This window comes from Myotis lucifugus, unplaced genomic scaffold, assembly GCF_000147115.1.
Source record: "Myotis lucifugus unplaced genomic scaffold, Myoluc2.0 scaffold_23, whole genome shotgun sequence".
Classification (NCBI taxonomy): Eukaryota; Metazoa; Chordata; class Mammalia; order Chiroptera; family Vespertilionidae; genus Myotis; species Myotis lucifugus.
In genome coordinates, this window is record NW_005871071.1 from 5073959 (window position 1) to 5189063 (window position 115105).

Genomic DNA, 115105 nt, shown 5'->3' on the forward strand with positions numbered 1-115105 from the left:
TTGAAAGTTTTCCCACCCCCCCACCTCCATGAGTCCCATGAAATAAAATCAGCCCATTACAGGAAAGAAAAATTGTAAAATATATATTAGCATAAAATTTTAAAGTATAGTGGACTTTGCTATTGCTAAGTCTGACTTACAGGTTCAACTATTCTCTCATGCTCAAAATAATGTGTGACTTTGCTGCAAAAAAGAGTGGAACCATTGCCTGGCCAGTGTTGCTCAGTGGTTAAGCATTGACTTATGAACCAGGAGGTCAGAGTTGGATTCCAGGTCAGGGCACAGGCTCAGGTTGTGGGTCCAATCCCCAGAAGGGGGCATGCAGGAAGCAGCTGATTAATGATTCCCTCTCATCATTGATGTTTCTATCTCTTCCTTTCTCTCTGAAATCAAGAAAAATAGTCCTTAAAAGCAAGTCAAATGTTTCTACTGATGAAAAATTAAAGATATCTAAGCAAGTGTTGGCATTCCTGATTTTGTTGATTTATGAAATTCAAGGCATTCCTGCAGTTTATAAGGAAAAGTGTTTTTCTTCTAAGGGCCAACTCACCCCCCTAATGCAGTAGACACAGTACGTCGGCCTCACAATAATTTTAGGGGCTCATTACAATGTTCTAATTTTTAAATTTGTATCATAAAAACTTATAGGTGAAAGAAACTTTTAATATATAATCTACACTAATAAAAGAGAAAAATGGTAATTGGCGTACGACCACTACCCTTCCCATTGGCTAATCAGCGTATCCTTATGCAAATTAACTGTCAGCCAAGATGGCGGCCGGCAGCCAGGCAGCTGGAAGCGAACATGAGGCTTGCTTGCTCCAGTGACTGCAGACTCCAACGTTCCCCGCCTGCGCTGCCGGCCTCTGAGCTGGCAGTTTGAAACATTCTAACAAATATAGGCCGGGATCTCAGAGCTGAAGTTATACATTGTTTCGATTATAGAACCGAAACAAACCAGATACCTGCTCTCAGAGCTAGAGCCAGAGCTAAAGCTGGCCCAGAAGAAAAAAAAAAAAGAGAAAAAGGAGCAGTTGGGAGCTTCAATCAACAACTGCCAGCCTGAAAGCAGCCCTCAGCCCCTCACCCAGACTGGCCAGACACCCCAGTGGGGACCCCCACCCTGAAGGGTGTGTGACCAGCTGCAAACAGCCATCATCCCCTCATCCAGGCTGGCCAGGCACCCCAGTGGGGACCCCCACCCTGATCCAGGACACCCTTCAGGGCAACCCAGCCGGCTCCCAGGCCTCTATCCTATATAGTAAAAGGGTAATATGCCTCCCAGCACCGGGATCAGCAGAGCCGCGAGGCCTCCTGGCACCAGATCAGCATGACAGGGTGCAGCGCCCAAACCCCCTGATCGCCCTGCGGCTCTGTGTGTGACAGGGTGTGGCGTCCCAACCCCCTGATCGGCCCTGCTCTGTGTGTGACAGGGGGTGGCGCCCAACCCCCCCCCCCACGGGCCCTGCTCTGTGTGTGACGGGGTAGAGCCATAACCTCCCCATCGGCCCTGCCCTGAGTGTGACAGTGGCGGCGCCCCAACCCTCTGATCGGCCCTGCTCTGTGGGTGATAGAGGGCGGCGCCCCAACCCCCTGATCCGCCCTGCTGTGTGTGTGACAGGGGACGGTGCCCTAACTCTCCTATCGGCCCTACTCTGTGCATGACAGGGGGGGAGCTCCCCAACCCCCTGATGGGCCCTACTCTGTGCGTGACAGGGGGCAGCGCTCCAACCCCCTCATCAGCCCTGCTCTGTGTGTGACAGGGTGCGGCACCCCAACTCCCCTGATGGGCCCTGCTCTGTGACAGGGGGCAGTGCCCCAACCCCCTGATTGGCCCTGCTCTGTGCGTGACAGGGGGTGGCACCACAACCTCCCCATCGATCCTGCCTTGAGTGTGACAGAGGGCGGCGCCCCAACTCCCCAATCGGCCCTGCTCTGAGCCTGACCAGAGGCTGCACTTAGGGATTGGGCCTGCCCTCTGCCACCCGGGAGCAGGCCTAAGCCAGCAGGTCATTATCTCCCGAGGGGTCCCAGACTGCGAGAGGGCACAGGCAGGGCTGGGGGACCCCCCTCCCCCCGCCCCCCGAGTGCACAAATTTTTGTGCACCGGGCCTCTAGTATATATATAAAAGCCTAAGTGACCATACAACCAGATGACTGGCTGGTAGCTATGACACGCACTGACCACCAGGGGGCAGATGCTCAACACAGAGCTGCCCCCTGATGATCAGTGTGCTCCCACAGCCAACCTCCCGCAGTCCCACCCCCTTGGCTGACCAGCCCTCATCGGCCGATCACAGGTCAGGCCGAGGGACCCCACCCATGCACGAATTCGTGCACCGGGCCTCTAGTTTAACTTAATGTGGTTCAGAGCAAATTTTAATTTGGCATGCAAAACCCCACCAAGAAGACTACAGTATTGTCCTTGTGAAAGTAGTAGAAAAGAGAGTGTCTATCTTCTTCCTCTGCTGGTGGTTAATCTAATTCCACACTAAGAATTTAAACCTTAGATTCTAAAGGATTTATACGTTGAGACTAAAGTACTTGATGCCATACCCATACATATTCTGAGCATTAAGGAAGAGAAGGTGTGTTCTAGAAAGCCCCATGTCTCGTGTTTAATCTACATCTAATTTGAGCTGACACTTACAGGAGACAAAGGCAAGAAGGCAAATGACATAATTGCTGCTGATGTCACTAGTATTCTTCAGATTCTCACAAGTACTAAATCCAAATGCTACAGTAGGCAGCAAGAGTAAGACACCCCTAGAACTTTGGGTCATAGTGACCCTCTGAAGGCTAATGTGGGGCCATTGATATCACATTCTAAGGACAGGCACAGATTGACTGGAGAGGAGATAAGACTGGAGAGGGAGACATGCATCCACAGATCCTTAAAGGCCCGTTTACCACCATGCACTTTGGATTTTTTTCTGAGACAAAGGGAACCCACCTACTTTATGGGTGAATCACTCCAGCTGTTGGAGAGTGGAACTGGGGGTGGAGAAGACCTCAGAGGCAAGAAGACTATTTAGGAGACTGTATTAAAGGCAGTGGAAGGCACAGGCAGGACTGAAGAGGTTTGGGGGTTGCATTAGGAGGATACATCCAGGACAAGGGGGTACTCTTACAAGGATGTGGGAGTGTCAGGCCTTAGAGATCACACCCGTGAGTCCCTGTCTCTCTAGCCAAATGATTTCTCTCAAAGTAATTTTTCTACCTCATGCCTGGCTGCAAAAAGAATAAAATGGTTTTTAGTCCCAAGTGTTACCAGTGTGAAGACACAGATAAGAGAGAGGAAATAGGAAGTAGACAGGACAGAGATGTTAGATAACTCCAGAGTAATCATATTGCAATATATATTTTTTCATTTTTATTGCAATATTTTGTTTTGTTTTTAATCCTCACCTGAGGATATGTTTTCCATTGATTTTTTTTTTTTTTTTTTTTTTTTTTTTTAGAAAGAGTGGAAGGGAGAGGGTGAGACAGAGAGAAATACCAATGTGAGAGAGACACATCAGTTGGTTGCCTCCCGCATGCCCCCGACCAGAGCTGGGAGCCTGCAACCAAGGTATGTGCCATTGACCAGAATCGAACCCAGAACCCTTCAGTCTGCAGGCCTGTGCTCTATCCACTGAGCAAAACGGGCTAGGGCAATTGCAATATATTAAATATATCACATCAACACATTGTACACCTTAAACTTACACAATGTTATATGTCAATTTTATCTCAATAAAAAGAAACTTTATTTATTTATTTATTTATTTATTTATTTTTAATATATTTTATTGATTTCAGAGAGGAAGGGAGAGGGAGAGACAGACAGAAACATCAATGATGAGAGAGAATCATTGACCAGGGATCGAGCCTGCAACCTGGGCATGTGCCATTGACCAGAATTGAACCCGGGACCCTTTGGTCCGCGCAGGCCAATACTCTATCCACTGAGCCAAACCAGCTAGGGCAATAAAAAGAAACTTAAAAAAAACCCACATCTATTGATGGTTAGGAGGCCAACATTGTCACCCTGTTCAATGAATTCTGAGCCATTGGTTTAACCCAGGTTGTTATTGGTCCAAGGCAGAGGTACGCTTGTGTGAACGTGGTACATTTATGCTTTCAAAATACTTCTATTTTCATTCTCCTTTTTACTCATCCAAGAATAACTTTCTTATTTTTTCCACTGGATCAACTGGTGGTTTGTTTTGGACTATATTAAAACCATTTTCCAAATGGTTTTGCCATGGTTTGAGTTTCCCAAAACACTACCACTTCTGCAGAATTGACCAACTTTATTTTTACTTAGTAATAACATACATATAGTGAGGTGCATAAAGTGCACTAATCTTAAGCATAGAGTTTAAATGTTTGTATATACACACACACACACACACACACACCTGGATAACCACCATTAAGATAAAACTATAATCTTTTCTGCATCCCATGAGACTCCCTTGTGCACTTTTCAATCTGTTCCCTGAAGGAGTAATCTCTTTCCTGACTTCCAGAAACAACTTTTAGTTTTGCTTGTTCTTAAGCTTTATATAAATGGAATCATATATTAGAACTCTTTTGTTTCTGGCTTCTTTCATATAATATAGTATCTGTGAGATTTCTCCATTTTTTTGCTAAAGCCAATTATTTCTTCTTTTAATTGATGGGTAGTGTTTCATTATATAAATGTATCACAATTTATCTGATTGTTGATGAACAATTGGGTCGTTTCATCTTTTGGATACTATGAATAAAGCTTCTATGAATAGAATGTACAACTGAGAGAACATATGCACTCCTTTTTCTTGGAGATAAAGAATCACATTGTCGTATAATGAAGCAAATGCATATTTAACCTTAGTAGAAACAATGGTTTTCCAAAGAGATTGTGTCATTTTGCACCCCCATCCCCACCTACAATACATGAGATCTGCAACCTTGAAAACACTTGATATTGTCAGTCTTCTAAATCTCAGACTTTCTGGAATGGGAACAGTGGTCTCTCGTTGTGGTTTTAATTTGTGTTTCCCTGATGAGTCATATAAAGCCCTGGCGAGCTTGACTTCAGATGTTTATTGACCATTTGGATATCTTCTTTTTCCAAGTTCCTTTTCATGTCTTTTGTCCAGTTTTTTACTGGACTGGTTATCTTTTCTTTATTGATTTGTAAGAGTCTTTTTTAATGGTGATTCATAGGATTTTGAAAATAATACAGGTAATACGATCAGGTCTAAACGGATTATATATGATTAGAAAAGGACTTTTAATCTTTTCTGGTCATGAATCCCTTTGGAAGACTAGTAAGTACCTAAGAATAATCATTTTAAATGTAAGTTAAGATACAGCCCTGGCTGGTTTGGCGCAGTGGATAGAGCATTGGCCTGTGGACTGAAGGATCCCGGGTTTGATTCCGTTCAAGGGCACATGCTCAGGTTGCGGGCTGGATCCCCAGTATGGGTGTGCAGAAGGCAGCTGATCAATTATTCTCTCTTATCATTGATGTTTCTCTCTCTCTCTCTCTCTCTCTCTCTCTCTCTCTCTCTCTCTCTCCCCCCCCCCTTCCTCTCTGAAATCAGTGCAAATATACTTAAAAAAGAAAAAAAGAATGTTCAGTGGCCTTGGTTAAAAAAAAAAAAAGCAACACATAGAACTTAAAAGGAATCCAATAACGTTGAAAATACAAAATATTTCTTAATTATGACATTTGCTCCATTATTAGCACATTTTAAAAAAGATGTAGTGGCAGGTTTAATAATTATAGTAATTTCAAAGTAATAATGAGTGTAAATGATGTCTTAAGATATATGTTTCAACTATTATGTGTTATGAAAATATCTATAATTTCTGTTGATGACAGTCACAGGTTCTGCTAATACTATGGTTGTTGCTGACATCCATAACTAAAGGAAATATTAAATTTCAGTGAGATGTTAATGAAGATAAAAATGCATTTTTTTTTCTCATTAAGGCCACAGACCCAGTGAAGTCCATGTAGGTATCCCTAATTAGGATTCCCTGTGATTGCCTGGCTGGTGTGGCTCAGTGTTGAGCACTGGCCTATAAACCAGGAGGTCATTGTTCGATTCCTGGTCAGGGCACATGCCTGGGTTGTGGGCTTGATCCTCAGTGTAGGGCATGCAGGAAGCAGCCAATCAATGATTCTTTCTCATCAGTAATGTTTCTCTCTCTCTCCCTTTCCCTTCCTCTCTGAAATCAATAAAAATATATTTTAAAAATAAAGATTGCCTGTGATTAGAAGGATACCTAGCTGCTAGGATAGACTAAAAGGGACAAAGGAGGCAGGGAGGCCATTTCAGTGGGCCAGATAAGCCTGAGTAGAGGCTGTGGTCTGGGGTGGAGGACAGTCCTGGCATTTGAAACTAGAATGGAGGTGTGTGCAGGTGGGAAAATGGCTGGGGGCAGGGAGAAAGGAATGACTAGGTAAGAGGGGTGATGGCAGTCCCAGCCACAGTAGCTCTCACCTGGATTGCAATAGCAGCTACTAACTGGCTAGTAGTGTCTGTTCTTGCCCCACTATAGTCTAATTGCAACAGAGTAGTCAGAGTGGACTTTTAAAACATAAGCAAGATTACATAATGCTTCTGCTCAAGGCCCTGCAATTTGGCCCCTTTGGGGCCAAAGTCCCTACAAATGACCTCAATACCCATGCGATTGGACCTGCATCTTCTCTCTGACCTCATCTCCTATTGTCTCCCTGTCTACCCCCTCCTTCCCCCATTCACTGTGCTCCAGATACACTTGCTCTTCTCAAACATACAAGACAATGTTTCTGCCTTGGGCCTTCGCACTGACTCCCCTCAATCTGGAAAACAACAGCCACATGCTAACTTCCTTAACTCCGTCAAGTCTTTGCTTAAACCTCTTCAAGTCTTTGCTCCCTTAATCTTCAAATCACAAAAATGAGGTGTACCCTGACAACCCTATTTAAAATAGCCTCTCCTCAAAATAAATAAATAAATAAAATAGCCTCTCCTCAAGTGCTACTTACTCTGCTCAGTTTTTCCCCTGCCTTTTATATACCATTTAACTTAATTTATTGTCTATCTCTTCTCTCTAGAATGTAAGCCCCATGAGGACAGGGATCTTTGTTTTTGTTACTATAGTTCCGGACATCAAGAACAGTGACTGGCACATAACAGGTGCTCAATAGATATTGTGTGAATGAATAGGGGATGGTGATGCATCTCCAAAAAAGAAGAGGCATGAGAGGAGTGGAAGCTTTCAGAGAATAAGGAGAATGTCATTGATTTAATATACAGAGGAAGGATCTGTGGGTCATCCTGGGGATGCAGACAGCTGGGTGATCTGGAATCAAGGGGAAAGGATGAGCCTGGCCAGCATGTGGTTGAGCATCGACCTGTGAACCAAGAGGTCATGATTCAATTCCCAGTCAGGGCACATGCCCGGGTTGCAGGCTCAGTCCCCAGTAGGGGGTGTGCAGGAGGCAGCCGATCTCTCATCATTGATGATTCTCTCCCTCTCCCTTCCTCTCTGAAATCAATAAAAAAAAATTTTTTTTTAAAGGGGGAAAGGATGATTGGTACAACATTGGAGATTTGGAACTAATTAGCATGTGGGAGATAGTTGAACCTTGGACTTGTTCCGAGAGTACCTGTAGACTAATGAAAGAAGAAAACTGATAAATTTTGGGGAAAACTAACATTTAAAACATAGTCAGAAAAGAGGGGACAGTTTTTTCTATTGTTCTTTATTTCTTTTGCTATCAGAGAACAAAGTAATTACTAAGCTTGCAAGTAGAAAAGTATGGGGATCCAGGGAAATCGGTGAGACAAATATATTTTTAAATTAGATTTTAAAAACATGTAATGAGTTTTTCTAATTGTGCCAACCGTGCTGTTGTAAAACAGTGGGGTTCTGTGTGTGTTATAAATGATTTGTTTCAGTGTTGTTTTCTAGCTGACTTAATACAAAGGCACCAGGTCAAATTTCCATCTATGGCTTTTTGAGTCTCAAAGGAGAAATGGTAATTATCGGTTTTAATTCTAAGCAATTATATATTAAAATGTATTCAGTGGAGGTTTAAGTGTGGAACACAAAATAAAAACACACACACACAATAAACTGATTTGAAAATTTGCAAAATTCTAGGTTGTTAATTTAGCGAACTCACTTGAACAAAATAAAGGAGGTCTATGTGTGAGAAAGAAGAGAACAATTTAAATAGTGCAGGCACTCATATCTGCCATTTCCCTCAACTAATATCTTTTCTAAGTGAGCCTGAGAAGCCAGGCATAAAGGGGTGATTCCATTAATTGGGAATAGTTTCCACAAACTCTTAGTGTAAGCATTTTCACTGTGTTAAGTGTAATTCTAGTGTTTCATATAAACTTTTATAATCAACTTGTCAATTCCATTAAAATTTTCTAAAAAAGAATTTCTTTGGAGCGCAGTGAACACACAATATAATATACAGATGATATATTATAGAATTGTATACCTGACACCTCTCTAATTTTATTGACAAATGTCTTCCCTTCCCTGGAAAATTCAATTAAAAAATTTCTTTGGAGATTTTGATTGACGCTGTATTAAATTTATAGCTTGAGAAAGCTTATAGTTAAAACATCAAGTCTTCCTATCCATGAACATAGTCTGTCTTTCCAGTTATTTAAAGCTTCTTTTATGTTATTGTTTTTTCCTGAAAGTCTTTAATTAGTTTTATTTCTAAGTGAAGTAATGATTTTGTTGTTGCTATTGTGAATAAGATCCGTTTTCCCTACCATTTTTGACCTGTTTATTATTGAAGTATTAGAAGCTAATAATTTTTCAAGTGTTGATCATATAGTCAGCTTTTGTACTGAATTCCCTTATTAGTTCTACTAGTTTAACCGTAACTTCTGTAATGGTTTTGTCTCAGCCTTTCTACTTATGTCTTACGTCTCTTGTCCTATGTTAGTGTGTCAGCAAAAATCTCAAATATAATAGCAAATTGTAGTGGTGGAAAAGGTATTCTTATATTCCTGACTTGCAAGGGAATGGGTGCGTTTAACGTTTCACTATTAAGGTTTGATGCTGCTATAAGGTTGTGGTAATTGTCTGTAAAGAAATTTTCTTTTCTCCTTACTCTCTGAGGCATTTTAATAGGAATGGTATTAAATTTTGTCAAATGTATTTTTCAGCGTAAGATGATCATTTGGCTTCTACTTCCTTAACTAGATAGTATGGTGATTTGTTTTAATAGACTTCACAACATTGAAGTACTCCTCTATTCTTAGAATAAACTTTCTTGGTCACAATGTAATATTTCTTAAATAAACTGCCAGATTCTCTGCTAATACTTACGGTATTGGGGATTTTTGCTTCGATGTTCATAAATGAAATTTAGTTATTGTAGTTTTTTTTTGGGGGGGGGTGGGTGAGAGTACTTTCCATTTTGTTTTGTTATCAGGATCATGTTGGTCTCAGAATGAAAAGGGAAGCTTTTTACCCTTTTCTTTGCTCTGGGCAGTTTACTTAACAAAAGAATTATCTGTTCTTTTATAGTTTGTTAAAATTCTTTCATAAACTCTTCTGGTATCTTTTTTAAAAAAATTATTTTAATAACTAGAGGCCCGGTGCATGAAATTCTTGCAGGGAGGGAGTCCCTCAGCCCGGCCAGCACCCTCTCCAATCTGGGAAACCCTCAGGGGATGTCCAACTGCCCATTTAGGCCCAATCCCACAGGCAGTCGGACACCCCTCTCATAATTCGGGACCGCTGGCTCCTAAATGCTTGCCTGCCTGCCTGCCTGCCTGATCACCCCCAACTGCCCTCCCCTGCCAGCCAGATCGCCTCCAACTGCCCTCCCATCCTGGCCTGATCACCCCCAACTACCCTCCCCTCCTGGCCTGATCGCCCCCAACTGCCCTCCCTTGCTGGCCTGATGGCCCCCTAACTGCTTGCTCCCCCATGCCGGCCTGATCTCCAGCCTGATCTCACCCCTAACTGCTTGTTCCCCTGATGGCCTGATTGTCCCTAACCACCTCTGCCTCAGCCCCCACCACCATGGCTTTGTCTGGAAGGAAAGTCGGACGTCCCGAAGATGTCCGGTTTACCCGGTCTAATCAGCATATTACGCTTTTATTAGTATAGATTCTATGTAATACTTGAAAGTATTACATAGGTCCCCTTTTTTCCACCATTGTGGCGCCTTCAGCCCACCCCCACCCCCCACTCTCGCCACAGGCCCTCACCACCCCATTGTCTGTGTCCATGGGCCATGCATATATCCATGCAAGGTCCTTGGTTGATTACCTCCCACCCACCCACCCTTCCCCACCTTCCCTCTGAGATTCCACACTCTGTTCCATGCTTCCATGTTTCTGGATCAATTCTGTTCATCAGTTTATTTTGTTAATTGGATTCTACATACGAGTGAGATCATGTGATACTTTTCTTGCTCTGACTCATTTCACTTAGCATGATACTCTCCAGGTCTCTCCATGCTGTCTCAAAGTATAAGATATTCTTCTTTTTTATTGCTGCATAGTATTCCATGGTATAAATGTACCACAGCTTTTTTATCCACTCATCTACTGATGGGTATTTGGGCTGTTTCCAGATCTTAGCTATTATAAATTGTGCTGCTATGAACATAGGGGTGCATATATTCTTTCTGATTGGTGTTTCGGGTTTCTTAGGATATATTTCTAGAAGTGGGATCACTAGGTCAAATGGCAGTTCCATATTTAATTTTTGAGGAAACTCCATACTGTTTTCCATAATGGCTGCATCAGTTTGCATTCCCACCAGTAGTGTATTAGGGTTCCCTTTTCTCCACATCCTCACCAGCACTTGTCGTTTGTTGATTTGTTTATGGTAGCCATTCTGACAAGTGTGAGGTGATACCTCATTCTCATTTTAATTTGCATCTTTCTGATGACCAGTGACTATGAGCATTTTTTCATATGTCTCTTGGCCATCTGTATGTCCACTTTGGAGAAGTGTCTTGGTCCTTTGCCCATTTTTTAATTGGATTGTTTATCTTCCTTTTGTTAAGTTGTATGAGTTCTTTATATATTTTGGATATTAACCCTTTATCAATGTATCATTGCCAAATATGTTCTTCCATACAGTGGGCTCCCTTTTCGTTTTGTTGTGCAGAAGCTTTTTATTTTGATGTAGTCCCATTTGCTTATTTTCTCCTTAGTTTCCTTTGCCCTAGAAGATGTATTGGTAAACATATTGCTATGAGAGATGTCTGAGATTTTGCTGCCTATGGTGTCTTCTAGGATTTTTATGGGTTTCACGACTTACATTTAAGTCTTTTATCCATTTTGAGTTTATTTTTGTATTTGGTGTAAGTTGGTGGTCTAGTTTCATTGTTTTGCATGTATCTGTCCAATTTTCCCAGCACCATTTATTGAAGAGGCTGTCTTTACTCCATTGTATGCTCTTGCCTCCTTTGTCAAATATTAATTGAGCATAATGGCTTGGGTCAACTTCTGGGGTCTCTGTTCTGTTCCATTGATCTGTATGCCTGTCCTTGTGCTAGTACCAGGTTGTTTTGATTACAGTGGCTTTGTAGTATAATTTGAAATCTGGTTTTGTGATTCTTCCAACTTTGTTTTTCTTTCTCAAGATTGCTGCAGCTATTGGGCTCTTTTTTGATTCCATATAAATTTTTGTTATATTTGTTCTAGGTCTGTGAAATATGCTGTTGGTATTTTAATAGGGATTGCATGGAATCTGTAGATTGCCTTGGGTAGTAAGGACATTTTAATGATGTTGATTCTAACAATCCATGAACAATGGGCCTAGTATTTTTGAAGAGTAGGTCTTTTACTAACTTTTCTGTTTCTTAGATGATGGTTGTTCTAGTCAGATTCTTTTATGAGATTATCCACTTTGTTGTAATTCTCATATTTGTATAAAATTATATAAGTAAAATTTTTTTGTAATTAAAATTATTTTCTGCAGCTATAGTTACATCATCTTTCTAATTCCTATTGTTGTCTGTGTTCTCTGCTTAGAGAGCTTCAGACATTTAAACTGCAACCTATTGAATTGAACACAAGAGATCATTTGGGTTTTTTTGTGTTGTTTTTTTTTTTCCTCATCTGAGAATATTTTTTCCATTGATTTTTTTTTTTTTTTTTAGAGAGAGAGAGTGGAAGGGAGGGGGAGAGACAGAGAGAGAGAAAATCGATGTGAGAGAGACACATCAATTGGTTGCCATCCCTACCCCCTCACCCCCAACGTGCCCCAACCAGAGCTGGTGATCAAGCCTATAACCATGTACATGCCCTTTGAACCCGAGAGCCTTCACTCTTTGGGCCAAAGCTCCAACCACTGAGCCAAACCAGCTAGGGCAAGAGATAATTTCTATAGCAGTACTATTGCAACCAGACTAAGTTTAATACAGCAAATAGAAATTTAGGTGTTTAGGGATTCGGGTATTTGGGAGGAAAGCCTGAGAAACACTGAATGGTAGAATATGAGGAAGAGCATTTCAGTCTCTTGATGATCTAAGTAAAACAGCTGGAGAGTCTGAGGAACTGAACAGCTGAACAGTGTGTCCCCACCTCTCTACTCTCACAGGAACCTCTTATCTCCAGTGGGACAGACATTCACTCTTAATTTTAGTTGGTCTAAGAAATACAGCATTAAAAAGTTTTACTTGACTATTGAGTTACCAGTAGAATGCATCAATGTCAATTTCTTGACATTTCAATTTCACCAAGCGCCAGATTCCATCTTCTCCATTTTCCTCCAATCTAGTTTAATGAATCGCCTATATCTTTATTTTCGGCCTTGTTATCTTGGGCAAACCATGTCATTAATTTTTAGTTTTTACTTTTACTTAGAATGAAGAAAAATGTTCAGCCTTCTTACTCCATGACTCACTTTCCTTACAGGAGGCGCATTCCCACTGTTGCAAAACGCTGGCATATTAAGGTCATCACTTCATTTTCCTCCACCATTGATTTGTGCAAGCCACGCCTTGTTACTTTGCTCCTGGCTCTTCTCAGGAACCAGGTTCTATAGTTCATAGTTTTGTTAATCCTGTTATTTGCTCCGTCTCAGATGTGGTAAATCTTAGAAAGCTCTGCACGAAACTTGGTTCTGATACAGATGTAGGTATCACTAAAGTATTAACACATGAGTTTTAATGCTATACCCTTATCAATGTAATATATTTGGAAAACCATGAATATTTAAAACAAACGAAAACAAATGTAGAGCACAAGCTCCTGAGACATATTAAGTGTAGGTTTGACATGTTAAGTTTAGTGCATGTTAAGACCCAAGTAACCTAAATATTCCAGACTAGACTGCAGCACCACACAGGCAGGGGTCATGTCAATCGTGTTCACTGACAAATTCGTAATGCTAGTACATGTCTGGCACAGAGCAGATGATCAGTACATATTGTTGATTGAATAATTAATTGACCTATAAAGCAATCTAATTCAATAATGTATCTTAACATTTTTACTCGTGATTTGAAAGCAATGTAAAATTGTGTTAGATGCTTCCAAGTTTCAAGTATCAGAGATGTTCAGGTTGCCTTTGTTCTAGATCAGCGGTTCTCAACCTGTGGGTCGCGACCCCTTTGGAGGTCGAACGACCCTTTCACAGGGGTCGCCTAAGACCATCCTGCATATCAGATATTTACATTACGATTCATAACAGTAGCAACATTGCAGTTATGAAGTAGCAACGAAAATAATTTTATGGTTGGGTCACAACATGAGGAACTGTATTGAAAGGGCCAGAAGGTTGAGAACCACTGTTTTAGAGGTATATTGGAAGGATTTATGGAGCCATAAAAGGAAGACAAAAACATCTCACCAGCTATACAATTAGGCTTTGCAGATAAATGGACCATCATTCCCACCTCCAGCAGCCTAACTGCAGCTCTTAGTTTAAGAGATTGATTGCCAGTCTATAGAGGGGAGCCTTTAGGTCAGGTATTGAACCTTGGCCAGGGAAGTAGGGTCATATGGCAAAAAGGAGGCTACTAGTGAGGCAGGTACTCTGAGACACTTTGCCTGGCTTAGTACTACCTTACTAATAAAAACAAGAACCAAGTCTGTCCTATATCAATAGTTAGCCACCCAAACAGCTCTACTGGTTTTATTTTATATTCATGTTGCCACAGTGTTTGCTGCGTGGATTTCATTTGCTAGACAAGCCATCAATATCCAGTCATGTTTCCTGTCATCATAATGGCATATCCTGAGAAAGAGCCAGAAATGAGCCATGATTTATTGAGAGGAAAATTTCATGTATTATAGCATACTGAAGAGAAATTTCATACATGGGCAATTACGAATAAGAGCTGGAGAGGGCATTTTTTAAAAATCTTTTTTATATGTGACATTCCTATAAATCAGAAAATATTTCTGAAGCACATTACTCTCTGAAAAACAGTTTTTTTGAGATCTCTGCATGTTGGATTTAGCTGGAAAACTTCATGAAATCATGGATAATGGTCTTTCTGGGATATACTACAAATGATGTTGAATTCCTGAAATATGTGCTCAGGGAAAAATCTATTGACTATTCTCTGAATTATGCCATGCTGGCCTGGTGTGAAGTAGTGATCTGATTCAGAGCATTGGTACACTCAATTTCCCAACTGTGGGTTATTTTCTGATACACAGTGAATTCAATTGGGCCCAGGCTGCCGCTGTTCATTTGTAAAAACAGTTTCAGAATTGTTCCCTCTCTTATGGGTGACATGATTACCAAATCAAAAGAATGTTTCTCAGTCCTTACCTCATGTGACTTGTCCACAACAGCCGACATTGCTGAGCACCTTTCCTTCCTGTATTCCATATCTTCATCTGCTCCCAAGGAGTAACCACCATTGGTGTGCTGATGGTTTCTGCCTAATATATATCTGAACGGACCTCATCCCCAAGCGAGAGTGTAGAATCTTTCTCTGCTTTCAGAATGTCTGTCAGGGTGGGGAGCCTGTTTTTCTGCCAAGGGCCATTTGGATCTTTATAGCATTATTCGAGAGCCATACAAAATTATCAGCTTAAAAATTAGCCTGTTCTATTTGGTCAAACATTTAACTAACTCACCCCTAATGCCTTGGCAGGGCCGACCAAATGATTTTGTGGGCCTTATACAGCCCGCGGGCTGGACGTTTCCCTCCCCTGACTCTATGCTTACAGGTTTTTCAAACTTAATGTGTCTAAAACTAAATACCTTATATCCTGTTCTCCACCCTTACCCCAGCCCTGGGTGGCCTATATGGTCTTTTTCTTGTATTTGCTACCTACAAGTACATGGTGATCCACAACTATTCCAAGCCAGGGTAGGGTGGAGTGGTGGGGCAGGAATGTTTCTCTTTGCCTACAGCCAATCACCACCCAAATGCTATCAATTCTACCTCCCAAACCTCTCTCCAGTCTGTTTTCCCTATTTCATCCTTCTCCACTGCTATAGTTCAGATCTGCCTATTTTGGGGGTTGAATCATTGGAATAGCTTCTTTGCCACCCTCTCCCACCATCCTCTTTTCTTTTCCTTTTTTAAAAATATATTTTTATTGATTTCAGCGAGGAAAGGAGAGGGAGAGATATAAACATCAATGATGAGAGAAAATCATTGATCAGCTGCCTCCTGCACACCCCATACTGGGGATCCAGCTCACAACCCAAGCATGTGCCCTTGACCGGAATTAAACCCGGGACCCTTCAGTCCACAGCCCAACGCTCAATCCACTGAGCCAAACCAGCTGGGACTCCCACCATCCTCTTTTCATCTCCATCTTCCACTTTGCTCCTAAAGCCATCTTTCTGAAATAATCTAATCATTTATTTATTCAAATCCTTTAGAGTTTTCTGGCACCCACAAGATAAAACCCCAATTCACTAAGATGGCTGAATTGGTTTGTTATTGCTGCAATATTTCTGCGTAACAAACCATTCCCAAACACAGTGACTTAGAGCTACAAGTGATACCCATGGCTGTATGGGTTGTCTATCGTGGTTCTGCTCATCAAAGCTGGGTTAATCTGTGGGTCAGCTGAGGTGGCTATTGTTCCAGGGACCAGCAGGTTAGCCTAGGCATCTACTTGGTTTTCATGCTAATCCCTGAGGCACAATAGAGCAAACAGCCTGGACCTCCTAAGGTCTAGCTCAAAACCACCACTTCTGTTCACTCAAGTAAGTCATGAGGCTCAGCCAGGAGCTGGGAAATATATTCAGATCTGTTACTGGGAGGGACTGCAAGTTACATGGGAAAGGCATAGATATGGGGAGGGATAAAGAACTGGGGGCAATGGCAAAAAAAATAAAAAATAGGTAGGTAAAGAAAAGAAAAAAAACCTCTGCTAATGTTGTATATGTTGTATCTATCACTTGCATTTAACTTCCTTGAATCTGACCTTCTAATATAGCACCTTGAATAAAATATGTTCTGTCATGCCTCGGGGACATGCTGTTTCATTGGTGAGGAACAACTTTCCCATCTCCATCCCAGCCCATTTGCCTGTCTGATGACCTCTTCATGCTTCTGAAACGTGGCCAATATAGTGTGGGGCAACAGTAGGTATACAGCTGTGAGTACTCAAAGCAGAGTTTATTCATGTATTATTGTTTATTAATTATTGTATTATTTTCCATATGAACAACTGTAAACCCACTTTTGCCTCATGCTGTACATTCTCTTTTCCTTCTTTGGCAACTCTCTGTTCTAGAGAGAAGTAACCTTTTTCTTCTTTGTGTCACCTGTTTTCTTTAGGCTTTTTTTTCTTTATCAAACTAAATTATAGTTATTTAGTTACATGACTATATCCTTTTAGATTAATGGAAATTTTTGAGGGTTAGTAGTTGGTTTTTTTGTCTCGGTCTCTCTAGGGCCCAGCAAAGTATTTGGCATGCAAAGTTCAACGAATGCTGAATTGAATTAAACTTATGTTAGACAGAAATGACATTTTGGAAATAAGACCAATTACATTGAGTTGCAAGTACAGAATTTTCCTGTGCAATTTGGAATAAGAAGGTAGCTAATGTTCTGTTCTCTCTGAAGCAGATACACCCACCAAGCAAATAAAAGAATCACTTCTAGAATTCTCTTTAGGCTACATGGAGTTTTGGGGTTTTGCTAGACGCAGCAGAAATTTGATTTATTTAAAAGCATGCCATCCCTGGCCAGTGTGGCTCAGTTGGTTGAGCATTGTCCCATGCACCAAAAGATTGCCCATTCGATTCCAGGTCAGGGCACACGTGGGTTGAAGATTTGATCCCTAGTTGGAGGGTATGTGAGAGGCAGCCGATTGATTGGTGTTTCTCACAATTATGCTTCTCTCTCCCTCTCCCTCTAAAATCAGTAAAAATACATTTAAATAATAAATAAAAATATTTCAGATTACTTTATCATGCTCTACCTAGTACGTGTGAAGATTTTAGTTTCGATTATGAACATTCCCATTTGTGAAACGGAGTTGAGGATTTCCTGCATTATTTCTGTGTAATCTTACAAATCTTTGATTTCTTTCTTTAAAACCTAAGATCAGTGGTTCTCAACTTTCCTAATGCCTCGACCCTTTAATACAGTTCCTCATTTTGTGGTGACCCCCAACCATAGAATTATTTTCGTTGCTACTTCATAACTATAATTTTGCTACTGTTATGAATCGTAATGTAAATACCTGATATGCAGGATGTATTTTCATTGTTACAAATTGAACATAATTAAAGCATAGTGATTAATCACAAAAACAATATGTAATTACATATGTGTTTTCCAATGGTCTTAGGCGACCCCTGTGAAAGGGTCGTTCGACCCCCAAAGGGGTCGCGACCCACAAGTTGAGAACCGCTGCCTAAGATAATAGTATAATAACCTAAGAAAAGATCCTTTGTTTTTGTTTTGTTTTTAATCCTCACCTGAGAATATTTTTCCATTGATTTTTAGAGAGAGTGGAAGGGAGAAAGGAGGGGGAAAGAGAAAGAGAGAGAGAAACATTGACGAGAGAGACACATCAATTGGTTGCCTCCTGCATATGCCCCGACTTGGGCTGGGGATCAAACCTGCAACCGAGGTACATGGAATTTGAACCCACAACCATTTGGTGCTCTGGCCAACACTCTAACCATTAAGAAAAGCCAGCCAGGGCAGAAAAGATGCTTGTTATAAACATTTTTGGAGGATAAAACTCAAGTTTTTCCCCCTGAAATATCTGATCATTTAGTTTGTCATGTACATTTTTAAAATCACTGCTGTTGTTTTTTATCTACTTTTCAAGACAAAATGGTATGGATTCTTTTTCTTCTTTTTTGCTATGTAAAACACTATCATAGAATTCTCATTAGGATGCAATGAACTGATATATTGTGATGAAAAGATTTAAAAGCTCAGTAACTTAATTTATAATAGGCTTAATGTCTCTATCAGATCCTGGAGAGTTTAACTGTTTAGTGAAGTCCAGATATCGCTGCCTCTGAAAACAGCTCAGTGTATGAGTAAGATGGTTCTGAGTGTGAATCTCTCTAACAGGCAAGAAGAGAAAAATAATTTCTTTTTTTTTTTCATTGATTTTTAGGGAGAGAGAGAGAGAAACATCGATTTGTTGTTCCACTTATTTATGCATTCATTGTTGATTCTGATATGTGCCCTGATCAGGAATGTAACCCACAACCTTGGTGTATCGAGATGACTATCTAACCAACTGAGCTACCCAGCCAGGGCAGTGCTTGCTACTTTAAGTACTCAGGAAATGTGAACTGCTGTTATTAACTAAACTAGGGGCTTAGTTTAGTTAAGTTGTGCACCTTGAAAGGAACTGTGGGCCTCGAGGCTGTGGTGGGCACAGGGGCGGGTCTTGGCCCATCTTCCGCACCCCCACCCGGCTTCTCCCGCGGTGGCCCTTGGTCCCCTGCCTGCGGGCAGCCCCACTTCCACCGCCACCTCTCCAACACGCTGACAGCGTTGGCCCTGCTCGCACCGCTGACAGTGCAGAGTGATTGGGGCTGGCGCCATCAGCGGGTGTGAGTGGCGGCTGCTGCCCCGATCGCCCCTCAGGAGTAGGGGGAGATGGAGAAGCCCTCAGGGGTGATCGGGGCTGGCAGCTGCCACTCACATCCACTGACAGCTCTGAGTGATTGGGCCAGCACTGGGCACTGGCAGTGGGTGCAAGTGCCTGGTGGGACCATGGCCCACGGGAGCAAAGAATTTTCAGTAACCACAGAGGCTTGCCCCAATGACAGCAACCAGCGCCCTGCCTTGGTCTGGCACCCTGCTCACCTGCTCCACCATCCCACCGCAGCCGACGCCCGCCATGTTCCATGCTCTGCCACCTGCTGCCAATGCCCACCATGTTCTGTGCGTGCCCCCTGGTGGTCAGCACACATCATAGCAACTGGTTGTTCGGTTGTTCTGCTGTTCGGTCTATTTGCATATTAGGGTTTTATATATAGGTGACTTTTTGCTGTTTGGAGTTAACATACAATAAACCAGAGCCATTCTGTTTAGAACTTGTATCTCAAAGCCTAAGTTTATATAAACCAATTTACATTGTAAATGTACAACCATTTTCATTGTTTCTGACCCTTAGTGCCCCTATTTGAAAATTTTTAAATAATTTAACCTACTTCATAATGTTGTGATGGAAATTAAAATGAGTCCATTTACACTCAGCTGGTGTGGCTCAGTGGTTGAGCATTGACTTATGAACCAGGAGGTCATGGTTCAATTCCTGGTCAGGGCACATGCCCAAGTGGTGAGCTCTATGCCCAGTGTGGGGCATGTAGGAGGCAGCCAATCAATGATTCTCTCATTCCATTGATATTTCTATCTCTCTCTCCCTCTCTCTTCCTCTTTGAAATCAATGAAAATATATTTAGAACAAAATAAAATGTGTCCATTTAGGAAGCAGGCTCCTTTCTCTTATTAACTGTAGCTTTGGGAAAGTTACTCACCTATTTGAGCCTCCATTTTCTAATTTACAAGATGAGAGAGTGATATTATGATCAAGTGTATAATATATGTAAAATGCTGAGTCCATTTACTGTCACAAAAATGAACAATTATTATTATTTTTACAAATATTTTTTATTGATTTCAGAGAGGAAAGGAGAAAGAGATAGAAATATCAATGGTATGAGCGAATCATTGATCGGCTGCCTCCTATACACCCCACACTGGGAATCCAGCCTGCAACTCAGGCATGTGTCCTGACCAGGAATCGAACTATGACTTCTTGGTTCATAGGTTGATTCTCAACCACTGAGCCATGCCAGCCGGGCTGAACAATTACTATTAATTTTTTTTATTGAGTTAAGAGAGAGAGAGAGAGAGAGGAAGGAAGAAAAAGAGAAACATTAATTTGTTGTTCCACTTACTTATGCATTCATTGGTTGATTCTTTTTGTGCCCTGACTGAGGATGGAACACGCAGCCTTGGCCTATTGAGATGATGTTCTAACCAACTGAGCTACCCTGCGAGGCTCTTATTAATTTTTGAAATGACCTTAAGTCTTGATGACTCAGAGACCTCCAGCAGCTCAGCAAACCTTCAAATAAAAGGTTTCCATGGCTTGAAGTTAACAGGCTTTTGTACTTTTCTAAGTACTACTGTCACTTATGCAGGAAGGAACCAATAAGAATCATTTTTCACTTCCTTATACTTGTGGTTACAAAAGTTACACAAACAGGAGCTTCAAAAAAGGACCAACCAGCCAGGAAGGTGGAGGGTTGTTTATAGTACCTTAGCAATGACTACATGATTTTTCTCTTTAGAAAAAAATGAACTGCAATGAATTTAGTGAACTGCTGGAAACAATTTAGCTATGGAAAGGATAGCTTGTCTTTCAACTTATTGCTTCAAGAACTAAAAGTACACAATTTGATTTTTTTTACTTATACATTTCAGTTAATTGTACTATTTATTTTGTTATTATTTTTTAAAATCTTCACCCAAGGATATGTTTGTTGATTTTAGAGAGAGAAGAAAGGGGAGGGGCGGGGAGAGAGAAAGAGAGAGAGAGAGAGAGAGAGAGAGAGAGAGAAACATCAATGTGAAAGAGAAACATCGATCAGTTGCCTCCTATACTGCCTCGACCAGGGATTGAACCACCACCTTTTTGGTGTACACACAAGCATGTCAAACTTGCAGCCCACAATGAATATTTTTGTGGCCCAGCCAATATAACGGTATGTAAGAAACATTTTAATAAAAATTCTGTAACTTAATTTTTACAATATCCTGTTATACATAATGTGTGTGTGTGTGTGTTTATATATATATATATATAACATGCTAAGTGTCCGACCGTCTGACTGGTTGCTATGACATGTACTGACCACCAGGGGGCAGACACTCAACACAGGAGCACTGGCCATTTACAGAGAAGCAACACCGCGGACCTGGCGCCCACAAAGCAACACTTGGCTTCCCCCAAGTGGGACACAGACTCTGCCACCACCTCAGAGCAACAGCCCACCAAATTGCAGCCAATGCTGCTGAGACGCAATGGTGCAAAATGCAGCCCACAGCCAGCCCAGCCCAGCCCAGAACTGGTTGCTGTGGGAGCTGGGTAATGACATCACATAGCAACGCCCAGCTTCCTCTTCCTAGCGACTAGCCTCCTTGGAGTTTCTTCAGCCCAGGAATATGATTTGCTTTATAGCCAGGTGGAAACATTTTACACTGTAACCAAATGTCTGTGAAGCGTTTTCCTGTGCCTCATCTCATTTGATCCTCACAGAAGTCCTGGAGTAGGTAGATAGGAGACTTGGTGGAATCCTATTTTCTTTTCATTAGCTGGTAAACGGAGTTTTAGAAAGCTTAGAAACTTGACCCTACTGAAAAGAAGAAATGGTGGACCTTGAAAATGACTTCAGGTTTTCTCACTGCACAGAATATAGTCAAACACTGCTGCAGTTAAATATTTTACCCTTTGTTCTCCCTGCATGATTTACAATAATAATCTGCTATTTTGATATTTACTGCTATGTTGCTGACAATTACCTGAAAGAGAAGTTGGGGTGGTTCACTGGGCTGGAAAAGTTTAGCTAAATCAGAAAGCAGGTCTAATTAAGCAAGTTTATTCTATATATACTAGAGACCCAGTGCATGAAATTCGTGCATGGGGGGCGGGGTCCCTCAGCCCAGCCTGCACCCTCTCCAATCCGGGACCCCTCAGGGGATGTCTGACTGCCTCTCGCAATCCGGGACTGCTGGCTCCTAACTGCTCACCTGCCTGCCTGCCTGATCGCCCCTAACTGTTCCCCTGCTGGCCTGATCAGCCCTAACCACCTCTGCCTCACCCCGCACCCGGGACCCAGGCTTCCCTCCCTCTGGCTGGCTGCAGGCACCCAGGACCCAGGCTGGCTTCACCAGGGTTGGCCGCAGCCGCAGGTGCCCAGGACCGCGGGGTGGGTGGCTTGTCCCTCTCCTAGGCCGCAGCCACAGGTACTGGCACCTGGGACCGTGGGGCGGGCAGCTTGTCCCTCTCCCGGGCCACAGCCTGGCTGGGCCCCACTCCTCTCTCGAAAGCTCATTTGTGCCTGGATAGTCCCCATTCCTCTCTCCCCAGTGTTGAGTGTCTGAGCAGTTATGGCGTGATGGCATGAGGGCATGATGACCATTTGCATATTAGCTCTTTATTATATAGGATATATAAAAGGCTAAGTTGACTCATGCATGTGTGATACATATAAAGCTCTCCCTGGCACCAATCGCACGCATGTGTTTCTATCATGAATTTAGTTGACACTTCCATTATAGAGAAAGGGCGAATAGCAATATGAAGATATTTCTTCTAATGAATTTCCTTTCAATGTGCATGAATCTGTGCACCGGGCCACTAGTTATTAATAACAAACTACAACATTCACTAATGGCTGATTACTATAATCGTGTTGCATTCATTTCCCTTACACACCTTACGCACAGGTGCACCATTTCTCTTCACTAATACTAGCAGTGAATATTTTAGCAGCCAATTGTCACATCATTAGTCTTGGGCTGGCTTGTTTAGTGTGCACAACAGGAAATATTTCACTATTGGAGAACACGAAAAATAGGTTTATTTGCGTTATGCTTATTAATTTGCGCAGTTATTCAATGTCTGGTAAATTAACGTTCAAGAAAAAATATTAATTTTTATTAAAATGTTTTATTATTTTATGTTAACGATTACCCATTTATTTCAGCCCTTTGTACTCAGCATGTCTCTATTAAAATAAATCTACATTCTATGAAAATTGAAGCTTTTGTTTTTTTGTGGCCCACATAAACTTAAACCTTGTTTATTTGGCCCGTGTTAGCCTTTGAGTTTGACATGTTTGGTGTACAGGATGACTGTCCAACCAACTGAGCCACCTGGAGGGGGCATTAATTGTAATATTTCTTTTTTTTTAGAATTTTAAAAATATATGTATTTTATTGATTTCAGAGAGGAAGGGAGAGGGAGAGAGAGAGAGAAATATCAATAATGGGAGAGAATCATTGATCGGCTGCCTCATGCACAACCCACACTGAGGATCAAGCCTGCAATGTGGGCATTTGCCAGATCGGGAATTGAACAATGACCTCTTGGTTCACAGGTCGATGTTCAACCACTGAACCACACCAGCTAGGCCTATTTATTCTTTACTTCCACAATACTTTATGATAAACAGATCTACTAATCACCATATTTAAAATTTCATTGGATGATTTTCAATCACTTATTCATTATTGTTCTTAGCTATAGGTCACAAGGTTGCTCCTCCGTGACACTTGAGAGATTTTCTTCACATTTGCAACTGATTTATTGTAATTTTTACAGAATTAAAGACTTCTGTGTTTGGTGACCATTCAGAACCTGGAACATTTAGAAAACTTGCAATATCAACAACACAACAGGCCAAAAAAAAAAAATTACAACAATATTATTTGCCAGAGTTCTATATTAGTTACCAAGGGCCAGAGTAACAAAAGACAACAAACTTGGATGGCTGAAAACAACTGAAATGTATTCGTTGTTCTGAAGGAGAAAAGAACAAAGTGAAGGTATGAGCAGGGCCATCCTCCCTCTGACATCGCTGGGGGGAATCCATACTGGCCTCTCACTAGATTCAGGGGGCTCCCAGAAATCTTTTGTATTCTTTGGTTTGCAGCTGCATCATTCCAATCTCTGTTGCCTTGTCACATGGCCATCTTCTCTGGGTCTCTCTGTCTTCATATCTCTCTCACTTTATAAGGTTCCTAGTAATTGGATTTAGCATCCATCCCTATGCAGCCTAACTTCATCTTAACTTCGTTACATCTGCAAAGACCCTATTTCCAAATCAGGTCACATTCACAGGTATAGGGGTTAGGATTTCAACATATTATTTTGGGGGGCACAACTCAACCCAGGACACATTCCTACTACAACGAGACAACACCAAAAGTGCAATTAAAATGTATTCTTCACATATAAAGTTTGTATCACACACTCTTTTCCCAATTCTTTGTTTTTCTTCTTTTTTTTTTTTAAAGAAAGACTGCCATGTGCAGCACCTCATTTGGATGTGTCTGGAGTCTTGGACCTTGAGAGCTTGTTTGGAGGTTCTAGCAGGGGGGGCACAGCTACTCGTATACCCTTGACCAAAGACAGGTCCTCTCCTCTAGGAGGAAGGTCGTCCTTACGATCTTAGGGAGGGACGCACATGGATCTGTGAGGGAAGAGGGAGATACCCGCCTAACCAGCCAGATCAGCCAAATCAACCCTGGCGATCATTGGGATGATGAATGTCGCAGCCAGATCGCCCTCACATCCTGTTTTCCCAATTCTTAAGCTTTATCCCACTAGAGAGAAATGCCAGTTGATATCAGGGTACAGTTTATGGGTACGTGCAAGAAAATTTCATTGGCCATTATAAAGGTTGACATGTATTGAGCTCCTACTCTGTGCCAGGTCCTTTACCTGGTGCTAGAGATAACAAGAGAAAAAAAAGGCACCAGTCCCTACTTTGATGGAGCTCATTATCATAGCCTGGACTGGTGCCATGACCTTGGCTATGGTAACAGCCTTGGAATAATAAAGTGAGCACACCAGCTATTTTAATCACCTTGGTAAGAGAACTTACAGAGCCCTCTATTAACTACACAGCTTTGTTAAATACTGCCCATTTCAACCAAACCTGCAAAAGTTGAGGGGGATTACCTTCTTGCTGAAGATGAGTTAACGTTTTTGAAGGTAGTTGCGCATAAGTTGTTGGAACACCAGGGGAAAGCAAAATGGAGAACAAAACAGATGGGAAAAGGGTATGGTCCTGCCAGTTGTTTTGACTTTCTTTTGTCGCCTACCCTCACCGCTGACCACGTATGAACCAGAGACATTTGTTTTGCTTGGGTGCCCCAAGATGCAAACCCACTTATTGCCAACATTTAGAGTTGCTATTGTAGGTAGGTTCTTACTTCCAAACACTCTAGACAGGTTAAGGACTAGAAAGGAAAAGATTATTTATTGTCAGAGTCCAAGCACCTCATTTTTGTAGGTGAAAGAAGGCTGAAGAATATGACTTGGCCAAGGCCATGCAACTACAGTCGTAAGTACTGAAAGCTCCATGAGAATAGTCACCCTGTTTTTGGTGACCTTTGTATTCACAGAGATTAGCATGTGCCTAGCAAATAGTGAGTGTTCAGTAAATATGTGCTGAGTGAACAAAATAGTAACTTGAATAATGAATGAATGAGTCAAAAATATACCTCTTTCGAATACTTTTTGCAATGCCATAATGATCTCCAATTTCTAACAGACCTAAGATTCTCAATAAAAAGTTTCAAGGTAAAAAAAAAAAGTTTCAAGGTAGTCTAACAAGTGCTTAGACAACATCATTTATTCACATGCTGTTAACTTAATTATTTAAAAGAGAATTTGTTAGTTTGTGTTCCAGATTATCCAATATTTACAGCTTTTGCTCTCAATATTTTTTTCTGATCTTTATACCTCTTGAAAATTAAGCAGAGAAAGAGGAACTAAATCACAGATCTTGCTGGCTTGTTTACCCAGTAAGCCTTTTACAATAGTTGTTATCTGGTCCCAGCTGTTGTGCTAAATTTAGGATTTTGGATTATCTGTAACTGTTCTTTCTGTCTCCCATTACCAAGGTTAATTGAGAAGTGATTGTAGAACAAGTGAAACTTCAGTTCATAAAAGAAACTACATAATACACTATTCAATAATATCAGAGCCAAATTCACTGAGAGTTAACATTTGTAGCCATTAGATAGATTAAAGAACTGTTACCATTGGTCAGAAGTTTCATCTTCATCAGAACATTTCCTTGAAAACAAAATGTTACCTTCCTGTATGTCCTGTCCTGTTTTTTTCTTTCTCTCTCAAATCAATAAAGAGAGAGAGAGAGAGATGAAGGGAGAGAGAGAAAAAACATCAATTTGTTGTTCCACTTATGCATGCATTCATTGGTGGATTCTTGAATGTGCCCTGACTGGAATGGACCCACAGCCTTGGTTGTATAGGGTTGATGCTCTAACCAACTGAGCTACCTGGCCAAGGTTGTTTTGCTTTGTTTTTTAAAATATGTTTTTATTGATTTTTAGAGAGAGAAGAAGGGAGAGAGATAGAAACATTGATGAGAGAGAAACATCATCGATCGGCTGCCTCCTGCGCGCACACACCCTCTCCCTTCTACTGGGGACCAAGCCCACAACCTGGGTATGGGCCCTGACCAGGAATTGAACCGGTGACCTCTTGGTTCATGGGTCCACGCTCAACCACTGAGCCACACCAGCCGGGCTGCCCTGTTTTTGTATGTGTGTTTGTTTGTTTGCTGGTTTTTTTAAATCCTCACTTGAGGAAATATTTTTATTGACTTTAGAGAGAGGAAGGGAGAGAGAGAGAAACATCTATCCGTTGCCTCCCAAAGAGGCCCCAACTGAGAATCTAACCTGAAACTGAGGTATGTGCCCTGACCAGAATCTATCCAGAAACCTTTTGTTGTACAGGTCAACACTCCAACCTACTGAACCACCTGGCCAGGACTGCCCTGTTTTGATTAGATACAATCTTAGAGTTAAGGCTGATAATTGCAGTTGTGAATGTAATTTTACAGTACATATCAACACATCTAGAACATATTACTAATTTTTCATAAAAGAAATTTCATGTATTTGATAGATCTGAGGCAAAAAATGCAATTTCCAATTTCAGACTTCCCAATAACTTTTCTGAAGTAATACATACTCACTGAAAAACCTTGGAAACCACAGAAGAGTACAAAGACAGAAGTAAATCACCTGTAGACCTTCCCTGTTGTGATTCTTGTATGCAAAATTATTTCAAAAAAAATCTTTTCCTAATGAAACCAAAGAGCATGGCAAATTTCGTACTTCTCCTTGCCTCTGCTTTGAGCTCACAACCCCATCTGTACTTTGCCTATTCACTGAGTAGCTAATAGCTTCAGTACTTGCGAGGATTGCTTTTTTAAATTACAGCAGATCCTTGTCATCTGTTTGTGTTTGCGTGATGACACAAGATCACAACCGAAATGTCCTGTCACATTGTTACAGCAAACAAGAAAATTACAGCTCCCCAACAATAACATGGTGTCAATAGTGCCCTCCTGGCATGAGTCAGTGTCTTAGATGTTATACAAGTTATTTTTAGCACAGCCAGTGCCTCCGGAGCTTGGGTTCCGAATCCTGCAAAAATCCCCAAGGATTGGGGAAAATCTAGAGTACGAGGGGTTTGTCCTTAAACTTCCGAATCCCTGATGCGCACGGCTGGCTGCCCACTCTCCTGTCCTGACCACATTAGCCGCGGGGTCCACCGCGCGCTGCAATCCACTTGGTGCTCAGACAGAACTCTGCGCCAGCCTCGCGTGTGGAGGAGGAGGCGGCGAAGGAGGAGACTAAAATTATCCTCCACGTCTGGGGCAGGCCCTCGGATGACATCTCCCCAGTCACCCTGTGTTCTAATAGCGCAGCTCAGATTCCTGGTCCCAGACGCGCTGCAGCTGGCTCCGAGCTCAGAGTTCAGACGGGAGGCGACCGCCACCGGAGCGCCTCGAGCCGCTCCGGCCTCCCGGGCTCCGCCGGCCGCTCGCAGCCGCCACCCCCGCGCCCTCCCAGCCTCGGGGCACCTGCACCCACACCCCAGCCCCTCCAACCAGCGCCCCGGGGCGCGCGGGGCGTTGCCATAACAACTGGGCGCCAGCGCGGAGGCCGCCGGGGAGGAAGTGACGAGCGGTGGGTTGGCTGTTGTTGGGACACGTGACCCGGGCAGTGTTTTGACAGGGCAAACAGCAGAGAAAGAACTGGGCGAGCAGGGGGGACCGGGAGCGGGGCGCCGGAGCAGAGGCAGGCGGAGAGCTGGCCGAGGCGCGGGGCAGGCGGGCCGGCGGGGGGCCGCAGGGCTCGGGCGCGCGTCGGCGGAGCGAGGGGCTGAGTGCGGGGAGCAGCGAGGCGGCCGCCAAGGCGGGGGTGCATGGCCACAGGGGCGCCGGGCAGCCACGTCCGACTCGTCCTCTCGGGCCCCCATGGTCCCCTAACGCAGCGCGGGGGGCCTCTGCGCGCCGCTCTCCGCTCCCGCCGGCCCTGCGCCTCTCCGAGCCTCCGGTCTCCGGGGGGAGTGTGATGCGGGTCGCCGCGAGCGGCTGAGAAGTGCCAAGAGGAGGGATCGGGACCGCAGAGAGCGAGTTGGGCAGCTGAGGTCGGCCGGGGGAGCCCGGAAAACAACTCCCCGGTGGGGAGAGGGGCTGGCGGGGCCTAGGGAGGTGCGGCCGCGCGGGACGTCTGCGTGAGCGGAGCGAGCGCCCAGCCGTGAACCTGCCCCGGCGACCTCGGGCTCCGCCGCGCAGAGCCTGGGTGGGCGGGGGTCCCCGGACGGCCCCGCAGAGTGCGCTCGGGACGGGGGGCGGGGCGCGGGGAGGTGACTCGCTGAGCTTTCTGGCCCTCGTATTGTGTAAACTTGGCCGGGGCGGCGCAGGAAGGCTAGCCTGAGGGTAATTACACAGGTGAGGCGGCCGGAGCGCTCGGGGAGGCGCCAGGGGCGGTTTGCAGAGTTTCCTGCGCCCAGGCACCAGGTCGGAGGATTCCTATACCAGCCCCTGCGGAGGTGCCACTGTTCCCAGCGGCGTGGGGTTTTTTTGTTTTTTGTTTACAAAGGGGTTATTTAGCTTGTGTTGCTTGAGTCTTTTTTTTTTTTTCCCCCCTTGCCTGCACCTCCAGGTTATAAATAGATCTTCCTTTTGGTTCAGAGACACTGTGTCAAGGAAGGACACTTTGGCCTGGAGCGCACCGGGCAGGGAGAGGGCTGCTGGGTCCGGAGGAGTTGGGGGAGGCGGTGCAGAAAGAGTTTTGATTTTTTCAAACCTGCCGATGGTGCTGTCACCGCAGTTAGTGCCAGGGAGAGGCCTAAGTGTTAACAGTAGTTTTCTTGCAAGTTCTGAGTGTTAGAACAGGACCTGATTAATTTTATTGTGGTCTCTTTTAGCATTTTGCTAACAGCAGTAGCCACAGAATCTGCGGCGAGCCTGTTGAAAGAACCCACACGTGTATTTCACAGCACTCTGGGTGGACATTGGATGTGAAAATGAAGCCAGACCGAGGTAAATGACTTATTTAAGTAGGCTTTTCACCCCCATGTCCCATTTTAGAAGCGTTAACCTAATTCTATGGGAGGACCAACCTTTTGTGTATTACATATGATTGCTTATTTCTTTACAGGTTCCAGCTGGGAAGGTAGAGAAGGGGGCATGGAAGAGACAGTTAGGATCTAGATGGGAGGATGCAGTCTTCAAAACTGAAGTAATTTCAAGAGAAGTTCTGTTGTAACTCAAAATGAGATTGTCAAGCACAGCATTTGTAACTATTGCCACAATACTTGGTATCATTTTAGAGTTACATTACTCATTTGAGGTAAAGTCAGTCTAACTTCAGTTTTAAAGAGGTTTACAAACTTTTTCAACTTAAGAATGTGAACTTGATCTGTTGAGGAAAATTTCATTTAAGACTGTTTGAGTTCACAAATACTATTTTATTATTTGGGTTACTTTCATTAGCTGATTTTTGTGCCTTAGGCAAACTCTAAAACTTTGCAAAGTACTACAGGGCCTTATTCAATATACAGGGCCTGTATCAATATATGGACAGCGAGGGCAATTGAAATCCCTAATGATAAGTAAATGTGTCATTTCCTTTTCACGCCTGTATTTTCAGGACTTATGAGAATAATGTATACACTGTTTTTTAAGGACTTCAGAGGAACTGAAAACTCATCAATTTTCTTTTGATTAATGGCATGGACCAAGATGAGATTTTAATATAGTACGTAGTAGTTAGGAGTGAAGGCTTTTCAGTCAGATGGGGATTTGATTCCATAAGAAGATGATTATTGTATTTGGTAGGGAGTCAGACTAGATGACAAAGTTCCTTCCAAATCTGAGAATTTAGGTGTGGAAATGTTAATTTATCCTCATATGAATTAGACTCTCATTTAAAAAAAAAAAAAAAAAAGATGTATTAAACTGGTTATTTTTCCCCAAAGTGGATTAGAGAGAGAAATTTTCTTTTCTAGTCATCGGAGCTAGTGTTGTTGTTTTTTTAAAAAAAAATGCACTAGAAGTGAAGAAAGCCATACTTAACTTAGTGGCTTAAGTTAGTTTAAAGTGTTAGGCTGTTTCTTAAAATCAGCTAGTTATGCATGGAGTATTAGTAAGTATATTGCTACTAAGCAGGTTGTTTGTGTAGAATCCCAGGTTTATTTAGACTTTTAGATTACATCAGTGACTTTGGAAAAATGGCACCAAGGTCACTGATTGCATCTCAGAAAAAACAAGCGCCCTAGCTGGTTTGGCTCAGTGGATAGAGCGTCGGCCTGTGGACTGAAGGGTCCTGGGTTCGGATCCAGTCAAGGGCACATGCCTGGGTTGTGGGCTCGATCCCCAGTAGGGGCAAGCAGGAGGCAGCCGATCAATGATTCTCTCTCATCATTGATGTTTCTATCTCTCTCTTCCTCTCCCTTCCTCTTTGAAATCAATAAAAATATATATATTTAAAAAAAGAAAAGAAAAAACAAGCAAGTAAAATCAAAGTTGCTGTTTGTTTGGGGGGTTTTCATTGTTGTTAACAGTTGCTTTTAAGGTTGTAAAAAGTTCAAAAATATTTGCACACAATCTCTGTTTTGCCAAAACTAGTACTAAACATAATAAAATGTCAGTTGTATACTAGTATAGATTATTAGGGAAAATAAATAAATTTATTCATCAAGACTCCTGAAGAAGTAATTTTTTCCTCTCTAAAATTGTATCTTTCTTAAGCATGATGGTGTAAAAATGATGGGATTGCAAGTTTGGTACTGTAATTATATTTCACAATAATTACTTGAGTCTTTAGGCCCATGGCTCATTTCTTTTGACTAGAACCCAAAGTAAGTAATGTCTTTTACTTTGCAAAGTAGTATAGAAAGACTGAAATAAACTTTTCACAAAGCAAACTTACGTCAGTTTGTGCAATGTGGCTTGTATTTACTGTTCTATTTCTATTTTTAAAAATTGCTGTCACAACCCATTGAATTGATTTCTTGACCTGCATTTGGAAAGGCACAGTTATGGGCAACACTTACCTAGCTGACAGTGATACTTCCTTGTTTTCTACATTGGTGTCTAAGAAACTGTTCTAGATGAGGGAATTTTCTGGATAATTGAAAGTTCACTCTTTAAGTGCCAAAAATATTTTCGATTGGAATCATGATATGTGGACAGACCTCTAAAATAGTAATGCTTCTTTGCCCTTTAAAAAAAAAGATCTATAGAATCAATGTAGTTTAATCTTTAGTAGTAAGTGGGGCATTGTTATGAATTTCAACTTTGAACTCTGTCATAACTTAGAAATGCCCTAAAGAGAGTTTTAAGTTTATAAGATTTTTTTTTTTTTTGCCTCTAGCTTAAACCACTTCTGCAGATTTTTGTGTTTTAGGTTTGATTTTTAAATTCTCATGCTGTCAACAGTTTTCATTGCTAATATGCATATGCTTATTCTTGCCTCCACTTAATTTCATGGCTTTAGATCTCTGGGCTAGAGAGCTAAATAACCACCAGACTTAACGTTGAGTTCTCTATAAAATGAGAGTAAATAGGGGAACCCTTGGGTATTCATTCAGAATCGGAGTCAAGTGTATGAATTCTAGTGTAGAAACATTGAGACATTTGCTTAGTGAGATACAGCTGTGCTTCAGAGAGTTTCTAAATATGCCTACATGATTGGGTGTGATGGTTTGGCTAGTTGAAAAAGTTATTTTAAGGGAGGAATTATAAAAAATAACACCCTTAATTATTCACCTATCTTTTAGGATCTGGCCCTTTTAGGGAGTAAAATGGGGCCCATTTTTCAGAGATAATCTTTTTTTTGTATAAAGCACACCATATGAACATCTGGTTTCAATTTTTTTTAAAGTTTTTTTAATTGATTTTTTTAAAAAAATATATTTTTTTATTGATTTCAGAGAGGAAGGGAGAAGGAGAGAGAGAGAAAAACATCAATGATGGGAATCAATGATCAGCTGCCTTCTGCATGCTCCCTGCTGGGGATCAAGCCTGTAAGCCCATATGTGCCCTGACCTGGAATGGAATCATGACTTCCTGGTTCATAGGTTGATGCCTAAACACTGAGCCACGCCGGCCGGGCTAATTTTGATTTTTTAACATGGAATAAGACTTTACAGAGCAATCTGAAGGAAGAATCTTTTAAATTTTAAAAAGTTTTAATTATTTTTAATGTTTCACAATTTTATAGGTGTCTTATAGGAATTTGTTTTGAGGGAGAAGGGATTATATGCTCACCAAAATTATATTCATCAAAATATGCTCCAAAGCATTCAACATAGTTTTCACCGAAATAACTTTTTTTTGCACTCATTTCATTGGTCTATATAATATTTTAAATAAATTAATTTTGATTGGCATAAAACAGATTTGGGAACAAACACCAGATACTAAACATACAACTCTACTAATAGAAGTAAAAGCATGCAGGCAACTAGAAAATACACTAAGTCCTCACTTAATGTCATGGATATATTCTTGGAAATGGCAACTTAAAATAAAACAATATGTAACAAAACCAGTAGCCCAGCCAGTGTGGCTAGATGGTTGGGCGTCGACCTATGAGCCAGGAGATCACAGTTCAATTCCCGGTCAAGGCACATACTTGGGTTCCGGGCTTGATCCCCAGTGCGGGGCATGTAGGAGGCAGCCAATCAATGATTCTCTCTCATCCTTGATGTTTCTCCCTCTCTCTCTTCCTCTCTGAAATCAATAAAAATATATATTTTTAAAAATAAACATATTTTTTAAAACACCAATATTACCATAGGCTAATTGATAATAAACAAAAGTTAAGTTCCGGTGGCATATTTCTAGTCACAGAAACATCACCAGACTTTTAAATAAAGACCCAAAACACTTCTATTAAACATTGAAATAAATGTGAGCTATACCTTTATTTAAGAAGATTAATAAAAACAAAGAAGATAAAAAATAAATAAAACCACAAGGCAGATAATTGTTTTCCAACCCAGTTATTCCAGCTCAGGGTCACAGGTGGCTGGATCCTTTCCCAGCAGCTCAGGGCAGGAGGCGGGAACCACCCTGGACAGGATGCCCTTCCATTGCAGGATGCATCACACACACCCATACTCAGTCTAGGACCATTTAGACACCCCATTCACCTCACATGCACATCTTTGGGAAGTGGGAGGAAACCCACCCAGACATGGGAGGACGTGTTAATTCCACACAGACAGTGCCCACTCTCCCACCCCTTAACCCCCCCCTGTCTAAAAATCAATTATTTTTTTATCAACATTATAATGAAACAACGTTAACAATGATATCTAAAAACCTGTTGTACCCTATTAGCTATTAGTGTCTTTTAGTTTGCTTTTATGGAGGGGGAAAGCATTGGTCAATCTTGCTAGTAGGTTAAGTGAAAGTCAGGAGAGCTTCTACCATACTTTCTGATAATCAAGATGTTACGGTTTAATGCACTGGTTACATTTCATTACAGTCAATAGTATTTACCATTATCTCAGGTAAATACTTAAAAAAAAATTTTAAAAGCATTTACATAGCATTACTTGGGCAATGCTGCCAAAGATGGCTCTTTCATGTTATTAGCATAGGCTTTGGAATTATTTGTATTTGTATCCTTGTTACATTACTTGCTAGCTATGTAATCTTCATCAAATTACTTAATCCCCGAGAGTTTCAGATTATTTGTAAAATGGGGAGAATTCCAACTTCTCATAGTTGTTACAGTGAAATATGACAGTGTTTGGTACATAGAAATAAATTAAATGATAACCTCGATCATGTTAAACAAGACATTACAGATGCTTCTATGTTGGTCAGTTATAAAATATGCTCAACTGAGTTAAGGAAATAATCAAATGTGCAATAACCTAACACTATATTGTTTTGTTTTAAATTCATAGTGTTCAACCTGCTAAGGCTCAAGCAGATTTAATCAGCTTTTAATGTATAGTTATCTGAGAAAACATAAAAACGACAAAAGGATGCTTGCCATAGGTGTGATTTATTCTTTATATCATGATTTGTTATTACAATTATAGTTTAATCACTCTATGTAAGAGGTGACCTGAGTGGACCAAGCTTCCTAGGAATAGCATTTGCAAGGTTGTTCACTGGGCAGCTGGGAAGGTGAAGGGACATTACTCCACCTTGTACTCGTGTGCCAAGCTTGGACCTGGTCCTAGACATGTATGGAATATGTCCAGTGTTTCAAGAGAAGTCTAACGTGTGATCTTCGTGTCGAAGTAATTAAAGCATTAGGTTATGTTATGCTATAAATGTATGGTATTTCTAATTATATTTATTTTTAAATGAGTGGTGTTTTTTCCCTATAAAAACTTATTTCAATATAATGGACTATAACCTTACCTTTTTATTTCTAATGTTCCCAAAGTTTCAAAGTCTTAAGCTTATGGTATTGTACAATAATCTAAGTAGAACCAGCATCTTTTTAATCCTATATAATAAACCCTAATATGCAAATCAGCCAAATGGCAGAATGACTGTTGCTATTACACACACTAACCACCAGGGGGCAGACGCTCAACACAGGAGCTGCCCCCTGGTGGTCAGTGCGCTCCCACAGGGGGAGCACTGCTCAGCCAGAAGCCAGGCTTATGGCTGGTGAGTGCAGTGGCAGTGGTGGGAGCCTCTCCCGTCTCTGCTGACGGTAGGTGGTAAGGAGTGAGGTGTCCAGGACTGCAAGAGCCCTGGACTGTGAGAGGGATGTCTGACTGCTGGCTTAGGCCCGATTCCTGGGGGTATCGGGCCTAAGCTGGCAGGCGGACATCCCCCGAGTGGTCCCAGACTGCGAGAGGACACAAGCTGGGCTGAGGGACCCCCCCCCCTCCAGTGCACGAATTTCGTGCACCGGGCCTCTAGTTTAAAATATAAATATCAATTTGCTATGTTTTATGTTTTGATTAGAAACAGTTTTTTTCATTAGCCATTTCTAAGAGTGTTATCTGAGCTTATGAACTGTTATGAAAGATGAAGCCCTATAAAACCTAGTAAATCGTCGATAAATAAACATACTGTGTTTCAACTCATATTTGAACACATCATAGGCCATCTATGATTCTTAAGTTGAAGCTTTTGGTGCAAAACCTGTTCCACAAGCAAAATACCAAATAATTTTACTTTTTTGAGGTTAAAACTGAAAGGAGCACTGTCTTAGTTTATAAAAGAGGCCCAAGAAAACTCCCTCTCCCATTCCACTGTCTGAGGTTTTAGTGAAAAGACTGCCATCGATGAGGAAGCCAGATCTGCTAGTGCCTTGATCTTAGATTTCCCAGCCTCTAGAACTGTAAGAAATAAACTTCTGTTGTTTATAAACCACCTCATGTTTTTATTTCTTTTTTTAAAATTTATTTTATTTTTTATTGAATTTATTGTGGTGACATTGGTTAGTAAAATTATGTAAGTTTCAAGTGTGTGATTCTAGAATACATCATCTGTATATTGTATTGTGTGTTCACCACCCAAAGTCAAGTCTCCTTCCATCACCATTTATCTCCTTTACCCTTTTCTATCCTTCTCCCCTTTCCCTCTAGTAATCACCATAGTATTGTCTGTATTTATTCGGGTTTTTTGTTTGTTTTTTATATTGATTTTAGAGAGAGGAAGGGGGAGAGAGAAACAGAGAAACATCAGTGTGAAAGAGGAACATCAATCCGTTGCCTCCTGCATGCTCTCCGACTAGTACCGGCCCTGGGTACGTACTCTGACCAGAATCAAACCTGCCATCTCTTGGTGCATCAACCAAATGAGCCACACTGGCCAGGGCCTATTTTTTCTTCTTCTAAATCCCTTTACCTTTTTCACCCAGCCCCATAACTCCCCTTCCCCTCTGACAGCTATCAGTCTGTTCTCTATCTATGAGTCTGTTTCTATTTTGTTCTTTAGTTTATTTTGTTCAGTAGATTCCATATATGAGTGAAATCATATGGTACTTGTCTTTCTCTGACTGGCTCATTTCACTCAGCATAATGCTCTCCAGGTCCGTCCGTGCTGTCACAAAAGGGTAAGATTTCCTTCTTTTTTTCACGGCTGAGTAGTGTTCCGTTGTGTAAATGTACCACAGCTTTTTTATCCACTCATCCATTGATAGATACTTGGGTTGCTTCCAGATCTTGGCTATTGTAAATAATGCTGCAATGAACACAGGGGTGCATATATCCTTTCAAATTAGTGTGTTGGGTTTCTTCAGATATATTCCCAGAAGTGGAATCACTGGGTCATAAGGCAGTTTCATTTTTAATTTTTTGAAGATATATTTTCTGTCCACAGTGGCTGCACCAGTCTGCATTCCCACCAACAATGCATGAGGATTCATGTTCTCAGCATCCTTACCAACATTTGTTTGTTGATTTATTTTGACAGCCATTCTGGTTTTAAGCTGCATCTCTCTGATGATTAGTGACATTGATCATCTTTTCATATGTCTGTTAGCCATCTGTATGTCCTCTTTGGAGAAGTGTCTATTCAGCCACCTAGTTTATGATACTTTGTTATAGCAGCCCAAATGGACTTTCTGATTATATTACTAATTTAGCTTTAGCCTTAGTAGTGAAGTGGCTTATGAACTTACCTATCATTTAATGCAACCCTGTTACCCTCAAACAGTCTCTTCCTGGACAACTGAACTAGGAGGAAAGAAGTGGTAAGGATTAGAAAAAAAACAGCAAGGGAATTAGCTGCGTTGCTTACTTGCTAAGAATAGTTCATTGTTAGCCAGTGTAAATCAAACAATACAAATGACAGATGTTGATAGAAAAGAAGTGTTGACTAGATTAAATAGAGTAGCCTTTTGCTAACTTCCCAGGTGGAGATGTGGTGGTTATATTGATAATAACAGCTAAAACTGTCCATGCTATGTGCCAGGCACTGTTCCAGTTAGTTTGCATATGTAACTCATTTAATCCTCACAGTTCCTCAAGGAAGTAGGTAGATGTTATTGTCATCTCGATAAATGAAACCAAGTCACAGAAAGTTTAGTAACTTACCCTTTGTTAAACAGCTAATAAGAAGGTTGGCCCAGATTTGATGTAAGCTCCAATACATGCTCTTAACCCTCTGATTGGGAGCAGCAAATTTTGTTAAAATATTATAAAATATTGGGACCAAATTGGTTTAAAAATAGGCTTGAGGAAAACTCAAACCGATTTGGTAAATATTACGGTCTTGTAAAGCTCCTTATTTTCTGTTTTACCGCTTCTTCCTCTTTACAGTGGGAGAAGTAAGAGTACTTTTTCTTTGGGTTATTTTGAAGATAAATAAATTAATGTATGTAATGTGCTTAGAATAGTGGCTGGCATATGGTAAACATTCAAAGGTGAACTGCTATTATTGGACGTATTCTAAATTAAGAAGTCAATCATGTAGGAAAGCAGGGGAGGACAAAAGAAAGGCGTTAATTGAGCTATGCGTGCTTTGCATATGCACTGTAATCTCAAATCAAAACCTGTCTGCTATTGATCTGTCATCCATTTACATTGATGGGTCTTGACATATCAGTAGCTGTCAAATAATTGTTGGTTTGATACAACTTCTGAGATTCAGATACTAGAAGGATTGACATACAGGTTCCTTGTGTTGTGTTTTTGCCTGCCATTTGAGGCTAAGGATGTTAAAAACTGAGGGAATATTAAACTTAGAATAACTTAATACCGATATTTCTTGTAATAAAAAAATCAAAATTGTAGTGCCTGAAAATAGTATTTTTCTCTGTAGGCAAGTGAAAGTCAGTTTGTCAGTGGTTATTTCTGTCTTTGCTTAAATGGGTGAACACTCAGAATAATTTCTTTTTTAAAAAATATATTTTTATTGATTTCAGAGAGGAAGGGAGAGGGAGAGAGAGATAGAAACATCAATGATAAGAGAGAAACATTGATCGGCTGCCTCCCGCACATCCCACACTGGGGACCGAGCCCGCAATGACTGGGAATCAAACTGTGACTTCCTGGTTCATAGGTTGACACTCAACCACTGAGCCATGCATGCCGGCCAGCCTCGGAATAGTTTCTTGATTATGTCACACTTTCTTACTGAACTGAAATAGGATGGACTGGGTAAAAATGGCAGTAGCTAGTAAAAATATCAGACAGTAGTCCAGGTTTAATACCAAAGACACCTAGCAATAATCTGAGTTGCGTTTTCTCATATTTTCTGTCCATATAAAAGATACTCATCCTGTAAAATTACAAGAAGGCCTTTTGCATCTCTTCCCCTTGTTCACTAGGCCTAGCTCCACTTGGCTACCTTTTAGGTTTTTGATGACTTTTCAGGGCCATATATACACTATTCCTTCTGCAGCCTTTCTCTGCAGTCATCACATTGGTAACCCTTTGTCATTCTGATCTTGGCTTAAATGTCATTTTTCAGAAAGGCTTTTTCTGACTACCCTATCTAGTGTGCTCAATTAATGTAAGATGCTATCATTACTTATTAAATTAGATGTCCTTTGTTCTGTGTCTCAGCAGTCTTGTTTGTTTTTTTCATAGCATTTACCACATCTTGTAACTTTTCTCCCTTTGTTCATTGTCTGTCTCCAGACCAGACTTTTAAGTTCTATGAGGCCTGGGACCTTGTTTCTTTTTCACATCTGTATTCCCCTCACCTAGCAGGTAGCCTTATGCATGTGGATGCGTTGTGGGCGATTAGGAGTTGCTTGATATGTATTTGTTCATATTGTTGCTTCAGAGCTTCAGGTGAGATAATGTGTCAGAGAACTCCGTAAGCCGTGAAGTGCTGTATATATGTTGACTAGCTTACCTATGGGCAGGAATGTTTATATAGATGAGCAGAGGGCAGACGCTTCCAAGTCCTGCCACCTACATCTTAGATGGGGCCCTCTGTCTAAAAATACCCATTCACACAGTGCCTAATTTTCATTATTTTTAAAGGTTTCCTTTGTTGTCCTAACATTATACCAACTAGAAATTCATTTAGATTAATAAATGTATATTTTAGTTACACATATTTGAGGACTATTGAAGGTTATACTTTGGTATAAAATTAGCTCAAAGGAGTCCTTCTTAGTAGCATGCTGTAATGCAGGAAGAGTTTAGGCTTTACAGTCAGACTTAGAAATTCTAACTTCAGCACTTACCAGCTAGATGACCTTGAGGAAATTATATAGCCTGTCTGAACTTTAGTTCTTTTATTTTTCCCCATTGATCTTTAGAGAGAGAGTGGAAGGGAGAGGGATGGGGAGAGAGAGAGAGAGAGAGAGAGAGAGAGAGAGAGAGAGAAAGAGAGAAAGAGAGAAAGAGAGAAAGAGAGAAAGAGAGAAAGAGAGAAAGAGAGAAAGAGAGAAAGAGAGAAAGAGAGAAAGAGAGAAAGAGAGAAAGAGAGAAAGAGAGAAAGAGAGAAAGAGAGAAAGAGAGAAAGAGAGAAAGAAAGAAAGAAAGAAAGAGACATTGATGTGGGAGAGACACATAGACTGGTTGCCTCCTGCACATGCCCCGACCAGGGCTGGGAATTGAACCCGCAACCTGGACCAACACTCTAACCACTGAGCACCTGGCCAGGGCTTCAGTTCTTTTTGTTCTAACACCATCAACCTTAAGGATTGTGGGAGAGACTGAGAACCCATGGTTTAACACCTAGAATATACGTCGCACAGGGTAGGGTTTTACTTCCAAGGATACACAACTGAGAAAATGAGTCTTTTTGTTTCTTCTTTTCTTCTTCTTCTTTTTTCTAACTGAAAAGCATACAATTTATTTAGCCTTTATAAGGAAATGAAGATCTAATGAAATGGGTAAATCAGACTGTTTTTATACTAGGTTTGAGGAAGGTTGGCAAGTTGTGGGAAAGTGTGATCCAGGGGTGGGCAAACTTTTTGATTCGAGGGCCACAATGGGTTCTTAAACTGGACCGGAGGGCCGGAACAAAAGCATGGATGGAGTGTTTGTGTGAACTAATATAAATTCAAAGTAAACATCATTACATAAAAGGGTACGGTCTTTTTTTTTTTTTAGCTTTATTCATTTCAAATGGGCCGGATCCGGCCCGCGGGCCGTAGTTTGCCCACAGCTGTAAGCTAAGGGTAGTAAACTGGGGAAAACTTAGCAAGACCAGTTTATTCAGTTTCCTCTGGGTAGAAGGAGGTTATCTCTCATGTGAGGGTCTTATGACCTGCTTCAGGGGGGATGGAGGTTGCCACAGACTCATTCTTGTACCTGCCAGAGAAAATGAGTTCTTCAGTGCTCTGTTGGGAAGGCTGGTCAAAACAAGCATAAGAGATCAACAGACACTATTGTGTCCCTCTGAAACATATTCTGCAATATATAACCAGAGGAACAGAAAACCAGCATTTTCCCTAGCTGGCTTGGCTCCGTGGATAGAGGTTGGCCTGTGAACTGAAAGGTCTCGGGTTCAATTCCAGTCTGGGGCATATGCCCAGGTTGCAGGCTCAATCTGCATGGGGGGCGTGCAGAAGGCAGCTGATCGATGACTCTCTCTCATCATGGATGTTTCTATCTCTCTCTCCCTCTCCCTTCCTCTCTGAAATCAATATAAAACCCAGCATTAGACCTCTGGAATGTGCATGCAACGGGGGAGGGAAAGTAGGTAATTGGAGCACACCAACTATTTCTGGGCAATAACGTGCTGTAATGAGCACCGAGAGCAGCACTAGGGCAGAGAGATTGGGGCGGGGTGGACTCCAGAAGGAGGTTGATGGAAAATATTAGAGCAGTGAGATAGGGCCCAGAATTGCTTTTTCCTTTATTTCAGAACATTAGCTAGGATTGATTCAGGGCTTGGAGCATGGCCCTTCAGCTTCTGTGACTTAGGATTTAGACTTTTTCCATAATGGCCGTTATAGGTTCAGAAAGTTTGGTAGACTAGTCTAGGAATCTAATCATAACTCACATTATTTATAACTAATAATATTAATTCTAAGTATGACTATTATTTACTTAAAAACTTATCCTTTTGGGAGCACAACCAATTTGTAGTTGGGAATTAACATTTTAAATTAATATGGAATTTCCTTTTTTTTATTTTCCCACTTATCAAACTTATATATTGTTGAATGGAATTAAAATCTGGTATCAATATCTGAAATCAGGCCATTTAAAACTTTTATCTTGAAAATTTTTTTTACATTTTTTAACCAAATCACCAATTTTCTTTTGTGAAGAGATATCATGGTTTGTCACATGATAATGGGTCATTTCTACTTAAATTTATAATAGTAAGAGAATGTGTAACTTTAGGACTTACTATTGGCAAATTGCCTTTTGGCTCTTGAGGCTTGGTTTTAAAAGTAACTTTAGGTTAAAGCTCCATATCATATTTGGTACATTTGATGAAAGGATACTGAGACACAAGAAATTCTCATTTATTCATTTTACAAAAGAATTAGCCATAAGGATTCTTTTAAGCTTCCCGACTTTGTTTGCTCCATAATTTAATTTACATCTAATTTTTTAAAATTGCAAACCCACAGAAAAGTTGGAATCCCACAAGTAACATCCAAATACCTTTACATAGATTGATTGATTACATTTTACTGCTTTTGTTTTATCTCTTACTTGATAGGTAGGTAGATTAGCTGGGCAGCGATAAGGATTTATGTTTTTTATTTTTTGTTTTTGTAATTTGAGAGTATGTTGCAGACATCATGACACTTCAATCCCGTGTACACGGAGCTTGCTGGCATCAGCACATGAAGCTGATTTTGTAAATTTCTTCCCAACTCTGACATCAAGTTGGTTGCCTGATGTCTGCTATGTGGCAATATTTACTCTCCCATGGAAATTGACACTGCAACAAACCAGGGTTTTTTCCCTCTGGAGCCAGCTGTTAAACGTTTATCATCACACCATGCAGGTATCTCCTAACAGTAAGAACTTTCTCCTACAGACCTGCAACTCAGTTATCACCGTCAAGAGATCTAGCCCTGATGCAATACCAGTACCCAATACGCAGTTTACATTCACATTTCCCTAGTCATCCCAATGTCCTCTTCAGTCACATTGCCTTTTAAGGAAGTAAGTTGCTTCCTATTACAGAAATGGAGTTAGGCTCTTGTTGGGCAACATTTAGAAAGGTTTTAGGGTACGCTGTGTAGAAGTAAAAGTACTTCCTTTAGCAAAACAAAACAAAACAAAACAAAAAAACCAACAAAAACAATTAGGCCATGTAAATTTGATAATTAAGAGTTTAGCAGTTTTCCGCTTACGCTATGTAACTTTTTAATAGATTACTTGGACAAAGTGGATTTAAGAGAAAAAGTATTGATGAAATTTCAATATTCTTTTGAATGGGGAGAATTGTATTTTTAATCCGAACAGGTCAGGCTAAGACCTCAGTCCTTAGTACTCCAAGGTTCCCTGCACTTGCCTTTTGGGCACATTGATCTCGCTGTTCATCAGTCACCACAAACACATGGACGAGGTGGGGCCTTTGCATTTGCTGTCCTCTTTTGGAATACAAGTCTCATGACTGCGTCCTTTATTTCATTTGACTTTCTGCCAGGTTGTCACCTCTGCAAAGAAGCCTTCCCTGATCATCCTATCAAAAAAGAGTGTAGCTCTTCTCTCTACTCTGCATTCCTCTTCTTTAGGCTCCTTCTCACTGCTTAACCTGATGTTCTATATTTATTTATTTGCTTTTTTCCCCTCCCCAATAAAAAAGTAAGCTTCATGAGGACAAGAACTTAGTGACATTTGTTCACTGGTGTTTCCCCATGTGTGGACTGGTGCCTAGTAGTCAGTAACTGCTCAATAAATATTGTTAAATGAATGCTTGCATGCATTCTAGCATCTTTGCAGTAGAGCATAAAGTTATTATGACTGGAAATATTATACATTCTTTTTCTATTCTTTGTTGGTTTTGTAACATAAGGAATTGATTCTCTCGTCTTGGTTTTTATTTCTAGATGGGTATATTTATGCCCACTTTTCAAGGTTATTTGAGGATCAAATGAGATAACTACACAAACATAATGCAACACAGCCCTGGCCGGTGTGGCTCAGTGGTTGGAGTGTTGGCTCATGCACCAAAGGGTGCCAGATTCAATTCCTGGTCAAGGGCACATACCTGAGTTGCAGGTTCAATTTCAACCCAGTTGGGTCATGTGCGGGAGGCAACCAATCATTGTCTCTCACTCGCATTAATGTTTCCCTCTCTCCTCTTTCCAGTCTCTTAAAAAAATCAATGGGAAAAATATCCTCAGCTGAGGATTAACAACAAAACATAATGCAAGGCATTTGATAACTGAATAAATGGTTAGAATAATGTCTACTATCAAGTTCATAGGGAATTATTAATTACAGTGGGGTGATTAATTTCCAGGCAGAGGCAGCAGCTGGATTAAGCTTAAAAGGTAGGTATGATTTGGATAGATGAAAATTTATAGAGATTGAGAGGGAAAGGTCTGGAAGAGAGGACATTCTGAACAATTAAGACGTTCAAGGGATAGCATGTAAACTAATGTGAATTGGAGGGGTTGTTTCTCTGTTTTCCCTTTGCTACCATTCTTTGTAATATATGAGAGATTAGTGTTTCCTTTTATGAAAATCTTGGGAATATTAACATAGCATACAATACCATAGCTGTTGTTTTATGATACTCTTTTGTCAGAGTCATAAATTGCACTATTTATTATAAAGTATCCATGTGTTATAATAAATACAGGGGAGGAAAACAGGATGAAGTTGGAGATTCCTTCCCTCATCCCAGATAATTGCTAGCAAAAATGTAATAAACTCTGGGATTAGCGGCTCTTGTGCCTTCCAAGCTTACATGTGTTATGAGAGCAAGGAGATCCCCACAATACTGATAAACTTTCTTAGCTGTATTAAGGAGAGAATGAACTCATATCTTCTCTCTTACCCAATCAGATAAATACTATCACACCAAAGCTTCAAGAAACAAAATTTTGGGGCTATAGGAGAGGTTTGTTCAGTGTATTGTAGTGGAAAGAGCACAAAGCAGGAAATCTTTCAGTCCATCATTTATAACTCCTTTCTTACAAATTGTTTCCCTGGGAATGTGTATTCTTCTTAAGTTGGTATACTCGCTGTTCAGAAGTTAGGATAAGGAACATGCCTGTGTCTTTGAGGAAGTGTATTCAAATCTTTGTAATAATGTGTTGATTGAATACTGGTTCTGGGGGCATATTAGTCCAGCATATAACAACCCTAGCCTGTGCTTTTTCTTGCAGCTTATCTTGCAGGTTTAGGTACCTGCCAGGGGATTCTGAATGGCTAGCAATGAAAAAAAAAAATCCTGGGTTACATGGTGGTACAGATTAAATTCTATCCTGAAGAGCTCAAGATATGAAAATGCTTTTATTATTCTGAAACTTCTCTCAAAATCATGCAATTGCTAGAAATCAGAGTAGGAAAGGTCCTCAGAGGTTGTCTCTTTCATTTTTACAGTTGAGAAAACATAAAGCCCAGAGAAAAGAAGGAATCTGTCCAACTACAGAAATAAAACTCAAATTTCCTGTAGGCCGTTTGAATATTTTCTGTACTACTTTACCTCTAGCAAGAGCACAGAGCACATTACCTGTAGGTTCTGGCAGCAAAAACGACATAGTGGTCATCCAGCCTTCCTCAAAGAACTTGAAAGAAACAAAGGCTAGGTGGTTATATTTTAACATTGTTCTCCAGTTAATGTCTAGTACGTGCTGGAAATAAAATGATGAGTGAGGACTAACACGGCCTCTGGCCTCTGGCCTCTGGAACTTGTAGCCAAATACAGTCTTTCCTGACTTTTTTTTCCAGAGTCAACAGACAAATCAGGACTGGAAGTTTCCATGTGCTGTTTGGAAGAGGCACAGGTGGGGAGTAGGGGAAGTAACGCAAGAGGAAAAGAGTATCAGAGGGCCTGCGCAGACTTGTAGAACTCCTACATTCCACTCTTCTATTTGTGGTGGTCTCACACGTTTTTGGTTTGAGTGTGTGTGTGTGTGTGTGTGTGTGTGTGTGTGTGTGTGTGTTCTGTTTTGAGAATGAGGAATGGAAATTTATTCTCAGTCAGTGCAGGTTTCAAATGAGGTGCTCCCTTCCTGAGGCTTTCTCGATTTTCCCCTCTAGGCAATGCAGCTGAAACCTTCCTGGCCTAAAAGGTTAGAAACTACTTGAGACATTCAAATCACAAGTACTTTCCACTGACCTGCTGGGTGAAATGATTGTATAAACCGAAATTGTGTTGAAAATGGAGAGCTTTGATGGATTGACTGTAGCATTTGTGTGAGGAAAAAGAAAACTCCTGTCTCCCTCTACACAAAAAGGTCTACTCAATAGGTACATTCCTTTGGAATCTACACATCTGTGACCCTGGAAGTGTAGTTAAGAAAGGTTTGTAGAACTCAGTTATGGCAGCCTGTGAGGTGTGTGAATTCTGGTTGCAAATGTCTAGCAACTACTTCTTTATCAAACTCTATTTAATAAAATAAAAATACCAACCTTGAGTATATGCTTCCAAAGCCCATGTTGGTTGAATGTGATAAAGTAGAACAAATACCTATTGGGGGACATTGTAGGGGATGGTGGTAATTGAGAGACAGTATCAAATGGAGCAGTGGCTTTACATTTTTTTGCCTGCCACCCTGGCTGTTGTGGCTCAGTTGGTTAGAGTGTTGTCCCGAGCACCAGAGGGTCTCGGGTTCGATTCCTGGTCAAGGTTCCATCCCCAGTAGGGGGCATGCAGGAGGTGGCCAATCAGTGTTTCGCTTTCATATCAATGTGTGTGTTTTTTTCTCTCTCTTCCTCTTTCTCTAGAATCAATGAAAAACATATCCTTGGGAAAGGATTTAAAAAATTATTTTTTGACTGCCCACAATTACAAAAAAAATTGATGTTGCTGCCCATAACAGCACTCTCTCTCTCCCAAAATAATAGTCTTAACTCAATCTTGCTCATGCAATGGTGGCACGTCTTTTTCCTACTTTATTTAAAAATGAAATAATAGTCCCAACACTTTAAGTTAATTTCATAGCACATTTAATCCTACAGATTGTTTTAGTATTTAGAACTAGAAAGACCAGACCTGGGTTTAAGTCCTGTTTTGTCACCTCTACGTACCTAACTTCTCTGGGCTTCATTTCCTCACTGGTTAAAATTGAGATAATAATGCCATTTATTTTATAGTTTTTTTTATAATGACATAACCTGAGTAAAGTGGTTGTGCCAGGCACTTAATAAACACATAACCAGTGGCTATTTTTCTCTCTCCAAAGTTTGTTAGCTTAGAGGATTGGGAGTGAAATAATGTTGAATCTTCTTCAGAGGGAAACTAATTCAGTTGTAGGTATGTATATTGGAGTTTTAGGTGTTATAGGTAGCCAGAAGAGTTTAGTCATATCATTTAGAAACAAGACTATATGAAATAGTCTGAGATTAGCAAATTTTAAAAATGCAAGCAAGCAGAGTATTAAAATTTCAGGGACTTAATGATTGAGTCTTTTTTTTTTTTAATTAACTTCAGGGAGGAAGGGCGAGGGAGCGAAAGAGAGAGAAACATTAATGATGAGAGAGAATCATTGATTGTCTGCCTCCTGCAACCTGGGCATGTGCCCTGACCAGGAATTGAACTGAGACCTCCTGGTTCATAGGTTGCCGCTCAGCCACTGAGCCACGCCAGCCAGGCTAATTGAGTCTTTCTTAAAGCTACATGAGGTTCACTTAATTCTACACAACTGGTTTACTTTTTCAGATTTCTGCTAAAATTCTCCAAGATTTAAAATGCTGAATTTGTCATGTGTATGAATGACTATTGGCATAATTTGTAGAGGTTATGAGATCTACCAGTAATAGGTAGTTGTGGAAACAAAATGACACAAGACTTGGAATTGATAGGTAAACCCACCAGCTGCCTTAAGCTCTTCATCTACAAAATATTCTTTTCTTTTTTTTAAAATTCTCACCCAAGGAAATTTATTCCATTGATTTTAAGACAGAGTGAAAAGGAGGGAATGGGGTGGAGGAAGAGAGAGATACATCGACATGAGAGAGACACATCCATTAGTTGCCTCCTGCACTTTAGTTGCCTTCTGCATGTGCCCTGACCAGGGCCGGGGATTGAACCCACAACTGAGGTATATGCCCTTGACCGGGAATCGAACCTGTGACCTTTCAGTCCCCAGGTTGACACTCTAACCCAGTGGTTCTCAACCTTCTGGCCCTTTAAATACAGTTCCTCATATTGTGACCCAACCATAAAATTATTTTTGTTGCTACTTTATAACTGTAATGTTGCTACTGTTATGAATCATAATGTAAATATCTGATATGCAGGATGGCCTTAGGCGACCCCTGTGAAAGGGTCATTCTACTGCCAAAGGGGTCGTGACCCACAGGTTGAGAACCACTGCGAGTCTAACCACTTAGCAAACTGGTCAGGGCTCTAAAAAGTCTTATTTCACAAACTTACAATGATCTAATGTACAGGTAAATGTAGTATACATTATCTCCATGGGAATACTTTTAGTAAAACATTTTTTAAAATCAAAATAAAAATATTCATGATTGGTTCTAGATTATGAGTCAATCAAACATACCATTTTTTACTAGCAGGAGATTAACAATATCCCAGAACATGTCTTTAAATGAGTATGGATATAGGTAAAGGGAAGCCCATGTGCATCTTGGCACACATTTTATGTAATAGTGGTGATATTAATTTATAAAGACTAAGTATGTAGGCAATTAGAAGTGAATTCTTATACCTGATCTTGACTTGTGTGTGTACGAGATATTATTAGACAAAGTGTTTGTCCAGTAGCTTAGATTATAAATAACCCCTGTTCTAGCTCATTTTAAACAATGTAGTATGAACGATGCCAAAAAAACAGGCTAGAACATTTTCTTCTCTCCAAGATCTTAGATTTTGTAAACAGGGCTCTGCTCCTGGAACTAATCTAGGTCATTATAACCCAAATCTTTTGAAAGATGAGAACCCCAATTAAGACTGTTAGGTACTTTTTAATATTTAAAAATGAAGAAGTGTTTTAGCTCTTAGAAACACAGTATTCTTGGACTCTGTTTGGCCACTTGGTTTATTTGTGCCATGCCATAATGAATACAAATCACTGAGTAATTTCAGCAATAATGATTGCTAGGAATCTCCATGGGAGTGGAAATTAATGTACTTTATTATGGCTTAATTTATCCCAATACTGACCTAACACCATAACATTTTGTTTTTGAATAAAAAGTGATTTTTTAAAAAATAAAGTAATTTTTTTTAAAAAAGTGATTTAATGAGAAAAACAATAAATTTCCCTAATTGCCAAAATTGGTAACAATGTTAAATTTTAGCTGTTGTTTAGTCTTTCTTGCAAATTAGCTATTCAGCTGTGAAATGTGTTGTTAAATGTGACATATTTAAGAAGCTTTAAAAATATCAGTGTCATAAAAATCATTCTTTGGTAGTCAAGATTTAAATTTCATCCCCATTGTTATTAATATGGGATACTGCTAATGGATTGCCCTTTATTTGTTGGAGTGGGTGTGAATACTACGTGTGTGTGTACACACATGCACAGTCACATTTATTAACATCCTGTAGACCTGCTGTTTGCACAGGAAAAGAGGAAACCTAAATTGCTTGAGAGCCAAGTACTCAGCTAGATGGTTTATACCTCTTAGAGAAATCATTATTCCCACTTTATAGATGAAGAAATAGATTCAGATAGGTTAAATAATTTTTTATTGATTGATTTTTAGAGACAGAAGAAGCGGGGGGAGGGAGAGATTTGTTGTTCCCACTTATTTATGTATTCATTGGTTGATTCTTGTATATGCCCTGACCAAGGATCAAACCCAAAACCTTGGTGTATCAGGATGATGCTCTAACCACCTGAGCTACCAAGCTAGGGCTTTGGTTAAATAATTTGATAGCACAGCTTGTTAAGTGGAAAGAACTTGAGCCCTAGACTATCTGTCTCTTCTCCATTATGACCTACTACTTGAAGGGATCATTTCCAGTAATGAGTTGGATTTTGTACAAACATGTTTATATTTCTATCCCCTAGAAGACCACCAGGGATGACAATTATCCTATTGGTATAGCACTTTGCTGTTTTCAAATAACTTGATCCTATCTTATTTGATCTTTACAACATATCAACATTGCAGGCAAAAAACAAAAAATACTGACGTAAAATTTGAGCAATTTCAGAGAAGTGCTTAAGATCACAAGGCTGATGAGAGATAGAGTTTAGATTAGAACCCAGATCTGTGGTTCCTGGTCTAGTGCCCTTTTCTACTCCCTTTACCTTGTCTGGATTAGGTATGTGATCTCTGAGCATAAAATACTGAAGTTTTACAGACTGAATCTTTTATTGTGTCATGCAGTGATCACAGGACAGCTACAGTCTGGCTCCCCTATTTAGCAGTCCCGTTTTCCTGTAGTATTAGTATGACAGTTTTGAGGTGTAATGGGCTGTAGTGTTGGTTATTGAATAAGTAATAATTGGGAAATGCTGACTTGAGATTTCTGCATTTAAACTTTATTTTTGTGTGAGGCCACATTTGCCTTATGGAAATGTATATAAGAAAGACATTGTTAGGAAAGGATAGTAGTGGTTAAGAGCATGCACATTAGATTTTGGAAGACCTACATTTGAACCCTGGATTTGCCCACTTAGTTCTGGTTACTTGGGCAAGGAATAAGACAGTAGTAGCTACCACAGGGACAGAGGATGGGTAGTAGAGTGATTAGCACCATACCTGGCCCATAGGCCTTACACATACAATAGTTATTTAATCATTACCTTTGATGGTCTTTTTTTTTATAGCAATATTTCTTTTTGTTTAGAAAGTATCTAATCTAGAATGATTATCTCTAAAGTATCTTAAAAGTAGATAGTTTTCAATTACTTGTCTCTAAAAGAGAGCATTCATGACATGAAACAATTGATATTTTAAATTATTCCATTTTGTATTTGAAATATGTAGTTTAAAAAAACTCATAAAAGATCTGCTTTCCTATTTATTCCATTACATTACGATAATATGAGTAATTTATATTTCTTGAGCTGGTTGTTTGGAGAACACAGTTATGACCATGTTAGGTGGGGTACAGGGAATGTATGGGGTTTTTTCATGGCTGGGGGTGGAGAAATAAGAATCTGGGACTAGTATTTAGTATAGAATTTCATATTATTCAGATTCCTAACTTGTAGGCTCTTGAGATCTACAAAGTAGATAATGTGTCGATATGTTACAGCACATTCATTTACAGCTTTGTATGTACCAAGATGAACAAACAAGGGAAAAGCAAGCATTTTTCAGGATTACATAAAGTGTCATTTTGAAATTTATTGGAAAACTGGCAGCACATTGGAAGCATTTCACTAAATAAACCTCTTGGTTGGGTTTTACTTTTGAAGATGGCATGTCTCTTGGAGTGCATGTTACTCACGTATAATTATGTTTCTGACGAAATTTAATATTTTTTCTGGAAATTCTCTTTGTATATGCTGTTAACCAATAGTTTTAGATTGTAGATATAGGATTTCATTAGCCTTTAATTTAAAAGTTTATGGATTATAACTTGAAATATTCCAAAACAATTTAGAGATTATATATTATTCCTTTTTTGAAAGATATAGGAAGAGGTTAATTTTGAATTATAAAGTTATTCATCCAAAAATTTTATTTCCTTTGTCTTCTAGTTGTATTTCGTAAGTAAACAGACCTTTAGAGCTGATTTTCTTATTCGAACACTGTGAATAATGATGCTTGTTCTATTTACCTTCCATAGTTGCAAAACCAAATCAAATAGTATCCTATATAATAAAAGGCTAATATGCAGATGGTCATGACACCCTAACGCCGTAACGACCGATCAGCAGGAGGCTGCGTGCGTGGCAGGCGCGGGTGGGCAGGGCTGGGTGCGCGGCGAGGCTGGGGGATGTGAGGCTGTGTCCCCCACCTGGCGGGGCTTGACGAGGGTGGGGCCGGCCAGGTCTGGGTCTCACCCAGTGGGGGTGGGGCCAGCCGGGTCTGAGTCTTGTGCAATCTCTAACACTTCTATTATTATAGAGAAAGAGCAAATAGCAATATTAAAATATTTCCTCTAATTAATTCCCTTTTAATGTGCACGAATTTCGTGCACTGGGCCACTAGTACGTATATAAATCAGGCATGGTGTTAGGTAAGCAATAATGTGGACAAAGCATTTACAGTGTAGTGGAGGAGAATTTTATTAAACCAGTCACTTTGCAAATAATGTTTTGCAAATTATTTCACATTGTATGAGCTAAGTACTAAGAAAAAAGTACAGGGAACCTGACTAGTCTTGGATCTAGATTGAAAACTACCTGGGGAAGAGAATTTAAGCTGAGACATCAGTTGAAGGCATTGTGGAAGACCACTCCTAGTGGGATAGGAATAGTATTTGCAAAGAAGCTTAAGGGTCCTTAGTAAGTAAAAATCCAGTCCGGCTGGCAGTAAGCACCCTTTAGCCTTCACAATAGCCCTGTGAGTTAACTCTATTTTACAGATAAGAAAACTGAAGCTTAGAATGGTTCAGTAATTTATATAGGGTCTTGCTGTTTGTAAATGGCAGATTCATGTTTTGAACCCAGTTTGGTTGGCCCAACTTCAAAATCCTTATTCTATCTGCTGTGCCATTTCTTTTTCTCAGTCACTTACCTCATAGGCTTATTGTACTCCCAAAACCCATCTTCCCTCTTGTTATTTCTCAGAGGGCTTTCTAGCTCTCCCTCTGGCTAATTGTGGAGCCAATGATCGGGTGCTTTCTTTAAGCTAAGGTAACAATGGGGCTTAACTCCTGCAGGTTATTCACTGTCTACTCTTGTATGCTATAGAACAGCAATTTTCAACCTTTTTCATCTCATGGCACATAAACTAATTACTAAAATTCTATGGCACACCAAAAAATACATTTTCTGCCGATCTGACAAAAAAAAAAAAGACATAATTTTGATTCATTTACACCAGACAGCTATTGTTTTGGTTGTTGTCGGGGTTTTTTTTATTTGACAAACTAAGGGAAAAAGAGGTCAGTGTCCCTGACTAAATAGTCAGGTATTGCATGTTTTAAAATTCTTGTGGCATGCTGGTTGAAAATCACTCCAGAACTCCAGGGATCCTAGAAGCTTTGGTAGGGGTAGGAATCTTGCGGATTCTGGGGCTCATAGGCAACTGCAGTGTTGTTTGTGGCCTCCCATTTAAAAATAGCCTCGTGGTGCTCATGGGGTACTTTAATGGAGCCAACGTTTCCATCAGCCTCGGCTCCCTACCCCCAAGACACTCCAGATAAACAAAGATCTGAGTAACAGCAGTGTGCTTCTGCTGTAGCCTCTGCCGACTCCCACAAACCTGCCTGCATAAAAGTCCTCCAGCCGCCACTAATAACGCACTTTATTGGAAGCTTGCAAGTAAAAAGGGTCCCCTTGCTGTAAAAGTTTGAAAAACACTCTCCTAGTTTATGTGATGTTCTGGGGAAGTGTTTCCTAAATGAGGTGGTTTTGTTTTTCCTCCTGATCCTTCCTATCTGCTTATCTCCTACTACCTGCAATAATTCCCCCAGACATCTTTGTAAGTTGGGGAGGGATTTTGTTGTTAAAGCTTGTAGAGATAGTGCAGACTCTAGTAGACTGAAACTCAGTACTTGAAACCTGAAAAAAAAAAAAAACACCTCCTATGCCTTTATATTTCCAGATACTTTCATGATAGAGAAAAATAAATGAATTCAGGCTAAATGTCATTGTTGTTTTATGTAAGAAGAGATGTTTTGTTAGTTTATTTTTTCTATTTTTTTCAGAGTTACCTTTTTATTGAATTTATTGGGGCGACATTGGTTTCAGGGGTACAATTAGACAATACATCATCTGTACATTGTATTGGGTCTTCACCACCAAGAAGAGATGTTTTAAAGCCAATATCTAGTTAAATCTTTTATTGTTGCCAGAGTTTATTAACTAATTATTTTTCCTTTTTCAATATTTTTCTAACCCATCTGTTAACCTCAGATTTCCTCGCCCGCTTAAAAGGCACTGCATACATTTGAAGGGGGGCTGTTTCGGGCCCTCATCCATTTTAATTAACTGGTTGTGCTTTTCTAAGAACTGTGGAGTTTATGGGAAAGCAGTTCCTAGTCCTAGGTAGACGGAGGTGGATGCTTCCTTTTCATTGTAAATGTTTGTATCTCCGTGGTTTCAAGGGGGTTTCACTTGGTAGAACCTGATTTACTTGAAACTCGAAGTAATAAATCTATTCCCCCCACCACCACCCCCTTTGTCCTCCGTTTTCTGTGCAACACGGACTGCAATGTTGGCCTTCCACATGTCTCTCTGTAAAAGCACCCAGAGACGCACACTGTAGGGGCTCGTGCTGGAATACCCTGTCATTGCCGCTCCGCTGCGCCTGGCTTTCAAGTTGCCTCACCACAGCCGAGTTGGTAAGAGGAGCAGAGACAACAGCGTAGCGCTGCCAAGTAGACAGGAAGCCGTAGCGGACCCGGCGAGCGGGCCGAGCACGCCCCGCGTCCAATCAGCGGTGAGTGCTGTTGCTATGTGCGCTCTCCCTCTGCTGCCTTTGTGAGCAGCCGTGGAGGGAGAGCGGGATCAGCACCCACCACTGAGCATTTGTTCTAACCACTGCAGACATCTGGATCCCTCAGTTCCTGGCTGTCTAGCAGTTGACAGCCAGAAGGCAACTTCTTTCATGCGAGGATTCCAGTATGGTTTTCAGTGGAAACAAAGGGCCTCACAGAGAAGGTGTGTAATGAAGTGTTTTTAACGGCATTATTTTTAAAGCTTCCAGTTTTCTGTAGCTGTTTACCAGGTGTGGTGTTTGCTTTGCATGGATTTGTAATAAATAGGTCAAGAAAAATGATCTTACTTTGAAAAGCGTTGAACTTGGGGAATTTTATTTAGCTTCCTATAGCCTGTTTTCTTTGAACAGCATTGCTTTGGAGATGATTAAAATGCTGATCTGAACAATGAGTAGGAAGAAAAGAAACCAAAATACAATGGGCTCACTCTAATGGGGTGTGAAATAAGATAAAAATGAGAATACTAGGAAGAGAATAGGGTTAGCCAGAACCACGAACTGTATTTGAGGGCAGGAGGTAAAAATAAAAGCTGTTAAGGAGAATGTATTTGAAATAAGTTACATGTTTTTAACTACAATCTGTTGTTTATGAATTTGACAGATTGTCAGAATTTAGGTTAGTGAGAATTTGACATAGTTTAAGGAATTGATGTACTTACTCTTTTTACAAAGGATTTCTGAAGAAGCTACCTCCAATTGTACAATTTCCTAATTATTTGATCTGTTGACTAATTCTGTGCAGTTCAGATAAAGGATAGTAGTATAATCCAACAGCAAAGTCAATGTTGTGTTCTATTAAATGTCCATCTAGAAAATTGAAAAATAAAATAAAGGATTTTGAACACAGCATATCATAAATGGTTAAGATCGTATTTTAAAATTAAAGTAGACCTCTTAATTCCATATCTGACTTAGTAAATACTAGTAGAATATAGTAGTGTCTTATCTAATTAAAGCTCACTAATTCAATATTTGTAGTACTTGAACACAATATGTGTTACGGTTTGGTTTTATGGGGTCTGGAAAAACCAGTTTATCCAACTGATTATAAGAAAGTTTTAAAATACCCTAGATAAACAAGTGTTTTTCCATGTTCTCAAATACTGTGAAATCATAGAGTTTACATAGTTGATTTAGCTAATGATTCCTTTAAGTTAATTAAAGCAGAGAAGACTAATTAGCATATTATCCATTTATGAACAGTTTTCTTTTGCTCATTCAGTTTCACCTGGTTGTGTAAGTAGCTCCTTTTTAATTAGTGATTTATGTCTGATGAATAAAATTAGTATAATATAAATTCAGAGTTAACATTCAAGCTTTATTTCTTATCTCTACAAATGTATTTTGGAATCAGATTGGTTTTGATGGTGGTGTTCTTTCCAAGAAGTACCTGTCATTAGGAAGGCTTAGCAATCAGTGTTAGCATTATTTGATAAGTGACAGAGTTATTTCTTTTCTTAGAAAAGAACTTAAAATATATCTTATGCTTTTGTGCCCATTACTGATCACTTTTAATGATGCATATCTAATACTTACATTAAGTTAAAGACTTCAAATAGTAGATGCAAATATACAAAATAAATTGTCCTTAAACATTAAAGGAGTGTTTCTCACATGAACTGACATGTTGCTGAAATTTAAGAGACTCTGGCATGTCTCAGTTTTTCCAGTTGTTAGGTGTAGTCCTAAGCTTGAACTTTATAGGAGTTATAAAAATTAGAACAAAATGAAGAAAGCTATTATATTCTTTGGACTCAGTGGCCTCCACAATATAAAGCACTCATTTGCAGAAGAGGAGCAGTGAGGGGGTAGGGGCTGGGAGGCAGGGTTATGTTAAGAAGATTAAATAATAACTAACCATATGGAGGTCACTCTAGTCATTTCCGTTTTTTGAGCTATCATTCTCACAATTGCTTTTTTAAAAAAATTATAGAACCACAAATACCAAAGCTTTGCTTGAATTGGTTTGCTGCCCTTTTCCCTTGGTTTATTTCTTAAGAATTAATAGGCTTCCAAGAGCAGGCTGATTTTATTCATATATTGCAAAAGATAAAGGAACATGATATTGGCAAGAAAATTGAGCCTATTGCTGTGTCACACAAAAGCTATGTCTTTGTGTTGCAGGAGAAACAGTCCTGGAAGAATCCCAGATTTTGTGTTGTTTTTTTTTTCTGTTTGTTTTCTTTCTTTTTAAATATGTTGTTACTGATATCATAGAGAGTAAGGGAGAGGGAGAGAGAGAGAGAAAAAAACACTGATGTAAGAGTAAAACATTGATCAGCTGCCTCCTGCATGCCCCCTACTGGGAATCGAGTCTGAAACCTAGGCATGTGCCCTGAATGGAATCGAACCATGACTTCCTTGTTCATGGGTCAATGCTCAACCACTGACGCACTCAGGCTGGGTGGAAAAATCCCAGATTTTATTCCTGGGCTCGGCCCCTAAACTTTTATTTTGTTTTGTTAATCCTCACCCGAGGATATTTTTTCCCTTGATTTTTAGAAAGATTAGAAGGGAAGGGGAGGGACAAACATTGATGTGAGAAACATCGATATGAGAAACACATCAATTGGTTGCCTCTTTCATGTGCCCTGACCTGGACCAGGAATGGAGCCTGCAACTGAGGCATGTGCCCTTGAGTGGAATCCAACCTGAGACCCTTCAATCTGCAGGCTGACACTCTAACCATTGAGCAAACTGGCTAGGGCTTTTAAAATTTTTATTTTAAATTCTTTTTTTCCCAATATATTTTTATTGATTTCAGAGAGAAGGGAGAGGGAGAGATACAAACATCAATGATGAGAGAGAATCATTGATCAGCTGTCTTCTGCATGTCCCCCACCAGGGATTGAGCCAGCAACCCTGGCATGCGCCCATGACTGGAATCAAACCCGGGACCCTTTACTCCACAGGCTGACGCTCTATCCATGAGCCAAACCAGCTAGGGCTATTTAAATTCTTTATTGTTGAAGGTATTGTACAATGTCTCCTTTTCCTCCCATTGACCTCTCTCAGCCTGCTCCCCCCCTCCGCAAACACACACAGGCCCTCACCCCCCTGTTGTCTGTGTCTGTTGGTTATGCCTATATGCATGCATACCAGTCCCTTGGATGTTCTCTTACCCCCCTTCCCCCCCCCCCCCCCCGCCCGGTTTTCCCCCCCCTGCCTTCCCTCTGAGATTTGATGGTCTGGTCAATGCTTCTATGTGTCTGGGTCTATTTTTTGTACATCAGTTTATATTGTTCATTACATTCCACAAATGAGTGATAGCATGTGATACTTATCTTTCTCCGAATGGCTTACTTCACGTAGCATAATACTCCCCAATTCCATCCAGGCTGTTGCAAATGATAAGAGTTCTTTCTTTTTTACAGCAGCATAGTATTCCATTGCATAGATGTACCACAATTGTTGTTTTTTTCATTTTTGTTTTTTTAATAAATCTTTATTGTTGAAAGTATTACATATGGCCTCCCCCCCACCCCCCCCATTGACTCCCTCCAGCCCGCCCTCGCCACCCACGCCAGGTCTTCCGCTACCTATTGTCTGTGTCTGTGGGTTATGCATATATGCATACAAGGTCTTTGTTTCATTACTGCCCATCCACCCACCCTTCCCTGCCTTCCCTCTGAGATTCCACACTCTGTTCCATGCTTCCATGTTTCTGGATCCACTCTGTTCATCAGTTTATTTTGTTACTTAGATTCCACATATGAGTGAGATCATGTGATACTTGTCTTTCTCTGACTGACTTATTTCACTTATCATAATATTCTCCAGGTCCCTCCATGCTGTCTCAAAGTGTAAGAGATTCTTCTTTTTTACTGCTGCATAGTATTCCATGCTATAAATGTTCCACAGCTTTTTTATCCACTCATTGGACTGTTTCCAGATCTTAGCTATTGTAAACTGTGCTGCTATGAACATAGGGGTGCATACATTCTTTCTGGTTGCTGTTTCGGGGTTCTTAGGATATATTCCTAGAAGTGGGATCATTGGGTCAAATGGCAGTTCCATTTTTAATTTTTTGAGGAAATTCCATACTGTTCTCCACAGTGGCTGCACCAGTCTGCATTCTTACCAGCAATGCAGGAGGGTTCCTTTTTCTCCACATCCTCGCCAGCACTTGTTGTTTGTTGATTTGTTGATGATAGCCATTCTGACAGGTGTGAGATGGTTCCTCATTGTCATTTGATTTGCATCTCTGATGATTAGTGACTTTGAGCATGTTTTCATATGTCTCTTGGCCTTCTGTATGTCTACTTTCGAAAAGTGTCTTTTTCCCCCCAGTAAATGAAAGTTCCTGTTCAATATCAAAACTTCAGATTAATAACAGATGTTTATAATTTGATTAAATGTAGTAGCGTTGCTAGAGTATTTCAAGTCTCAGAATTTATTGTTTAACAATAGAAATTTGTCTTATTCTTTGTCAAATCTTTAAATCTAAATCAGTTACACTTTTGTGTACATATAAGTCGAAAAATATTTCAGTTCTCAAAAATAGTGATTTTTTTAAAAAGACCTTTAAATTTTATTTTTCAATTACAGTTTACATTCAATATTATTTTGTATTAGTTCCAACATAGTGGTCACACAACCATATACTTTACAAAGTGTTCCTCCTGATACTTCCAGTACCCACCTGCCACCATACATAGTTATTATAATATTATTGACTATATTCTCTGTGCTGTATTTTACATCCCTGTGACTACTAGTATTTTGTAACTACCAATCTGTACTTCTCAATCCCAGTCCCTCAACCCCCACTCCTCTCTGGCAGCCATTTGTCTTTTCTCTGTGTCTATGAGTCCGTTTCAAAAAATAGTGAATTTCTTTTTTTTGTCTTGGCCACTTGATAAAGCATAGCAAATAGAAATGCTCACATTTATCAGATTCAGTGATTGCTATAATTGATTTTATTTTAAATAAATTCTTTATTTTGAAATCACCAGGCAATATTATGTAAGTAGTATCTCATATACAGTGCTTCAAAAAATTCTCTAATTTAAAACCTCAGGTTGGGAAGGGATAACATCAGAGTTTTTCTTTTTCTCGACAAATATGTGAAATCTCTTTTAAATCATTCCTATTTCAAGTATTGCCCAAATGTTTGATTCCTATATGTATACTATTAAAAAGTTTAATGTACTTGTTGCTTTTTCTTTAATCCTCATCTGAGGATGTTTTACTGATGAAAAAGAGAGAGGGAGAGAGAGAGAAAATATGAGAGAAACATGTTTTTTTAATTGGCCTCAAAGAGAGGAAGGGAGGGGGAGAGAGAGAGAAACATCGATTGATTGCCTCCTGCATGCACTTTGGGGATTGAACCTCAAACCTAGGTATAATACGCTGACTGGGAATCTATCTGGCAACCTTTAGGTGCACAGGATGATGCTCCAACCAGCTGAGCCACACCAGCCAGGGCCTATATGCATGCTTTAAGTGCTGTGTGACACATGTTTCTTTGACCCTTCCCTGAAGAAATTCCTAGTTATTCATATTCTAATTCCAAAAAAATGATTTGATTATCATAGTCAGCTGGGCAGGGAATTTTAATTTTTACAACTTTTGTCAGGCCTTTTCACCTGGCAACAGTGCTAGTGCGTAAACTGCATTGTTTTTGCGAAAGGATAGTAAACCTTTTTTATTCCTTTTACTTTCAGATGTTACACTATCTAAAGTCAAAGACCCAAGTTTTATTATTTATTTATTATTTTTAAAAAATATTTTTATTGATTAGAGAGAGGGAGAGAGAGATAGAAACATCAATGCTGAGAGACAATCATTGATTGGCTGCCTCTTGCATGCCCCCTACTGAGGACCAAGCCCACAACTCCTGCATGTGCCCTGACAGGGAATCGAACCGTGACTTCCTGGTTCATAGGTCGATGCTCAACCACTGAGCCATGTCAGTTGGGCCTGAGTTTTAAAAATATAGTTGTTTGCAGTATTGCTTGAATTTGATTATATAATCTTTTGTGGTGCAGCCAAGTTAAAAGTGGTTGCATGCAGGCTATTAATTGAGAAACTGAAGTATCTTCTTGTTTTTTCTTCACTGGTCTCCTCAGTTTTTTTCATTCAAAAACTTCTGAACATCAAAATATTTGATTTATAAGGTTTACGATAAGCCCAGGGACATTAAAGTAATAAATTATAGTAAGTAGTCAAGATAGGGTAGAAAAATAAGGCTCATAAGTAATTGGGCCTCAGATTTTGCTGTAAGCTTCTTGTCATACAGAGTATGAAAGGGAAACTACCAGTCAGTTTTCTATTGTTTAACACTTTATTGCCAATTTGCCATTAAAATTTAAGTTGGTTTCCATTTTCTTAATATTTAGACTTTTGGGGCTCAAATTTGGGATAGCTTGTCCTATCCTTCGTGATTAACTATTATTTTGCTATGTGATGCTGTGCATGGTTTCGCCTCTTTGAGCCTTAGTGTCCCCACCTGTAGAAAGAGGTCTTTGGGTAATTGTGGTGTTTAAATTGAAAGAAGGTATGAAAACTACTTAGATTAGTGACACAGAGTTAAGACTCAATAAAAATACGAGATTCTATTATAGTAAACTTTTCTTTAAAATTATTCTACATTTTGCCCTGGCTGGCTTGGCTCAGTGGATAGAGCGTCGGCCTGCAGACTGAAGGGTCCCAGGTTCGATTCCGGCCAAGGGCACATGCCTGGGTTGCGGCTCCATCCCCAGTGGGGGATGTGCAGGAGGCAGCCGATCAATGATTCTCTCTCATCATTGATGTTTCTATCTCTCTCTCCTTCTCTCTTCCTCTCTGAAATCAATAAAGAAATATATTTTTAAAAAATTATTCTACATTTTAAAATTCTGAGAATTTTCAGTATAGTTTTTTTTAGACTTTCCCCCTGAGCTTTTTATATGCAGGTATACTTTTCTAAGGTAGGAACTTCATGATCATGGAAATATGGGGATTTATTTATTTTATTTTTTAATATATTTTTTATTGATTTCAGAGAGGAAGGGAGAGAGAGAAACATCAATGATGAGAGAGAATCATTGATTGGCTGCCTCCTGCACGCCCCCTACTGGGGGTTGACCCCACAACCCGGGCATGTGCCCTTGACCAAAATTGAACCTGGTACCCTTCGGTTGGTAGGCCGATGCTCTATCCACTGAGCCAAACCAGCTAGGGCGAAATATGGGATTTAGAAGAAAGAAGAGGGTTTGAAGGGAAGTACATGACTAAGTTTTTGAAGAAAGATAATAATAATAGTAAGAGAAAGTAAAACAGGAAGATAATTACAGAAAAAAGGCAGGAAGAGAGCATTTGTGCTCTTTGATGTTATTTTTGGTGTGTGTGTGTGTGTATGTGTGTGTGTACACGCGCCTGTGCACATGCACACGAGAGCCCACAGATGCTGAACTGCCTGACTAGAGTTGCTAAGTCCACTGGGGATTTTTTTTACTGGGAAGTAGCTTGTTTCTGACTTTTCTTTTGAATTGCTCAGTGAGGACTGGGCTAAGGCTGACCTTGTATTTGCCACCTATATTGACGACAAGGGACAAGCCAGCTGCTTGGGAGCCAAAAATTAAATATCATCACATACATACCTGTCTTGAAATTTAAGACCTTCAAGAATAACAATCTTGTGGTGTAGGGCTAAATTTTTAACTCAAACTTCTAAGCCAAAATGTTCAGGAAATGCTTTTATTTGTCATTTTAATAAGTGTGCAAAATTTCAACTCTCCACAGAATTTTCATTGCTTTGATCGGTCATAATTTTATGTTATTTTGGGAAAGAGGTTTAATCTGGGTTCCAATCCTGGTTTTCCTATTTTCTTTTTAAATGTGTTTTTATTGATTTTTAGAGAGAGAGGAAGGGAGAGGGATTGAGAAATAGAAACACTGATGAGAGAGAAACATTATTGGTCAGCTGCCTCCTGCACACTCCCTACTGGGGATGGAGCCTGCACCCTGGGCATGTGCCCTGAGCGGTAATCAAACCCGCAACCTTTTGGTTTATGGGTTGATGCTCAACCACTGAGCCACACCGGCCAGGCCTGGTTTTCCTATTTTTATTAAGCACTAAGATTTTGTGAGTCCTGCATTAACATATTATTTAGCCACCCAATTAGCTGAAGATACAGGTTAGCTTATTGAGAATTAGAGAACTAACAGATGTAAAGAAAAGACAATCTCTTCCATGTATGCTCTATTTTATCACTGTCAATGTGTTCAATAGCACTGCCCAAATGGCTTCTGCAAAGAGACTGTTTTGCAGTTGACATAAAGGGTCAGAGAACTCTTTTAGAAATAAGTACCCTAGTTTTACCTGATTGCATTGCATTGGTGTATTTGCGTTGGGTAACGCATACTTACCTTAAATTAAAAAATCCAAACAGAAAAGAACAGAAGCTGTGACTATGTTAGTGTTTCTCAGGTTGCTGTACTGATCCTTCTGAGAATCTGCTGAACTGTCTATCCCCTTGCTCGAAAAAAAAAAAAAAAAGCATCATAATTTTGTGAAAAATAGCCAGAGGTTCATAAATTCTTTGATTAAACATGGGTTCAGTCAGAGAATAAAGGCATTAATTTTTTTAAACAGGCTTAAAGCAGACTGGGAAAGGACTTCAGGATATGTACGCAAGCACAGTGTTAACTATTGAGCATGTGGCACTGTTTTGTAGCTTCTAGGGCAGGGGTGGGCAAACTTTTTGACTGGACCGGAGGGCCGGAACAAAAGCATGGATGGAGTGTTTGTGTGAACTAATATAAATTCAAAGTAAACATCATTACATAAAAGGGTACGGTCTTTTTTTTTTTTTTAGTTTTATTCATTTCAAACGGGCCGGATCCGGCCCGCGGGCCGTAGTTTGCCCACGGCTGTTCTAGGGAGATAATCCGTTAGGACTCTTGCAGATAGGTTTGCCGAGGGGTGTAGCCCACATTCCTGCACTGCTTCCTGTATTCTGGATGAGCTTTTGATAGAGAACCTAGCACAAAAGGACCAGGCTGGAATGCAGTGTTTAGGTGCCCAGGACTTGCGTGCCGTCTCTGACTATTAGAGGAGACCAAGGAGACACTCCTTTGGCCGTAGGCTACCTCCTGGAATCACTTCCAGAAATCATTCTGCACTAGAGGTGACAGGTCCAGTGCTACGGATGCCATGTCGTTCCATCTTTGTTTGAGAGAACTGAGCAGAACTGATCTTACTGTGTGCTCTGTGTGCTCAAGTTTCTCAACTCTTAATTAAAAACAACTATTCCATCCACTTTATTTTTTTATTTTTAAAGGAGTTTTAGGTTTCTTGCATACAAATACACACTCAGTGGAAAATATGAATGTTGAGAGTACGTAGAAGTAGGTAGGGGTCTATGTGGTAGAGGGAAGGAGGTTGAAAGGACAGAGTGTATTTTTTGGGACCAGTCTATGTTGTAACCATATTCCCACGAGGTAAAAATGTAAGACTAAATTAGGTTAAGCTTGAGGATAATTTTGGAAAGTTATGTGCCAGTTATCTGGGATTAGTAACAGTGGAACAAAACAAAACACTAGAATAGTGGGTTGTTGCTTTTTTAGCACAGGGTTGTCTTCTGAGTGTATAGCTAAATCTAGAACTTGTGGTTTTGAGAGAGGATTTTGTTTCCTTCTGTGACAATATTTTCTCAGCATTTTGTCCCATGGTTCTTTCTGCATGGGGTGTGGAGTGGTAAGACCATATAATTAGGAGTAGTCCCACAAAGGACAGTGAAAAGGACAATATTTCCTACTTGAGGATTTTTAAGCCCTAAAACAGTGATGAATTAGGTCTAATGCAGTGGTTCTCAACCTTGGCTGCAGATTAGAATCACCTGGGAATCTTTTTAAAATCCTGATTTCTGGGCCTCATCCTCTGGAAATTCTGTTTCTTTGTTATGGGGTGGGGCCACAACATTAGTAACAAAGAAACAGAATTTCCGGAGGATGAGGCCCAGAAATCAGGATTTTAAAAAGATTCCCAGGTGATTCTAATGTGCAGCCAAGGTTTGAGAACCACTGGTCTAATGGTTTACACAGAGCACAGAAAAATGAAATTAAATAGGGTTAGTGCAGGTAAGTGTAGCTCTTAAGTCTGTGCCCATGCATCTATGATGGCGTGGCTAGGAGCTTAATTCCAGCAGCCTTTAAGGAGGCAAAACAAATGGATGCTGGTACATTTCCTCAATAACACTGACTAGTTCTAATTCTCTCACTTTAAATATCAAGTCCTCTGGGAGCTTTCTGTGATGTCCAGGATTGATTTTCTGCCTGTGCTTTCCCATCGCACCCTGATCTTCCCCTGCTGTCATTTATCACATCACCACGAGTGAGGGTGATCTGTATTCTCTCCATACCACGGTCTGTGAGGCAAAGGCAGCTTGTTCTCCCAGGGCCTGCGGAGAAGAGCTGAACTTCAGGGACAGTCGTTGACATGTAGATAGTTCTCTTTCCCACTCTGATATTCTAGCCAATCTTTAAAATGACTTAAAATTCAGTTCTCTTTCTAGAGCTTGAGTGGCCCCTAATGCATGACACAAGCGCTCAGTAGGTATTGTGATGAATTTTCTCTATAATCCCATAAAAGGCTGTGGAGGCCCAGAAATCAATTTGGAAATTAGAACTCAGAAAGTGCTCTCTTCTTTTTTATTTTTGACAACTTAAATATTTTTGCCGTCGGCTAGAGATTTGGTGATTATCTAATGCAATTTTATTATTTTAAGAACAAATGTTTCCTTGTCCCATTTAAGAGACTTCTATTGATAAAGGGCATTAAAAACAACTCACAAAACTATGTCAGTACAAAATAGAGAGTGGGAACTAGACCCCTCTTGATTTAAACTAAGACCTGCTTTAGAAGCAACGAAAGTTCAGGAAATTAGATGTAATGCATTGTTTTATGTGATGCATTTGTAGAATTTTATTTCCAACTTTGACTTTTTAAATGTGAAAAAAAAATTAGAAACAGTTGGCAAATAAAAAATATCAAATCCAAAAGAAGAATAAAATGATAATTATCTGCAAAGGGTAACAGCAAGGATTTATCACTTTAATCAGAAATAGGCGTGGCTCAGTGGTTGAGCATTGACCTATGAACCAGGAGGTCATGGTTCAAATCCCCATCAGGGCACATGTCCAGGTTGTGGGCTCGATTCCCCCCGCCCCCCCAGTATGGGGTGTGCAGGAGGCAGCCAATCAATGATCCTCTCTCATTATTGATGTTTCTATCTCTCTCTCCCTCTCCCTTCCTTTCTGAAATCAATAAAAATATTTTTTTTAAAGAAAGAAGCTGAAATAGGAAGAAAACCACATATGATGGAACATAGACCATTCATTATTTTAGCATGTGTTCCAAGTGCTGGTTCATGCCACGCCCTGTGCTGGGCAGCAAGATCAGCTTGTTCTTATGGAGCTTAATGGTTTAGAGGAGAGATGCAGACACTGATTTAATTTTATTTGTGCTGAGTTTAAGGAAGGAAGAACGTAAGTTGCAATGAGCTCTTCTCCTAAGAGAAATAAAAAGCCATGGAAGAGTGTAATGGGACTGGCTGAGCTGGGATTAGACCTAATGAAGAATTTGATGTTTAAGCTGAAATAGGGATCCTCTCATCAGTTCATACCCTATTTTTAATTTGTAGAACTTTAATCAAGTGGCAAAGTTAAAGTTTTAACTCCATAAAAGTAGAAATTCTGTTACAAAATGTAATGAAAAAGTTCCCATGCACAAGAGCAACAAACAAATCTAATTTTGAATGAACTTAATAGAAATATTTAGGACCTTTATTAAGAAAATATTAAAAATTCTACCAACGAATGTTTTAAAAGGCTTGTATAAATGGAGAGAAATGCAGTCTTTTGAAAGTTAGATGAAGTGATTTTTGAGTCATTAGCTATAATTTTAGGAAATCATTGATAAATTACTGAAGACCAGAAAAGCAGGCAAGAAGAGTGTTAAGAGAGTTGGGAGTGCTCTCCTGATACACAAAATGATGTCACCTCCTTACCGCAACATTTTTCCATGGTGTGGCTTGAAGAATATTGACATAATTGGAGAGAAGGATTACAGCAGCTGGGGTGGGGTCATGTGGCCTGCCAGGAAGGGGTCCTGGGAACAGCAGGAGTTTAGTGATTCAGTGGAATACTACAGAGGGTGGGGCACCTTGAGGTGGCTCCAGGAGAGAATGAGTAGATCAGTTTAGCCAGAGCATTGGATGCATAAAGTAAAGGAGAGTAATGAGAGATGAGGTGAAAAAGGACCCTATCTACCCTTTTTCACCTCTTCTCTCATTACTGCACCTCATGCATCCAGTGCTCCAGCCAAACTGAAAATGGTGAGGGATCAGGTGTGGGAAGTTGTTTGAAGAAGGAGTCAGACTTTAACCATTGATGGCTTATTGGGAACAAGAGAAAGGAAGGAGGCATAGATCATTGTAACATTTTGAGCCGCAAAAACAAAAATAGCTGTGGTTGGGACAAGTTTCGTACTGTGATCAGCGTCCCCCTGATTATTTTTAGTTTGTAGTAGGCTAGATATTCCCCCGTCGGTCTGTGATTGTGGCAAAAGTGGTACTAACAATAAATGGGGTGGTATTACTTTATAACTCCCAAAATTGGCACTCATAGAATCAGATACTTAAATTGAAGGACCATCTAGTTTCACACACCTTCATTTTACAGGTGAGTTTGCTGAGTGAGGGTCACCGTTTAACTGACCTTTCCCAAGGCCGTGAGGCTAGTTTATTATTAAAGCAGATTGGCACATTTATTTTCTAAACAGCTGATTTTAGAATAATACAACAATATTGAGCGTAATAACTATACTCAATTGACTATAATTGGGTTTGTGAATTGGCTGAACTAAAACCAGTTTAATCTGGTTCTAGGAAATATTCTATACTTGGCTGACTGAAGTTGATAATGACCACAGAGTCATCCAATAAAACATTCATTAAAAGCATTGCTTAAGCATTAAATCCCCATGCTTGATCATTATCTTTATCAAAGGATACTGCCTTTGGCAGAGTACCATTTGAAAAGGGAAATAGAACAATATGAAACTGCCTTGGAGGAAAAACATTAGGGAGCAAAAAGTATTGTTTTTGTTTTCACCAACCTTATAGGGAGGTAGTATCTTTACAATGACCACTTACAATTAAACTGCAACTTTCCATTCTGAATAATTGATCTCCCCACATTTATGCAGAGGTTAATGAATGGATGCACTTGAACAAACAAATGCTTACAAGGGTGGCATTGTCTGTCTTCTTCAAGCGGTTGAGCTACTGAAGGAACCAGTGGGTATTCTTTCTCAGTGCTATTGCATCATCTCATTTTCTTTTTGGCAAGCTATCATTCTCATAGCCTTCTGGTCCATTGCCCCCCTCTTTTTTAGAATTGGCAGTTTTCCACTTTTGTGGAACATGGTCTCTACCCTCCCCATCATTGCTCCTTCAAATGATAGATTAGCTTCTCAGGCTGATTGAGGTGGGAGCAGAGGGCAGGGTGGGGAAGGACTTTGGGTTACTTCTATAATTAGTGGTAAAATATTGAACACTTTCTTGCTAAAATCAGAAAGAAGGTATTTAGTCTAGCCACTTCTATGCCACATTGTATACCAAGCCATTGCAGTAAGTAAAAGAAAAAATAAGCATTAAGACTGGAAGGAAAGAAGTAAAATTATTTGTAGTGACATGATTATTTACATAGGAAATTCCAACATATAAGATACAGAAATTAATGAGCTAGTCTCTGTCTTCAAGGAACTCACTCACTGAATTTTTAGCTTTAATACCAATAGGATAATAAGAAATATCTGCCTGAGGGAGGAAGGGATGTTTTGTTTATGCCTCTATTAAATGATTTTTAAACTGCTTCTTAAAAAGTAAAGGTTGGGGCCTTAAATTGTAAACAGTGGGAACCATTAAGGAGATTTAAGACAACATAATCACATTATATTTTAAATATAATTCTAACAAGGGATATGAGAATGTATGGGAAGGATCAGAGACTACTAGATGCATGGAGACAAATCACAGAGCTATTTTAACTATCCACATAAGAGACGGCCTTAGTAGTATTGGCACAGATTATGGAACGAGGAAAAAAGTGGCTAGCTCTACTTAGGAGGTACAATTTATAGGACTCAATTGCCAAGTTTTTGGCTTAGGCAGTTGAGCATGGATAATATTAGACTATACAGGTTGGGGCAAAAGTAGGTTTACAATTTTGAGTATGTGAAACAGAATTAATTCTTGTATTATTTTCCATACAGACAACTGTAAACCTACTTTTCCTCAACTCTATATAGAGAACTCAAGAGGAGGAGCAAATTTCGGGTTGGAGGTGCATGTCTAGTAAGGGGGAGTAGGTTATAATATTGGGCTTAGTGAATTCTACATGTATTTATCATTGTTTTTGTTTTTCTTTTCCCTTTATTCCCCACTCTTTTCTCTCTCTAATTTTCTCCCCTTACCCCTACCTTGACTTTATTAAGTAGCTGTGACAAATTACAAAAGATGGTATTTTTCTTTTGAGTAAGACTAATTTAATGATTCAATTAACATATCTCACTTCTGATCCTCACAACAATTTTCCAATATGGTTAGATAGTCATTGTAATTGCTAGAGATTCCTGGTACTACTCAACTACTCCCCATTTCTCCCTCTAAGTTCCAACTGGAACTATGTATACACATGATTGATAGTCAAATAAGAAATGAAGTATTACTTTATTAACCCCATAATCTCCCAAGTGCAAGGCTTCTGGAAACCCATGTATGCCTGGTATTTTCACTCCCTCTTTTATTAATTGAAAACATCTAGGCTCTAGGCACAGGCTGCAGCATGCCTTTTCCAGAAATCTGGAGCTAAGTACAAGACTGCTTCCTCCCAGTTTCAGGAATGGACAGGAAATATGGAGCCACATTCCTGACTTTTAGCTTTTTTGTATCGGTCAGCTTGGGCTGCCATAACAAAATACCAGACTGGAGGCTTAATCCACAGAAATTCATTTTCTCACAGTTATGGAGGCTGGGAAGTCCATGATCAGACTGACAGCTGATTTGGTTTCTGGTAAGGGTTCTCTTCCTGGCCTGCAGGCAGAGGCCTTGCTGTGGGCTCATAGGGCTTTCCCTGGGTGCATGTGCCTGGAGAGAGAGGGAGAGGGTTCTCTTCTGCGTCCTATAAGGCCACCAGTTCTATAGAATTGTAATGACCTTATTTAGTCCTAATTACCTCCTGAAAGCCGTTATCTCCAAATACAGCTGCTTTGGGGGTTAGGGTTTCAACATTAATTTTAGGGGAACACTATTCAGTCCGTAGCACTTGGTAACCTCACTTCAGAGTAAATGGATGGTCCAGTGACTATTAAAAATCACATCAGTCATTTAGTTTCCAAATATTTAGAGATTTTCCAGATATCCTTCTCTTACTGACTTATAATTTAATTCCATTGTGGTTGGAGAACACACTTTGGATGATTTAAATCCTTTAAACGTATTGAGACTTGTTTTATGGCCCAGAATATGGTCTGTCTTGTTAAATGTATTGTGTGTGCCTATTAAAGATCTATACTCTGCTTTTGTTGAGTAAAGTGTTCTGTAAATGCTAGTTAGGTCAGGTTGGTGGAACTGTTTTTATATTCTCACTGAAATTCTGTTTCTTGTTCTATTGACTATTGAAAAGGGGAGTGTGTTGAAATCTCCAAATAAAATTGTGGGTCATCTGTTTCTCCTTATAGTTCTATCAGTTTTTACTTTATACGTTTTGAAGCTATTTTATTAGGTGCAAAAAAGTTTAGGGCTGTTATGCTCTTTGGATGGATTGGCCTCATTACCATTATGAAATGGCCATCATTATCACTCGCAACATCATTTGCTCTGTCCAGAGTCTATTTCATCTGATATTAATACAACTACTTCAGCTTTATTTCTTTTATTTAAAACTGGAGGCCCAGTGCACGAATTCGTGCACAGGTGGGGTCCCTCTGGGTGGCCTGCAGGGATCAGGCCGAAACCCACAGTCCAATGCCGCCTGCAGCTTCTACCTGCCGCTCCCACTCATCCCGGCCCCACTGTGCCTGCTGCGGGCTCGCACCCAATCAGTCACGATTGGGAGAGGCTCAAGCTGCCACAGCAGCTCTTGCCAGCCATGAGCCCTACGTCTGGCGCCCTCCCAAGGGGAGTGGCCTGTGGGATCGGACTGAAACCGGCTCTCCAACATCCCCCGTAGGGGTCCTGGATTGCAAGAGGGTGCAGGCCAGGCTGAGGTACCCCACCGGTGCACGATCAGGCTGGGGAGGGATTGCAGGAGGGGTCCAGGGGTGTCTGGCCCATCTCTCTCAGTCCTGATCAGCTGGACCCCAGCAGCAAGCTAACTTACCAGTCAGAGCATCTGCTCCCTGGTGGTCAGTGCACATCATAGCGAGCAGTTGAGCAGCCTTAGCATATCATTAGTATATTATGCTTTGGTTGTTCAGTTGTTCTGCCATTCAGTCTATTTGCATATTACCATTTATTATATAGGATATTTTTAAGAAATATATCTGTATTTGATATCAGAGAGAGGAAGGGAGAGGGAGAGACAGATAAAAACATCAGTGATGAGAGAAAATCATCCATTGGCTGCCTCCTGTACACCCCCTACTAAGGATTGAGCCTACAACCCAAGCATGTGCCCTGATTGGAAATTGAGCCGTGACCCTGGATCACGGGTCGATGCTGAACCACTGAGCCACACCGGCCGGGCTCCAGCTCTTTTTGATTAATGCTAACATGGTATATCTTTCCAATCTTCATCTTTCAACCAATTTATGTCTATATTTAAAGTGGGTTTTGTTTAGGTGGTATGTAATTGTGACTTGCTTTTTAATCTATTCTGATAATCTCTGCTTTTAATTAGACCATTCACATTGAAGGTTATTATTGCTATGGATGGTATCTTACCATTTCCTTTCTATTTGTCCTGTCTGGTCTTTGTTCCTTTTTCAGTTTTGCAGCATTTTTAGTTAAAATAATTTTAATGGAAGATATGTAAATACTAATCATAAATGCCATATTTCTTAGTCATGTAAGCTTTTAATCTATTTATAATATAATCACCCAAGCCATTTAAATGGCATAAAATATATGCCTTTTGAAAAGTTTTGCTATAATCTACAATAGTATTTTTAAAACTATATAGCATTGTATTTTTTATTACAGTAGTAAATATTGATGGTAAACAAATTCTAATTGGTAGAAAATTGTTGTTTTATATTAGGCAGTATTTGTGAAGGTGGGAGAGGGTGAGTACTTACACTATTACTTGGCTGTAAGTAACTTAGAGAACATAGGAACTCAGTGTGGCTTGATTCTGAGTACAAAAGGACTGTCATAGCTCCTGTCAAAGGAGTGCCTTCTAGGCTTCTAGAATTCTCATAGGTTCTCTTAAAATTTTGTATATATAGGGGAGCAAATGTAGGTTTTCAGCTGTTTGTATGAAAAAATAATACAATAATAATTAATAATACTAGAATACACTGTTTCGTGTACTCACAATTATAAACCTACTTATAAAATTCGCAAAACACTAGTCTGGGCCTGATAGAATGCCTACAAAATGAGCAGCAGTGTTAGAAAAATTTAACAAACGTTTCAGAGCATTGAAAATCATTGAAATTCCCAATTCCCACATGTCCAATCACTAAGCCTGTTTTTCTTTCATTCATTTCTATTGGTTATACTAGTTGTGCTAATTATTAATGATAGAGAATTCGTGATTAGGGGATTAGCTAAGGCTTCTTCTTTAGTTTCTGTGAGATTTAGTGTGATGAAATTTACAAGACTGCAAAATTACCTGCTTTCAGCATTTTAGAGGAGAAATTATCAGATGACAGAACTAGCTTTCAAATTGGAATTAAGAAAATGAATTCTCTTGAGACACTGTTGACTAAAGTCCAGGAACATACATAATATCATTTTAGTGGGGTCTGTGTGTCGAGGGGAGGGGTTAACATATTTATTAAAATATCAGTGTGAATAAGTTAAATTATTTTTTTTAAAAACGTAGTAAAATAGAAGTTAAAAGAACTTTCTGTACATTGTCCGGTGTTTTGACCACCTGCAGCCTGCCATGGGTTATAGGGCTAATAACTCGAGTTTACCTGTCCTATAACATCCGCATTCTTCACAGTTGGTCATGCTTACATATAGATCTGAAGTAGATATACAAGTGCTAAAGTCTTTTAATTAGCTGTATAACTACACGTAAGCATACATTCATTTTGTTTACGTGTTCATTGGCTCTCCTGTATGCCAGGCACTGTCCCAGGCACTGGTTAATAGAACGATGAATAGGCTCCTGCACACCTAGAGTTTACAGTCTAAATAGAGACAAACAACCTAAATTACAGTTGTGTGATACCTGGAGTGGGAACACATGAAGCTTATGAGAGAATTTCTCTTTGCATCTGCTTCCCACTTGACTTGAAGTTTCACTGAAATCCGGGACTAAAAAGAAGTTGGAAGAGTTTTCAACTTCTCCATTGGAAAATATTCATTTTGTAACAGTGTATTCTTTAACTCCTTTTAATGCCTTTAACTCCTGCATCCCTCTTTGGTGTTTTCTAACTCATTCACAACTCTTCTTTTGCAACCTTCAACGTGTCAGGTTTAATTTGGGTGCCCATGGCATATCGGAATCCATACTAGATACAATAGATATTGAAGAAACATACCTGAGGTAGGTAAGCACCTGTGCCTCAGTGGCAAAAAAAAAATAAGGTCCAGACTGGTTATACGAGCAGAGAGAGAAAGCATTCTGGCAAGAATGCAGACTAGTAGCCATGTAGTCTGGAGGTCCAGTTAGGATTCACAAGGATTGGGAACTAGACACCAAGATGTTTTATACTAGAACCAGAATTGACGTTCAGAGGCCGGCTAACTGATACAGAGTGAGCAGCAAGAATGACCTGGATACTAAGTCAACAAATACCTAAGGCTGATTTTCCACCCATGATTCCTCCCTGAGTCAGAATTGGAATTGCACTAGTAGGGTGAAAGAATTTAGGTAGGCAGACTGGATGAGATTTGGAAATAAGTCCTCAAATTTCTAACATTTTACATACACAGGCGATCTGGTGTAAGGCCTCATGTTATTATTATTGCTGTGTGTGTCTGAGCAATCTCTTTACCTCTCTGAAGTCCAATTTCCTCTCTATAAGTTACTAAAAATGCATGCTCTTGAAGGTTCCTTTTAGTTCTGTAATTCCTGAATTCCTACAAAAGCCAAGTCTCAGCCTTTTTTTTTTAAATCTTACTCCTGCCTTTTTGCTCACAAAAGCGGTTTAATTTTCTTTGATGATAAAGGGACCAAGCTTGGTTTTAATTAACTCTAAGTGCTTTTATGCACAAAACAGAACTTTGAAATGCTTTATTTATAAGCAGATGTAATTGTACAGTTTTTCCAAACATTCCAAGGATAATGTTTCTAAGTGGGATATCCTCTTGCTGTTTCTGGAACCATATGTGATCTAGGCCTTTTCCATAATATCTAAACTGAGAGAGCTTTAAACAGGCAAGACAGACAGAAAGAAAAGAATAGCTATTTAAATTCTTTTACTACCAGGAATTCTTGAAAATATGTCTAAGTTGCTTTCTAGAATCTATGCCCTGAGTTGGTAGGGTAGACTCTTGAGTAACTTTTGTGTGAAATGAAAAAATATGAGCTTCTGTAATTGAGAATTAAGAACTTTCCCTTAGAGAAGGTTTTCCAATTACTAATAATGTGTGTGACCTTGGGCAAATGATTTTACAAATTTTTCCTCATCTGAAAGTAAGAGAAAGACACCACATCATTGCATTTGTTCTTAGTTTAAATATAACAAACACTTATGTGGTGCTCATAGGTGCCAGGCAATATCCTAAAAATTTTATAAATAATAACTCAATCCTTGTAATTACCCTCTGAAGGTTGGTACTTATTATCCCCCATTTAATACATTAAAAAACTGAGGCAAAGAGGTTGTATAACTTGTACAAGCTGAACAACTGGCAAGTAGCAGAACTGATTGCATGAGCTCACAGTTCATGCTCTTAACTGTTACTCTATGCTACATCATGAGAATTAAACTGAAGAAGCACCTGATGAAACACTTCACAACTCAGAATGATGGTGATCATCTTTGTTTAAATTGAATGTTTGGATTATGTGACAATTAAAATTTAGAGCCAGTTTTCACAGAGATAGATTATTATTAAAAGCATGCATATGACTTAGATTTTCAGATGGCACCTCAGAACATTGCAATGCTTTAATCATAATTTTCACTTCAGTGGTTATTGTATAATGTCAATGTACAGCAGAAATATTTGGTTGAATTCAAACAAACCACATGCATGTCCAGAAAGTTGCTTTTAAAAGTCAGTCTGTAATACATCTGTGTGCAGATCACTTTGCTTTTTTCATAAGAGAGTGCTAAGTATTTTTTAAAATTCAATTGATTTTTTTGTTGCTTAACAAAAAAAATAAAGAATATTTTTGTATTTGAAGATACTATTCTGTATGTGAAAATATTTATGTGCAACAAATATTCATAAAATAATAGTGCACATTTAAAATTGCTCTTTTGTTCACAGCCATAGCCACTATTTTTTGCACTTGTCACTAAAGTCAACATTGGATTTTACTCTCTGCTTAAGGACTTCTCATGGTATATAAGTCAAGAAGTGAAGAAACCTGGATTCTAGCTTGCAATAGACAGCTTTGAACAAGAAAATTAATGTCTTTGTACCTTATTTTCTTCATCTAGAATTAAGGTAGATTAGGCTACATGATTTCTAAGATCCTTTTCTCAGTCAAAACAGAAACACACAACATATAACTCTGAGATTGAAACATAAGATTAGAAACCAAAAATATTTCCATGTATGTAGAATTTAACTCCTATGCATCCATGAAATATTAAGAATATTATTCTAAAGAAAAGGGTGGGAGCTTGTAAGCAAGCTGAGTTTTTCCTGAAGTGATGGTTGATTTGCACTGACCTGTCCTTTCCTTTTTCACGGTCACTTGTGATCAGTGCCCCAAGTTTGCAGGAAGCTTGGCTGAAGTTAGCAGTACAATCTGTCCATGGGACAGAGTGAAACTTACCCACATGGTGGTGAAATTCATGACCTTAAGGTTGTGCGCCAGCACCGTGAAGTAACCCTTGATAGCCTAGATTGCTTACGTGAGTTCTGGGGAGGAATGCAAAGTAAGTGAAAGATCAGTGTGGAAATGGGTTTGGAAACAAGTCTTTTGTGAAAAAAACAGGGAGTCTCAGGAAAGCTCTTCAGAAAGCTCATAATTGGTGGAGAGGAGAGGAGGAAGGCATGTCTAATAGCTAAAAAAGAGTAAGCAATGGTACCAGATGGGAAATGAGTAGAGTGTCATGTAGGGAACAGTTGGACTGGAACAGAGGGAGCATGTAGGGAGCAGTAAAAGATGAGATGTAAAAGATGAGCAGTAAAAGACGGAAGCAAAGGGGAAGACCACTGAGACTTCGAAGGTGGAGTCGTAGGCAGGGTCACCTCTGATTAATTCCAAGCCGCAGCGTTCACATCCGAATCTGGCAGTGCTCTGTGTGGTGGTCCTGGCCCTCATGTCAGGCGTAAGAGTTTACATTGGATTCAGTAGCTAGGAGGCTGTTGTCGTAATTCAGGTTGTGAGGCAATAAGAGCCTAACTAGGTAACTGTCTTGAGGTTAAAAAGGAAGTATTGAAGTCCAAGACAACTTTAAAAAACACATTAGTAAGATTTAGTGGATGGATCTCATGGCCATAGGGAGGCTCTCCTGCCCCTATCCCACAGACTTAGAAGGGAACGTCTTTTTTCTGTTTTAGGGTTTGGCAACAAATTTGTAAGAATGATGATATTGCATATTTAATACTTATCTTACTTTTATAGAAAGGGCTATTGTGATACATGAATGGCCATTGTGTTCAAAGAATACTAGGGAAAGTAGGCTTTTGTGTTTATCATCTATACCCTTCAGAATAATTGACGATTCACAATAATTGACATCTGTCCAAGCTTCCATCATCACCATCTACTGAGATCACTGTTGTCAAGGTCACCGATGACTTCCTTATTGTCAAATCCAGTGGCCTCTTCTTTGTTTATATTTTATTAAACCTCACCAGTGTTTGATTCCATTAACTACACCCTCCTTGAAAAATTTTTTTTTCTTGTGTCTTTCAAGATACCATATTTGACAGCTGCTTGTAGTGGTTCATCATCTACCTAATTGGTTCTTGTTGGAGGGCCCCAGGCTCTATTAGGAGTTTCCTACATATTCCTCTGGGTAACTCTTGACTCTTAACACTTTCCAAATGCCAATGATTCCCAAAACTATACCCCAACCCTGCACAACTACAGTGACCTCCTAACTAGTATATCTACCTACTTTGAATCTTTCCTGTTTTATTATCAACACTAGAGGCCCGATGCACGAGTTCACGCTACCTAATTGGTTCTTGTTGGAGGGCCCCAGGCTCTATTAGGAGTTTCCTACATATTCCTCTGGGTAACTCTTGACTCTTAACACTTTCCAAATGCCAATGATTCCCAAAACTATACCCCAACCCTGCACAACTACAGTGACCTCCTAACTAGTATATCTACCTACTTTGAATCTTTCCTGTTTTATTATCAACACTAGAGGCCCGATGCACGAAGTTCACGCAAGGGGCTCGGCCCTCAGAGCCCTGGCTTCGTCTAGAAGGTTTGGCTGTCCGATCTAATTAGCATATTACGCTTTTATTATTATAGATAGCAACCAGGGTGATGGTTTTAAAATGTAAGCCAGATCATACCATTTCTCTAGTTAAAACCCTTCAGTGGTCCCCTTGGCATTTGGGATAAAATCTAAACCCCTTGTAGCTTCAATATCCTATCCAATCTAGTCCCTGGCCACCATTCTAAACTTCATGTCCTACCACTTTCCCTCTCTCCCACTGCCATTCCAGCCTCTCTCAACCTCCTTTGAGTTCCAGACACGTTACCCATTCATTCTCACCTTATACCCTCTGCTCAGAATACTCTCTCCCCTATTTTTCAAAAGGCTAGCTTCTTGTTCAGATCTCAGCTTAAATATTATCTGCTCAGAAAAGCCTTCCCTGAATACTCTATATACAGCATTCATACATCACTCTCACATCACCCTTTTGACAATGATGGCACAGCACTTAGCACCATCTGATTTTTTCTTATTAATTTGTTTTTCTCTGCTCCCACTAGAATGTAAGCTCCAATTCTCAGTATCTAGGAAAGTGCCTGGCACACAGTAGGTGTATGATGAATATTTGTTGAATAAATGAAGTCTTAATACCTACTACATACTGGTTAAGTCAACTGAAAGTCCTATTCTTTGAGCATAACCTCTTCTGCTAATTCTTTACACCTATCCTCAGATCCATCCATATATGTTTCTCATCAATATGAGAGTCTAGCTTTCACCTAAATTTTTTTTTAATTATTCTTAAGCCTAGGCCAGTGTGGATCGGTTGGAGCATCATCCTGTATACCAAAAGGTCATGGGTTCAGTTCCCTGTCAGGGCACATACCTAGGTTGTGGGTTGGATCCCCAGTTGGGGCACATATAAGAGGCAACCAATTGGTGTTCCTCTCTCTCAAATCAATAAACATATCTTGGTGAGAGTTTTTTTTAAGTTTATATTTACAAAGAGAGTAAAAGAAGTGTTTCTTTTACTCTCTTTGTAGACTGCTAAGTTCCAGTCTTTAACACTAGAACCTGTATGCTTCACAATTCCCCATGTATGTCTTCATAAATTCATATATATATTTAATTTTAAATCCTTGAGGGGTACAGCGTTACACGGATTCTGTGTATAATGGCCTTAGCAAGAAGGTTGCTTTGGAATTTGACATAAACAATGCCACTGTTTCCATGAGCACGAGTTACCTTTCCCCAGGTTACTCTGGTTTTGTTTGGTTTGTCACCAAGAGTCACTGTGTTGTTCTTTGCCTTGTACACATAAGCACATCTCTTGCCTAGATAGAATTCAGTTTCATCTCCAGCATAAACACCTTCAGTTGTTTTTATTTTATTTTATTCTTTACACTATTATAGATGTCCCCATCCCCCCACGCCCCACTTTGCCCACCTCCACCCAGCCCTTGCCCCCTGCCCCTTCCCTCTGGCCAACACCACGCTTTTGTCTGTGTCTATGGGTCATGCATATGTGTTCTTTGGTTAATCCCTTCATCTAGTACCCCCTCGCCTCTGACAGCTGTGGGTCTGTTCCATATATCCTATTCATGCCTCTGTTCCTATTTTGTTCGTCAGTTTATTTTGTTCATTAGTCTCCACATATGAGATCATATGGTATTTGTCTTTCTCTGACTGGCTTATTTCTAAACACCTTCAGTTTTAAGAAGAGCTGTGTGCTCCTCCTGGTTCCAGAGACCCCACTTATAGCCAAGAAAAATGGCCTTGGACCTCAGCCTTCCACACACTTTGTTGTTTTACAAGCCCTGTTCCCAGCAGGCCTCCACAAGCTCCAAGAGGAAAGAGGAAAGAGGAAGGTCACAAATTCCTATGTTAAGGAACCAAACATAGTAGGGGTTCTACAAAACAATAACTAATTAAAGTACATGACACTAGGTAATGCTTTTATTTATGTGTTACTTTTCAATTAATAGGCCTTATCATTTATCTAATCCTAGTCAGAGAATAGTAATTTATTTCAAATTTAGTTTATGGCCCTTGAGGATGTGACTCAGTTGGTTGGAACATTGTCCCATACACCCAAAGGTTTCAGGTTCTGTTCCCTGTCAGGGCACATGTCAATGTTTCTCACATCAATGTTTCTCTCTCTCTAAAACCAAGTAAATAATAATAATAATAATAATAATAATAATAATAATAATAATAAATGCAGTTTATGTTTGTGTGTTTGCTTTATAGGACTGATAATAGTTTGTTAGTATGTATATCTTTCAGTGCATGTATGCCTATGTATACCACAAACACATAATCAACATTCTTATGAAACATTGTGTTTTCACTTACACTGTAGATATCTTGTCAAAAGTAGATTTATTTTAGATATGTATCACAGTATATTGAGCTAGTCCCATATTATTGGACATTTAAGTTTATTCCATTTTTTAAAACTGGTATAAACATTTTTAAATCCCTTCAATGACACCCCTGACAATTGTTTATCAGTCTGTCCTTGAACCCTGTGATGAAGAATTTACTTCCCAAGTTAGTGGATTTGTCTGTGGATCCACTCTGATTGTTCACAGTTTTTCCAGTGGCCAAATTGTTCACCTTTTTTTTGGACAGAAAAGATGGCAAACTTTAAGACTATGGGTAAACTCCAGAGCCAGGCGAGCATGTCACTAAAAAGCAGCAAGTCCAGTCACGGCTCTCAGCCAGACTGTGGTGTAAGCACAGTCCTCATGGAGGTCTTGGAGGAAGAGGGGCTCCGAACGATGTTGTGATTGATTACTTTCCAATCTCCAATGACCTGTCTCTCATAGCCTGTGGAACATGATAAAATTCTTTCTGTTTTCTTCAATGTTATAGTTTCCAAATCATTTATCTCTTGTAAAATGTGTAACTAGTAGGTAAGCCTCGCCACATTTGTCTAGATTTGAAACACTTTTTGTTTTTGTAAAGGTAAATTGTTTGTAGAGGTCCTGAAATCATAACTTATTTCTGGAGTAAGTTATGTTGTGTTTGTCTTTAATATCATCAAAATATCAAGTTATATCTATTGAGTTTTCTTTCGCCTGACATGATATTTCCCAGTTGCTATTCATATTCTTTACTACAGTAAACTCTGCTCGCTGGTATTTTAGAGGTTGACATTATCAAATTTAAACTGTGCAACTCTTTTAATGACTAGTGATTAATATTCTCATTAATTAAAATTCAGACACCCATAAATTTTTCCTGACAAATTTCTAAAGGTTGTCATCACATAGTCACATGCACGTATTATGTGTTTCATAATACCATTGTATAGTTCATACTGTTCCTTGCAGTGCTTATGTAACAGTTACATAGCTAACTAACAGATAACTGCTGTCATCTCTAACCTTTGTTTCAATTATCTCATATAAATATTCACTACTCTGGCTAAGTTCAATAAGTCATTCAGAGGATCTCAGATCATGGTTTTGGAGTTTACTATCTGAGCAGATAATGACCAAAATAACCCAATTTTAGTCAAATGTTGATTATTCAAAAGTGCTTTTTTATAATAATTCAGTTTTTATTGCTTTAAATGTGATGATTCCTAATGTATAAGTAAGCCATTCCTGCTAGAGCTTTGGAGATGAATTATAGTCTTGCAGGCATACGGATAATGAGTGAAAGGGTACTGTTAGCCCAAAAGACAACAAAAACACTCTCTCATACTCCCTTTCCACATGCCCTCTCCCTCCTCCCTAATCTGACTGGGTAGTTTTCTCTCAGCAGTAGAAATACTATACTTTTTTTTTTTTTAAGTAGCACATAAATATTGAGACATTAGTTAGGTTGTGGGCCACCCTTAGTAGCTGACAGCTGGGCACCACTCAGCATTCCATAGATCGGGAGCCACTGCTCTGCCACAGTTCTTAGCTCCCCAGAATTATCCCACAAACTGAGGGAGGGGCCAGGATGAGCCCAGAGAAGTATCCCAGGAGCTAATATGCCATGTAGCCCATGGTAAGCCTGAACTGGCCTTGAAAACCTGCAGAACCAGCAGAGAAAGCTCCCCTCTGAAAGACACCATGATTTACCTTAGTGAGTCCCAGGTGAACACAGGAAACGCCCGATTTATGTATGACCTCATTGGACCCTGGAGGAGAGTTGAAAGTAGAGACCTCTTCTTTTTCCCCCCATTGGCACATTATTATAAACTAGAGGCCCAGTGTACATGGGTAGGGTCCCTAGGCCTGGCTCGCTATCAGGGCCAATCAGGTTCCCCGCCTCCCCACCCCTCTGCCTCCTCCTTCCTTTGCTTCCTTAGCGCCCCACCACCAACACTGGTTGCCTGCCATGTTCCGCACCTCCCCCTGGTGGCCAGCGCATGTCATAGCGAGCAATCAAACTCCCGTTCTCCTGGTTGAACTCCCAAAGGGACACTTGCATATTAGCCTTTTATATATATAGATTAAGGTACTATTCCTGGAAACTAATTCTATACCATAAATATTCCAAAATGTATTATTAAAATATATGTTGAATAGATATTATTTTCATTTATAATTTTACAAACATAATATTAAAGTATATAAAAACAAAATTTATACCCAGAATGAATGAAGACATGTATGGGGTGGTTAAGAATCTAGATTCTAGAGCCAGACTGTATAGGTTCAAATTCCATCTTTGCTACTTCTTAGCTCAGTGATCTTACACAGATGCTTTAACCTCTCTGTGCTTCAGCTGTCATAAAAGGGTGGTAATTGTTCTCGCCTCCTAGAGCTGATCTGAAGACTAAACGAGTTCATGTGTAGACAGTACTTAAAACTGGTAGTGCCTTGACAGTGTCCCTAATTGTTAGCTCTTATTGTAGGTGTTATAAATGGTCAATTTAAGGAAACTTCCTAAATGGTCTTAAAATACCAGTTCAATCAAGTTGGCATTCAAGGCCCCTTCTTTTCCTGGTGAGCCTGCGTTTGTAGGCATTCTCCAGGCTCCCCTTTCAAGGCTGCTCAGGTCCATCTCCAGTCCTGCCAGTTCCACATTTTCCACTCAGGTTGCACTTTCTCTTTCATGGTTCTGCTCAACAACTACCTCTTTTGCAAAATTTTACCACTATCTGAGCTTCTTTGGAATATATTAAAAGTTGCAGTGTTCTCTTTGTCTTCAATATAATCTCTGAATTATAAGCCCTTGTAGATTAAGAGCTATGTAAAATATAGCACTCTGTCCACCTGGGGCCTAACACAGTGTAGCAGGCACATACTTAAAATATATGTTGCTTAATCGGATTGCACAACAAACTGAATTTTGTGTGTGCACATGTGTGTACATGTGCATGCATGTTCAACCTGTGTAACAAGATAGAAATTTTGAAAGTAATCTGTTTTTAAAAATTAGAGCACTTGTAAGAAATTGAAAAATTACTGAAAATAAGTGAAAATACCTGCAGGTTAGATTGTTTGGAACTGCGTAGTAACCAAAAAATATCACAATTTATGTCTAGCAATTCAGGCCTGCACCGCCTGCTGGATAATTACAGCATTTCTCCCTCTGAAACTGCTACTACTGCCTAGGAAAGGCAGAGAAGATCCCTGTGGCTATAAGTGTCCACATCACAGAATTAGGGCTTCAAAGTTAAGGAAGGGAGAAGGGAGAAAAGGGGAAGAGACATGCATCTGGATCTGCATATTTCCCTAATCTATAATAATAAAGGGTAATATGCTAATTAGACTGGACATCCTTCCGGGTATCCTTCCTTCCGAACAAAGCCGCAGCGGGCAGGTGCTGAGGCAGAGATGGCAGAGGCTCTGGCCGTGGCGGCGGGGGCTGGAGCCAAGGCCCTTGCACGAATTTCGTGCATCAGGCCTCTAGTATTTAATAATAGTAATAAAACATCTTAGCCTAAAAGGTGACATAATAAAACACTTTAACCTTTGGCTAGTGTTGAAGGGTTTTGTGTGAAAACTATTATACTTGACATCCAAAAACATAATTATCTATAGGATTAAAAATGGCATTCCTAAATCTTTGGTATTTTAACTGAAGTTTGCATAAAACCAATTTTATGCCATAATTTTTACCAGCTTTGTCTTAACTGGAATTTTGAATTATGCATCATCTCCTGTCTCTGTGTACCTGGTGAATCAGGAGTTTAATTGCCTCATTTTTATTCTCTTTTCAGTCCTTTGTTAGTGAATATACTTGAGTATGGAATGTGACAGTTATTTTAGACATAAAAGATGAGTTCTTATCAAGAGAGTTCATTAAAGCAGGGGATTTTTTCTTTCTCTCTTTTTTTTAAATACCAGATACTCTAGATGAATATTTTGAATACGATGCAGAGGAGTTCTTGGTCTCCTTGGCCTTGTTAATAACAGAAGGACGAACACCTGAATGTTCTGTAAAAGGTCGTTCAGAAAGTTTCCATTGCCCTCCAGCACAGTCCTGTTACCCAGTAACCACCAAACATGAATGCAGTGACAAGCTGGCCCAGGTAAGAATTGTGTGTTGAGTTCTTTTTATTTATCTTTTATATAAACTACACAGATTCTGTCATCACTTTTGTTACACTGCAATTACAATGCCCACATTTAAATATAAAGTCGGTCACAGCCGTTAACGAAGAAAATCCTAATCCTGGACCATAGCCAACAACCTTGGCTCTTGAACCAGCTCTGGGAGGCACTGCGTAGTTTTGCTGATCGGCAGGCAGGTGGGCAGCCGATTTCAGACCTGCCTTCTCACACACCAGGTTTAACATTCTATTTGCTGCTGATTCAGCTTTCTTTCTTTTAGAGTCTCAGCCCTGGCTCATTGACTTTATGTTCTTATTTATTTAGTGGACTGATGTTAATAATTATTTTCCCCACATTAACCAAATTTCTATATTTCTTTTTTTTTAATGGGTGGATGCATTTTGCTATCATATTAATGTTTTGGGATAAAATACGGTTAAACTATTTATTTTGGTAAGTACTATCTAATTTGCCGTAAGGATTTTTTCCCCAGTTAGTTTCTTAAATGTAGTCCAAAAATTTTAACTGGTATATATTGTATATACTTAATCTTGTATATATTGAGCATTTAATGAAAATGAGTATTTAATATTTTGATCTTCGCTTAGAATGAGTCTTTCCTCTGTAATGATGATGTAATTAACAAACTAGGCAATGCTAGGCCACCTCAAGAAAGAGCAAAGATGTCCCTCCCCACCAGAAAATTTGCATCATAAATGTTGTTCAAAACTAATCCTTGAACTTTAGATCTCACTAGTGTGAATTCATTATTTAGTGAGGAAACCTAAATCGGCAAATCTAAGCGAGTTCTACAATTGATGACTCATTTCTCATATAGATATGTACTTTACAATTGTAATTTTCAAAGTAAAATATACACTTGTGGGGTTTACTGAGACCTTCGGCTTATATTCATTTTCTCGAAGTGTCGCCAAGCCAGACGAACCAGGTCTGAGGTCGCGCTGCTGTGGAAGAACAGCCTTCCGATCATGGTGGAGGTGATGCTGCTGCCAGACTGCTGCTACAGCGACGAGGGGCCCACCACGGACGGCGTGGACCTCAACGACCCTGCAATCAAGCAAGACGCATTATTACTAGAAAGATGGGTGTTGGAGCCGGTTCCTCGGCAGTAAGTTGTACAACTGAGTTTCAAGTTGTTCCTGGTAAATCAGGTTTCCCACAACTTTCTGTACATTATTGTAATAATATATACTTTTTCAGTATCCCTCTATTTATGTAGTAAAATTTAGTACAGATATAACTGTAGGCACTTAGTACAGTTATAACTTTAAGTGACAACCGGTAAATCTGCTATGCTCTTGAAAGCAGACATCCTGAGGGATATGTTTGTTTCAGCTTCTATCAAAAACTCAGTTATTTTGTACTTGCTGACATTTAGATGATGTTTTTTTTTTACTTCCCTTAGGAGTGGTGATCGATTTATTGAAGAGAAGACCCTTCTATTGGCTGTCCGCTCATTTGTGTTTTTTTCTCAGTTAAGTGCTTGGCTGAGTGTTTCTCATGGTGCTATTCCACGAAATATTCTTTACAGGTATGTGAAGGCACAAAAAGAGCAGTGTGTATTCAACTGCATTGGTTAGCTCCTGAATGATATTTTACCTTTTCAATATTTTATTTCTTTCATTTCTAAATATAAGTGGATACAATTTACTGGCATTTTTCTCAAAACAAGTTACAGAAATGTTGATAAGAATCAGTATGAGTTTTGTTTCTCAGGTTATATTTGATGTGGAATAGTTTGCAGAGAACTTTTATGCTTGGTTTATAGAACCAACAGTGAACTTAGTGCTGCCATTATAAATAAAGTAGAAAAACGTTCAGGGCTGCTGAATTTCCGTAGTGGCAGGCTTTCTTAATTTTTGCCATTTTGATAACTATAAACATGCAAACTGCTGAACAACTATCTATAATTGTCTCTTTAGGCAGGTGGCCATCAGATAGAGTATCTCTTAATCACCTTGCACAATAGAATTAGCTGAATCCAATTGTTTAGTGGTAAATACAAAGTCCTTTTATTCTTTCTGCTCTGACAGGTAATTTTAAACTGTAATATTCTTGAGCTTTAATGCTTGCGTGGTCGGTCTAGTGTTCTTAAAAAGAAGATCATCTCTACTAGTATTTGAAGCATGATCTATACTTCTTTTGTTGGTTTTGTCAGAATGACATGCATGGCAAAGTAGCTAAAAGCAAAACCTCAATCATAATTAATGCAAACAAAGATAAGTATATGACTGTTTAAAATTTAAAAAAATACTATACAGTAATGATTTTCATAACCCATCGATTCCATATTTTTCTGTGTGATTCTAGAATCAGTGCTGCTGATGTCGACCTGCAGTGGAATTTTTCACAGACTCCAATTGAACATGTGTTTCCTGTTCCCAATGTTTCTCACAATGTGGCCTTGAAAGTCAGCGTTCAGTCCTTGCCCAGACAATCGAATTACCCAATTTTGACGTGTAGTATTCATACTAATATTGGCCTTTATGAGAAAGGAATTCAAGAACACGAACTTCAAGCCCATCAGCACCACAGTTCTAACGAAGCAGAACAGTGTAGTACGAACAGTTCACAGCGTGTGTGTAGCAAGCAGACGTGGACCGTGGCACCTGAAAGTGTATTACATGCAAAAAGTGGCACCCCTCCAGAATACACTGCAGCTGTCAAAAATGGCAAACTGTATCCAGGCCCTGGCAGTAAATCTGACTATGGAACTTGTCAAGCCAACATTGTGGGCTTCAGTGGTACAGGAGATAAAAAGTCACATGAAACATCAGTGAGGACTTTAAAATCATTTTCAATGATTGATTCCAGTGTCCCCAGTCGCCAGAGTTCCTGGCAGCCAGTTGGTGAGACTAATCCTTTAGTATGCTCTTTAATTCAGGATCGACAAGAAGTTATTGCAAGAATTGCTCAGCATTTGATCCATTGTGATCCAAGCAGTTCACACGTTTCTGGACATGTATTTAATACTCAAGAGTCTAGTTCAGTTAATTCCAAACTTTTCCGGGTTTCACAAGAAAATGAAAATGTGAGAAAATGTAAAGAGACTTTCTCCATTTCTTTCGGTAGTCCGGAGCTTACCTCCTCAGAAGACAGCAGTGAGGGGAAGATCCGAGTAAAACCAGAAATTCCTCGAAGTGAAACTTGTACTGCTAATGGTCTTTATTCTCATCGGTCTGTCGGGGAGACGAACCCTTTAATAGGCTCATTACTCCAGGAGCGGCAAGATGTGATTGCAAGGATTGCTCAGCACTTGGAGCACATTGATCCAGCAGCATCACGTATACCCCGGCAATCGTTCAACGCACATGACTCTACTTTGGTTCCTTCTAAAGTGTTTAGGAGTTCATACGAAGACAAAAATTTGTTGAAGAAAAACAAGGATGATGCCTCTGTTTCCATCTCTAATACAAAATGTTCCTTATTAGAAGACTGCAATGAAGGGGAAAGCCTAATACCTACTAAATCTCTTAGTTCTTTTAAATGCAATAGTAAAGTCAAGTCCTCTTCGAAGCCTCAAATGAGAAGAAATCTGTATCAGGACAATCCTAGTGAAAACATCCAAAGTACATTTCAGGGGATACAGAACAAAGCCACTAGTTTATTGGCTCCCTCAAATATGTCTCATTGCAAAGAAGATAAGTTAGTTTTGACAATCAGGTTGGAAAATACACTTTCTGAGTGTCAATTTAAGGAGCAAGAAATTAGCAATGGAATTGATAAACGGAGTTCACATGGCCATGGTGTTGACAAACAGATTTGCACAAATAAGAATAAGGAAAAAATAATTCAAAATGAAAATTGTAACCCAGAATCTTTTAACAATCACCAATTTGATAAGCCCAAAAATAATGACTCGAAAATAGAAGTTACTACATTGGAAATGTCAGGATATTTGAACAAACGTGAGAACAAGTGCTCAAATAAAGACTCAAAAAGGCCTGCAACATATGAGCAAAATATGCAACTTAATAGTATAGAAAATTATCTCAATAAAGATAAGGAAGATTTCAAATGCAGAAGACAAGACCAATTAAAAAACGAACAGGATAAGAAAGAAGATCCAACTGATGAGAAATTTCAAAACTGTCCTCAGAGAAAGAGTATAAATGGCTGTTTGTCTACATGTGAACAACTGAAAAATACAGAGGTGTTGGTAAGTAATATCTAATATTTCAAATATAATTCTTAAACATCAGTTAAGGTGTGGATTTTCTTTACAGGAGGTCTAGTATTAAGGCGCAAGGTGCCCATTATCTATAGAACATACAAGTTGATGTAATAATCCTGCTACAGAACTAGTATTAATATCATTGCAAATAACCCACTCACTGAAGAGCAAATGCTAGGTACATTCTTTCTGTTGCCCCTTTTTAGTTTATTTCAATATTATGAACAATTGCTGGAGAGTAAATAGGAGTCATAAATAAAATTTATTTTAACTTATTGTTGATCAATTGTTCTGTCAGTGTACAGACCTGCAACCTTGGCTTATTGGGACGATGCTCTAACCAGCTGAGCTACCTGGCCAAGGCTATGTTCTATTATTAACTCCAGTTTACAAATGAGAACCCAAGACCTGGAAAGGTTAAGTTAATTTGCCCAACATCACAAAGCTAGTAAATGGTCGAGTTAGAACCCAAATTAGTCTTTTCTGATTTTTATTCGTGTGTTTTTATGAAATTTTGATCTTTGGGTATAAACTTACCTAGATTCTTAAGAATTAGCCTATTTCCTGTATCACTTCAAAAACATGGTACTGTGACTGTATTAGATATATCTTAAAATTCATGTTTATTATATTGCTGTATCATTCCCCACCAACTTATATCCTCTGAGAATGCCTCTTGATATTTACATAGGTTTATATTTTAGAATATTATGCTATTTTTCCTACCTATGAGTAGTTTTTTCACAAATAAACAGAATCAAATATTACCTTACTAGATGCTAGAATCCGAGTATTTATAAATATGACCATATGTTGATAAGGTATTTGAACATACTTTCTTTAGAATATTTGAGTTTATTTAGCATCTTAAAAAAAGTTTAGACATTGTTTTCTGATTAAAGTGTGTGTGTGTGTGTGTGTGTGTGTGTGTGTGTGTAAAGATACGGATATATAGGTCATTAACTTCACCACCAAGGATGTAATACCTCAATACATATTAGAAATAAGTCTAACATAAAAAAAAATCACCATCGAAATCTAATTCTTTTCCTAGCAGAAAACTATACCGCTGAAACATTCAACTGTCTGGCGGAAACATAATTTTCATTCCTTGGATGGAACCGTAACCAGAGCCTTTCATCCTCGGACTGGCTTGCCTCTTCTTTCAAGTCCTGTAAGTATTTTCCTTTGATATCATATTTAGAAATGCAAATATCTAAAATGTTTGCCAATCATTTATCAGCAGCACTCTGGTGTAAAAAGCACTATAGACTTCATTCAATATGGTGCACTGAGTTGATACAGGAAGACCTCCTCCTCCTTCCCAAACACAGAAATCCTGGATCAGACAACACAACTTGTAAATACATGATATAGTGTAACAGCAAGAGAGGTACACCTCTGACTACTAACTTGGACAAGTCACGGCCCTCTCGGATGTCTGGACTGAAGATTGTGCTAGGGCTTAATGGCCTTCCTGGGACAGGAGTCATAGCTGGGTCCTGAAAACCAAACTCCTCATAAAACTAGAAGCAGGGGTGAACTACCCTTCTAGAACTGGGAGAGGAGGGGGGAAATCACCTGTTTATTTAAGGGTGCAACAGGGAGGTGTATAGTGGGTGGGAAAATAATCCCCCAAAAGAATTTTGACTTAAACCTAAGCCACTCATGGTAGTTCTGAATTTGTGCTGTCTGTGAAGTTCAGAAACATCTAGCTAAGAAATAACCATAGACTAAATTGAAACCTGTAAAATCCATTGAGTCCTAGCAGAAGAAACATGTAACTATTCCACATCTATACCCCATGGCACCAAGGATTTCTTTTGCTGGAAAATAACTCTTGCTGAAGATTATCTCAGAGGAAAAACACTACAGAGCACCTTAAAAGAATCAGAAGGAGCCAGAAATGGGAGAATTCACATTTAGGAATCCTGCTATCAGAGCAACCTGAAAAGAAAGTAAAAACTAATTGTTTAAAATATTCTAAGATATAAAGGATGATGAAGACAGGGGTTAAGATGAAAGAGCATGTGGATTTGAAAGAGAACTAATCACATTATAAATATGAAAAACTATTATAATTGAAGTATACACAGGTGTACATACACATACAGGTGGATTAAACAGTGGACTAGAATGAGCTGAATAGAGATTTAGTGAATGGATTAGACAGATATTAAGAAAGCACTTAGGGGGAAAAAACACAAAAGAAAGCACTTAGAATGATGCATAGAAAGGAAGAGAATGGTAAAATATGAGAGCCATGGAGGATAAAATGAGATGCTCAATATAAGTCTAGTAGAAATTCTAAAAGGAGGACTAGATAAAATAAGGAAAATGCAGTATTAGAAGAAATAAAGATAGATACTTTTTTAGAATCGAAGAATGAGAGTTTAGATTGGAAATTTCACATTAAGTGCTGACTACAAAAAATTGCATGGTGTACTTGCACAACTCTCAAAAATATTGAGGTTGGCCCTGCCGGTTTGGCTCAGTGGATAGAGTGTCGGCCTGTGGACCGAAGGGTCCCTGGTTGATTCCAGTCAAGGGCACATGCCTGGGTTGCAGACTCGATCCCCAGTAGGGGATGTGCAGAAGGCAGCCGATCAATATTCTCATCATTGATGTTTCTATCTCTCACTCCCTTTCCCTTTTTCTCTGAAATCAATAAAGTATATTTGAAAATAATGTGTTTGATAAGATTGTGCACATTTAAAAAATATTGAAGTTGTTTAGATTTTCAGTGTCATCTGTTTCTTTATAGTCACTAATTAGACTGATCACTTAGATACTTGTATATACTTAATATTAATTCTAGAAATATCTGTCTAACTTGCATGTTGTACATAATTTTACTTTTAATTTACACTTGGGTCTTTCATTTTTAGGATATTTTGATCTAGATAGTAGTTTGTGTTAAATGTAATCTGGTATACAATGGTGCTTCAAACTGCAGAGTGTAGTATTTTTCAAATCTATTGGCTATGGAGCCCCAGGGTTCTTGGAAATATGCAGCGTGGTGGCAATGGACAAAGGAGCAACACAGCTGGCCCCACCCCAGGCTCCCATCACCATTTAATTCTTCTTTTCCTTTTTATTTTAAACCTATAAATCTTTTATTTCTGCTCCCAAAATACAGAAGTATGGAAAGTAAAAACATCTTATAATTATATTGGGATTCCATGTAGGATTTGGTTTTAGAAAAAACTGGTTCTGCTTCTTAAAAAATAATAAAAACCTAGTAAAAGTGCTTTTATTAATCCCGTTTTTCCCATATTAGTTAATAAAATAAGAACATAAAAACAATCTATACTAATAAAAGGGTAATATGCTAATTAGACCAGATGTCTCCCAGACATCATTCAGGACATCCTTCCCGATGAAGCTGGGGCCAGAGGGAAGCCAACCCGGGTCCCAGGTGCCTGTCGGTGGCCCAAGGGAAGTCAGACTGGGTCCCGGGTGCCTGCTGGTGGCCGTAGGAGGGAAGCCCGGGTCCTGGGTGCCGGAGGGAAGCTGGTGCTGGCAGCTGGGGTAAGGAAGGCCTACTCTTGCATGAATTTTCATGCATCAGGCCTCTAGTATATAATAAAGAACATGATTTGAAGTAAGCTATTTTGGGAGAAAGTTTATTATTTTTAAGATACAGTTAGCTTTCATTTGTTAAGTATTGTCAATTCAAGAAAAAATTATAGTCTTTTTTTTTTTTAATTTCACAAATGATTACTTTGACCTTAGGTTCCTCAAAGAAAGACACAATCAGGCTGCTTTGATCTGGATTCTTCATTACCGCATCTGAAAAGCTTATCATCTAGAAGGTATTTACCTTAAAATGCATTTGTGTTTATGAAATAGTATTACACAAAATTCTGACCTTTTACAATTAATAATGTTGGCTCTAAAAATCACAAATTTAACAGAAATCTTTTTCAATTGGTTATCATTTTCAATGTGATATCACACCTACAGTTATTAAGGATGAGTTAGGGAGAAATTAATACTACATAAACAAATCTTTAGCATTGGTTTTAACATTTAAGTGGGTTTGTATATTTCCAGTCACTCACCTCCTCCTTTGCCTTACACTCATTTGCAAAAAGCCTCAGCATTTGTTCCAAGTTGTCATATAATACTGTCATTCTTTAGTCAGATAATTTTGCCTTTGTATTTTCATTTTTCACTGAAAACAAAAACTGATATAGGAGACTGCATTATTATATATCTCCAGCAGATGCCACTACGTGATATGTTATAAATTCCACCATGAAAACTTCCAGGATGTTATAAATATTCTTTATAAAATATTATAACAATGATTATAAAATCTAATCAAGAATGTTAAGCTAGATATTTAACATCTTAAAATTTGGTAAAATTAATTTTTTATCATGGTAGTTTAAGTAAAATTAATCATATGATCTTAATTTAATGCAAAAGTAAATTAGAAAATATTTTGGTTAATATGTACATTTGCTTTTTATTTTTTTAGTCCTCGGCCCTGTTTAAACATTGAAGGCGACCCAGAAATTCATGAAAAACCATTACTGAGTTCTAGTGCTCCACCCATAACAAGTCTTAGTCTCCTAGGAAATTTTGAGGTAATGTTTTTTTAAAAAACTATTTTAGAGTTGAAGTTTCTTAAGCTAGCTAGATCCAGGGTATAATTTATGTCATTTGTTTATAAAAGGGAAATAAATAAATGGGTTGTATTTTTCCAAAGCCTGGAAATCACCTTTCTTTCCCCCCCTTTCCCCCCACCCCTTTCCCCTCTTCCCTTTCCTTTTCAGGAGAAGTGGATTTGAGAGCATTGTTAGCTGTGACATCTTAGAATTGGGTAGCTTGTAGAGGAGACAGAGGACTTAGATGCGATCAGGTTGGATCAAGGTATCTGTGACTCTAGCTGCAGGATAGACTTGACTCACCTTCTTACCTGGTGCACTTGGCTCTGGGACCCAGGAAGGATGATGGTGAACTGATAGCAGCCCCTTCATGACCAATGAGGTTGGCTTTTAAAATCAAATGGTTCTTTGTACTATATTTGCAATTTCTCTGTAAACCTAAATCTGTTCTAAAATATGAAGTTTTTTTTTATCAAATGGTTAAAGGTCTCTGGTACATGTGCTGCTTTATTTAGTATGGATATTTCTACTTGGGACCAAGTGTATTATTATGGATTTTGTTGTCATTAATTAGAAAACCACCTTAAACATGAACCTGTTAATGACATTTTAAAAGTTACTTTAATTGATGAATTTTTATGGGAAAATAACTTAAGATTTGTATTTTTAATTTAAATAGCTTATCAGTTATGGTGCTTTGATATATTAACAATATTGCTTTATTCAAGATAATTTTTTAATATTGAGGCTATCTTTCAAACTTTTAGTAGCAACAGAAACTATGTTTCATGGTAAGTTGATGAATCTCTTTTCCATGTCACTGCCCAAGGCATCAGTTCAGAGATACTGATCTCGATATTCTTCTTTGTCATCAATTTAAAATTATATAAGGTCATTGTAAGGCTCAGGTCCTCTGCAATCTTTGTACCGTAATCCAAGAATATTTATGAGAGGGAAAAGAGATTTTTGATATGTGCAAACCTTAAGAAAGAGAAGATGGTTAAAAGGTCAGTAAACTGGTTGTCTCCTATGATTCTATGCAGATAATGCATACATTTTCACGTGACTTAAGTAGAAAAACAGAGAAGTTCTGAAACTGTCCAACTCATAGGTCCTCTTTAATATATAATGAATTAGGTGCTCTCTCCAATAAATACTGATGATATATAGATAGATATAGATTATTATTTTTTTTTATTTAGTTAGTTAGTTTTGCTTAGTGCATTTGACTCTCTGTGGCAATTTTAAAAAGAGGGAGAAGATAGACAAACTACTGAACTGACACATTGATCTTGTTTCATGAAACAGGGCAAAGCCTTACCCTGCAAAGTTATTGAGGGGAATCTGGATGTTTTTATATCATTTGTGGGGCTTTAGGTGGAGTCTAGAAACACATTGACCCAGAGTAATACCCAAGTAGAAGACTGTGCATTTATTTCTGAGGCTAGTTTCTTTTTCTTGTTATCATTTAGAATGTTCTATCTGATAAGGGGTTAATATCCAAAATATATAAGAACTCATTCAACTCTATAGCAAAAAAAAATTTTGATTGAAGTTTTCTACTCCAGCCCTACCTGGTTTGGCTCAGTGGATAGAGCGTTGCCCTGCGGACTGAAGGGTCCCAGGTTCGATTCCAGTCAAGGGCATGTACCTTGGTTGCGGGCACATCCCCAGTAGGGGGTGTGCAGGAGGCAACTGATCGATGTTTCTAACTCTCTATCCCTCTCCCTTCCTCTCTGTAATAAATCAATAAAATATATTTTTTTAAAAAGTTTTCTACTCCAAAAAAAATACATTAATTAATAAAATAAAATAAAAAGTTTTCGAGTCCAAAAACCTTGTCTTATCCATTCCATTTATCTGTTCTGTGAATCTCTTCCATCAATTCAGTCCAGAACAATCATACGGTATTTCAATGGTCAGTCTTTTTATTTTAGCCATTCCAGTGTGTGTGTAGTGCTTTTGTACTGTAGGTTTTGTTGTTTTTAGAGATAGAGGAAAGGAGGGAGAGCGGCTCTGGGAGGATTAACAAAATTTCTGATATCATACCTACTCTGGTAGAGTTTTGATTTGTTTATTTACAGAAATAAGAATAACTTTGAACAATTAGGTCCAACGGTGACATTCAAGGATAGTTCAGCATGGGTTGGAATAGTGAGAGGAGGCAAACTTGATAGCATGGTAGAAGATCGATGGGAGAGGGGTTAATTTCAGGTCAGGTGAACATTAGAAATGAGGGCATGGCAATGGTAGCAACCACTTTTCTCGCGCCAGAAGACATAGTAATGTATTTCTTTAAATAGAAGGCAAAATGAATGTGTTGTGTTAACTTTTAAAATTTATATCTTAAGAATTATTTTGTCTTCTAGGAATCCGTCTTGAACTATCGCTTAGATCCTCTCGGCATTCTTGACGGTTTTACTGCCGAGGTAGGGGCCAGCGGTGTTTTCTGCCCCACACATTTGCTGCTTCCGGTAGAAGTGTCATTCTACAGTGTCTCCGATGACAATGCTCCCTCTCCTTACATGGCAAGTATTTTTTAAATTGCCTTTTTCTGCTAAAATTTACCAACTTAATGACAGATGTCTTTAAGTTTAAAGAGATTGAGGACTGCTTTGGTGCAATGGTTGAAAATATAAAGTATTTCCTAAGAGAAAATTGAAGGCTGAATAGAGACTAATTAATATACCAACCAACATGTTACCTCACAGCTTCTTTCTGAGCTAGCTCCAATAATAGATATCTTCTTTTGCATTTGACAGTGGTGCTGACATTTTACTTGTTTCTGTGTGATTTGAAAAAAAAGATAAAAATTTGATTCGTGACACTATCATTCCATGTCTTGCTGAGTTCACACAAATTCTCAAGTGCTTACTGTGCTCACTGCTCCCACAAGGGTTGCCTTCACATGTGATCCTCATCTCAGTAGACTTTAGGGAAAGGCACGGTAACCTAAGGCTTCTGCAAAGCCCTTTTACCCACTTTGTCCTGTTTGGTTTGTCTTTGGACCATTTTATTCTAATCCTAAGGTCCTTTAGAATATTAGTTATTCTGACTGACTGCTAATGTTTTACTGGAGAGTAAGATAGCTCAGGGGAATTAGAGCAGAGTATTGAGCCTTCCAGTCCTGTGATTTCATCTTTTCCATTTTTTATTCCAGTGGATTGAGCATAAATTAAGCCTTCAACTGCAGAAATGATACCAAGTCCTGGAGTATAATTAGTATCAGCCATTTTCCAAAACACAAAGAGCGAGAAGCAATGCAAGTTCATACAAGTTTACAGAGATGGTGTCAAATATGGAATCAGAACTGGGTTTTGGTCTTCCTTTGAGAAATATATACATTGCCATAGGCATGGAAATATACAGCTCTGGTCTTGCCCCTCAAATGTCCTACCACCTGGCTCAATTGCCTCCTCTCCCCCATCTTTTAGATTTTCAAGGACATTAATAACAGTGTCTTTTGCTATTAATAAAGTTGTGAAAAGGGAATTCGACATAATCAAGAAACAATAGAGGAAGGGAAGTTTTACTTTTTTTTAGGAACCTAAATATAGCCTACTCACTATTGGCTCAAGGAAGCCTTATTCCATTCTAAGTGTGAAAATTTTAGTCAAGATTCTGATCCACGTTTCATACTTCAATAGAAAAAGCATACCGGTGTCTGCCCATTTATTCAGTTTTCTTTTTCCAGTAATATTTACACTTGCGGGTCATAACCATAATGATGCACAACATTGGTTATTATGAAAAATGAGGCCCACTCCTTGACAAACCTACCCGTTATCCCATAAGCCACCTGTTAGTCATTTACTATGGAAACAGGTATCCACTTTTCCAGTATAATTTTTGAAAAAATAACTCGTAATTTGGGATAATTCATATAATGGAAAGTGCCATTGAGATAAGGTCAATATTAGGATAAAAGTGCATCATACTGGAATGCTTACAATATTATAATATAATTGTGACAATGTCCATTTTGCTTTACCAGGACATCAAGAAGTCTCTTCAGTTTAGCGTATTCTACTGATACATAGTGACAGAGAATTGAAAGATAAGGTCTAAAATACTGTAATCTGTCATTGGGGCACAGAGTCCTGATAACCATTAGGATGGCTGAGGAATAAGATAAAAGAGTGAATTGGCTAAACATTAGCTCAAATAAATATATTTGAGTGAAATTCATGAGCAAGAGGTCATTTGAAGTATGCTTTAAAAAAGCACAACAGCATTAATCCTTGGCCTTGGTTGACATTTAAAAAATGAAGGATTAAGAGATAAAGGATTAAGAGATTTCTGTCTTTAAAAAGTACACACAAATGATTACAGATCTTAAGAGTTTAAATCAGGTTATTGAGTTAGTCTATTCTTAAAGAATTCTGATTTGCTTTTTTCTGATAATATTCTTTAATAAACTTTCCATTGTGTAATTTTTTTGTGAGATTACTCATTAGAAATGGGTTCCCTTTGCAGCAAATGATGCAGTCCAAATCTTAGACCACAGATCTTTCCTACTATAAATTAATAAAATTATTGTTCTTCAGGGAATTGGTAATTCCATCTGTTTTCAAAGTACTGATTATGTTTTGATAAGATAATACATATAACAGATCGGCAGAGTTGAGACGCCAAACTCCTATTTGTTACTCTAATAATAACCTTGGGACCTCACATTACAAGTTACACAAATGACTCACAAAGATAAATGTTTGGCCCAGAAATTTCTGCCTTTACGGTATAGAAGTAGTACTGGACTTTTCATTAAATAATTCCTTAAAAATTAACTCAAAGCTATGTAATATCTCTCTCCAATTGGGTGTCAGTGGTAAAAATGTTCTTCAAGTGTTGTATGATATTACAACTTTTCACAGTTTAGAAACTATTGCTTAGTGGAACCAAGCAGAAAGGTCTAGAGCAGGTGTGCCAGTACCAAATTCAAGTTATAACTTGTATTATCATCATATTAACAGGGTCATATGTTATTTTCTCCTATTTGTAAGTAAACAAATTAAGATAAACTTCTTTCTGTTTTATTTAGATTTGTATATTTTCTATTAAACAATAATTTGAGAATAAGTTTTTGTGTAAGATTTGACCCAGTTCATTTATCTTAACCTTTCTCTTTCATCCTAAAATGCCAGAAATACAGCAACTTTTTCTACATAGAAATATTGATATGCGGACCAATTAAATAATAACTTTAATAATAATAGAATTCCAAATAATTTCTCCATTTCTTTCTAATTCCTAATTTGCCAACGCCATACTGGCTTAGAAATTATAAAGTGTTGCCCTGGCCAGTGTGGCTCAGTTGGTTGGGCATCATCCTATGCACTGAAAGGTTGCCATTCAATTCGCAGTCAGGGCACAGGCCCTGGTTGTGGCTGGATCTCTGGTGGGGGGAGTGCAGGAGGAAGCCTATCAATGTTTCTCTCTCTCTCCCTCTCCCTCTGCCTCAAAAAAAAAAATCACTAAAAAATCTTGTTAAAAAAAGAAAAGAAATCATAAAGTGTTGCTTTAAACCTGAAGGTTTTGTGTGTTTTTTTTTAATTCTATTTTCTTGACATGCTTCTCCCTCCCGGAAGCATGCCTGTGCCTTTCCCTTCCCCCATTCTTTCCTCTTAGGCATGTATCTCCTAAACTCTAAGGGTTCCTACAAGACTTGGAACCAGGGGAGCAATGGGCAACGACTGCTCATCTCAGGCTAACCCCCTGAACCTGTCTCCAAGGTCCTCTTTGCTGCTTCTTCTATTCTAAGCCCTTCCTTGTTTCACTGTCCCCCAGCTTTAATAAACTTACTCTCAAAATGAAAAAATAATCTATATTATTTCTTTATAAATTAATTTTGTTACTGTTATCATGTTCTGAAAACTATTATAATTGTATTAAAGGAAATAAATATAGGCTTGATAGTAGTTTTTGAGTTACCAGTTTCCCTTTACTTATTGAAGGTAGGGTGGCACGGAAGAACAGTCATGTATTACCTGTAGCAATGTGATTGTAAAGGTGGCTAGTATTTATATATTTTTTACCGTTTTCCCCTAGAACTAGGAAGAAGATGCTATAGCATTTTTCATATAGAGCAGATTGTAAGAGAGAGCATGTTTAAAGCTTCATTGCTGTTTTGGTTAGGGATACAGTTTGTTGATACTCTTGTTTTCATGTTTCCAATGGCCATCTATAAATCACATTTGTCAAGAGCCACGTTTCTTCTCAGTGCCCATTTTCACGAACATTTCCCAATATTAACATGTTAATTTAACAGTCTGATGTCAAGTGTTGTTCACTTGCAGTTGTGATATTTCCATATTGAAGTCTGTTTTTTCCTTTCACCTTGTCCACTCCTTTTTACTCTCCCCTCCCCTCCACCTTGGCCTGTCTTTCTAACACACGGATGTTGCCTGATGGGACAGTCCTGTTTTATACTTAGTTTTACATACGATTGGCGTATTTTGGCGTGCACAACATAAAAAGACAGGATATAAAATGGAGAGAATGTAATTATTCTACTTAACTACTCAAAACTGTTAGCCCAGTGAAAACAAGTGAATCAGCATTCTTCTCATAAACCATCTGAGAATTAAGTATCACAATCACTGCCTGTCATTTGGTTATCCTGGTTATTTGGACATTTTCACACATTCAATCAGAACTTCCCTTGTATTAATTGGTACTTCTTTCCCATTTGAGGACTGCTGCAATGATTAGAACATCCTTCTCAGGAAACTTCATTATATAGCACAGCAGTGCTTTTCATACATGAATGTGTGCATGATATCATCTGGGAAATCTGGTTAAATGCAGAGTTGATTTGGTAGGTCTAGGTCAGTGATGGCAAACCTATGACACGTGTGTCAGAGGTGACACGCGAACTCATTTTTTTGGTTGATTTTTCTTTGTTAAATGGCATTTAAATATACAAAATAAATATCAAAAATATAAATCTTTGTTTTACTATGGTTGCAAATATTAAAAAATTTCTATATGTGACACGGCACCAGAGTTAAGTTAGGGTTTTTCAAAATGCTGACACGCTGAGTTCAAAAGGTTCGCCATCACTGGTCTAGGTCTAGGGAGAAGCCAATAATTCTGCATTTCTAATAAGTTCACAGGTGATAATGATAATGCTGGTCTGTCTCTAATCCATATGACTAAAGAACTGAGTGCATTTTTGGCCAAGACTTAGATCCTTCCATATTCCTGACTTTTTATGTGTCCAAAGATCAATAAATTATTTTGCTTCATTTCCCTCCCTGATACAAGGGGATAATCCTATAACCCCTCCCTTTATCCTTTTTAGTTAAGGAACTTCTTACTTTTGTATCCTATATCTTAATAGAAATGTCAAACAGTATGGTGTTATATAATTGTTATTTACCTGGTATATTTGTTATCCTATATAATAAAAGGCTAATATGCAAATTGACCCTAACAGCAGAACGACCAGAACGACCGCTGGACCAGTCACTATGAGGCGCACTGACCACCCCTCAGTCCCTTTCCCCAGCTGGCAGGCTCTAATCACCTGATGGCGAATGGGGACCCAGGGTTGAGTGGCGGGGGACATGGGTGATGCCAGGCCAAGGCCCCCACCCCACCAGTGGCCCCACACACAGAGGGTGGAGGGCAGGGCTGGCGATTGGGTGGGAACAGCTGACCTCTTGGTCCCTTTCCCCAGCCATTAGGCACTTATCACCCAAGGGCAAATGGGGAACTGGGGGTGGGTGGTGGCAGGGGGCAGGGCTGGCTGTGGGAAGCCGGGGATGATGGCCCTGATCATAGGCCAGGCCTAGGGACTGTACCCATGCACGAATTTGGTACACTGGACCTCTAGTTTATTATATATTTGATGTTACCTATTATTTTTTGCAACATCTCCAAGAAGAACAGTAAGTTGTTTTCATACCAGTGGTACTCTGTTTCATACTATAGAATTATCTGTTAATGCAATGTGAATTTTTTCCATACAAATAGAATTCTGAAATTTTAGTAATTACATTATTATTATTTTAGTCTTTTGTATACATATGCATCAGTTTGTACTCAATTTGTCTTCTTTTATTTCAAGGGTGTGATTACTTTAGAGTCCCTTGGTAAAAGGGGTTATCGAGTACCTCCTTCAGGAACAATACAAGTGGTATGTGTTTTATAGCCTACAATTGCAATAATCATTCTCTCACATACATATAGAACTTAGCCCTTTCTCCTGCTACTGCTGCTGCAACGACTTTGGTAAGTAACAGTGGGCTGCAGCTTTGTTTGGAGTTTCCCTGCTCTGCCCCAGGAATGACCATTTGGGGACCTCCATAAAAGGAAAGCATTAATAAGCTAATCAAGGTGAATGCATTAAAAAAATAGTATATGACAGCTCACATAACTTAAATAGGGCTATTCTAATATAATCAGAACCTAGCATTACCAGTACCTTCTATTTAAAATAGTAAGCCAGATTGAGATCAACCTATTCAAAAGGAGACCCCAAATATCAGACCCCAGGAAAACTTAGGCAACAAAATTACATATCCCTAGGGTAGTAATTCCTACATTGATCTAATGAGAATGTAGTCCGACAGATGTCAGGGCAGAGAAGGCATGTTTCCTTTCGGTCTAGGTGTTGATCTAGTTTGGGTCCAGGAGAACTGTTCTGGCCCAGAGCAGTTCTTCCGCATCCTTGGTCTGAGGTTCTCGTAAGAGTAATTAGATAATTAGATGTCAAGGCCACCCTGCCACTGAGTGCATCTCCAAGTCAGACCCAGGATCATCTTGAAAGCCCCGGAGTCTATTTATTACAGAGTTGGCCCTTGCAGACTAAAAAGAGTCTCTTTGATATTTGTCAATTATACCTCAATAAAGCTGAAATTTAAAAAAAGAAAAAAAAAGAGTCTAGTGCCGTGATGGCGAACCTTTTGAGCTCGGCGTGTCAGCATTTTGAAAAACCCTAACTTAACTCTGGTGCCGTGTCACATATAGAAATTTTTTGATATTTGCAACCATAGTAAAACAAAGATTTATATTTTTTATATTTATTTTATATATTTAAATGCCATTTAACAAAGAGAAATCAACCCAAAAAAATGAGTTCACGTGTCACCTCTGACACGCGTGTCATAGGTTCGCCATCACTAGTCTAGTGAGTTCCTCACTCTTAGGATCTGGTGTAATTCAGCAAGCCTTTTTATGACCTTTGGCTTCAGTGGGATTGGTGCTCACCAGACCGTTTTTACTCATCACCCTTGTTCCACTACAGCCAAGGAGTCTATACCTTTGTTTATTGCATATCACACAGGAATTAAACAGGACTATGCAATATGTATGTGTGTGTAGATATTGCAATATTGAGGAAGAATCACTGCATATTAAAGTAAAATATTTATGTTGAATGGAAATCTTGAACTAAAAGAATGATACTCTGTTCTCTTGCCTCTGGCTGTGTAGAGCATATGCAAGTGTGAGTCACTGGAAAGCTGTCAGTTGTCATAATAATGAGGCATAAACACAAAGGCAGCACAGTCACCTCTTGTTTGAGGACTGCCAACTTTAATGGTTAATTTTAGATATGAAATTTAGGTATATCTTTAATTTCTTACATAGTTTGATTATATATAAACATGGCTTGAACTCCTGGCTTGCTAGTTGTGTGGTTTGTTGAATGTATTCGCCTTAAATCTTAAGACTCACTAGATTTTTAAAAATTGGATCATAATGTTGATATATTTCTCATTTTGATTCAGTGAGTGATGTCCAGTGCCACGGATGAGCTTCAGAAAGCATGGGCACCAAGTTACCTATTGATGTGTTGGTAATTTGGTTAAAGTCAGATCAGCAGCTTGGAATTTTGTTTATAAATCAGCATTTTAAAAAATAATATTCCTTTGATTATTCATAGTCAAGTGTCAATTGAATTTAATTCAGTCTTCACCAAGGATACATATTTTGGTCTATTTATGAAATTGATGATTTTAAAAAGTGTTACTGCAGTTTTTTAAATGAATCCAACTATGAGAACATGAAGTTTTATTTAGCTTACTTGATAACTAATAATAATGAACTTTATTCTCTAAATTTGGAAGCATTTCAAATAAGAAAAAGTCTCTTTTTTGAGAACATAATTTAAATTTTATAATAACTATATGTACCTAAAACACCAAAAATGTCTACCTTTATCAAGCTTTTATTTTTTTAAAAAATTCTATTTATTCACTATGAAAATAGGAGGAAAATTAAAATTGTATTTTGAGAAATTTGCAGTTGGTACACTGTAATGAAACTAATGTTTGAAATAAATGAACTGGATTATTTTAATTAATTGAGGATATATTTTGCATAATCTAGTGGAGTAATTTATTAAAATTTGAATAAGGAGTAAAAGTTATGTATTGTCTATTAATATAAAATTTGTGACTAAAATTTTTTATTTGCTTTAGTATTTTATATTATTGTGAAATAATATAAATTGAACCATTTTTTAAAAATATTGAATATCAGTTCATAAACTTCTAAAATTTTATTAGCTTTAGTCTCCAAAACCGAATTATATTCACTGGCATTAATTTATTATTTAAAATCTTTTTTATTATTGGCATAACCATTTTGAGTCAAATCAACAAATCACTGTTTTTAAAAAAGAATTTCTATATTGTTTCTTCAGACCTTATTTAATCCCAATAAGACTGTGGTGAAGATGTTTGTTGTGATATATGACTTACGAGATATGCCAGCCAATCATCAGACATTCCTACGACAAAGGACTTTTTCTGTACCAGTTAAACAAGAAATGAAGAGAAGTGTTAATAAAGAGAACATCCGTCATACAGAAGAACGGTTATTACGCTACCTCATACATCTGAGGTAATATTTAAAATGAAAATAAAAATGTTACTTTAGAAGAACAACTCTGAAATTTTTAGTTTATTTTAAAAACTGTCACTCTAATTAGACCAGTGCCCCTTGGGATTTGCTTAACTTGCAAACTTTGATGATATGCCAGAGCAGAAAACACATGGCACATCTTCTTGCAGTCATTACTACTTCCTGAATCGGAGGAGTTTTCATTTTTAGCTGTATGCAAAATATTTTATATCAAAACAAATGCTGATAAATCTGGGACAGTGAGACACATTTTCTAAACCAACACTGTCCAATCCTATATAATAAAAGCCTAATATGCTAAGTGTCCAACAGTTCGACCATTTGACCGGTGGCTATGACGTGCACTGATCACCAGGGAGCAGACGCTCCAACTGGTAAGTTAGCTTGCTGCTGGGGTCTGGCTGATCAGGACTGGGTGAGACTGGCCGGACGCACCCTGGAGCCCTCCCACGATCCCTCCCCTGCCCACTCGTGCACCGGTGGGGTCCCTAGGCCTGGCCTGCTCCCTCTTGCAATCTGGGACCCCTCGGGGGATGTTAGAGAGCCAGTTTCAGCCCGATCCCCACAGGCCAGGCCAAGGGATCCCACCGGTGCACCGGGACTCTAGTAGAATTATAATGAGCCATATATGCAGTTATATATTTTCTAGTAGCTACATTTAAAAAATTAAGAAAAAGGAAAGATTAATATATTTCATTTAACCCACTATATCCAAATATTATAATTTGAGTAATCAGTATACCCAGTAAGTATTATGACTGAGATATTTTATATTCTCTATTATTTATTATTATAAATATAAATAATACTGAAGTATTTACATTCTTCATTTATACTGAATACTTAAAATCAAGTATGTATTAACACTAACAGCACAATGCAGTTCACACTAGCCCTATTTCAAGTGTGCAGTTCGCCACATGTGGCTAGTGGCTGTTGTATTCAACAGGGAAGTTCTTAACCTTCATTCATTCATTCCATGAATATGTGCTAGGCATGCTTCTAGGCACTAGAAACAGTTGTGACAAATCTCTGTTCTCATTGAACTTATATTTTAGTGATTCTATTAGAAATATATTTTCCTCTCACAGCTAGAGATTGTGAGAAATCACTGTTTGCCCTTGAGGTCCAGGTTGCCAGCATCCTAGAGTAAGGCTTTCAGACCTGAAAGCCTAGTATAGCTCCCAGGATTAATGAGCAAGTCTATTGGTTAGGAGAGAGCTCAATAGCCTTTTGCCTGTAACTTTATTCCTGTTATTTTTCTGATGCTATTCATACCAAGTCCTCAATCATATCAGTGACAGAAATTCATCTTAGTTTAACTTTTTATTCCAAGAGCCCTATTCATCAGGAGAAGGCATCTTTCATCCAGGGCCCAGGCAGAGAACCTCTTTAATCTGTTACTGATAGTGACCACTCACTATCTTTCAATAAATTTGCCTTGTGGTGATCTAGTGTGAATAAGGAGTCAGCTGTACACTTAAGTCCCACACTTGAAAATGTCTGTTAAGTTAATTGGTCACCCCCCTACCCCCCATAACACTGCTTAATCGGTACTCTTGGGGTCTTCTGCCTGGTGTTCCGCACAATCTAAGGAAATGTTAAACCAGCACAATGTGTTTAAACCCAACCTGACACGCCCTGACCTGAGCTTCATGGGAAATGTTGTGCAAATTGTGGGAATGAAAAACATACCAGAACAGACTTGGAAGACTTTTAAAAAGAGAAATGGAATAAAATAGCAGACTATACGAATAGCTCCCAGCCCGGTCTAGGGAAAGAGTCAACTCTCTTTAAACTTCCATTTGAGACCATTTCTCTTGAAGTGTTAACAACCATACCAACATTTACTAAAATAAAATTCAACTACCCCAGCTTGTATAATCCCTACATAATGATTAGATACTTTAAATGCTGTAAAGAAACCTCTTGGTAAAGTGTGATATAGCTCCCAAAGCTCACCATGTTCTCCTTCAGACTGAAATAATGAAAACCTTCACAGAGAGGAAAAGAGTAAGACGGTCAAAGAGGTCTGCTTTAAAATACATTGCTGACCGCCAGGTTATTCTGCTAATTTAGGAATAAAACCACAAATCCAGAGAGTATTTCTGCTATTCAAAGGGAAAACCAGAGAAGTTAGCACTAAAAGCTGCGTTTGACTATCTGCCAGATAAGTTTATATGATTAAAGATTCCAGTGCCTTGTGTTATGCTATAAATATTAATTAGCAGGGGATAGAAACTGTTCCGTATGCAGTTTAGGTAACCATTTTCATTTCACTGATAACTTTTTAAATGATTTTTAATGATTAGGCTTCATTTAGGTAGCCACTACTAATGGTAGCAGTCCTTTCTCATCCTATGATTGTCCTCAAAACTTGATTATTTTATCTGAAGACTTTTTAAGTATGGAATCAATGTGAATGTATCAAAATTGTGGGAGGATAAGTTGTGTGAAATGGATCAATCTGTGTGGCTAGAAGATGCCTGAGCTGCAAAGCCCAAATGTAGTATAATTGGCTGATGTGAACTGAAACTTGACACTGTAGGTGAGAAAGGTGCATGGGATGTAGTGTCAGGGCTGAAAGGTAGGAGTAAATGTGCCAGATTGACAGTAGGAGGCATCTCTGGCATTGGATGAGGGAAAGGGGAGTGTGAAGTGTTCAGGGAATAGTAAGAGAGAGGCACTTAAATAGCAGCACAGGCTTTGGCAATATAAGACAATATCTTGTTAAAAAGTCACTATTGATAACATGGCAAGACTAATTCTTCTTACCTTTAAAATTTAATTATTCAGGTTTTTTCTATGTTTTGTTTTGCTTTAAAGACTCATTCCCTAAATGATGCACCCTTTTGTTTGTGTTTTTTTAGGTTCCAGAGTTCTAAATCTGGAAAGATCTACCTCCATAGAGATATCCGGCTCCTGTTCTCTAGAAAGTCAATGGAAGTTGATAGCGGTGCTGCATACGAACTCAAATCTTACACTGAATCGCCAACAAACCCTCAGTTTTCACCAAGATGTTGATAAGAAGTGACAATTTAAAGTATTTGCTCAGTACGCCAGTTTGAAAGTAAAAATGAGCGTAGAACGGAGTGTACCAAATTAACAACCAGGAGAGTGGCTCCTCTCCTGTTATCCTGGACCAGTTTTCATTAAAGGATTCCTGGAATGAGATCCACATATTCCAAGTAGACTGGAAACACTCATGTCCTAAGCCTTTTTGTACTGTTGAAACCACTTCATGGGACATGTTGCAATAGCAAAACCCCCGTTAGATTAGTGTTTACACATTTTACTTCTCAGTTATTTAATATTTAATGTTTTCCTTAATACTCAAGTGATGTTTGTCTCTAGTGTTCTAATGTAGCACAAATCCTATGTAAAATCATACTATGTATTTTTGACGTTAATGTTGAAATCTAAAATATATGCACAAGTCTTTAATTTTGTGTGATGTGTTTTAAGTATTATTCATTTAAGTTACTGAAAACAATGAAATGAGAATGAAATGTTGAGCTTCTTTAAGATTAATGCACTATGCAAGCATGTGTAGTTTTTATATCCCCCAGGTTCAGTTTTTAAAACACCCCCTCCATGTTGCTGTCTCACACGGTAGTCCTTTAACATTCTGTATTGGCAGTGTAGTGCAGACTCAGCTGCTGCACATTCCCTTTGCGAGTTCAGATTATCATGCCCATTCATATTCCTCCTAGAATCCCTTATCCTCAAAACAGTTCTATTTTTCCTTAATCACTACTACAGAGGCTTTGCATTAAATTGCTGCCCCATGCTAGATAACTTTTGCAAATGGTTAAAAGAATATGTACTTTGAAAACAAATTAGTATTTATATTGTAAATATATGTAAAAAACAAAGAACCGTGTATTTGGCTTTTATTTTTAGCTGAGACATATATGTGATTGAGTGCATTTCTGATAGCCATCAGACCCTTTCCATTCTAACTTTACAGCTGACAAGAGGGGAGGGGGAGATGTCTTAAGCCTTCTCCCAACTTACTTTCTTATTCAGGGACACAATGAAAGGCATTTGGCAACTGGGAAAACCACCGAGCAAGAGAATTTGAATGCATCACAAGCCTTATCTCTGTTCCCCTTAGAAAGAAGAGTGGTCTTTTTATTTTATTTTATTTTAAATATATATTTTTATTGATTTCAGAGAGGAAGGGAGAGGGAGATAGAAACATCAATGATGAGAAAGAATCATCAATCGGTTGCCTCCTACACGCCCCCTACTGGGGAATCCAGCCTGCATCCCAGGCATGTGCCCTGACTAAGAATCAAACTGTGACCTCCTGGTTCATAGGTCCATGCTCAACCACTGAGCCACTCTGGCCGGGAAAGAAGAGTGGTTTTAGATGTTTGTGTATGGACAGTGGGCAACAGCGTATCAGACAACAAGGCACAAATACTGGGACAAAGCTGCAAGGGCGGGTTAGAAAATAGGTACCACTTAAGTATGCCAGACCCAAGAGTTCTGGGAGTCTAGAACCCAGTGAGCATTCTGGAATTTGAGACTAGAAGGTCTTTAGTTTGGAAACCGGATAATGGGCAGACTCTTCAAGAGAATCTGGACAGGTGATGAGTGTGGGTTGGCCAGCAAGAAGCCTCTTATAAATTTATTTTAAAATACCAGAAGAGAAAGGGCTATTTGTATTTTATAAAAGTAAGAACACAATGTTTTCATGGCACACATTTATAAAGACTTATCTCAATCATCAGGCTGGATGGAAATATCATGAGATTGGGACCCAAAAGGTTTGGATTGTAATCCTAGCTTTCATTGGACTGACTCCAAGAATCCTCTAACCCTTCTGTGTCTGTGTGATTGAGAAGATGGGATGATATTTCTAGTACATGGCTTTCCACCTTTCTGGGCATATTTCAGAAAATTTTCAAGAAGATTATGCCGGGGTTCTTGTCCCAGTATCAAGAAGCGTTCAGGAATCTGGAAAAGGCTGCGCGTAGATGACATAGGAATCCAGAGACTAATAAAGAGTCCGGAGACGAGAGAGATATAATTTTGAAAGGCATTGGGGGTCAGAGGACCTTCAGCTAAAGGAACTGAAGAGTCCCTCCTTGTCTAGGACCCTTGCTTTTATTAACACAATTTGTCCTAAGGCAAGGTGGAGATAATACACTTCAAAGGGTAAGGTTTCAAAGGGTACAGAAGCATTGTCAGTTTGGGGAATAGCCTACGGCTGTTCAGGTGTTTGGCCAGTAGGAGGCAATAACATGTAGATTAAGATGCCCTTTAACTGTCTGGCAGCCACAATCAGTTTACTATTCAGGTTTGGGGAAATGCCTTTAGCCATTCCCAACAGGTGACTACATGTGTGACTCAACCCTGTTGAGTCCCCAAGTCTCATCAACCTTTGGATGAAACTCTTGAAATTATGACATGCTGGAATTGGTCTACGGCAGAAGATGATTGAAGCATCTGGGCACATCTTGTGCTCTTCCTGACAAGCTTGTGCAAGGGAAATGTGCTCACATTTTGTTGCTCTACTTCTTAGGGCCTTCTTTGCCCATGATATCCTTCCCAGTCCAGCACTGACTGCTCTCACTTGCCCTGGTACTAGATCTACCTTAATGGTTCTTTTCCATCCTTTGGCTATAAGCTGAGATTTTGCTGTATTTCTGCATCACTCCTCTTTGTATTCTCAGATTATGTCAGTAGATTGAGTGTTGGCATGCAGGTAAAGACACCAGCAGACAACCCACAGTGCTACTACCTATATAGATAATAGAGATTTCCTCATTTCAGGTTCACTTGGCAGTTTTACAGACTAACAAAATGGGTCATAACTGATACTTACCTTTAAAAAGGAACTCCAGAATTTCTTATCAGAAGAGAATGAAAAATATTAATAAGTTATGCAGTGGGGACTGGCTGGAAGGTGCTCACCAGAAAAATCCCTCCTCCTGCCATTTCCCCCACCATCTGTCATTCCCACAGGGTTAAAGAAAGGAAACAATTTCTCCTTCAAAAACTTCATCCTTGGGATCTCCACTCTTCCTTAAATTGCTTGTGAATGAAGTAGTGATTCTTTTCAAAATTTCAATTTAAAAACTTATTTAATACCTGTTTACTATAAAACTTTTCATCTATAATAATAAAAGCGTAATATGCTAATTAGACCGGATGTCCTTCAGGAGGACCTTCCAGATGAAGCCAGGGCTTCAAGGGAAGCCCGGTCCAGGTGCCTGCTGGCAGCCAGAGGGAAGCCAGTGCTGGCAGCTGGAGGAAGGAAGGCCTACTCTTGCATGAATTTTGTGTATCAGGCCTCTAATACTATATAATTATATAAACAAAATGTGAAAGTCCCTCCCTCTGCCTTCTAGCTATCACTTTTCAGAGATGGTCACTGTTAAAATTTAGGTATAAGACTCCATAAGGTCTACTAGACTTCAGAACAAACACAGTATCAGTCTAGATGAGAAACAGGCTTTTCATCATGGTAGGAACTCACCCTTAATCCCTAAGAATATTGGAGCCAGTCCATTCTACTCCACCTTGAATTATCGGTCAGAAATATTTGTCTTAAACTTGGACACTGTGGGCAGAAGAAGAGAACATGAATGCCTACTATGCACCAGGCACTGTAAGCAATTTATACTTATTTAATACTGTCAGTCATACTTTAGAGACAGTATGGATATATTCTACAGTGAGAAAAGGAGCTTGAAGAGCTTGCCCAAGATCTCCCAGTAAGCAGAAGAGCCTGGATTCAAACTAAGTTAAAGCTTCTCCCCCTCCCCCGACTCTACTACACTGTATTTTGTGTTTTTTTCTTTTTACTTATAATTATGGCCTGGCATTAAAATATACTTTTCATCAATATTCTTGGCAATAAAGTTTATAATTTGCTGTGTGATAGGTGAGATATATAATAAGGCAATGTCCATTCATCATTGGAGTGGGGGGGGGGGTTTAAAAAGACTTTAGGAAGGAATATCCTAAAGCAACTCAGATGCCATTCAACTTAGTTTACTGTCAGGAGACATGCAAATGTAGTTGAGGAAAGTTTTAGAAACACATTGTGACAAATACTTTATGAGATTTTAAAGGTTTAAGCTTTAAAAATCTCTTCCAAACCCCACTGCTCGTCGTTCTTTTTAATTCATTCAACATTTTCCTGTTCTACCCTTTCCAATTCATATAAAGGTCTGCCTCTCACTAAATCCCTGGAGAGGTGGCATCCTCCACTTTCTAGGTTCTACTTCCAACACTTACCTTGTTGAAACAAATCTTTTTACAGTTTTCTGACCAGCTTATTTAGGTAAGTTTCCCCAGGCTTTGCTCACAGAAGTCACCATTTAGCCTCCCGGATTTTGGCATTCTGTATCTCACTTGGATTCCCTGAGTTGATCTTCTAGTCTCTTCCTATATATTCCTTTCATTAAAATTGTGTTCTGTTCTTGGTATTTGCAATATCAGCAATGAGGCAGGTGGACTTCCCTCTCTCAGAAGTTTGAGGAATGGATGGGCAGGACATGATCTCATCTCCTTTACTCAAATTTCTACCAACCAAACCTCACAAGGACCCCTATCTTTTTAAAGGCGTTTATACACCTACCAAGTACTCAGCCCAAAAAATCTTTTGTGCATGTACACATCAGAATCACCAGGGGGAGCTTTGGTTAAACATCAATTCTTGGACCTTGCCCCAGACCTAATGCGAATCTCTGTCAGTAAGGTTTCTCAGTGATTCTAATCCCAGTGGCTAATTTAGTCAATTAAATTTAAATAAAAATTAAAATTCAGTTCCTCAGTTGCATTACATCTCAAAGGATCAATAGTCATATGTAGCTATTGACTACCGTATTGGATAGCACAGATATAGAATATTCCCATCATCACAGAAAGTTCTGTTGGACAGCACTGATCTAGAATATAGAGATGGCAACTGAAGCTATGAGAGTGCAGTAATCACTTGAAGAGTGAAAAACAAGAAGAGAAAAGGGTTCCCAGAACAGAATTGTTAGAATGTTTTCTATTAAGAGGCAAGTAGAGACTCAACAAAGGAGAAAGAATGGCCAGATTCTGTCAGGGGAGTGAGATAATCTTAATGACTTTTATATTAAACACATTAGCTATAGGTCCAGAATAGGATGGAGGCTGGAATAAGAGTGGAGGCAGCACACTGTTTTTTCTTCCTTTTTTTATTTCTTTTTTTAACATTTAAGTATTGGGCTTTATTCAGTGCTTTTTCTATTAAAATGCTTCATATAGTTTTTCTCCTTTAATTAATTAGAAAATTGCATAAAATACATATTAATGTTAACCATCCCAGCATACATGAATAAACCACATTAGTTGACACACACAAAAAAGAAGGAATGGCCAGAGAATAGGAGAGTGGGATCCTAGAAGTCAAGAGAAGAAATTTTAAAGAAACAGGATGTTGGTGATCAGTGTGCAATTTTAAACATTAAGGTTGATGGTTGATAATATAGAGGGGTTTTACTTGGAGAAGCCCCCGATTGCCGGGTCACCTCCTGCCACTGAGGCTCCTGGACTGTGAGGGGGGCAGGCTGGGCTGAGGGCCCCCTCTCCAGTGCATGAATTTTCATGCACTGGGCCTCTAGTTTATTAATAAAAATACAATTGTTAGATGCTTCAATTAGCCTAACTAGTACATTCTCTTTTCTCCCTCTAGTTCTGCATAAAAGGAAGGCAATTTAAATATCGATCGGCTGCCTCCTGCATGCATCCTACTGGGAATCGAGCCCACAAACCTGGCATGTGCCCTGACTGAGAATCAAACTGGTGACCTCTTGGTTCATGAGTCAATGGTCAACAACTGAGCCACGCCGGCTGGGCAAGGAAGGACATTTTTAGTAGGTTACTTTGTGAATATGGAATGAGAATACTTATTTGATCTTACAAAGTTTCTCAGCTGATACACCTTAAGGTGTTGGCTGCTGGTGAAGTCAGACTGGACCTTGGTTCAGCAACCTCAGTTCTTGAGTTCTAGCTAAGAAAGAATTCAGAGCCAAGATTCATGCTATAAGACAGTGATGGCAAACCTATGACACGCGAACTCATTTTTTTTGGTTGATTTTTCTTTGTTAAATGGCATTTAAATATATAAAATAAATATCAAAAATATAAGTCTTTGTTTTACTATGGTTGCAAATATCAAAAAATTTCTATATGTGACATGGCACCAGAGTTAAGTTAGGGTTTTTCAAAATGCTGACATGCCGAGCTCAAAAGGTTCGCCATCACTGCTATAAGAGAAAGTTTTTTTAGAAGTCACAGACGTAGAAGAAGTGAGCAGAAGAAGAAATAGCCTCAGGAAACAAGTTACAGAGAAAAAAAGGAGCTCTTGGAGCTTAGGAGAGAGAAGGGTAAAGGCAATGCACCTGGGGGGACACAGGCGGGGGAGGGGAAAGGATATGCTCTTGAGAGGGCGATCACTTTTAAGCAGCGGTTCTCAACCTGTGGGGCGCGACCCCTTTGGGGGTCAAACGACCCTTTCACAGGGGTCGCCTAAGACCATCGGAAAACACATATATAATTACATATTGTTTTTGTGATTAATCACTATGCTTTAATTATGTTCAATTTGTAACAATGAAAATACATCCTGCATATCAGATATTTACATTACGACTCATAACAGTAGCAAAATTACAGTTATGAAGTAGCAACGAAAATAATTTTATGGTTGGGGGTCACCACCACATGAGGAACTGTATTAAAGGGTCGTGGCATTAGGAAGGTTGAGAACCACTGCTTTTAAGGGTAACTTTTAGGGCGCTGGTCTCTAGTGATTGGTCCGCACAGGGGGTGTGGCGGTGGGGGAGTGTTGGGGGAATCATTAGTCATCACAGCTGGTCCCAAGGTCAGCCATAGCATCGCTTGTCTGGTTTTGCTGTTCTTCTAGGCTTGGAGCTGAAGCACAAACCGAGGTCTAAATGTATTTGATGTGGGTGAGAACCTCATTGTCCTGGAGGTTTAATGTTTAAGAGCTATTCTTTGCGCCCCCCTCCCCCCGCCCTTGTTCATTTAAGGGACTAGCAACGTGACAGGGGAGGAAAGGTCAGGAGACCGTCTGAACCCCGCATGGCCAGCAATATGAAAGGTCAAGGGGGTCTAAATCGAACACCCAGTGATATGCTAGGGCAAGAAAGGTTACTCTGGAGACGAGGTCCTTGTTTTCCCAGCTTTGCCTGTTGCTAGGCCCCCTGGGGCTTTCTGCCCAGTGACCTTCTGTGCCTGGCCCGTCATCCTTGCTCTGCTCAAGTCTGTCTGTTTACTACAAAGGAAGGAATGTCCTTGTCAGAGTTGGCCTCTCCAACCCTTCCCAAACCTCTTCCTTTTTTGAACAAAAAGGAACCACATACTAAACCTGACAAGCTCAGGGAAGGCCTGCATGGCTGCTTTACAAACTCAGAGACCTAAAGTAACCACATAGGATGGTCTGAAATGAGAACTTTTTTTAAATCCCCACCCGAGGATACTTATTCCATTGATTTTTACAGAGAGTAGAAGGGAGGAAGGAGGGGTAGAGAAACATTGATGTGAGAGACACATCGATTGGTTGCCTCCCGAACACACCCGGACCAGGGCCAGGGATTGGACCGCAACCAAGGTATGTGCCCTTGACGGAGAATTGAACCCGAGACCCTTCAGTACATAGGCCGATGCGATGCTCTAACCACTGAGACACCAGCCAGGGCTGAAATGAAAACTTTACAAATAAAAGCAGTTTATGGTATCTTTTTGCATCTACTGAAACATACCTTTGGAATGGCTGAGTAACTTCCCTTTTTCCAGACCTCTCAGGCACAACCAATGCACCAGGGTAGAGACCACAAATCCTCTCATTGTTATTGTTATCGTGTTAATTGTTGACTGTTAACTATCCTATACCCACCTATATAAAAGAAGTATGTGTCTACCATTTACTTTTCACCCAATCCCGGAGGGATTCTCTCTTTGCTTTCTCCTGCCTCCCTAATCTAATGGATTTCATGTAACCCACTTATGTCTTCTCTTTTGACTGTAATGTATAAAATAAAATGCAATACTTCCATTCTCTAGACCATTTTCTCAATCCGTTGAGATTTTGCTTCCCAGCAATTGTTTATAATTTGGCTCAATAAACTCACAAAATCCTCTACAGGTTTGAATTTTGTTTGTTTGTTAATCCTCACCCGAGGATATTTTTCCATTGATTTTTGTTGTTGTTGTTGCCTCCCCGCAATGTGCCCAGACCAGGACGGACCGGGATTGATACTGCAACTGAGGATCCTGCAACCGAGATATGTGCCCTTGATCTGAATGGAACCTGAAGCCCTTCAGTATGCAGGCTGACGCTCTATCCACTGAGCAAAACTGGCTAGGGTTCTCTACAGGTTTGAATGTTTCTTACATTGACACTTTCCCCCAAAGGAGTGCAGTGTAACTCTTGTTTTTTAAATTGCAATCCCGGTACAATTCATCCTGAGATTCTACCCAGGACAGCCTGGTTGAGTTTTGATGGTTTCCAAATTCCCACAGAATTGCAGTCATCTGTTGCTTTTCACTAGTTTAACTCTTAGAAGGAAATCTCATTGCCAGGTGTCTGAGAAACACTTCATTGGAACCACCCTGTATTGCCAGTAGCTATCAGATGGCAAGTAGCCTGAGGATTTGCCCTAGCCCGTTTGGCTCTGGATAGAGTGTCAGCCTGTGTACTGAAGGGTCCTGGTTCAATTCTGGTCATGCCCCGGTCCGCCCCAGGAGGCAGCCAATCAATGATTCTCTCTCATCATTGATGTTTCTCTCTTTCACTCTCCCTTCCTCTCTGAAATCAATAAAAATATATTTAAATAATAATAAAAATGTAAAGCCAAAGGATTTGGCAGTCAACACATTGCGGACGGATCACGAGAATTCTCACTTCATATTCCACAGTGTTTTACAAAGTATCGTACTTTAAAAAGATATTAGCTTTTAAGAACATGTAATAAATAACTTCAAAATGCAGTGGGTATTTAATTTTAAAGCGTGCCTTTAACATTTATGTAAAACGTTGTACTCGTTCAATAGAAACTTATCTGGCCACTGGGTAAAGCTAGCAATAAAACGACTGGTCCTAGTCCGCAATGTGTTAAGAAACCATGGGCAGAGTTTGGCGCCAGCAGTTTCAGCAAAGTTGTGGGGACGAC

At 39.3% G+C, this 115105-nt stretch overlaps 2 protein-coding genes across 7 annotated transcripts; one reads left to right on the forward strand and one right to left on the reverse strand.

Annotated features, from left to right (window-relative positions):
• The first annotated feature begins 27946 nt into the window (after positions 1-27946).
• FAM214A (family with sequence similarity 214 member A) lies at positions 27947-106798 on the forward strand. 6 transcript variants are annotated; one of them, XM_006085940.3, is made up of 13 exons: positions 27947-28162; positions 29409-29523; positions 83034-83218; positions 84167-84369; positions 84667-84792; positions 85572-87420; positions 88490-88609; positions 91171-91250; positions 91922-92030; positions 94421-94579; positions 100123-100191; positions 102703-102902; positions 105794-106372. In XM_006085940.3, exons 2-13 carry the CDS (start codon positions 29508-29510, stop codon positions 105945-105947), a joined length of 3270 nt encoding a protein of 1089 aa, XP_006086002.1. In that variant the 5' UTR covers positions 27947-28162; positions 29409-29507; the 3' UTR covers positions 105948-106372. The 6 variants fall into 6 exon arrangements, with proteins under 6 accessions (XP_006086002.1, XP_006085999.1, XP_014308923.1 ...); XM_006085937.3 differs by lacking the exon at positions 27947-28162 and adding an exon at positions 28554-28625 and having other exon boundaries at positions 105794-106798; XM_014453437.1 differs by lacking the exon at positions 27947-28162 and adding an exon at positions 28627-28658.
• LOC106696670 (60S ribosomal protein L35a-like) lies at positions 77869-81744 on the reverse strand. Its single transcript, XM_014453504.1, has 4 exons — positions 81646-81744; positions 79284-79356; positions 78443-78535; positions 77869-78107 (listed from the first exon to the last, which is right to left on the reverse strand). Exons 1-4 carry the CDS (start codon positions 81742-81744, stop codon positions 77869-77871), a joined length of 504 nt encoding a protein of 167 aa, XP_014308990.1.
• Positions 106799-115105: the final 8307 nt, after the last annotated feature.

What these genes read in the sequence shown, in the direction of transcription:
- LOC106696670 (XM_014453504.1), bottom strand. Translation starts at nt 81,744, where the DNA reads ATGGACCTGAGCAGCCTTGAAAGGGGAGCCTGGAGAATGCCTACAAAC. An exon ending in ATGCCAACTTGATTGAACTG is followed by an intron (nt 79,357 to 81,645) that starts GTATTTTAAGAC and finishes TCCAAAAAAAAG; the next exon opens with GTGAACAATTTGGCCACTGG. An exon ending in AGCTCTTCTTAAAACTGAAG is followed by an intron (nt 78,108 to 78,442) that starts GTGTTTAGAAAT and finishes AAACAACTGAAG; the next exon opens with GTGTTTATGCTGGAGATGAA.
- FAM214A (XM_006085935.3), top strand. Translation starts at nt 54,181, where the DNA reads ATGGTTTTCAGTGGAAACAAAGGGCCTCACAGAGAAG. An exon ending in GCAGTGACAAGCTGGCCCAG is followed by an intron (nt 83,219 to 84,166) that starts GTAAGAATTGTG and finishes ATTTTCTCGAAG; the next exon opens with TGTCGCCAAGCCAGACGAAC. An exon ending in AAAAGCTTATCATCTAGAAG is followed by an intron (nt 91,251 to 91,921) that starts GTATTTACCTTA and finishes TTATTTTTTTAG; the next exon opens with TCCTCGGCCCTGTTTAAACA.